We start from the raw sequence: 121557 nt of genomic DNA, 5'->3' as shown, positions 1-121557 counted from the left end.
GAATCCTTCTCATGCAATCCTCGCTAATCTTCTTAGGTGTTAATATTTAGCGTTACCTTGTATGGCCCAGGTGCTGGTAAATGCAGCTGCCCTCAACCTTATCGGCAAAACCTTTGCAATGCTTCCCTTACTTCTTCACCCTGCATGTTTGATTGGGGCTTCCTGTCTGGCCAGGGGTCCGTAGAAGTGACTGTGTTCCTTTAAAGGTCAACAATTTTATGAAGGGCCCAGAAGCTACTTCTCAGAGTTGCTGTTTGCCACAGGATTGATTATGCAACTCGACAGCACCTAACAGCAACAGCAATGGGTGTACCAGCGATGAAGGGGGTGAGTGCTTCTCAAGCTTTTTTCAAAGGCAGACTCTGGTTCAGTAGGTCTGGAATAGGGCTGAGTTTCTGCAGGTCTAAAAAGCTCCCCAATGATGCTGATGATGTGGGTCTGGGACCCCACTTAGTAGCAAGGAAGCTCTGCTTACGAGGAGTGTCTGGGTGGTGCACATGGTTAATGTGTTTAGCTGCTAACCGAAAGGTTGGAAGTTCGAGTCCACCCAGAGGCACCTTGGAAGAAAGGCTTGTCAATCTACTCCTGGAAAATCAACCACTGAAAACCTCATGGAGCACAGTTCTACTCTGACACACATGAGGTCACCATGAGTCGGAATTAACTCCGGGACAACTGGGTTTTGTTGTTTTGTTTTTGTTTTTACTATTTCCTAAGGAGTAAGGGAAGTGGGGGATAGGAGTGGGCTCCTTCCTGCAGCTCTGGAAGGCAGTAAGCAACTTTCAGTTTTTCCAGGCAACTCTTAGGAGCAAAGAGCCTGTGCTTTGGGGGGAAACAGCTGTATTCTCATCTGACTCTCCATTCACTGTGTGGTCTTGGGCAAGTCATTTAACCGCTCTGAGACTCAGTTTCTCGTTTGTAAAACAGCGAGTGTAATACCTACCTCGCAGAGTTGTCCAGGAGATTCCGTGACATCGTGTGGGATAGCCTAGCACGGTGTCTGACACAGAGTTGTTATTGGGTGGTGTCACGTCGATTCCGACTCATAGTGACCCTATGGGACAGAGTGGAACTGCCTCATGGGGTTTCCTGGACTGTAATCTTCACGGGAACAGGCTGGCAGATCTTTCCTCCTGCGGGGCAGCTGGATGCGTTTGAACCAGAGGGCTTTCTGTTAGCAGCCGAGTGCTGAACCACTGTGTCACCAGGGCTCTCTGGCACATAGAAGGCCTGTGACAGCGTCTCACTATTGTAAGGATGGAATTCAGAGGCTTAAGTAGGTGCCCACTGTCTTCAGCTTTTCCACAATCAAAGTGAGGACGCGGCTTAGTTTCCACACATTCGCAGTTAATCAACAGCCGTGTTGTGGGTGCGCGCCTGTGTTCAGATGGCATCTCTGCTTCGATGGGTGCAGGAGCCACCCCAAGGCAAAATGAAGTAATGCTCTTTCTCATCAGCTGTCACACCCTCAAATGTTTAGATGTTTAGACTCTGTTTTCTATCATTCAGTACCTGTGGCAACTTTACCACGGGTTCTTCTTAAACGGCACAAAGTGGAAAACATTTCACAGCTCCTACTGGTTTAAGGGCGTTTTCCTCTCCCACACACACAAAACCAATTCCTTGGGTCCACATGTCCCATTCCTAAGCCTCTGGCTTGGCCAGACTTCCTAACGAAGCAGCAAGCACCTACAAATCCTTTAAATGATGTATTCTGTTTGCTTGAACTTTCAGATTATTTCAGTACAGCTACAGGCGGCTCCACCGGCCGGGGGAAGCGGGGACAGCCCACCCTTCTTCCCTGTACATCTGCCTGCTTTGACTGGTGCAGTTTACACCCACGTGTCTTCTGACTTGTACTAATGAGTCAACAGAAGCTGCCACCAGCTAAACCAGTTGTTTTGTACCGAGAACACCCTTCTGCTGGCCTCGTTTCCTAAGTTGATGACAACAATCTGCTTGCTGGAGCTGAAACCGAGCTTTCTCTCTCGCTTGGGAAGAGTTGTAGCAACGGCATGTATCACTAACGCATTAGTTTACGTCCCTAAATTTGTTTCTCCTTGCTTGTAGGGTTGGTTCATTTTAGCAGTGTAAAAAAAGACTACCCTGGGTGAAGTCATCTCTTCATTTAGGCAAAATTCCTAAACTGTAATCACTACAATTTCTAACTTAAGAGACCAAAACTGAGCAGTGGGAGGTGTAGGGAATACAGTTGTTACGAAATTATAGGATAAGGCTAAACAGTGACAGGGGAAACCACAGATGGTCCCCAGATGGTTTATTTCACTAGCTGCACCTAGCCTGATACGCATTTCGGAGACCTCCTGAGTTCAAGTTCAGTTCTTTTCCTTAAAGCTGTAACATTAATTCATATACTAAATCTCATCGTGACCCCATGTGTCAGAGTAGAACTACCCCATCCTACACAGTTTCCTAGGCTGTAATCTTTACGGAAGCGGATCTCCAGGCCTTTCTCCCACGGAGCCGTTGGGTGGGTTTGAGCCTCTGACCTTTTGGTTAGCAGCTGAATGCTTAACCATTGCGCCACCAGGGCTGAGTATAAGTCAAGTCGGTGGCACCTACCAACAACAGTAGATTAAATGTTTCACACTTAGGAAACAGAAAGATAGGCCATGAGATAGGCTGGTTCATTGCGGGGGGATTTTTTTTTTTTTAATTGTACTTTACATGAAGGTTTACAGAACAAACTAGTTTCTCATTAAACAGTTAGTACACATATTGTTTCATGATATTGGTTAACCACCCCATGACATGTCAACACTCTCCCTTCTCAACCTTAGGTTCCCTATTCCCAGCTTTCCGGTCCCCTCCTGCCTTCTAATCCTTGCCCCTGGGTTCGTACGCCGCTTTAGTCTCATTTTGTTTTATGGGCCTGTCCAACCTTTGACTGAAGGGTGAACCTGAAGAGTGACATCAGTACTGAGCTGAAAGCATGTTCAGGGGCCATACTCTCAGGGTTCCTCCAGTCTCTGTCAGGCCAGCAAGTCCGGTCTTTCTTTTTCAGTTAGAATTTTGTTCTACATTTTTCTCCAGCTCTGTCCAGGGCCCTCTATTGTGATCCCTGTCAGAGCAGTCAGTGGTGGTAGCTGGGCACAATCTAGTTGTGCTGGACTCAGTCTGGTGGAGGCCGGGGTAGATGTAGTCCATCAGTCCTTTGGACTAATCTTTCCCTTGTCTCTTTAGTTTTCTTCATTCTTACTTGCTCCCAAAGGGGTGAGACCAGTGGAATATCTTAGATGGCCACTCACAGGCTTTTAAGACCCCAGATGCTACTCACCGAAATAGAATGTAGAAAATTTTCTTTGTAAACTTGGGGGGAAATTTGATGAAGAAAAAATATGAACAAAAGCAAAAGGATTTTAAATTTGTTCTTCCTCCAGAGAGCACCAACTCAAAGTTAGCACAGCAGGGAGAGGAAGGGAAGACTTCATTTGTGGTATTCTTGGAGCCCCTTACTCTCAATTGAGTCCTCCTAGGTGTTCCTCCAACTCCTGGTTTTTATAATCCTCATTGTTAACTTGTTTAAGTGTTTGACCATTTACTGTTAATACCCAAGTGCTATTTCTTTAAACTCTAAGTGTTTACACTGGCACAAGATAAGCAACCGACTTGGATGCAACGGAAGGAGTTTCTGAATTGGGGCGGAATTTGGACTAGAATAATGACCTCAAGTGTCCTGTCGACTTCAAGATTCAACCACAGCCTTGGTTCAAGAATGGTCTTGGATTTTTACCCAGTAAGCCTTGACATTCCAGTTCTGAGTGTGGCCATATTCCTGGGCATACTGGGAGTTCTGGGCCCTTTCATTTTGCTGCCTTTTACCAAAGCTACTGATCTTGGGCCAGAGGAGTGGTTTAACGTTAATTATTCCTTTTCGTGGAAGAAAGTGCCCAGATTGCTACCCTGTTGTGGAGGACAGTTTCTAAGGCCTTCCCTACCGTTCCCTGGAATTGTGATTTAATACAACTGGTAGCACCCGAACGCAGCAAAGAACTTGCTTCTACTTGCAAGATTGTTAAGTCAATTACGCACAGTTTTATTATTGTCTTCCTGACCCACCCTTTATTTACTGGGATCCTTGTGGATAACTTTTCAAAGGCTCAGTAGAGACATATGTTACAATAGATGCTATTAAATTAACTTTTTTAATTTTAGCTTTTATTATTTTCAGTATATGTTTATTATATGGTAATTAGAAAATACAGTAAGGAGAAAAATAACATCGGCACTATAAAGTGGGAGGTTATTTTTGTTGCTATACTAAGTAGAACCTTGAGCTTCATTTGTGGGGTCGAGCATTCCTCAACATTTTTCACTAACTGGGGTTCTTCCTTTTTGAAATATCTTACCCCAGAAGTATTCTATTCCATTAAGGATTTCCATGAAAAGTATACCTTTTCTAGGCTCTTCCTAGGCAATCCCAATAAAAAATTACTAGAAATTAATAGATTTTTGAGGTTTCATTTCTGAAGGTTTCAAAAATCTCTAATACTGGCCCTGAAACCAAATACATGCACATGGTAAAAGAAATAAGAGTTTAGAAAGGTATAAAATGAGACATAAGAGGCTTCCTCCCCACTTACCTCCAAAGAGAGTTGGGGAAAATTACGAGATCCTGTGAGACTCTACAGCTAGGGTACCTGACCAGGGATCTGAGGAGCCAGGAAGGTGTCCAAAGTGAAGCGGTATTTGAACTGAAAGCCTAGGAATAAACTAGGTCAAGAGGAGAAGATAGGAGAGAAGAGTTAGTCAAGAAGAGAAAACAGCATGTGCAAAGGCCCTGTGGTGGGAGAGAGGCTGTTAAATATGAGGGACTGAGAAACAGCGAGTGAGGGAGATCAAGGGGTGAGCATGAGGAGAGATGAGGCTAAAAGGGAGGTAGATGCCAGACCATGAAAAGCCTTATAAACAATACCAAGCAGTTTTGTGTTGATCCTAGGAGCAATCATGTGACCAGCAGACGCTCAGCATTCCTTTCACCCTCCAGAACTACAAAGGATGGAAAGCTAATAATCACATCTCCCAGACATCCACACAGCTGGGGTAGTGGATTGATTTAGGTTCAGCCAAGCAGTTGCACACACATTAGATTTGAAGAGAGGAGGTGAGGCAAGGCCACATTTCAACCATTTCTGCACTTTCTGTGAGAAAGCACAGCCAAGATGCGATCAAGAGCTGCTCCAACGAATGGATAAACAAAATGTGCTGAGTGCTGAGTGAAGAAGTCGGTTGGCAGAAGGACAAATGCTGTATGATCTCATTTACACAAAATAAGCAAATATATAGAAACCAAGGATTACTAATGGCTACCAGGGATGGGAGGGAGGAGGGATTTTTGTTTGGGGGGCGTTGACTGTATGTTAACGGTGGTGGGATATTTTGGAAAAGGATAGCAGAAATGGTGGCGCAGCATGAAAAATGCAGTCAACGTCACTGAATTGTAAACGTGGAAGTTGTATTGGCGAAAGCTTTGGTGTGTATATTTTCACCATAACACCATAATCTTAAAAAAAAAAAAAAAAAAGAGAGATTCTCTGGTATCTGTCCAGAGGTCCAACGTTCTAAGAGGGAATGGAGCTTCTTTTCTGTTGTTGTTGTTGTTCACTGCAGACGTAGGAGGCACAGCACAGCTCTGAAGCCAGCAGCTGCAGCAGTAGCAACATCCTGACCCTGGGTTGCTTCTAAGATAGTGTATTATGAAGCCTACAGATGTCACCTGGAAGACTAAGGTGTGCCTGACCCAATGGACTCATATGCACGCAAAAGCTAGGTAATGAATAAGGAAGACCAAAGAAGAATTGACGCCTTTGAAATATGATGTCAGAGAAGAGTACTGAATATACCATGGACTGCCAAGAGAATGAACAAATCTGTCTTGGAAGAAATACAGCCAGAATGCTCCTTAGAAGCAAAGATGGTGAGATTTTTGTCTCTTATACTTTGGATATGTTACCAGGAGGGATCAGTCCCTGGAGAAGGACAGCATGCTTGGTAAAGTAGAGGGTCAGTGAAAAAGAGGAAGACCCTCAACGAGACAGGTTGACACAGTGGCTGCAACGATGGGCCCAAGCATAACAACAATTCTGAGGATGGTGCAGGACCGGGCAGTGTTTCATTCTGTTGTACATAGGGTTGCTATGAGTCGGAACCCATTCAACGGCACCTAACAACAGCGAACAGCGCAGTTACAGTGGCAGCTCCCTGACTCCCCACCTTATGATGGAGACAACTCTTGGTGGGCCAGTTCTATCATGTTCTGGGAGTCATTCCTGGGGGTCCAACCTAGAACCCACTCCCCTGCTCTTCCCATAGTTTGTAATCACCTAACTCCCTGTATTCTTTTTTTGCTTGAAAGAGCCATAGGTCATTTTTCTGCAAATGAAGCCTCCAAGATAAACACACGAAGTAATTAAAAATGTTGAGGCAGGAAAGTGCCAAGATCAGAAGGCTGCAGTAGAGAAGATGAGTTGGAGGGCATCAGGATGGATGTGGGTAGGCCAACAAGAATGCTATTGATCAAGGATGGGATTGAGGTCCATCAGCAAGGATGCTGGCTTCCGTGGAGCTGTCTGAGGAGGGTTGAGGCCTAGCACTTCTCTGAGAAGATGTGCTCACCAATGATCCAAGGTCATCTTACAGGTAACAAGAGTCCAGCCAGGGAGTCTAATCCTAGTGAGAAGGTCCAGAATTAGGAGGTAGTAGAAGGAAAAGAGAGGAAGGCAAGCTTTTTTTTTTTTTAATTTTTATTGTGCTTTAAGTGAAAGTTTACAAATCAAGTCAGTCTCTCATACAAAAATTTATATACGCCTTGCTATATACACCTAGTTGCTGTCCCCCTAATAAGACAGCACACTCCTTTCCTCCACTCACTACTTTCGTGTCCATTCAGCCAGCTTCTGGCCCCCTCTGCCCTCTTGTCTTCCATCCAGACAGGAGCTGCCCACAGTCTCACATGTCTACTTGAGCCAAGAAGCTCACTCCTCACCAGTATCATTTTCTATCTTATAGTCCAGTCCAATTCCTGTCTGAAGAGTTGGGAATGGTTCCTGTCTTGGGCTAACAGAAGGTCTGGGGACCATGACCTCCGTAGTCCTTTTAGTCTCTGTCACACCATTAAGTCTGGACTTTTGAAGAAAATTTAAGGTCTGCATCTCACTGTTCTCCAGCTCCCTCAGTAGTTCTCTGTTGTGTTCCCTGTCAGGGCAGTCATTGGTTGTAGCCTGGCACCATCTAGTTCTTCTGGTCTCAGGCTGATGTAGTGCATGGTTTATGTGGCTCTTTCTGTCTCTTGGGCTCACAATTACCTTGTGTCCTTGGTGTTCTTCATTCTCCTTTGCTCCAGGTGGGTGGAGACCAATTGATGCATCTTAGATGGCCACTTGCTAGCGTTTAAGACCCCAGACGCCACTCTCCAAAGTGGGTTGCAGAATGTTTTCTTAATAGATTTTATTATGCCAATTGACCTAGATGTCCCCTGAAACCATGGTCCCCAAACCCCCACCCCTGCTACGCTGGCCTTCGAAGTGTTCGGTTTATTCAGGAAGCGTCTTTGCTTGTGGTTTAGTCCAGTTGTGCTGACCTCTTCTGTATTGTGTGTTGTCTGTCCCTTCACCTAAAATAGTTCTTATCTATTATCTATTAGTGAATACCCCTCTCCCTCCTTCCCTCCTCACTCTCGTAACCATCAAAGAATATTTTCTTCTCTTTTTAAACTATTTCTTGAGTTCTTATAATAGTGGTCTCATACAATATTTGTTCTTTTGCAACTGACTAAGAGAGGAAGGCAATCTTTAAAAAAAAAAAAGGAAACGACAAAGAAGAAAACTTTATTAAGGTATAATTTGTATACCATATATGTTACCAATTTAAAGTATATGAGTCAATGATTTTTAGTAAACTTAATAAGTTACGTAAATATCACTACAATCTAGTTTTATAACATTTCTATCATTCCAGTAAGACCCTCCTTGGAAGGCAATTTTTTTTTAACTTATTTTGGAATGATTTCGCTTAAAGAAAAATTGTAAGAGTTGTACAGAGAACTGCTATACACTTCTTATCTTTGTTCACCAATTGTTAACATTTTGCCTCATTTTCTCTCTCTCCATGTCTCTGTCTCTCTTTCTTTCTCTTTCTCTTTCTATATATGTATATGTACAGATACATGTATAGTCTCAAATACACATGTATTTGATGACAATATGTATAGGGTCGCTATGAATCGGAATAGACGCGATGGCAGTGGGGTGGGGTTATGTATTGATAATGATAATTAGTTTTGATAAACCATTTGAGAGTAAGTTGCAGTCATTATGTAGCTTTACCTCTAAGTACTTCAATATGTAGCTCCCAAGAACAAGAATATTCTCTTATATAACCACAATATAATTGCCAAATTCAGGAAATGTAATACTGACACAAGACAATTTTTTAATACACAGAACGTATTCAGATTTCTCAAATTTCCCAGTCATGTCCTTCACAGAAATCCCGCACCCCCACCCACTCAGGATCCAATGCACAATTGTGTGCTGCATTTGGTTTTCGCAATCTCCTTAGACTCCTTTAATTAGCGACAGTTCCTCAGCATTACTTTTAACCCTTCTCAACCTTAACGCTCAGAAAATACAGGTCAGTTGTCTTCTACAACGTTGAAAGGAAGGCATTCTTAACTCAATCTATTGCCTTAATTTCCCCCATTTTCAATCCTATATGTGTACCAGAATCATATACACACACACACACACATACATACATATATGTATATAGTTGCTGTTGTTTGGTGCCGTCGAGTCAGTTCCAACTCATATTGACCCTATGAACAACGGAATGAAACGCTTTTGGGTCCCGCACCATCCTCAAAATCCTTGCTATGTTTGAGCCTATTGTTGCAGCCGCTGTGTCAATCCATTCTGTTGAGGGTCTTCCTCTTTTTCACTGACCCTCTACGAAGCACGGTGTCCTTGTCCAGAGACTGGTCCCTCTTGTATATGTATACGTATATGCACATATGCATATGTGTGTGCGTGTGTGTGTGTGTGTGTGTGTGTGTGTCCTCCTTCTGTTTCCTACAGAGAGCTCTTTATTGAGGCAACAAATATTTATTGACTGCCTAATCCATGCCAGGAACCGTGCTCGATGTTGAGGGCTGGGAACAAGACATACAAGCAGTGCTCATTCCAAATGTTAATATAGGGTATTGGTTAAGGGTCTTCTAGTTACAAGGAACAGAAAGCTACCTTAGCAAACATGAGCATAAAGGGGAATCTATCAGAAAGTTACTGTAGGAGTTAAACACTCAAGCCGTGGATAGGGAAGGACCAGGCATTCATAGACCTTCCTTTTGGGGTGGTAATGCCATTATGGTGACTCAGCCTCACGAAGTCCCAAGGTCTCAGTCTCTCGTTCCAAGTTTCAAGTTCCTGGGGGAAAGAACTTGGTTGGCCCAGCAGGGGTGAAGTGTCTATCCCTCGGCCAATCAACCGGGGCCAGAACAGCAGGCTCACATGACTCCAAGGTGGCCAAGGGAGCCCTGCTCCTATATCTCTCAGAAAATGGGCAATTTTGTGAATGCAGTGGACACCCCAGTTAGTTTGTATGCCTTATAGCACTAACACTGAAATAGGTTCAGGGTTGACAATCAAAATATACAACAACTACAGCCCAGTACAACTAGATGGTGCTGGCTACCACCACCAACTGCTCTGACAAGGATCACAATAAAGGATCCCAGACAGAGCAGGAGGAAGATGTAGAACAAAATTCAAATTTACAAGAAAAAAAAACAGCAGACTTGCTGGTCTGATGGAGACTGAAGAAACCCCAAGAATATGGCCCCCGGACACCCTTTTAACTCAGTACTGAAGTCACTCCCAGAGTTCACCCTTCAGCCAAAGATTATAGTTCTATAGGGCAATCAGTAACAAATGTGAGGAACATGCTTAGTAGTTCAGTCACATATACGAAACTAAATGGGCACACCAGCCCAAAAGCAAAGACAAGAAGGCGGGAAGGGACAGGGAAACTGGACAAATGGAAACAGGGAACCTGGGGTAGAGAAGGGGAGAGTGTTGACACATCACGGAGTTGGCAACTAATGTCACAAAAGAATTTCTGTATTAATTGTTTAATGAGAAACTAATTTGCTCTGTAAACTTTCACCTAAAGCACAATAATATAAGTATCTATAAATATATGTATACATGTATATATTTATATAAGTATTTATAAGCATACACACATTAACGCAATATATATATACACCCATACATACATTAACGTGATTAACGCACTCAGCTGCTAACCGGAAGGTTGGTGGTTCTAGCTCACCCAGAGGCACCTCAGAAGAAAGGCCTGGCAAAAATCAGCCATTGAGAACTTTATGGAGCACAGTTTTACTCTGACACTCATGGGGTCTCCACGAGCTGGAGCTGACTGAACAGCAGCTGACTTTTTCCCAAACTATAAAATAAAGCGTTTGAGCTAGATGACTTCACCTCCAACCTTTTGTGATTAATGATTTATTCCTTAATAAAATCTTGGAAATTTTCTTCATCGTGTCTAGATTATGCCTAGGTTGTTAGACACATGTGGCATGGACACTTGTGTGTGTGCGTTTCTTTCCAGAATCCAACATCCCTTCATATTTGCTCCCCATTGTGTGTAGTCTCGGTGGAAGGTAGTGGCAGCTTCCCACGACAGTTCTACTCTGAGACACATGGGGTCACCATGAGTCAGAATCAGCTTGAAGGTAATTGTTTTCTCTAATCATTGATCAAGAGTTGTTGACCTATCTTTCCATTTCTAGAAGGTAAACTCCTGGTGGGCTGATGCTGTGTACTCTCTGTTGGGATAGTCTCAGTGTCTAGGAGAGACCCTTGCACGAATTAGGTTTTCACTAATGAGAAAATGAATAAAAAGTAACATATCATGGTACAACCAGAAAGAAAGAAAATTAGCAAGCAATTTTTTCTACAACTCTATTTTGACAAAAATCCTCACAACTGGACCAATAAGCAACAACAAAGATAAACAGAAAAAAGACTGAAGTTGTAAAGGATTTTATTTTCCTTGGATCCACAGTCAACACCCATGGAAACAACAGTCAAGAAATCAAATGATGCATTGCACTGGGCAAATCTGCTGCAAAAGACCCATTTAAAGTGTTAAAAAGCAAAGATATCACCTTGAAGACTAAAGTGCGCCTGACCCAAGCCATGGTATTTTCAATCTTCTCATATGCATGTCAAAGCTGGGCAATGAATAAGGAAGACCAAAGAAGAATTGATGCCTCTAAATTATGGTGTTGAAAAAGAATATCGACTATACCATGGACTGCCAAAAGAATGAACAAACCTGCCTTGAAAGAAGTACAACAAGAACGCTCCTTAGAAGCAAGGATGGTGAGACTTCATCTCACATACTTTGGACATGTTATCAGGAGGGACTAGTCCCTAGAGAAGGACATCATGCTTGGTAAAGTGGAAGTGAAAAAGAGAAAGACCCCAATGAGATGAACTGACACCGTGGCTGCAATGATGAGCTGCAGCATAGCAACTATTGTGAGGATGGCGCAGGACCGGGTGGTGACTTGTTCTGTTGTGGATAGTGTCGATATGAGTCAGAACCAATTCGACAGCTCCTAACAACAATGAAAACATTTTGAGATTGTGATTAAGATTGTGTGTCAATTTGGCTGGGCCGTGATTCTCAGTAGTTTGGCACTTATGTAATGATGTAGTTATCCTCCATTTTGTGATACGATGTAATCACTTCCATGATGTGATCAGCCAAACAGTTGTAAGGGGAGTTTCCTCGGGGATGTGGCCTGCATCCAGTATATATACGGACTTTCTGACAAAGCTCACTTGCTCTCCGGATCCTGTGTCTGACTCATCATCATCTGACCTCTGATTTTCGGAACTTGAGTCAGCGGCCTACCATACTGCCTGCCAATCTTGGAATTTGTGGGCCTCCACCACCTGTGAGCCTCCAGCCTGTCATTTTATCTGATGATCTTGGATTCATCAGCTTCTGCAGCCCAAGAGCCAGCAGCCTGCCATCTGATCTGCCAATCTTGGGTTCGTCAGCCCCCGCGGCTGCTTGAGTCAGGAGAAGCCTCCAACCTGAAGCCTGATCCCTGGACTTGGGGCTTGCCAGCCTCTATAACCACGTGAGCTATTTTCCTGAGATAAATCTCTATCTCTGTTTCTCTGTCTATATATATATTCTTCAGTGGTTTTGTTTCTCTAGAGAACCCAGCCTAAGAGATTTTATAAAGAAGTATCTACACAGATAATTGTATTATTACAAAGATTTTATTTTAAGTGTCGATTAAAATACTCCTCTACGTGCCTGTTTCTCTGCCTTGCTCTTTGTCTGATAACACTTCCTTTACTTCTGAGTAGTAACCTCGTTTCTAAGCTTAAGGCTGAGCTTGTCATGACTGCTATTTTGGGTGACGTTTGTGTGCAATTTTTTTCTTTTGCTCTTTCTGGGTAAAACATTTTAATAACTGTCAGATAAGAATCTGAAACAGCCAAAAATGAACAGCAGAGTGGTCTTCCAACCTTCCCCACTCTGAGCAGGACCCAACAAAGACATCTCAGATGGGTGAAAGCCTATTTTCTTTGAAGATACACACAAAGATACAAAGAAAGAAAAAAACAGTGAAGTGTGTTCCAAGCAAGAGAGAGGTTTCTGCTTATACTTTTTTTTTAGATCGTAAAAGATGAATTCATTATCATCACAGGACACCTTGAGTCAGAAATTCAGGCGCCTGCTTATTCTGTAGAATCAAAATGCAGCAGCGTCCTTGGAGAGAGTCGCCCGGTAACTCTAACCAGAGGAGTGTCCTTAGGTTCCTACGGAATCTTACACGTCTACTTTGCCTTTTTTATTGAGCTCATTTAGTTCCCTATAATTCAAGAGCTGAACAATTTTGGGGAGGAAAATTCCACTCATAAGAAAGACTGTTTTTCCTCCATATTTTTATTAGCAAGTGCAGCTGTCTTCAAGCAGTTGAATCGCTCTATTTTCAGGATGTTGAACACACAATAAAGAAAAAACGGGGGGAAATCCCGCCTTCAGTACGGAGAGGAAGTTTTAGATTGAGATATATGTTGGAAGCTGAAAGCCAGACACCGGCTTGCTACCAGAAGAAATGAAATCAATATCTCTGTCTTAGTCATCTAGCGCTGCCATAACAGAAATACCACAAGTGGATGGCTTTAACAAAGAGAAATTTATTTTCTCACAGTCTAGTAGGATACAAGTCCAAATTCAGGGTGTCAGTCAGCTCTAGGGGAAGGCTTTCTCTCTCTGTCAGCTCTGGAGGAAGGTCCTTGTCCTCAGTCTTCCCCTGGTCGGGGAGCTTCTCAGGCGCAGGGACCCAGTGTCCAAAGAACGCATTCGGCTCCTGGTACTCTTTCTTGGTGGTATGAGGTTTCCAACTCTCTACCCGTTTCCCTTTCCTTTTGTCTTTTGAGGGATAAAAGGTGGTGCAGGCCACACCCCAGGGAAATTCCCTTTACCCTGGCTCAGGGAGGTGACCTGAGTGAGGGTTGTGTTACAATCCCACCCTAATCCTCTTAACATAAAACTACTATCACAAAGTGGAGGACAACCACACAATATTGGGAATCATGGCCTGACCAAGTTGATACACACGTTTTTGGGGGGGACGTAATCTAATCCATGACTTTTCTTTGTTTTTTGGTTAAGCTTCTTTCACTTAGCATAAAGTTTCAAGGGTCGTTCATGTTGTAGTATGCTCAGTACTTCATTCCTTTGATAGTCAAATAATAGTCCATTGTATAGGTCTATCACATATTACTTATTCATCCATCAGATGATAGATATTTGCGTTATTTCTATTTTTAGGTTACAATGAATAATGCTACTATGAATATTTGAATAATGCTGCTATGAACATGCACACCTTTGAACATTTGTATATGACTTCTTGTGTGGACATATGTTCTAAATTCTTTTGGGCCTATACCCAGGAGCGGAATTGCTGGGTCAAATGGTAACTCTTGATGAACTGCCAGACTGTTTTACTAAGTGGCTGCACCATTTTACATCCCCATCAGTTTACAGGGGTTCCAATTTTTTCACATCCTTGTCAACACTTATTGTTATCTGTCTTTTTAATTATAGCCATCCAGTGGGGCTTTCCAGGCAGGCAAACCGGATTTGATTCTCGGTCAATGCACCTCAACGGCAGCCGACACTCATCTGTCAATAAGGCTTGTGTGTTGGTATGATACTAGGCAGGTTTCAGCAGAGCTTCCTGACTAAGACAGACTGGGAAGAAAAACCTGGCGATCTACTTCTGGAAAACCAGCCAGTGAAAACCCTATGGATTACAACAGTCCGATCTCATTGTGCGTGAGCTAACGAGTTAGTGTAAAGTGTTATCTTACTCTGCTTTTTATTCCCCTGATAGCTAATGATGTTGAGCATCTTTTTCATGTGCTTATTAGTCATTTGGATATCTTCTTTTCCTCAATTATTTTTTTATGTCTTCTTCATCATACCTACCTATTCTATCCCATTTGGCTATCTGTCATCAGGACTTTTCTTTCTTTTTTTCTTTAGCTTTCTTACAGGTTTTAATATTTGCTAAGACTACTCCTTAATACTGTCCCTCATCTCATTTCCTGTACTTTCTCTGGATTGTCTTGGATATTCTCACTAATTTTGGGGGGAAGGCTATTAGAAATTGGCACATTATCACAGTAACAAAATAGAGGCACCTTTGTTTACAATCATTCCTTATGATTCCTTACATTAGTATGATGCAGCTCATATGCACTCTAAACATCAGGTGGCAATTTACACTGGAAATGGCATGTGTGTCACCTGTGATTCTGATGAGATATTATTGCATTAGCTTTAGAAAAGCAGCTGACACACAGTAAACAGTTAAGTATCCTTGATAGGATAATGCTCGATTTTCGGGGAGAGTATTCATCTGTGTATTTCTCCTTGTTGTCCCTTAGCAGAGGTAATTGCCTACCAAAGCTAGTCTCTGCATAAATTTCAATTTTCTAACGTTTGATTAATATTGACAATTGGGATTCTTCATGGAAACAGTGGAGCAAGATGCTACACCCTTCAAAATACATAAAAATAATGCTCTCTTTTCATTTGTTGCCTGGCAACAATACTCATTGTTTTTATTCCCAGGGAATTTCAGAGATATTGGCTGATCAGTATAATTTTGGCAGGGGAAGGGAAAGGAGAAAATAGTTTTCTCAACATTCAAAAATTCATAGGGCAATTTCTTTCTTTCTTTTTAAGGTCCAGGTGGGTTCTTCATAACCCAAAAGAACATAAAGCATTGTTATGGATTGAATTGTGTCCCCCAAAAATATGTGTTGTAAATCCTAACCTCTCTGCCCCTAGTTACAATCCCACTTTGAAATTGGTTGTCTTTGTTGTGTTAATGAGGCAAGATTACTGTAAGGTATCTTGAGTCAAAGTCTTTTGAGATATAAAACAAAAGATTAAACACAAACTAGCAAGCAGAGATGGAGCCCTGGTGGCACAGTGGTTAAGAGCTATGGCAAGCTACGGCTGCTAACCAAAAGGCTGGCAGTTCAAATTCACCAGTTGCTCCTTGGAAACTCTATGGGGGAGTTATACTCTGTCCTATAGGGTTGCTATGAGTTGGAATTGACCTGACAGCAAAAGGTTTTTGTGTTTTTTTTTTTTTTTTTTTATAGGGGAAGAGAGATGCCAAGCCACATGAAGATCACCCAGGAACAGAAGATCAGAAGAGACAAAGACCTTCCCCCAGAGCTGAAAGACAGAGAAAGCCTTCCCCTAGAGCCAGCACCCTGAATTCGGACTTCTTGCCTTCTAAACTGTGAGAAAACAAATTTCTGTTTGTTAAAGCCACCCACTTGTGGTATTTCTGTTATAGCAGCACTAGAGAACTAAGACAAGTATATAAAGGCTGAGTGAGTGTGATCAGAGAGCAACCCTATTTTGGGGGACACATTGGATAAAACTTCTGCCATTCTCAAGAGGACAGGGTTTGATTTGCATTTATAAGGCTCAACAGCAGATCTCAGTGTAAATTTAATTTTATTCATAAAGAAAATATCCTACATTCTACTTTGGTGAGTAGTGTCTAGAGTCTTAAAAGCTCGCGAGCAACCATCTAAGAGACATCTGTTGGTCCCATCACGTTCGGAACAAAGGAGGATGAAGAAAACTGAAGACACAAGGAGAATATCGGTTCAAAGGACTAATGGACTACATGAAACACAGCCTCCACCAGCCTGAGCCCAGAAGAACTAGATGGTGCCCAGCTACCACTACTGTCCACTCTGACAGGGATCAAAATAGAGGGTTCCGGGAAGAGCAGAAAAATGTAGAACAAAATTAAAAACTTACAAGAAAAGACCAGACTTACTGGTCTGACAGAGACTAGAGGAACCCCGGAGACTACACTCCCCGGACACCCTGCTAACTCAGAACTGAAGCCACCCCCAAAGTCCACCATTCAGCCAAAGATTAGACAGGCCTATAAACAAACAATAACACACTTGAGGAAAGTGCTCCTTAGTTCAATCAAGTGTACAAGACCAAACAGGAAACACCTGCCCTAGAGCAAAGACAAGAAGGCTGGAAGGGACAAGAAACCTGGACGAATGGACACAGAGAACCCACGGTGGAAAGAGAAAGAGCAAGAATGTGGACCCATGGTGGGGATTGCAACTAATGTCGCAAAACAATTTGTGTATAAATTTTTGAATGAGAAACTAATTAGGTCTGTAAACTTTCACCTAAAACATAATTAAATAAATAATTTGATTTGAGTTGCCATGTGGTTGGTCCCTGTGGTAGACAGTATCTTTTTTCTTCCTTCCCCAGGCTTACCATGGAGTGCTGTGGATGGAGTACACTTCTCCATCTCATTCACTCTGGGCTTGGCCTACAGGATGCATGTGGGTATAATGCATACCATGTCTGACCAAAGGCCCTAAATGGCTTCAGGTTTGGCTTGCCCTCCTGGGTTTCTGCTAGTTGTCAGGAGGAGAGACTGCCCCATGTGGCCATTGACCCCTCAGCTCAGGTTCCGGAATGAGAACCACGTGCAGCAGACTCAAATCCAAGCCCAGGCAAGCCTGGCCAACCCACACACAGTGCACAGCTCAAGGAAAAGAGTCCTGGCCTGAGACTTAAGATTCCAGCCCTCAACTTCTCTCTCTGCAAAACCTCAGTCTCCACATTCGAAAAGGGAAGGATTGAACTCAATTTTGTTTTCAGTTGCTGTCAAGTTGACGCTGACTCATGACGACCCTGTGTGTTTCAGAGTGAACTGCATTCCATAGGGTTTCCATGGCTGTGACCCTTTCAGAAGCAGATCGCCAAGTCTTTCCTCTGAGGCACCTCTGGGTGAACTGAACCACCACCGTCTCCATAAGTGGCCAAGCGCTTAATCATTTGGGCCACCCAGAGATTCCTTGGACTAGACTGCTGTTGTTGTTAGGTGCCATCGAGTAGGTTCTGACTCACAGCGACCCTCTAGGAAACAGCAGAACTGCCCCATAGGGTTTCCAAGGAGGAGCTAGTGGATTTGAATTGCCGACCTTTTGGTTAGCAGCTGAGCTCTTAACCACTACACCACAGGGCTCTGCTGAACCAGACTAGGGGTTGCAAACTCAAATGCCTACAGGAGCCAGGGAGGAACAAATGAGAGAAGCAGGCGGGCTGGGGAAGGTGGGGGCTGTGTTGAGCTGGAGGACACCAACATAGCCCAGAGAGGGCAACCCTGACTGCTCCACAAAGGCTGACCTGCAGAACTGCAGGTCCAGGGTTGTTAGGTCTTCTGATTTATCTAGAGGCTGGAGATCAGGTTTTTATACAAAACCTCCTGGTTTTCAAATGTTAACAAATAAATGTTAAAATATTTTGTGAATTCCTCGCAGACTGAATAAATTTTTTTTTTTTTATGACTCCATCTGGCAGCTGGTTAGCTGTAACTGGATCAGACGGTCTTTAAAATTCCTTCTAGAGGCCACAGAGCCCTGGTGGTGCAGTGGTTAAGCATTCAGCTGCTAACCAAAAGGTCGGCAGTTGGAATCCACCAGCTGCTCCTTGGAAGCCCTATGGGGCAGTTCTACTTCGTCCTGCAGGGTCGCTATGAGTCAGAATCGACTTGAAGGCAATGGGATTTTTGGCGGGGTCTAGATGCCCCAATTTGGAACAAGTTTACGCTCCCAGAGCCCACCCAGGCACCACCTAGTGTCGGGGGCTGTCATAGTTCCCAAGCAAGCAATGTAAAAAAGGACTTACTTTTATTATTATTAAATAGATTAAGAGATCATGTCTTCATATGCCAAAAAAAGTATCTTGCTAACCAAAACCCGTTGCTGTCGAGTCTGACTCATAGCAACTGTATAGGACAGGGTTTCCAAGGAGCACCTGGTGGATTTGAACTGCCAACCTTTTGGTTAGCAACCATAGCTCTTAACCACTGTGCCACCAGGGCTCTGAACTTACTAAAACCAAAGGACTTACTAAATGGCCTCACAAACTGAAATATAATTGGGTACACTAAAACGTGATTTACTCACAGCTAATTTGGACACGGGATTATGTAAAGTGAAGCACATTTATCAGGTACTTACCACATTCCCTGGTGGTGTAGTGGTTAAGAGCTCGGCTGCTAACCAAAAAGGCCAGCAGTTCAAATCCGCCAGGTGCTCCTCGGAAACTCTATGGAGCAGTTCTACTGTGCCCTGTGGGGCCACTACAAGTTGGAATTCACTGAACAGCAATGAGTTTTTCGGTTTTTGACCACATTCCAGGCACAATTCTAAGTGTTTTAAAGTATTATTATATTCAATTCTCACTATAATCCTATGAATTAAGTTTTATTACTACCCTGATTTTATGAGATGAGGAAACTGAAGCCCAGAGAGATCAAGTAATATGTACCAAGTCACACAGCTATTTAGTGGTAGAGATGGGATTTGAACTCAGACAGTCTTAATCAGGAAGCTATGCTCTTAAAATGATCAGGCTAAGTTGAAATTTTTCTAAAGCCTCAGTGGAATGCAGAACTGATCTCAGCTTCTAAGCAAGAACTTAAGGTTTTATAGGAATTTGGCTTTTTATAAAAAAAAAAAAAAAAACAATCTGGCTATCTGAATAGGATGAAAACTTGAAATAAATAGAACTTTCCAGATTCTGACTTCTGTATAGAAGATCAAGGCTATCTAAAATTTGTGGCGTTTCCCTAAGCATTTCACCTTTGTGGTATTATAAGTTCAAAGAGGGTCTATCAGCATGGGGAAGGATAGGGCCCAAGAAGACCCTTGGGTGTGTTCTTATTACTCCCATCTTAAAAATTCTTCTCCTGAGAGGGGTATTTATTAACTAGATAGTAGATAAGAATTATCTTTCGTGAAGGGAGCGACAACACACAATACAGGAGAAGTCAGCACAACTGGACGAAACCAAAAGCTAAGAAGTTTCCTAAATACAACCAAATACTTCGAGGGACAGAGTATCGGGGTGGGGATCTAGGGACCATGGTTTCAGGGAACACCTAGGTCAATTGGCATAACAAAGCTTATTAAGAAAATGTTCTGCATCCCACTTTGGTGAGTGGCATCTGGGGTCTTAAAAGCTATTGAGTGGCCATCTAAGATGCATCAATTGGTCCCAAGCCACCAGGAGCAAAGAGGAATGAAGAATACCAAAGACACAAGGAAAATATGAACCCAAGAGACAGAAAGGGCCACATAAACCAGAGAATCCATCCACCTGAGACCAGAAGAACTAGATGGTGCCCAGCTACCATCAATGGCAATGACTGCCCTGACAGGGAACACAATAGAGAGTCCCTGTCGGAGCAGGAGAAAAGTGGGGTGCAGAACTCAAATTCTAGTAAAAGCACCAGACTTAATGGTCCGACTGATACTGGAGGGACCCCGGAAGACATGGCCCCCAGACTCTCTGTTGGCCCAGAACTGAAACTATTCCTGAAGCCAACTCTTCAGACAAAGATTAGACTGGACTATAAGACATAAAATGATTCTCATGAAGAGTGTGCTTCTTAGCTCAAGTAGATACGTGAGGCTAAATGGGCAGCTCCTGTCTGGAGTCACGATGAGAAGGCAGAAAGGGACAGGAACCAGCTGAATGGACATGGGAAATCCGGGTGGAAAGGAGGAGTGTGCTGTCACATTATAGGGAGAGCAGCTATAACAATGTGTGTATGAATTTTTGTATGAGAAACTTACTTGAACTGTCAACTTTCACTTAAAGCACAATTAAAAAAAAGAAAAGAAAATCTTTCTCCTGAGACCATTCTCCTGTTCAGCTTCTCTCCTATTCCATTGCTCTACTTTGCAACGAAACTCCTCAAAAGGGTGTGGTCTCTAGTTCCTGTCCTCTCGTTTTCTCTTTTACCCTCTTTGGACAGGTTTTTGTCCTCACCACTTTCCAGAACCTGCATTGTTAACAATGACCTCCAATTCCAGTGGTTACTTCTCAGTGTTCATCTTCCTTCATTTCTCAGTAGTATTGTACCCAGCTGATCACTTCCACCTCCTGGAAACTCTGGCATCTCTTGACTTCCATGGCTCCTCAGTTCCCTGGTTCTCTTCCTGCCTTTCACAGTTCTCTCCTTCTCATCTCCCCAACCTCTTAATATTAAAGGGCTTTAGGGCTCTGACCTTGGACTGCTCTTCTTTTGTATATTCGCTTTTGTTGGGGAACTCACCCAGTCCTTCAACTTTAAACACCAACTGTATGCTGTGTGCTGTATGCTTATGACATTCAAGCGTATTACCAGCACAGACCTCCCTCCTGAACTTCAGACCCTTGTACCCAACTATCTACTGAACATCTCCACTAGGATACTATGGGGTGTCACAGACTTAAGAAGTTCAAATTGAGCTCCTAATCTTCTAACCCAAACCTACTCATTCTACCAAGTCAGTGCCTGGCTTCCCCCTGCAACTTAGACAAAACTCATGAATGCTCCCTTGTTTAGCTATGACAAAAAAAAAAAAAAAGCTATGACAAGGCCCTCCAAATTCCTGTTCTTTGCCTCATAGATGATGAGCTGAATTGCTTGTCTCCCGCTGATCAGTCAGAACAAAATGCTTGTTAACCAAACATTGGTTAAGCTTCTCTCCTTCCCCCAGATTCCTGGACTTTGGTCTACCCTCAACCTAAACCGGCATACACCCCCTCCATGAGGGTCCCTTCCAGATAATAGGCTGCCCTCGGTGTAAAACTCTCTGATCCTTTGTCTGATCACCCCACCCTCACTCATCCCACTTCCCCAAATCTGGTTCTTTCTAGCCTTGTCTACTTCTTGTCCTATGTAAAAGAAAAACCCTTTTTGCCTAACTCTTGAGACACTTGCTGATCTTATAGTCAGCGTTTTCCCTATTGCAACAGACCCCCTCTCTTTATTGCAATAGACCTCCCCCTTGCAATAATCTTTTTGAATAAAATCTCTCCTTACTCTAAAAAAAAAAAAAAACTTGTCTGTTATTACAGAGGCCCTTCTTCCATAGTGCTGCTGGGTAGGTTTGAGCTGCCAACCTTTTGGTTGGTAGATGAGCGCAAATCATTTACACCACCCAGGACCTATCACTAAGGCCATTTGGAGTTTCTCATTCTCAGTCCATATTAACCCAGGTCTTATGCTTACCAATACCACTAATCCTTGGTAATAATCCCATTCTAATATTCTAATAACGGTTCTCCTCAGATGGGAGGAGAAGCTAGTGTACACCTAGCCATGGGGACCAGACAGAGAAACCCTCTTCACCTTTTCCAGCAGTAAAGCTGGACCATCCTGTGGGTCCCAGCACTTTGGTGGAGCCTCACATCATTTGAGGCTGTGTGTTTAAGGCTCCATCAAAGCAAAAAAGTTATGAAATGCTTAGGGATAGATATGACAAAAGATATGCAAGATTCACACACTAAAAACTAAAAAAAGGAAAAAAAGGAATTGCTGAGAGAAATTAAAGAAAACCTATATAAATGGAGAAACATAATTTGTTTGCAGTCTGAAAACCCAGTATCGTTAAGTTGTCAGTTGTCTCCCAGTTGATCTGTAGATTCAACATAATCCCAACCAAAAGCCCAACTGACTTTTTTCGTGAAAAATTGACAGACTGATTCTAAAATTCATATAAAAATAAAGGACCTGAACTAGCCAAAAAACTTTAAAAAAGAACAAAACTGGAGAAATAACGCTACCTGAATTTAAGACTACAGTAATAAAGACTATTGTATTGGCATAAAAATGGAACAGCATAGAGACTCCAAGAAAGACCCACATATACATAGACCATCGATTCTTGACAAAGTTGCAAAGGCAGCTCAGTGGAGAAAGGGTAGTCTTTTTAACAAATGGGGCTGAAACTATCGGTTATCCAAACGCAAAAAAGAAAAAAAAAAGAGGAAATGTGACTTCATACTTCCCGTCTTAAACAAAGTGGAATTGTAGAAAGAAATACCTAACTAATGATAGATCACAGACCTAAAGGTAAAACCTCAAAATCATAAAACTTCTGGGAGAAAACCTTTCTGATTTTCACTTAGGCAAAGATTTCTTAGATACGAGACCAAAACCATGATCCATAAAAGAAAAAAAAAAATCCTAAATCGAACTTCACCCAAATTAAAAATTTTGCTCTTTGAAAAATACTTATAGCATAAAAAGACAAGCTATAGACGGAGAGAAAAAAATCTTTGCAAACCATATTCCTGATAAAGGGTTAGTATCCAAAACTCACAATAGTAACAAAACAAGTAAATTTTTTTTTAATTGGGAAAAAGATTTTAACAGACATTGCACCAAAGAAGACATATGGATGGTAAATAAGAAAACGGTCAGCATCGTTAGTCTTTAGGGAAATGCAAGTTAAAACCTGAGAGAAAGAAGCCAAACAAAAAGAATACATACCGTAGGGTTCCATTTATATACAATTCTAGAAAATGGGAACTAATCTGTTTAGAAAAAAAGCAGAACAGTAGTTGCCTGGGGACGATGGAGGTGGGGTGGGAGGTACGGGAGAGAATTAGAAAGGGGTAGGAGGGGATTTGGGGGAATATTAGACATGTTTACTACTGATCATGGTGATGGTTTCATATGTGTATACATATGTCAAGACCTATTTGCAGTTTACTGTGTATCATTTATACCTCAATAAAACTGTTAAAAGACTTACAGATTTAAAAAAAAGAAAGCCAATAGCCAGATGTTGAGCTGGGCACTTTTTATGTCAGTCCTAGAAGTTGGCTGCCCCCTCAGCAGCTCAGTCCCTTCCCCAGCTTCCCTACGTTGAACCATAAGATGTAAGGGTCATATCACATATGTAGCATCTTGCTCCCCCAATCCCACCCCTTTCTTCTTCTGATAGATAAACGGGTTCACCTCAGTCCTTTCAAAAGGCCACACACTCTTCCTCAGCACCATCTTCACTGTGAATTTTTAAGCCCACCATCCCAACATTTCTGTGTCTGCCTAGCACGCACACATGCATGCAGATATAAACACCCACACACACACCCCCCACAGACTGACCTGGAATTCTGATGAATAAAATTCTCTCCCTCTCTCTCTATTTTTTTTTTTAAGGTTTTCCTTTGTTTGAAGATGGCCCTTCCCTTTCTACAGGTGCTCACAAGAGAAGCGTTTATCTCTCTTCCTAGCATCTCTGAGCCAAGATTTTGTGATCCGATAAGAAAATTTCCTAACACATGATGAACTAGAAATCTTCGGAGGTCAGACTCCAAGTTGGATTTCCCACTGTTGAAAGGTAAACTGTTGGCTAGGAGGAAACACCTCAGCTGCTTGCCTTCTACCATGCCTCCTGCCCCACTCAGTCTTAACACCCAAGCCCCTTTTATGTGCCACACCCCAGCACAGCAATTCGCACGGTGGCAGGCAGTATCATGGGAGCCCACAACAGAGGAGGCTAATGGTGACCTCCTTCTGGGTTCCCCCAGCTTCTTCTGCCATCTTGCTTTCCCTTCACACTGCAGCTTCTACTACCCAAGGGAAAAATTTGGAATGAGCACGATTTATCCTTATGACCTCCTACGCTCATGATCAGTCTACCTCTTTTGTGCTCTAGTCCCTTCCGATGCTATCTTGGGTCATTTTCTGCCTGCAAGTTGCTGCCTTCAGCTGGGAATCAATAAACCCCCAACATCACGCCTGAGGCAGTAGCAACCCTCTTACAACTGACCAGTACTTTTTTTTTTGGTGAAAGTTTACACAGCAAGTTAGGTTCCCGTCTGACAGTTTCTACACAAATTGTTCAGTGACATTAGTTACATTTATCATGATGTGTTAACATTTTTCTTAATTGTGTTCAATTTTTTCCTCTTCCGGTACTCAAAAATATGGAACGCTTCATGAATGTGCATGTCATCCTTGCACAGGGGCCGTGCTGATCTTCTGTGTATCGTTCTCTTTTTAGCATAGGTGCTGCCCAAGTGAGCACTGACATAGCGCTTTTACATCCATCATCTCATAACCATCTTATGCAGGGTTTTTATGCAGGGTTTATGAAAGTAGCATTATTCCTGTTCTATAGATGACATAGTGGTTAAGAGCGCAGCTGCTAACCAAAAGGTTAGTAGTTCAAATCCACCAACCTCTCCTTGGAAACCCCATGGGCCAGTTCTTCCGTGTCATGTAGGGTTGCTACATGACAACGGGTTTGGTTTTGGTTTTATAGATGGCAAAGTTAAGCCTCAAAGGGGTTGATGCATTTACTTGAGGAAGCTCTGATTGTATGAGGCTGAACTGTATGAAATTGTAGCTTTTATAGGTCAAAAGGGTTAAATATTGGCAATTTCATTTGGTTCGACTTGATAACATGATACAAACATATCTTTAGGCCTTAGCAAAACCAGAATGTGTTGTCTTTTTAAAATTTTCCACAGGGCCGTGTATGGTAAATATAATTGTTAGTATTATCTTTTTTACAAATGGGAAAAATAAAGCTCACGTTGCTGGTACCTGTGGGTAGTGGCATTTAAGCCCAAGCATTTTGGTGCTACCACAAGTCACTTAACCACCCTTCTAGAGCTGGTGGTCTGCCTGGGCCCTTCCCTTCCGGACCCCTGCTTTCTAAGGCAGCAGGACAATGCACACACCCTCAGGTCTTTTGCTTTTTAATTGGAACACCTGGAAATACAAAGGCCTTCAAGTCCCAAAACGGGTGAGCCTGTATTGGTGGAATTAATAGGCAGTAGTATTAAGATTTGAGCACCCAGCCTGACACCTTCTTGTTCTTCCTCATTGACCCTGCAATCACCCTGGCCCAGTTAAGACTGTTCAATAATGATGACAATAATAACAAACATTTACAGAGTACTTACTAGTGCCAGGAGCCCTGGTGGTGCAGTGGTTGGGAGCCGGGTAGTTTGAATCCACCAGCTGCTCCTTGGGAACGCTATGGGGGTAGTTCTACTCTGTCCTATAGGGTTGGTATGAGTCAGAATTGACTCGACGGCCATGAGTTTTGTTTTTTTTTTTAAACTACTGCCAATCTCTCACTGAGTGCTTTACAGGAGAGATCTCATTTAGTCTGCAAAACAATGAGTTGGGCTATCCCCTCCCCACCCTGTCCATTTTTACAGATGAGGAAATTGAGGTTTAGGAAGCCGAAATCAGAGTGCATAGAGCTGGGAAGCAGTGCAGCTGAGGTGTTAATCAAGGAGTCCGAGGACTTGCCCCCATTGCATTCTATTTCCAGATTGTCTCCTGAGCCGCTAGCCTGGCCACACATCTGCGCCCACCATCACCAGGACGTCAACAAAAACCAATCAAATTATGGGCTTAATACACACACACCCATGGCCGAGTCAATTGCAACTCATAGCAACCTTCTAAGAGTAGAACTACCCCATAGAGTTTCCAAGGAGCAGCTGGTGGATTCGAGCTGCTGACCTTTTGGCTAGCAGCTGTAGCTCTTAACCACTGTACCAGCAGGGCTCCGAAGGGCTTAATAATGGCACTGCAAACATTATTTTACTTTTCCAAAGCTGCACTTGTTCCAATCTGCGCCTGAGTGGGAAGGAGGAAGCACTGTTAATCTCTTCATTAGTCGATCCTCCCCCACCAGACTGATTCAGCCCCATCGACAATAGATATAATTATGCTGAACAATTGCGTGTTTATTTCCATGTCTAGACACAGAGCTCACATCTAAAAACAAAAGAGAAATAGAAAGGAGAAGGCACCCAACTGGTTTTTAATTCCCTCAAACTTTTTCTCAGCCTGGATGCTTCTTCTGTGATCAGGAGATGAATATTTAGAATATCAGGACTTTTTTTTTTTTAACCTTTTTGCAGAGGACTCAGTGTTAACTTAGGAGTAAGACAGTAAGTTAAACAGCCTCCTAAAAAAAAAAAAAAAAAGCCCATTGCCATCAAGTTGATTCCAACTCACAGTGACCCTACAGGACAGAGTAGAACTGCCCCATGGGGTTTCCAAGTAGCGTCTGGTGACTTCAAACTGCCAACCTCTTGGTTAGCAGCCTTAGCTCTTAACCGCTGCACCACCAGGTCTCCAAACAGCCTCTAGTGGGAGGAAAAGCAAGTTGATTTAAACCACAGAGGATTTAGGAAATCAGAGTGGGATGCTAAACCTCGTGTGTGGAAGTTTGATGAAGAGCAGTTGTTTACAGTCTCAAGGTATTGCCCCAAATCCGTTGCCATCAAGTCGATTCCAGCACATCACAAGTTAATTGGAAAGAGGAGGATAGTAACGTGACAGCACCAAGATCTGGAAGACACCAACTTTATTAATTAATCAAAGTTGGCATCACCAACATCAGGACACGCGGCATCAGGAAAATCAACATCATGCACTGTCATGGATTGGATCGTGTCCCAAAAATATCTGTCAGCTTGGCTAGGTCATGATTCCCAGTATTGTATAATTGTCTACCATTTTGTCATCTGATGTGATTTCCCTGTGAGTTGTAAATCCTATCACTATGATGTAATGAGGTGGATTAGCAGCGGTTATATTGATGAGATCTACAAGATGAGATAGTGTCTTAAGCCAATCTCTCTTGAGATATAAAAGAGAGAAGCGAGCAGAGAGACATGGGGACCTCATGGCACCAAGAAATCAGCACCAGAAGCAGAGCTCGTCCTTTGGGCCTGAGGTTCTTGTGCTGAGATGCTCCTAGACCAAGGGAAGATTGATGAAAAAGATCTTCCTCTAGAGCCAACAGAGAGAAAAAGCCTTCCTCTGGAGCTGGCACCCTGAATTCGGACTTCTAGCCTACTGGACTGTGAGAGAATAAACTTGTCTTTGTTAAAGCCATCTTCTTGTGGTATTTCTGTTACAGCAGCACTAGATGACTAAGACATGCACCCCCTCTAACAGTGCACTTGGAGAGACATACCATCATGTCTGCCGAAAATGCACGTCTTGCATCTAATCATGAAGAAAGACACTTCAGATAAACTCAAATTGAGGGACAGTCTGCAAAGTAACTGGCTGGTATTTTTCAAAACTACCACCTGTCTGCCAATTTGTCATACCGTGGTAGCTTACATGTTGCTCTGATGCTGGTGGCATTTCAAATAACAGCAGGGCCACTTCCGAAAATTAGCCAAGGAAAGCTTTATGGACCACAACGGAATATTATCCAATACAGTGCTGGAAGATGAGCCTCCTGGGTTGGAAGGACCATGAAGATGGCTCAAGACTGGGCAACTTTTCATTCTGTTATATGTAGGGTCGCTATGAGTCAGAACAAACTCAATGGCAGCTAATAACAACAATGTTCTTCCAAAGTGTCAATGTCATGAAAGGTAAAGAAAGACTGCAGAAACTTTCACTTAAAGCACAATAAAAATTATTTAAAAAAAAAAAAAGGCTGCAGAACTGTTCCAGGTTAAAGGACAGCAAAGTACAATCTGGTGGTTTTTAGTATATTCACAGAGTCATGCAACCATCACCTCTATCCAGAATATTTTCATCATCCCATAAAGAAACTCCACACACATCAGCAGTCACTCCCTAGCATCCCTTCCCCCAGCTCCTGGCAACCACTGTTCTACTTTCTGTTGCTATAGATTTGCCTATTCTGGACACGTCATATAAACAGGCTCATACGATATGTGACTTTTTGTGACTGGTGCCTTTCACTTAGCATAATATTTTCAAAGGTCATCCATGTTGTAGCCTGTATCAGCTCTATCTCTGTACTTTTTAATCATGTGAGCCCAAAACTTCTCTCTTTGCTTAAGTTAACGTAAGTTCCAACCACAAGAACCCTGAGTAATAAATATCTCAGAATATCGGGTAAATCTTGGGCATCGTTTCATATTCTCTTCCAGAGGTATGATGGCGCTGACTCCTACAGATCCTAAGAGCCTATTGTGTACAACTCTTCCCAACACTGTATTCAGTGGCAGCACATTGGAAGCTTGAAATTATCCATGACAGAAATTGGGGAGCCCCTGGGTGGTGCAAATGATTAAGCACTCGACTACCAGCCAAAAGGTTGGCAGTTCAGACCCATCGGAGGCTCCTTGGAAGACAGGTCTGGCGATCTGCTTCCGAAAGGTCACATCCTTGAAAACTCTAAGGAGCAGTTAGTTCTACCCTGCACACATGGGGTCGCCATGAGTCGGCATCAACTCGACCGCAATGAACAAGACCAATAAGAGAAACTGGCAAATGCTACAAATCAGGGCTTCCTCCCCCTCTTTGGAAGCTGGTCCTAAAGCATTTGCTAGCACACTACTGTCTTGAACTCACCTCTTGTCTAAGCCTTTGCTGTGATAATGACTCACACAGAAGCTTCCACAACTGCTTTACCACCCGTTCCATTTCCTGTCCAGGCCTCTCTAAACCAGTTCTGCACTGGCATGGGGGGGAACTTAATGTCTTATTAATGAGGAACAGAAGCTGGTGGATAAATGTTTCTCCCTTGCACCCCCAAGTTAGACAGATTTTATATGAATTTCTTAAGGCTTCTCGGAGGAATGAGCAACCAGCTGCCATTCATGATGGTCAACTTGATCATGTATTCTTGTATTGGCTTTCTTCCATCCCTGTTTTGCTTATGTTGCCTGGGATCACATCCCCAAATAAGTGACTTATACACAAGATTTAATTGTATACTCTGATTTTAGGAGAGCCAGGCTTAGCCACCGAACTTCTGTAAATGTTCTTTGTCTACCCCGTCAAGGAATTAGGTCATGGAAGACTACACACTCCAGGGAAGGAAAAAGGTTTATTCCAGACTTGTGAAGGTCCTCTCCAGAATTTCCTCTCCCATATGTAAATTTCCTTTTAAGACTGCCCTTGCCAAATCTCACCCCACTATCATGTTGCACAATGTAGTATTAGTTGAGATCACCCCAGTGTGGTAAACCACAGCCGGTTCAGAAAGCCCTCCCATGGACACAGGTGGTACGGGCACAGACAAAGGCACACTTCCTACGCATCGCTGAGGCAAAGCGTTCCTGTGGTGGAAACATCTCTTCACTCTTAGCCACCTCAGGCACAAGCCTGGCCAATGGATTTCTGTTCAGAAAGCGCCTTGAACCATTCCCTTCTTTTATGATTCAAAGCTTAAATCTGGGATATTTGGTAAATCCACTACTTTCTAACACAGTCTTTTTTTATTCATATATTCCTGGTGTATAATTATAACCATGGGCTAAGTTGACCCATTTTGGAAGCAATTCACCACTTTCATTATGGAATTCCACCATGAAAAGTATGGTTCTGTGGCCAAATAATTTTGTGACCATTGGAATTTAGAGTTAAGTGATCTTTGTGATTGTTGTTAAAGAATGATTTTTTAAGAGGGTATAATCATGACTCTCATATAAATGTAATTTAAGAGCAGGTCAAAGATTTTATTTAACTCATTAACAAATTAGAGGACTAGGAAGATGTTACAACTGGTTCAAAGGATAAATCAAGGAACCACACGTGTATAAGAAGTCAGTAACGCTGAAATCCTGGCAATGCTCCCCCTTTTTTTTTTTAATTTATAAGAATTATTCATTCAAGAAACTCAAAATCACAACTGACTTTAAAAATCTAAGTGTAAGGTTAACTGAGTTGACATTGGTCATAGACCTTGAAGGCATAACAATAGCATCAAGTTTGAGCAATTCTTGTCCTTGTAGAGTTTCAGCTCTTTCTTTTTTTTGTGTGTGTGTGTGTTTTAAAATAATTTTTATTGAGATTTAAGTGAACGTTTACAAATCAAGTCAGTCTGTCACATATAAGCTTATATACACCTTACTCCATACTCCCACTTACTCTCCCCCTAATGAGTCAGCCCGCTCCCTCCTTCCAGTCTCTCCTTTCGTGACAATTTTGCCAGTTTCTAACCCTCTCTACCCTCCTATCTCCCCTCCAAACAAGAGATGCCAATACGGTCTCAAGCGTCCACCTGATACAAGTAGCTCACTCTTCGTCAGCATCTCTCTCCTACCCATTGTCCAGTCCCTTCCATGTCTGATGAGTTGTCTTCGGGAATGGTTCCTGTCCTGGGCCAACAGAAGGTTTGGGGACCATGACCACCGGGATTCCTCTAGTCTCAGTCAGACCATGAAGTCTGGTCTTTTTATGAGAATTTTGGGGTCTGCATCCCACTGTTCTCCTGCTCCCTCAGGGTTCTCTGTTGTGCTCCCTGTCAGGGCAGTCATCGGTTGTAGCTGGGCACCATCTAATTCTTCTGGTCTCAGGCTGATGTAGTCTCTGGTTCATGTGGCCCTTTCTGTCTCTTGGGCTCATAGTTATCGTGTGACCTTGGTGTTCTTCACTCTCCTTTGATCCAGGTGGGATGAGACCAATTGATTCAGCTCTTTCTTGATTGTTTCTCTTTCTCCTCTAGCCTAAGCCGGTTTGAATTAACATTCATCAAATGATTGGGTTTTTTTTGTTTGTTTTATTGCTTTGTTTTTTTTTTTTTTAATTAAATTCGTGGAGTACATTTATTACAATTGATGAACCAATATTGATACATAGTTACTAATTAAAGTATATCATTTACATTAGGGTTCACTCTCGTTATCCCATTGCTTTTTCATCTTAGGAATTTGACTTACGTCTATATTCCTTTCACGTAAACGTTTGATGATGACAAATGAAGTCTATGGTCTGACATCTCCCCCTACCATACTATCAAAACTGAAATCATTAAAGGCCATCATTTGAGATACATCTTGGAGATCTCAGTTAAAGGTAGCCTGATAGCTGTCTAATGAGGCACCTTCTTTGCTCTTATGCTTAGCACAGCAGGTCTTTAATCCGATGGTTTCTATAATTTCCGTAAGTCAAAAACCCTCGGGCACTTTCCTTTTGGGGCCATATTGACTTAGGTGGGTTGACTGGCAATGTTCCTCAGGCACAGCCCCCTCCCCGCGCCCCCGTCTGTCAGCAGAGGTTTGTGGGTTGCTATGAGATGTCAGCAGAGCTTCCAGACTAGGACAGAGAAAAAGGCCTGGAGAGCCACTTTTGAAAATCAGCCAGTGAAAACCCTAGGGATCACAACAGTTCAGTCTTGCTGTGCATGGGGTCACCACTATCATGAGTTAGGGCTCGACTCCGTGACAGCTAACAACAATAATACTGAAATGAATTTACTAATCAATACAGAATTGGTTTATTCCACTGGGAGAGAGGAAATTCAATTGAATTCCACATATCAAAAATTTGTGCATCTATGGACAAGAAATATTTGAATTGCTCTCAGTTATCTACAATTTTTAGAGTTATAAAAGAGCCCAAAACAATGGAAGGCATGAAGACCCCATAGAACCACATAACCCAAAGGGGTGTGTTAGACCACATCTGTCTCTCTTGCCGTTGAAGACAACCAGTACCCATTTTACTCCATTTCAAAGCCTTTCACCTTTTTTTCCTAAATAGTCCAGTTTAGGGAACCCTGGTGGTGTAGTGGTTAAGAGCTATGGCTGCTAACCAGAAGGTTGGCAGTTCGAATACACCAGGTCCTCCTTGGAAACCGTATGGGGCAGTTCTACTTTGTGCTGTAGGGTCACTATGAGTCAGAATAGACTCGGCAGCAATGGGGATTTTTTGTCCAGTTTAACCTCCTTATTTGACAGATACTAAAATTGAGGCCTAGATGAAAATGCAGCCATTTTAATATACTTGCCACGAAGAAGAGCAATCATGTCAGAAAGTCAGGATATTTGCTTCTCCAGAGCAATACCAGGCCTATACTTGTGAGCTTTGCCTCTCATATCCTCCTCCATCCCATTTCCCTTTATTTCCACATGGACTGGGAGGCCTTCCATTGACCTATTGCTTTTCATTCCCTAGCATCATCCATTAGTCAACTTTGGGTCAGGGTGACAGTCTAGACTGGCTGGTGACTTCACCTATCTAACTTCAGCCTCTGCAGTTTTATTTGCTAAACACCTCCCTTATTATCTTCCTTACGTAGTTTCTACAATATGTGTACAAAATATTAACCACAGAAAAATCTGCGGTCGATCATCAGAGAACAAGTTGATTTTTCGTTCCACAAACTAAAAGTATATTTAATAAAAAAAAAAAAAAACGTTGCCATCAAGTCAATTCTGACTCATAGTGACCCTATAGGACAGAGCAGAACTGCCCCATGGAGCTCCCAAGGAGCACTTGATGGATTCGAACTGCGGACCTTTTGGCTAGCAGCTGAACTCTTAACCACTGCACCACCAGGGTTTCCAAAAGTAGGTTAGTATTGAATATCTTTTCACACCTTACTGGTTTTTCACTCTCTGTTTTACCTCAAAAAAAGAGCTAAACAGAAACCAGCAGAGGGCTCACTCATGGATTAGCCGGGCTCTGCTGGCCTGTCTGTCCCTCCCTCGCCATGCTCCCCATTAAAGTCCTCTGAATCATGTAATCCCCTGCCAGGGACAAAGTCCTTCACAGAGACAGGAACATAGACTGCAGGCTGGTAAATGCTTCAAATAGAGAATGGTGAGGACATGAAATAAAAGCAAAACAACATCACAGGGAATCAGATAGCAAGCCTGGTCAGTCCGCGAGTGCACTGGGAGGAGACCTAGGAAGAGCTGGGTCGGATTTCCCAGCATCTGCACAGAAGGCTTATAAAATCTGGCTACAATCACCAAAGGAATGTAAACCATCACAAGAAGACAGAACCATCAAACTATACCCACAGGGCAAGATGTCTTGATTTATTGGCATTATTTTCTATAAATAGTGCAGCCTGGGCTTCCTTGGCCCCCCGTACCGCTGGAAAGGTGAGGATTTGTGGCCCTATTCCTCCTCCTGCTCTCTCATTGACAGATGAAAGGACAAAGGTGGAAGGCAGATCTCAGTCGGCAAAGCTCCGAGACTGGGTCAGGTTGGTGCATATGGGAATAGCTGGTAGTCCTCTCTGGAGAGACAGGAATAAGTCCTAGAGAAGTCATTTCTACCAAAGCACGGACAGACAGACCACGAAGAGGACTTGAAGCGCTTACTAACGAAGATCAAAGACCACAGCCTTCAGTGTGGACTGCACCTCAACATAAAGAAAACAAAAATCCTCACAACTGGACCAATGATCAGCATCATGATAAACAGAGAAAAGATTGAAATTCTCAAGGATTTCATTTTACTTGGATCCACAATTAACACCCTCGGAAGCAGTCAAGAAATCAAAAGATGCATTGCATTGAGTAAATCGGCTGCGAGAGATCTCTTTAAAGTGTTAAAAAGCAAAGATACCACTTTGAGGACTAAAGTGAGCCTAACCCAAGACATGGTGTTTTCAGTCGCCTCATATGCATGCGAAAGCTGAACGATGAATAAGGAAGACCGAAGAAGAATTGATGCCTTTGAATTGTGTTGCTGGTGAAGAATATTGAATATACCATAGACTGCCAAAAGAACGAACAAAGCTGTCTTGGAAGAAATGCAACCAGGATGCTCCTTGGAAGCAAAGATGGCGAGACTTCGTCTCACATACTTTGGACACGTTGTCAGGACGGATCAGTCCCTGGAGAAGGACATCACGCTTGGTAAGGTACAGGGTCAGCAAAGAAGAAGACCCTCAACAACATGGATCCACACAATGGCTGCAACAATGTTCTCAAACATAGCAACGATTGTGAGTATGGCACAGGACTGGGCAGTGTTTCGCTCTGTTGTGCATAGGGTCGCTGTGAGTCGGAACCAACTCGACGGCACCTAACAACAAAGGAAGAACACAGGCAAATCCCTCATAGACGTTCAACAAATGCAGGCTGCCTGAGGGAAGACAGGGGAAGAGGCCACAAGCCAGTCTCACCATGTAGTGAGATTGTGTATATCTTCCAGCCAAGTTCATTAAAATCCTATTGGAACTAGACCTACAATATTTACACTTGACACCCTTGAGAGAAGTATTACCTTGATCAGACCGGACTCTTTCAAACAAAGGAGTCTTATATGTATAATTTGTGGTATGGTGCCACCTAGAGGTCAATGGTAAATTTACTTTTTCAGGTTAAGGGTATACCCAGAAAAAAAAAAAAAACCCAGTGCCTTCGAGTTGATTCCGACTCATAGTGACCCTATAGGACAGAGTAGAACTGCCCCATAGTGTTTCCAAGGAGCACCTGGCGGATTCGAACTGCCGACCCTTTGGTTATCAGGCAGCCACAAAGGCCTGAACCAGAGCTGTCCAATACATACGTAATGTGAGAACACATGTAATTTTAAATTTTCCAGCAGCCACATTTTAGAAAAGTAAAAGCATAGATGAAGATAATTTTGATAATATTTTCTATTCAATCCAATATAGTCAAAATATTATCATTTCAACATGTAATCAATATAAAAATTGTTAATGACATACGTTACATTCTTTTTAAAATACTATGCTTTTAAAATTTAGTATGTAAGCTGCATTTAAAGCGCATCTCATTTCGGGCCACGCACGTGTCAAGCGCTCAACAGCACACGTGGCGAACGGCTGCCATGTCGGACAGTGCAGATGTACACAGTGCTGCCCAGAATTTGCAAGTACTTTAGTGTCATTTAGAGTTTGGTCTTTGGAGCCGAACCACCTGGGACCAGACAGCCTTAGTTGAAATTCTGCCGTCTCTGCTTCTTAGCTGTGACTTTGGACAAGTTACTTAACTTCTGCTGTAGTTTCCTCATCTATAAACCAACCAAACCAAACCCATTGCTGTCGAGTCAATTCCGACATATAGTGACCTTACAGGACAGAGTAGAGCTGCCCCACAGTTTCCGAGGAGCACCTGGTGGATTCAAACTGCTGACCTTTTGGATAGCAGCCATAGCACTTAACCACTGAGCCACCAGGGTTTCCTCCTCATCTATGAGGAGGGGCTAATAATAGCACCTACCTCATTGGCTTGTTAATTGGATTTACCCTTGCACATGGTTGTTAGGTGCCTAGAGGGAGAGAAAGACTTTCGAGGCACATGCAGTCGGCAGTAGGGAGACAGTGTTTCGGGTCAAGAGGTTCGATCAGAGGTGCATAGAGAACCAGGGACCAGGAAAGTCATTTCTGATATGCTGAAACAGGTGGCAGCAATGGCTACGGAGAGGTGTGAAGGTTAGGAGAGGCATTTCCTGAGGATGGAAGGGAAACTGTAAAAGACGATTCTAGGTTTTAGCCCCTAGGTGCCTGCTGCTAAGCCCTTCTGCTGGTCTGAAGGTCTGTTGAATGACTCCTGGAGGCTCTGGCAACTGAGCCTTGTTCTAGGTCCACAGCTCTGAGTTCAGGAAGGTTTTGGACCAGGCTGTGTTTGCCTGGGTCACGGAAAGTGATGGATAAAACTGTATTCACGCTGAGAGTACTTGAATGGTGCCCCACAGTCCTGTTAGATATTGTTTAACCCATAAAAAGAACTGACGAGCGTTACCTAGCCTGGCACGTTTCCAGGCTTATTTCCTCGCACGTGGAAAGCTGGGCCTAGGGATGGTCAATTGAGCATCTTGTAGGCCTAATGTGACTCTCAATTACCCAGATATTACTATCTGCAACTCACCCTCCTACACACACACGCCTCTGGTGGGATTTTGAGGTTCTGAAGCACGCACTTTTCTCTACCCCAGAGAATGCTGCCAATTAATTATAACTAGTTTCTGGCTGTGTTCACTTCTTTCTGGATTCCTTAAGTAAGTAAAAACTGATCTCCTTGATAGGATAACTGGGCCTTGCTTTCTTCAGGTGGAGCTGACTAGGGTCTCTGAGCAGGAATCAACTCGATGGCAATGGGTTTGGTTTCATCAGATTGATGTATGGGAGCCCTGGTTAAGAGTCCAGCAGCTAACCGAAAGTTGACAGTTCGAATCCACCAGCTGCTCCCTGGAAACCCTATGGGGCAGTTCTACTCTGTCCTGTAGGGTCGCGATGAGTCGAAATCAACTCAACAGTGACAGGTTGGGTTTTTTTTGGTTATTGACATAGGACCCAGCAATTCCACTCCTAGGTATATACCCAAGAGAAATGAAAACACATGGCCACACAAAAATTTGTACTCAGATGTTCATATCAGCATTATTCACAGTAGCCAAAAACTAGAAATAACCCAAATGTCCCTCAGCTGATGAACAAACAAAATGTGGTGTGTCCATACAATGTAATATTATTCTACCCTAAAAAGGAATGAAGTACTGATTTATGCTACATAATGAATGAATCTTGAAACAATTATGCCATGGACTGCAATTGGTTAAAACATATTGAACATACAGACCTTGAAGACAAAATACTAGAACAACTGTGAAAATCCCATTTATACTTTCAGCATTTCTATCAATAGTATCTTGAAAGAAACCAGAGTAAAAGGTCACATATTGTATGATTCCATTCATGTGAAATGTCCAGAATAGGCCAATCTATAGAGACAGAAAGGGAATCAGTGGTTGCATAGGGCTGGAAAGGATGGGGTGATAAGGGGACTGACAGCTACAGGGCATGTAAAGGGTATATAAAGGGTATGTAAAGGGTTTTAAAGGGTATGGGATTTCCTTTCTAGGAAATGAGAATGTTCTAACATTGTGGTGATGGTTGCACACACATGTGAATAGACGAAAAACTATTGAATTGTATACTTTAAATGGTTAAATTTTATGGTATGTGAATTACACCTCAGTAAAGCTGCTTATTTTGCTTTCATTTTATTTTTCTTTTTTTATTCATTGTGCTTTAAGTGAAAGTTTACAAATCAAGTCTGTCATACAAAAACTTGTACACACTTTGCTATGTACTCCTCACTGCTCTCCCCCAATGAGTCAGCATACTCCTCCTCTCCACCCTGTATTCCCTGTGTCCGTTCAGCCAGCTCCTGTCCCCCTCTGCCTTCTCATCTCCCCTCCAGACAGGAGCTGCCCACATAGTCTCATGTATCTACTTGAGACAAGAAGCTCCCTCCTCACCAGTATCACTTTCTGTTTTATAGTCCAGGCCAATCCCTGTCTGAAGAGTTGGCTTTGGGAATGGTTCCAGTCTTGGGCTAACAGAAGGTCTGGGGACCATGGCCTCCAGGGTCCCTCTAGTCTCAGACCATTAAGTCTGTTTTTTTTGAAAGAATTTGAGGTCTGCATCCCACTGTTCTCCTTTGTTTTGTTTTTAAAGAAACTGGTAAACACGAGGCGTACCTAAATATGTACTAACTGTAACACACGCCAACGACGTTGTCACCACCTAGATTAAACTATGGGATTAAAAGCACAGTAGAATTATAATACTGGACAATCAATGGGGTGATTACTCAGTGACACGTGTGGAATAATTTCAATATCAAAAAGATTAAGGGCTGCAATTGATTAAAGCAGATTGAACATGTAAAATGCCATGAGTTCAGGGTAATTTTTTTTAGAAAGTGAATAGTCCCAGAAATTGCTGGGACACGAACTCATTCCTCTGGAAGTTAATAATTATAGGGAAAGAACCAAGCATTTTTTCTGCCTTTCATATATAAACTGTACTTCAGGGTAATCAAATAGCCCTGTGGATAAGAGAACTATTTCTCAGTACAGAAGAATTCTAGGCCGGGCTGGGGCCCAGTGAGGGAACTAGAGTACAAAATTTAAGGAGATAACTCATTTAGCCCTGACTCTAGTTAAACGCAGGAGTGTTAAAATGAAAAAATCATTTTGAGCCTTTACTGAAATAACTGATTCAGGTGATTGTAGTTAATGCTAAAACCACTTGGTGGAAGGCTAACGAGAAATGTATAAAAATCAAACTGTTTCTACCTTAACCCAAGGATCTTTTTTTGGTTTGTTTTTTAATTGTGCTTCAGGTGAAGGTTGGAAACCCCGGTGGCATAGTGGTTAAGTGCTACGGCTGCTAACCAAAAGGTCGGCAGTTCAAATCCACCAGGCGCTCCTTGGAAACTCTAAGGGGCAGTTCTACTCTGTCCTATAGGATCATTATGAGTCGGATTCAACCTGACAGCAACGGGTACTGGTAAGTGAAGGTTTGCAGAGCAAATTAGTTTCCCATGTAATAGGTTACACACAAATGGTACCTGACATTGGTCGCAATCCCCGCGATGTGTCAGCACTCTCCCCATTACCACCCCGAGTTCCTCATTTCCATTTACCCAGTTTTCCTGCCCCCTCCTGCCTTCTCATCTTTGCTTTCGGGCAGGTATTGTCCTTTTGGTCTCATGTAGATGATTGTTTTAAGAAGCACATTTCTCATGTGTGGTATTGTTTATTTTATAGGCCTGTTTACAAGTTTTTTTTTTTTAAACAAGTTGGCAGAAAGGGGACCTCAGGGAATGGCTTCCATTCCACGTTAGAAGGGTGTCTAAGGGCCATGGTCCCGGAGGTTCCTCCGGTCTCTCTCAGACCAGTAAATCTGGTCTTTTTTATGGATTTGGCTTTTGTTCTACCTTTTTTTTCCCCACTCTAAGCGGGACCTTCTAACGTGATCCTGATCAGAGCACTCGGTGGTGGTAGCCGTGCACCATCTAGTTCTTCTCATCTCAGGTTAGTGAAGGCTGTGGTTCCGGTGGTCCATTAGTCCTTTGGACTGATGGTTTCCTTCAGTCTTTGGTTTTCTTCACTCTCCTTTGCTCCAGACGGAAAGAAACCAATAGTTGTGTCTTAGCTGGCCGCTCACAAGCTTTTAAGACCCCAGACTCTACTCACCAAAGTAGGGTGTGGGACGTTGTCTTTACGAACTGTGTTATGGCAATTGACCTAGATGTCCCCCAAGACTATCATCCTTTGCCTTCAAGCCGAGTAACTCAGTCCTGCAGGGTGTTTGGTTATGTCTAAGCTGTTTCCACAACTGTGCCTCTGTGGTCTCTATCATATATATGAGTATACATGCAGCGCACACAAATACGGGTGCGGAAACCTCCGCAGCCAAAACTGTATATGCACATAGGTGTACTCCCATACGCCCTCCCACACCTACTCAGCATACACATCTACCTGTGTATCCACTCATAAATTATTATTTTACTGTTGTTGAGGGTTGTGTATGTTATAGGGTTTACTGTCATTGCCTTTTGTTCTTGTGTACATCTCAGTGTCTTCCCTTGCCCTGGTCGTGTTGTGCTGACTTCCCCCATATTGTGTACTGTCTTTCCCTTCACTAAAGTTAACACGTGTCTACTCTCTAGTTAGTGATTTTCCCTCCATCCCCCTCCCATCCCTAGTAACCATCAAAAAATGTTTCTTTCTGTGTGTAAACATTTTCTTGACTATTTGTAATAGTGGTTTCATACAATATTTGTCCTTTCGTGATTGACTTATTTCACGCAGCGTAACGTCCTGCAGATTCATCCATGTCATGAGGTGTTATTCTTTATCGTTGTGTAGTATCCCATTGTGTGTATCTTCCACAGCTTGTTTACGCATTCATCTGTTGATGGGCACATAAGTTCTTTCCATCTTTTTGCCACTGTGAATAACGCTGCAATGAACATGGGTGTGCATATGTCTGCATTTGTCATGGCTCTTATTCCTCTATGACGTATACCTAGGAGTGGGATTGCTGAATCATATGGTATTTCTATTTCTAGCTTTTTAAGGGAGCTCCATACCATTTTCCATAGTGATTGAACCATTTTACATTCTCACCAGCCGTGTGTAAGAGTTACTATCTCCCCACAACCTCACCAGCATTTGTTGTTTTCTGTTTTTTTGGTCAGTGCCATTATTGCCGGGGTGAGATGGTATCTCGTTGTAAATTTGATTTGCATCTCTCTAATGGCTAACAATCGTGAGCATCTTTTTGTGAGTTTTTTAGCTCCCTAAATGTCTCCTTTGGTGAAGCGTCTATTCATGTCCTTTGCCCGTTTTTTAATTGGGTCCAAGGATCAATCTTAACATCACAAAAAGTGACCTCCTGATGTGTATGCAGGAAATACACAGTACCACCTAGGAAGTATGGGAAAAAATATTTTGAGTCATAATTGACCCCTAGTCCACAGGAAATGTTGAGCATAAAGTAACTAGGCCACAAGGAAGCTATAAGCCAGGTCCCAAATAAGGGATCTTACATTCGACTTTAATTTTGTCAGCAAGTCAACGGAATAAAAAAGAAAAGGAGAGGGAACTATTCTAAATTAAGGGAAATATAAGACTTAAAAATTAAGAGAAACACAAGCAACAAAACAATAAAGAGTGGATCTTGTTTGATCCTGATTCTAAACAGAAATCACAAATAGAAATTTTCTGTACAATAGAGAAAGTTTGTGTATGGACTAGGTATTGGATGACATTAAAAATTACCTTGAATTTTGTTAGATGTGATAATGACATTGTGGCTAATACCTTTTTTTTTTTTTTCCTTTAGCTGCATACTGAAGAGTTTACAGATAAAATGATATGTCTGGGATTTGCTTTAAAATAACTCCAGCAACAAAACATTAACAAGAGGGAAGGGGTAGATAAAACAATCCATTGCCTTCGAGTCGATTCCAGCTCGTATCAACCCTACAGGACAGAGTAGAACTGCCCCATAGGGTTTCCAAGGACTGGCTGGTGGATTTGAACTGCTGAACTTTGGTTAGCACCCTAGGTCTTAACCACTGCACCACCAGGGCACCAGATAAAACAAATATGGCAGTATGAAGCTGAAGAATGGATATGGGGGAGTTTGTTGTACTTTCAGCATTTTGTGTGTGTTTGGAAAGTTTCACAATAAAAATTCCAAAAAATATGGGTACACTTATTCAGCTAGATCCCACCTCACAGTATACAATCTAGAGGAATTCTTGCACCTGTGCACATGGTCAAGAGTGATTTCTACAGCAGTTCTTGTAAAACAAAAACTGGAAATGACCTCAGTATCTATCAATAAACAGAGGTAGGGTGAAGTTGCCATTCCAGTGGGCCTGGAAGGCGGAGCTGAAGCCCAGGGCTGAGGGGTTACCACTCAGAGTTTGGAGAGTGTGGCCAATACCTAGAGTCTGGTGGGCAAGGCCATTGCCTAAATGGTCTCAGAGAACAGAGGGTTATTTTCAAGCCTTGAGAGCTAACGTAATCTGCTCTGCTGACTTGGTTGGTGCCTGTTATCCCTTCTTTCCTTTCAATTTCTCCCATTTGTAATGGAAATGTCTAGCTTGTGCCTGTTCCACCATTGCACTCTGGAAGCAGATAACTTGTATTCTCATTTCACAGATGAAGAGGAACATTTGGATTTTGGACCTGGAGTTGACTGAAGACTTTTGCTATATGATGGGGTGAATATTTTTTAAATGTGATAAGGACACGAATTTTGGGGGAGCCAAAGGGCAGAATGTTATGGATTGAATTATGTCCCCCAAAAATATGTCAACTTGGTTAGGCCATGATTCCCAGTAATGTAGGGTTGTCCTCTATTTCATGACTGATGTAATTTTCCTGCGTGTTATAAACCCTAATCTCTGCTTGTAGTTAATGAGGCAAGATTAGGTTATGTTAAAGAGGATTAGGGTAGGATGTCAGACCCTTACTTAGGTCACATCCCTGATCCAATGTAAAGGCAGTTTCCCTGGGGTGTGGCCTGCATCACCTTTTATCTTACAAGAGCTAAAAGGAAAATGAAGCAAGCCAGCAGAGTTGGGGACCTCATACCACCAAGAAAGCAGCACCAGGAGCACAGCGTGTCCTTTAGACCCCAGGGTGCCTATGCCTGAGAGGCTCCTCCACCAGGGGAAGACTGATGACAAGTACCTTCCTCCAGAGCCCACAGAGACAGAAAGCCTTCCCATGGAACTGATGCCCTGAATTTGGACTTGTAACCTACTAGACTATGAGAAAATAAATTTCTCTTTGTTAAAGCCATCCACTTGCGGTATTTCTGTTATAACAGCACTAGATGACTAAGACAGGTGATAAGATGTTAGGAGCCCTGGTGGATTCCTAATACCCACCCACCCACCCACCCACCCACACACACACACACACACACACACACATCTCTCAAAAATATAATGTTGACTATAAAAGGCAGGTTGATAACTGTTAGTGTGATATTTACATAAAGTTGAATGAGAGATAATAAATATTGTTTATGGCTACATACATACTATAAACACGGACTGGAAGGGTGTATACCATCTGCAGAACAGTAACTACCTCTGGGAAGGGAGAAAGGGAAACGTGATCAGGGAAGGAATATAGACTGGACCTCATCCATACCAGTAATGATTTATATTTTTTTCAAAAAAAATTCAAAGCACATATGCACACCCACACTCATTGCAGCATTATTCACAATAGCAAAAAGATGGAAACAACCTAAGTGTCCATCAGCAGATGAATGGACTATTGCACAATGAGAAAGAACAATGATGAACCTGCAAAACATCTAACAATACAGACGAATCTGGAGGGCATTATGCTGTGTGAAATAAGTCACTCACAAAAGGACAAACATTGTATGAGTCCACTACTACAAAAACTCATGAAAAGCTTTACACACAAAAAGGAACAATCTTTGATGGTTACGAGGGAGGGAGCATTCAGGCTGTACAGCAAGAAGGAAAGATGGTGAGACTTTATCTCACGTACTTTGGTCAGGAAGGACCAGTCGCTGGAGAAGGACATCATGCTTGGTAAAGTAGCTGGTCCGTGAAAAAGAGGAAGACCCTCAACGAGATGGATTGACGCATTGGCTTCAATAATGGGCTCAAACATAACAATGACCAGGAGGACGGCTCAGGACCACACAGTGTTTTGTTCTGTTGTACATAGGGTCGCCATGAGTTGGAACCAACTCAACAGCACCTAGCAACAATAACAAACTTAACAGTTAGAATACATTTTTTTCTTAACATGTAAATTAGATATGTCCACAGGAGATGGCGCCAGCAGGTAACTGAGAAATACTACCTCAGCAATTGGACCCAGTAATCGCTCCTAAAAACACTAGCAACAATGTAAAAATCCCATTTATACTGTTAACATTTCTGTCAACAACATCTTGTACTTACAGAGTAGCAGTTTAGAAATAATGACAGAGCCACAGATCTAAATGCCACACAGGTCGAAAGATGTCTCTGGAAGAAGTAACGAACCACTTTTGGAAAGGCTGGAGATGAAGATGAGACTATCTGGGATAATATGTTTTTTCTAAATCTTTTGTCCAAGGATTTCCAACCAGGAAAACAGAAAACCTTCTGAGCATTTAGAAGAAGAAAGAGGAAGAAACTTTAGAGGGAATCTAATCCAGGGAGTTGTATGGAAGAGCTGAGAAACCGGGGAGGTAGTGAGGCAAACCAGACTTTAGCAGAAACAGGATGCCACCACCCTTAGCTGCAGGGGGAAGGGGAGGAAGGAGGAGATGTTTCAGCACAAGGGCTGAGGTTTCCCAGCAAAGTGGGAACCACCATGAGTCTACAGAGATGAAACTTTTGCCAGAAAAACTACCCAAGAGAAAGAAAGAAGCGGAGAGGTACCCTGCTTTCTCTCTTCTTCCTGCCCTGTAATAAACCATTGGTGCCTCCCATTGGTCAAACTTAGCCAGAAGTCAGTGGACATAAGAGCTTAGGAAACACGGCCTCTAGTAGTCAGCCCTGTGAATGCACCACGAACTGCCAGAAGAAAGAACAAGTCTCTCCGAAGAAGTACAGCCAGAGTGCTCTTTGGAAGCAAGAATGGCGAGACTTCATCTCATGTACTTTGGACATGTTATCAGGAAGGACCGGTCCCTGGAGAAGGACATCATGCTTAGTAAGGTAGAAGGTCAGCGATAAAGAGGAAGACCCTCAACGAGATGGACTGACACAGTGGCTGCAACAATGGGCTCAAACATAGCAGCGATTGTGAGGATGGCACAGGATCAGGCAATGATTCGTTCAGTTGTACATAGGGTTGCTATGAGTCAGAATCGACCCCACAGCACCTAACAACAACATAGATACTGTAGTACTTACTAAGCATCACATATGCTGTGTAAGAAATTGGAAATACAATAATTACAATACTCAGACAGTGTTTGGAGGTTACAACTGTGGTGTGGAGAGGGATTCATGCTTACAGATGGTTCCCACAGTAGGTCAGGAAAGGCTTCTTGCAAAAGTGATGTTTACGTTCCTTTGGAAGGAGATGGCATTGGCCACAAAAGAAGGTGGATGTGGGGAGGAGGTTGAAAAGGGATTATAAGCAAGTCCACAGCATATGGCTAAAGTGAGAAGTGTGGAAAGATGATACTGATGGTCAGAGCCAGATAGATTATCAAGAATCTTAAAAGGTATTTAGGGAGTTTGGACTTGCTGTGGAGAGTAATGGGTGGTTTTGGGTGGGTGTAGACATGCTAGATTAAAAAAAATTTAGCATTCAAAAAATATCTCTGGCTAAATGAAGACTTTCTGGAAGGAGAGAGACCAAACAATAAGGTTGCTGTGGCACTGTTCTCTGTGAGGAATGATAGGGGCGTGTGAATGGAGTGGCAATGGGAATGGAAGGGTCCATGATATTAAGGAGGCAGATATTAAAGAAGAAGGATCCACGATATTAAATAGGTACACCTTGGTGGCTTGGTTGGGCCAGATGGGAATGAAGAGTTGGGAGGTTGCCAAGCATCTCATAACTCAGTGGTTTAAAACAACCACATGGATATCCAAGAGTTCACACTAATATAAACATATAATTAAATAACTGAAGGGAGAAGAGACAAATCTCCCTTACGGAAGATAATTTATGTATATACTCCGCGCTCCCGCATATAGAGCTTAAACACACACAAACACACCCCGAGTGTGGGCTGCACTTAGTGACTTGCTTAGACAAGTGCATTGAAGGGGAGGGAGGAAACTGGGCAAACACCACTTTAGAACAAGGTTAACGCCATCAGTGATAAGTCATTTTGATAGCATGCACTCTTAGGAGCCATAGGATTTTCAGCAGTAGATCCCTAGGCCTTTCTTTCTAGTTCGTCTTAGTCTGGAAGCTCTGCTGGAACCTGTCCACCACGGGTAACCCTCCTGGTATTTGAAATACCAGTAACATAGCTTACAGGATCATAGCATCGTGCAAGCCACCACAGTACGACAAACCAAAAAGATGATCGGTAAAATACAGGGTCAGTGAAAATGAGGGAAACCCTCAATGAGATGGACTGACGCAACAGCTGCAACAATGGGCCCGAACACAGCAACAATCTATGAAGATGGCACAGGACCCATCAACGTTTCACTCTGTTGTATGTGGGGTCACCATGGGGCAGAGCTGACTCAGTAGCAACTAACAAGAACCCTCGATAGGGTGTGATGAGAGTAGCACATCACCTGTCTAGTCTAACTCCTAAAAACCCATAACCTCAGTCTAACCATGAGAAAAACAAGGGAGCCACCCAAAAAGGGATATTGTTCAAAACGCCTCCTCCGTGCTCTTCAAAACTGTCAAGGACATAAAGGACAAGACAAGGAAAATCAGCCAAGAAAAGCCAAAGAGAGACGTGAAGAATAAATGCGATGTAGTTTCCTGGATGGGATCCTGCAACGGAAAAAGGACACGTGAGGGAAAACTGGTGAAACGTGAATTACGTGTAGAACTTAGTTAATAGTAACCTACCAGTCAATGTTGGTTTCTCAGATGTGACAAACGTACCAAAGTCATTTAATAGCAGGAGTCCTGGTAGCCTAGTGGTTAAAGCGCTGGCTGGCTAAAAGGTCACCACCCACCAGCACTCCACAGGGCAGTGACGACCTGGCAATCTGATTGTGTAAATGTTTACAGCCTTGGAAACCCTGCGGGGCAGTTCTACTCCGTCCTGTAGGGCCTTGCTGTCAGTCAGAATCCACTTCTCGGCAGTGGGTTTCTTTGTTTTTGTTGTTGTTATTTCACAGTAATTTAAGATGACAGGAACTCAATGTATTCTCTTTACAGCTTTTCTGTAAATCTCCTAAAGATTAACCCTATGGGGTAGTTTTACTTCGTCACATAGGGTCGCTATGAGTGGAAAATCAAAGTGGTATTTTGTTTCTAAACGGGGAATCACAACAGTGGCTCCTTTACAGGGTGGTTGTGAGAAGTAAGTGAGATAAGGGGGAAAAAAAAACCCCGCTGTGGTCAAGTCGATTCTGACTCATAGTGACTCTATACCAAAAAACCAAACCCAACCCAGTGTCATCGAGTAGATTCTGACTCATAGCGAGCCTACAGACCCGGAGTAAAACTGCCCCCTAGAGTTCCCAAGGAGCGCCTGGTGCATTGGAGCCACCGACCCTCACGTTAGCAGCCGCAGCTCTTAACCACTGGGCCACCAGGGTTCCCAAATGAGATACAGTGCAGGTCGGGTGCAAGACTCAGTGCTTAGCCCATAGACGCCTAACGTGTAGTTACTGTGCTTTTAGGTAAACTGAGGGCCGAGCGCCGTGACACTGAGGTATTTCAATCAGGATAAGCCAAGTGGAGCCCCAGCAGGACGGCCCCCACCTACTCAGCACTCGCCCACTCGGCCGGGCCCCCCAGGCGCCACTGACCACGTGTCAGGCCGGGCGCGCATGCGTGCGCTGCCGGGGGCGGGGCGCGGAGGGACGCCGGCGTGGGGCGGGGCCAAGGCCGCCGTCGGTTCCCACGCCTCCACGCGGCTGGCCCGCCCCCGGAAGTGGTGTGTCCCAGGCCGCCGCAGGGCGGAAGTTGAGTGCGGCCGGAGTCGCTGGTGATGTTGCTAGACGACGCGAACGCGAAGCAGCCTCGTCACTTCCTCAGCCCGCCGTCTGCTCACTCCGCAGGCCGGAACCCGGGGCCCGCAGCCGGCTGGGCGCGAAGTGGTCCTCGGAGGTCCAGGACAGCGGCCAGCCCCGCGGCGGGAGTCGGGCTACGTCACCTGCGGGAGGAACCCGAGCCGGAACGGGAAGATGGCTGCGGACAAGGTTGCGGGTGAGGTTCCCCGTCCCGCGGGGCTAGGCGGCGGGCGCGTGGGTCCCGGGCTGGGGCCTCGGGGTCGGGAACGGGGGGCCATGCGCTTCCCTCCCTTGGCCGCCGCCAGCGCGAGGCTTTGGGGTACCGGGCTGCTGGCTTTGACTGAAGTGCTGCATGAAGCCGCCCCGACCGTCTCTTTCCCTCTCTCCGGGTGTCCCTGGGCCTCCAAAGCTCCCGTTTGTTTTTACAGCGTCACAGACTTCTCCACCTCCCTAGGGAGAAGGCAGACCAGGGGAGATTCGCAGCGGAGCACACAGCTGCCTTCGTGCCCCGTCACTTCAGGCTGGGGCTTAGCTGGGCTGTTTGAGCCGCATCAGGCTGCCCCCGGTCAGCGAAGTGCTATGAAATTAACTTTCTGCAATCTGTTTATTTCAATAGGTTTGAAATGACAAACTCACAGTGCGATCTCTGCTCGCTGATACCTTGCGTTTAGGACCGAGAGATTCCTCAAAGTCCTAAGGATTTAACTAGTTAACCTCGATGATTTTCTTTACGGATTACAGTCCCCATTCCTGGAATCTTCCCCGTTAAGGAAAAGAAAATTCTTTCCTGCCTACCTCTGGGAGGATGTGGCTGATAACGGTTCCTGCAAGAATTTAATGTCCTCTGTGTGGCATCCAGGTTTTATGGGAAGGAACTTAAGTGGTAGGATTTAGAAGTGGTCAACACTTAGACTTTTCTTTCTCCTGCCTAAATTTTGTTTATTTTGTTGTTGTTTTGGAAACATACACCAATTCAGTGGCTTCTACGTGTACAGTTTAGTGACACTGGTACATTCTTACAGGTGTGCAACCGTTCTCACCCTCCTTTTCTGAGTTGTTCCTCCCGCATTAACATAAACTCACCGCCCCCTCCCCCGAGGTTCCTATCTAATCTTTCAAGTTGCTCTTGTCACTTTGATCCCATGTAGATAGTTCTAGAAGAACAATGCTTAAAGCAGGCCTTTTTTTTTTTTTTTTAACTAGTTAAGCTAAACTATTCTTTGGTTTTAAGATGACTTCAGGGGATATTTTTGGTTTAAAGTTTATCTCAGGGCAGTAGTTTCAGGGGTATATCATCCACCTTCCATGGCTCCAGAAAGTCTAGAGTCCATGAGAATTTGAAAATCTGTTACGCATTTTCCCCCATTTGATCAGGATTCTTCTATGGAATCTTTGATCAAAATGTTCAGTAATGGTAGCTGGACACCATCCAGTTCTTCTGATCTCATGGCAAAGGAGGCAATTTTTCATAGAGGTAATTAGCCGCACATTCTATATTCTCCTCCTGTTCCTGACTCCTTCTTCCTCTCTTGCACCAGTGGATAGAGACCGATTGTTATGCATTGGATGACTGCTTGTACTACGCAAGGAACTAGGAGGTAGAACAGAAGCGCTAAACACGTTATTTGGCCAACTAACTGGAATGTCCCATGAGACCATGATCCTAAACCTCCAAACCAAGGAACCAAATCCCATAAAGTGTTTGGTCGTACATAAGCAGCCTCAGCAGCTACTGTCTTTTTTTTTTTCCTTTGGTCATTGTTTTAAATATACCTATCACACAGCTTCGGCCATTTCAACTTTTTACAAGTGTACAACTTTTCGACAGCAATTACAGTTATCGGCTCTGCAACCCTATCCTTAATCAGTGTGATTTTCCATCACCGTTAACCCCCTTCCTCCCCTCCCTCATACCCCTGGTAGCCACTGATAAACTTTGGTCTCTGTGCATTTGCCTTTTCTTGTCTTTTTATGTAAGAGAGGTCGTACAATATTTGTCTTTTTGTGATTGGCTTATTTTGCTCAGCGTAATGTCTCCAAGCTCCATCCATACTGTAGCACGTATCAAGGCCTTGTTTCTCCTGGCTGAGTATTTCCCGTTGTGTGTATGAACCACGTTTCGTTTATCCATTCATCTGCTGATGGGCATTTAGGTTCTTTACACATTTTAGCTGTTGTGAATGGTGCTGCCATGAACATTGGTGTACAAGACACTTAGACTTTCTACGGTGACATTAAGAAGATGAAAAGTAAAATCTCAGTATGGTGTAGAGTTTCGTAAGTCCTGATCTTAATAACTGACAAATGGACTTTGATTCAAAACTAAAGGATACCGACCCTAATGCAGTTACAGACGGATGAGATCCTTAGGGCATCTCTACTGCTAAGAGGAAAAACAACCGAGCAGGACTTAGAAAGTGAGGGTAAGAGAGTGTTACATAGAATTTTAGATAGGCTGGTCAGGGAACGCTCTGGTGAGATGACATTTTCACAGAGACCTGAATGAAGTGAAGGAGTGAGCCGTATGGAACGGGCAAGGCATGGATGGGGAGAGTGTCCAAGGTAGGAATCAAGCACGGCCTGTCCAAAGCTGGCCAAGGAGGCCAACATCTTCCTTCTTCATTCGGGGCAGTGGCTCTGTTCCCCAAGTTTACCATTTCTGTTTGCCCATACCATTGCACCTGCCTGGAATGACCTTCTTAAGCCTAAGTCCCATCCAGTTTTCAAGTTCTTCCTCAGTAAGCTTTCTCCTTTCCTCTACTTCTTGTTCGTTCATTATTCACAAATAATGAGTGTTGGGCACTGCCGTGTTGTTACCAGGTGCTGTCTATTTGGTTTCAACTCAACAGAACGCTGCCCGGTCCTGCACCATCCTCGCAATCGTTGCTGTTTGAGCCTGTTGTTGCAGTCACTCTGTCAGACCATTTTGTTGAGGGTCTTCGGTTTTTTGCTGACCCTCTAATATACCAACCATGGGGTCCTTCTCCAGGGGGTGGTTCCTCCTGATAACATGTCCAAAGTATGGGAGACAAAGTCTTGTCATTCTCGCTCTAAAGGAGCATTCAGGCCGTACTTCTTCCAGGACATATTTGTTTGTTCTTCTAGTATATTCAGTATTCTTTGCCAACACCATAATTCAAAGGTATCAATTCTTTTTCGGTCTTCCTTATCCGTTGTCCAGCTTTCACATGCATATGAGGCAATTGAAAATACCATGCATGGTTTGGGTCAGGCGCATCTTAGTCCTTTAAGTGAAATATTAGCTTTTTAACACTTTAAAGAGGCCCCTTGCAGCAGATTTGCCCAGTGCAGTGCATCCTTTGATTTCTTGACTGCTGCTTCCGTGGGCATTGATTGTGGATCCAAATAAAATGAAATTGTTGACAACTTCAATATTTTTTCCATTTATCATGTTGCTTGTTAGTCCAGTTTAAGGATTTTTGTTTTCTTTATGTTACAGTGTAATCTATGCTGAAAGCTGTAGTCTTTGGTCTTCATCAGTAAGTGTTTCAAATCCTCTGTACTTGAAGCAAGCAAGGTTGTGTCATCAGCATATTGCAGGTTGCTAATGAGTCTTGTCCAATCCTGATGCCACGTTTTTCTTCATACAGTCCAGCTTCTCAGATTACTCGCTCAGCATACAGCGTAGAACACGCTGACAGACAAGTGAGGGGCGCTGCTGTGGATATTAGGAGAATTGATACAGTACATTGCCTGCCTTAGTGGCCCTGCTGTTCAGTCCGTTAGAGCAGACAGGCCTAACAAGTTGCAGACTAACACAGTCGCACTTGGTAAGAGGAATGCAGCACGGATAGCATACGTAGAGTGGAAGCGTAAGGCCCGCAGAGGTGCGCCTGCTGTTTCTATGGTTGGCTCACGGTTATAGGCCGTGTTACGGAAATGCTTTTCCTACTGAGATAGTAAGGTTGGGTTTGTATGAAGTGATGAGTGTTGATGTGGCTCCTTTGGGGTCCCCCCGCCCCAGCTGCTGTGGCTCTGGCCTTAGCTCTGAATAGGTTCATTTCACCTTAGGTGGTCTTCTCACTTCCCTGTCTTCATTGTTTGTCCCTTCCGGTGCAGCCCATCCTCCTCACTGCAGCCCTCTCATTTTATTTCTAAAACACATTGGATCATGCCATTCCCTTGCTTAGAAGGTTTCTAAGGCTGTATGGTCAACTGGGCATCAAGCCTTCATTCCTTAATGTGGTCTGTGAGGCTCTTCTCAACGTGTTTCCAGCTAATGTTTCCGTATCGAGACCAGAAATGACCCTTCAGTGCCCTGTGCTGCTGTAATGGCCTTCTTGCTCTTCTCCGCGTGGTGAGCGCTTCTCATTCAAAGTCTTTTTTACATGCTCCTCCCTCCCTGAGCTCCTGAGGTCCAGAGCCTGGTCCTACAGGGTCTTGTGTGCTTTTCCTCATTAGGTAAGAAAAGGGGACCATTGAGAAGATGTAAGTAGATAAGTTACCTGATCACCCTGGCGGTGGTAGAAGGTGGGTTTAGGTGAAACAAGACTGGAAGCCCAGAGACCAGCCAAGAGCTTGTTGCAGTATTAATTTATGCAGTAAATATATGTCCGTGGTCTGCTCTGCCAGACAGTGCTTTAGACACTGGACAGGGGACAAGATGACAAAGTCTCTGTCCTCATGGAGTCTGTAATGTAGCATGAAAGACAGGTAAAGATGCAAACAGAATAAAAAATATGATTTCAGTTGTGATGAGTACTAAGAATGACGAGTAAGAGGATAACCAAGAGAAGGGCCCTGTTTTAGATAAGTTGGTCAGAGAAGACCTCTCTTAGAGGTGACATTTGTACCCACCCACTGCTGTGGAGTCAGTTCCGGCTCATAGCAACCCTACTGGGCAGAATAGTACTGCCCCACAGGGCTTCCAAGGCGGTAAATCTCTATGGAAGTAACTGCCACGTCTCTCTCCCACGGATCTTTCTCCCGCGGAGCCGCTGGGGGTTTTGAACTGCAGCCCCTTCAGTTAGCAGTCAATCGCTTTATCTACTGTGGTGAAGAATTAGGAGCATGGGCTTTGAAGTCAGACAGCTTGGGTTCATCCTAACTCTAACCTGTTGCCGTTGAGTTGATTTTGATTTGTAACAACTCTGCAGGACAGAGTAGAACTGTCCCAGAGGGCTTCCAAGGCTGTAAATCTTTAGGGAAGGAGACTGCCACATCTTTCTCCAGTAGAGCAGCTGGTGGGTTCCAACCACTGACCTTTGGTTAGCAGCCGAGTGCTTAACCACTGCACCACCAGGGCTCATCTTAGCTCCAGTGGTGCAGTGGTTAAGAGTTTATCTTTTCAGATTTCTTCAAAATAGTTTTTTTATTTGTTACGAAAATGTACACACCAAACCATTCGCCAATACAGCAACTTCTGATAGCTTTTTAATTTATTTACCTCACAAAGTTGTAGCTCCTGAGGAGCAGCTGAGGTAGGGTGTATGTCTCAGCCCAGGTACTTTATGGCTTTACCTTGAGCTGCGAAGAGACACAGCAGATTACACATGTGTGGGGCTTTTCTGAAAGGGTGGCAAGGAGAAACTACTTCAGGATAGTCCATAGCAGAGAGAAAGGAGGGGTGATTTGTCTGCCCAGCTTCTTTGCATTTCCTGTTTCCAGTTGGTCAAGGCTCACCCCATGGGGAGCTGCTTTACTGTGCTGCTGAGGTGCAAGGCTTCTCAGTGACTGATAAGCCAGCCGATCCAACACCCTGAGTTGTAGTATTTCACCCAAATCCTAAAGGGAAAAGTGTCCCAGTCTGGGGCGGGGCACCAACCAAAGACAAAGGTTGCAAGGGGCAGTGAAAAGTTTACAAAGTTTGTGACCTTATATGAAACCAGTGCCATTTTTTGACTAAGAAAGTACCAACAGTGTTTTAGGGTGATTTATTTGACTTTACTTTTAGAGTTATGTGAAAGGAAGAAGAGGCTGGAGTTAAGACAGTAAAAATCTAGGCTTGAAATTATCTGAGGATTTAGACCGTGGAGATGACGGTGGTAGGTTTAATAGGAAAAGATTGATGGCATTATAAAAGAAGGAAAGGCGGGGGCATGTGACTAATGTGAAATCGAGTGAGGAGTACTTAAAGTTGGCTTTGAAATTTTGGCCAGAATGTCCAGAAAAATGGTAGGAAGAACAAACAAACGGGAAGATTTTGAGCCAAGGCTATTTTTATTTTATTTAAAGTACCCATTACTATTAAACATATAAGGTGAAAAGTACAAGTCCTTGATTGCCCCTTCCCAGTCCCCCTCTCCAGGTAGCCAGTACTGAGCTCGTGTGCCCTTCGCGCTTTGTCTCTGGCTACCCAAACGCACATCGACTTAACAATATATATACACAGGTGAGGAAACATGCTAAGCAATACTGTCTTGCCATTTGCTTTTTTCGGTTAATATGTAGTATTGTGGACATATTCCCAGGTCAGTAATCTAGATATTGATTTGTTTTTTGTTTGTCCTAATCACTTATTCTTTAGAGCAGTTTCAGGTTTACGGAAGAATTGAGCAGAGAGTATGGAGAACTCCCATATGCCCTCTTTCCCTGTGCACACAGCTTCTCTTATTATTAACAGCTTTCGTTAGTGTGATACATTAGTTAGACTTGGTGAACCAATATTGATACGTTATTATTAATTAAGGTCAATAGTTCGCGTCAGGGTTCACGCTTTGTGTTGTATAATTCTATGGTTGACAAAACATCTGCCATTTCACCATTTTTTGCATGCGCAGTTCGTTGATGTTAATTCTGTTCTATCAGCGCTGTCCGTTTCCAGTATTTTCCATCACCCTTAACAGAAACTCAGCGCCCCTAAACGTGACTCCTCTTCCCCCCTCCCTCTGACCCCTGGAAACCACCAAGTGTTTGATTAGGAGGCATTGAGTTTATGTTAAATGATGGTAAAATACTTTGAAAAAGGGTAATGATAATGGTTGCACAACATGAAGGGTATAATCAGTATTACTGAAATTGACGTGCACACATACAGATTGTCGAACTGGTGAATGTTTTGTGGCATGTATTTTTACTACCATGAGCAAAGGGATGAATTTATGTATTTCCAGGTAGACTACTACATAAGGGGTGTTGTGGCAATCAGGGCGTCACATGTAGAGGCATATATGTCCATCTGCCATTGACTATCGTGATAATTTAATCACCTGGTCAAGCTGTTGACAGATTTTTTTTCCCCACCTTAACAAAATATTCCTGACTTATGTCTTGTCTGCTATACCCCAGCACTAGAATTAGCCATTTCTCCAAGGAGCCCTAGTAGTTGAGTATAATTTTAATAGCTGAAAGAATTGAATGGTCCTACTAGATATTTAATTCTGTGGTTTTTCTCCTATATTTTCTCTCAAATTCAAATTTTTCAGATCTGGAGAAGTACATTTATGCCAAACAAATGCAAAATTCAGGCAAGTGAAGGCTTTGTAGGCAGGGTTTGTAGGTAAGGACTTGAACACCCACCTAGGATTCTGGGCTGTGAGAGCCTACACCAATTGAAGGACATTGATTCGGTAACTATAAAGTTGTTCGTATTTGGTATTTTTTAAAAACTTTTTTATTAGAAAAGGTTTTAAACAGCCAATAAATTAAAAGTAAGATGAACATCCATATACCCACCAACTAGTTCAACAGTTGTCACATTTTGCCATACGTGTTTCCTCTATCTTTGGCCACAACTTTTAATGTTGAATCACTAGGAAATAAGTTATTGGCAACTTGGCACTTCATTTCTAAATGCATCAACACGCATTTCCTAGAAGTAAGGACATTCACCCACATAACCACAGTGGTTAAGAGCTTGGCTATTACCAAAAGGTCAGCAGTTGAAATCCACCAGCCACTCCTTGGAAACCCTGTGGGGCAGTTCTACTCTGTCCTGTAGGGTCACGATGAGTCGGAATCAACTCAGTGGCAGTGAGTTTGGTTTGGTTTTAATGACTAATGATGTTGAACATCTTTTTGTGTGCTTGTGGTCCATTCGTATATCTTCTTTGGTGACATATCCAAGTCCTTTGCCCATTTTTTAATTGGGATGTCTTTTTGTTCACTCTCTTTTCTTTTTGCTCCTCAGACTTGATAGTAATTGTCCTATATTTGTGTTCACTGGTTCTTTTTTCTGCCAGATCAAATCTGCTGTTGAACCCCTACAGTGGATTTTTCATTCCAGTTATTCTTTTCAGCTCTGGTATTTTTCATTCTTTTTTAAAATAATGTCTGTCTTTTTCTTGATAGTCTCTATTCTCGTTTTATTCATACATCATTTTCCTGATTTCCTTTTTTTTTTTTTAACCTTTTGAGTATGTTTAATACTGTTGTTTTAAAGTCCGTCATCTGGGCTTTCCCACGGACAGTTTTTTTTTTTTTTTAATAATTTTTATTGAGCTTTAAGTGAACGTTTACAAATCAAGTCAGCCTGTCATACATAAGCTTATATACACCTTATTCCGTACTCGCACTTACTCTCCCCCTAATGAGTCAGCCCTTCCAGTCTCTCCTTTCGTGACAATTTTGCCAGTTTCTAACCCTCTCTATCCTATCTCCCCTCTAAACAGGAGATGCCAACACAGTCTCAAGCGTCCACCTGATACAAGTAGCTCACTCTTCATCAGCATCTCTCTCCTACCCATTGTCCAGTCCCTTCCATGTCTGATGAGTTGTCTTCGGGAATGGTTCCTGTCCTGGGCCGACAGAAGGTTTGGGGTCCATGACTGCCGGAATTCCTCTAGTCTCAGTCAGACCATTAAGTCTGGTCTTTTTATGAGAATTTGGGGTCTGCATCCCACTGATCTCCTGCTCCCTCAGGGGTTCTCTGTTGTGCTCCCTGTCAGGGCAGTCATCGGTTGTGGCTGGGTACCATCTAGTTCTTCTGGTCTCAGAATGATGTAAGTCTTTGGTTCCTGTGGCCCTTTCTGTCTCTTGGGCTGATAGTTATTGTGTGACCTTGGTGTTCTTCATTTTCCTTTGATCCAGGTGGGTTGAGACCAATTGATGCATCTTAGATGGTCGCTTGTTAGCATTTAAGACCCCAGACGCCACATTTCAAAGTGGGATGCAGAATGTTTTCATAATAGAATTATTTTGCCAATTGACTTAGAAGTCCCCTTAAGCCATAGTCCCCAAACATCCACCCTTGCTCTGCTGACCTTTGAAGCATTCAGTTTATCCTGGAAACTTCTTTGCTTTTGGTCCAGTCCAGTTGAGCTGACCTTCTGTGTATTGAGTATTGTCCTTCCCTTTCACCTAAAGTAGTTCTTATCTACTAACTAATCAGTAAATAACCCTCTTCCACCCTCCCTCCCTCCCCACCTCGTAACCACAAAAGTATGTGTTCTTCTCAATTTATACTATTTCTAAAGATCTTATAATAGTGGTCTTATACAATATTTGTCCTCTTGCCTCTGACTAATTTCGCTCAGCATAATGCCTTCTAGGTTCCTCCATGTTATGAAATGTTTCACAGATTCGTCACTGTTCTTTATCGATGCGTAGTATTCCATTGTGTGAATATACCACAATTTATTTACCCATTCATCCGTTGATGGACACCTTGGTTGCTTCCAGCTTTTTGCTATTGTAAACAGAGCTGCAGTAAACATGGGTGTGCATATATCTGCTTGTGTGAAGGCTCTTGTTTCTCTAGGGTATATTCCGAGGAGTGGGATTTCTGGGTTGTATGGTAGTTCTATTTCTAACTGTTTAAGATAATGCCAGATAGATTTCCAAAGTGGTTGTACCCTTTTACATTCCCACCAGCAGTGTATAAGAGTTCCAATCTCTCCGCAGCCTCTCCAACATTTATTAGTTTGTGTTTTTTGGATTAATGCCAGCCTTGTTGGAGTGAGATGGAATCTCATCGTAGTTTTAATTTGCATTTCTCTAATGGCTAATGATCGAGAGCATTTTCTCATGTATCTGTTAGCTGCCTGAATATCTTCTTCAGTGAAGTAGGTGTTCATATCCTTTGCCCACTTCTTGATTGGGTTGTTTGTCTTTTTGTGGTTGAGTTTTAACAGAATCATATAGATTTTAGAGATCAGGCGCTGGTCGGAGATGTCGTAGCTGAAAATTCTTTCCCAGTCTGTAGGTGGTCTTTCTACTCTTTTGGTGAAGTCTTTAGATGAGCATAGGTGTTTGATTTTTAGGAGCTCCCAGTTATCTGGTTTCTCTTTGTCATTTTTGGTAATGTTTTGTTTTCTGTTTATGCCTTGTATTAGGGCTCCTAACATTGTCCCTATTTTTTCTTCCATGATCTTTATCGTTTTAGTCTTTATGTTTAGGTCTTTGATCCACTTGGAGTTAGTTTTTGTCCATGGTGTGAGATATGGGTCCTGTTTCATTTTTTTTGCAAATGGATATCCAGTTATGCCAGCACCATTTGTTAAAAAGACTATCTTTTCCCCAATTAACTGACACTGGGCCTTTGTCAAATACCAGCTGCTCATACATGGATGGATTTTTACCTGGGTTCTCCATTCTGTTCCGTTGGTCTGCATGTCTGTTGTTATACCAGTACCAGGCTGTTTTGACTACTGTGGCTGTATAATAGGTTCTGAAATCAGGTAGAGTGAGGGCTCCCACTTTTCTTCTTCTTTTTCAGTAATGCTTTGCTTATCCGAGGCTTCTTTGCATGGACAGTTTTTGTTACTTTATTCTTCTGAACAAGTCATCCTTTCCTGTTTTGTTGAATGCCTTGTGATTTTCTGTTGAAACCAGGTCATCTGACTGTTATGGTAATTCTGGAAATCAGATTCTTCCCCTTCCCTGGGGCTGTTGGGGGTTTTATTGTTTGTTTTAAATCATTAGAACTGTAGTAATCCATTTATTTAGAGACTTCCCCTAACTGTTTTTGCAAAGACTACGTTTCTCTACATATGTAGACCCTGAAGTCTCTGTTCCTTAACTGTGTTCAGCTAGTTTTTTGACAGATTTCCTTGAGTGCCCGGGGTGGGGGTAGTGCAGTAATGTCTGTTTGTCTTTGCAAATTGGTTCTGTGCTAGGGCCCTCCTTCAGCACTTAGCCAGGTTTGTGTTGAGCCTATAGGACAGCCCAGCGTGAAAGTGTATGGTTTTCAAAGGTAATTTCTGAGCGTGTGCCTTGCTAATTCCTCCATATACAAGGTGCTTTTGAAAGTCTTCTTTTACAAAAGTAATCTTTCTTGGCTTTTCCTTCCAGTCTTTAGGTGCCTGTTGTGTGCCTTAATTGCATTCTTTAGCTACAGGCAGCTACAGCTTTTCAGAGTTCCCTACTGCCCCTCAGCCCAGACGTGTCAAACCAAGATGAGCACCTTGCTTTAGTCCTTGAGGCAGTCCTCGGACAGGTTAGATCAGATACAACAAAGTCTGCTCTGCCGTATCTAAAGCCAGAGACCAGGCTCTCTCTCTGGGAATGTGGACCATTGTGGCTTTAAGGTGGCCGTGCCAAACTAGGGAGGGGATTGAGTGCAGGTGACTAGAAAATGAAAGTTTACCTAATGCCATTAAGATGTTACATTTTGCTGATGCCACTATCTTGCTTATGTTTGATATTTTAAGTATGTTTAATGTTTAAGAATTTGGAGCAGTGTATTAATCTTGTTATTGTGATTAAAAATGTATAAATGAGTGAGTAATTGATTATAGTTGTGAATTTAAGTCAAGTCCTTACTATATTTGTATTATTGCATGGAACATCAAAGAGTACCTAAGAGTTACTGTATTTATCCATCTCATTTCTTAGATTTATAAATTAATGTATTTAAGTTCTCAGAAAATGTTTTAAGTCAAGCAATTGTACCTAAAATTGAACATATTAAAGATTTTAAAGTAGGGAAAATTTTGTTTGAAAGAGCTTAACTCTGTAAATGAGATCAAATATTCATTACAGCCGCTTAAAATCGACGCAGGTTTCCTAGACCTTTAAATAGGGTAATAAGATGTCTAAGTTGAATGTAAAAGCTTGAGGAAAATCTAGGCTTTATTAATTTATAACTTCAACAAATCTAATATTAATGTTTAAACCTAGAGTAAATCTCAGTCTTTTTTATGCATAAAAACTGCTCTCAGATATGAAAATAAAAATACTCACTGGCAGTGGGAGTGGGTATGCTTTGCTGGTTATCCCCAGAGCATGCTGATGTTCTTGATTTGGACTTCACTTCCTTTCTTTCTGAAGCACTAGGCAAGGTGTCCACCTCTGTAGCATTGCTGGTTATGAATGGCGTATCCTTTGGGCCCTGCAATGTCTGCTCTCCATTTTTGCAGCTCCTCACGTCCAGCCTACAGTGAAAAGGAAACGTGGCTTATGCAGTACTTCTTGCTTTCTGGAAGGTAGCTCCACTGGTCCCCTGTTACTTCTCTGAGTTATGTAGAGGTCAGGTATCTGTGTGTGGAGTTTTCATACCTCAGGTATACTTGTTGTTTAGGTGCTAGAAGGAACACGTGAGGTATGTGAGCCTCAGCTATATGGTGACTTTGGTGAGCCTGGATTACTTTTCTTTGAAATGGCATCCTTGTTAAAACTTTTCTCCACAAAGGCATGTCAGTATTTTGCAAACATTGCAGATTTCTGTCAATCTTAATGCATTCCTTTTTTCTTTGAAAAATTATCTTTTCTTGAACATCACTGGAGCTACGTATTGACAAGTGTAGGTTGCGCGGAAGCTCATGCTCCAATCAGATTTGAATTGTTAGTGTTCTGTATTGGAATGCGTCTCTGCTTTCAGTTAACTGGCTTTCAGTTTTGAAAAAGCAGCGTGTTCCTTTTCCACTTAGTTCATACCTAAAGGCATTCGTTTGGTTAGAAATGAAGCCTGTCGGCTTGAAGACTGTCAAGATTTGTGAGGCAAAGAGCTCGGGTTGCCTAGGTCAGCCATGTTCGTTAGGTCAGAGTAAAAGGAAAGTCAAGCCTTTGAAAGACCCATCATCATATTCTCTTTCAATTGGCAATGGGGACTACTTTTGGACAAATAAAGAAATGTTGTGGAATTACGTGCAGGCTCTAACTGGTAAGAAATTAGCAGTTACAAATAATGATTTTAAAAAATTTTAAAAACCAATTATAGGAGAAATACGTATTTATCATAGAACGTTTGAAAAGTGCAAAAAGATAAAAAGAAAATGAGCGTTCTCACTATAGTGTATTTTTAAAAAAAACAGTAAATTTTCATGCTAAAGTGAAAGAATTTAGGTAAAATAACAGTTGGTTAACATGTAAAAGGTTATTTATTGAGCTCAGTTCTTTGAAACAGGTGTAGATACAAGAATCACAGATTTTCTTGTCAGGCTTAAAGTCCAGCTTATTTATTTAAAACCTGGCTTCTTTCCTTTCCTGGAGAATTTGGGGAGACTTGCAGTCCCTAGGGGATGACGACAGCAGTGGCCACATGCACCACTCTGCTTTTCACGGAGAATAGAAGCTTAAACTCCTTGACTCCTTGGTGAATTGTTGAGTGCATCCTTGTGCCCTATAGTTAATGGTCAGTCTCTAACAGTTAGGCCCAGAAGACCCGTTAAAGAATGTCATCTGGTCTAGAAGGGGCATATTTTGGAACAAGCTATAAAGATAACTTGATGGCAAGCTAAGAATTTTTGGCATTTGGTTTAAATATGCACCATAAAAACCAAACCCATTGCCATCAAGTCGATTCCGACTCGTAGGATAGAGTAGACCTACCCCATAGGGTTTCCAAGGAGCGGCTGGTGGATTCGAACTGCCGACCTTTTGGTTAGCAGCCGAGCCCTTAACTACTATGCCACGAAGGCTCCATACTTACAAACCAAAAAAACCAAACCTGTTGCCATCAAGTCGATTCCAACTCATAGCGACTCTATAGGGCAGAGTAGAACTGTCCCATAGGGTTTCCAAGGAGCACCTGGTAGATTGGAACTGCTGACCTTTCGGTTAGCAGCCGAATTCTTAACCACTATGCCAGCAGGGTTTCCATACTTACTTATAGGGGAAAGGTAATTTTTTAAGAACTTGCGTTTCCTAAACTCTTAAATGGAAAGAGAAACATGTAAAAAGTATTTGTATTCATTGTTAAAATTTTATCATCAATATAATGTGATAAGTTGAGGGTTGAGCTTCAACCTAACCCCCTCCTGTGCTTTCTGGGGTCCTGTAATCCTGCGTCCCATTTCAACACATTATTAAAGTAATTGATCATTACTGTTACTAAGTACCTGATGGTTTGCAAATGTGAAAGAGGGGTCAGAGCAAAAATCCTGGAAAGTGGGATAGAAGTGCGGTCAGACTGTTGACAGTTATTCGGGGTAGAGATTGTAGAGCCGCTTTGTACTTTATATGTATTTATTAGTTTTGTAATAAAAAGTGAACATGTAAATAAGAAATCCAAATATCATGAGACTTTGAAGTTGTTCTTTAAGTCACAAATGATGACATTACTCTTATATATTGTGTCTTTGGTGAAAGTTTACATAGGAAATTAAGTTCTCATTTAACAAATTTTGTACATATTGTCTAGTGACATTGGTTACATTCTTCACAATATTTCTGCGTTCTTATTATTTCTATTTTAGTTGTTCTGTTTCCGTTAATCCAGTTTTCCTGTCCCCCCTAGCCTTCTCATCTTTTGTCTAGGGTAAATGTTAAGCCTTTGATTTCACCTGGATAATTATTTTGGGGAGCACAGTCCTCACAGGTGATATTATTTATTTTATGGGACAGTCTGTCATTTGGCTGAGAGGTGACCTCTGGGAGTGGTTTGAGTTCCAAGTTTAAAGAGCATCCCAGGGCGATAGTCTCTGATGACTTTACTCTTACATGTCGGAGTCACATTTTTGCAGTGGTCACTGTCACTGGTCTTTTAGTTAATGCATGAAATATCTACTGGTGAGTAGAATTGAGAAACAGAATATTCTGTGGGAGATGTTGAAATATAAAAAACACCTTTTTAAAAACAAAACACAGGTTTTTAACAGAAAAAAGAAAAATATTAACATTAAAAATTACAAATATTCCCACGTTCACATTACCTATGTAGTATTCTTTCCAAAAATGCCGAACTGAGTGTGGTCATGAGGAAACAATGAGAAAAACCCAGAATGTGGGGTATTCTGCAAGATAACCAGCTTAGACTCTTTAAAAAACAGTTAGGGACTTGATAAAGAAGAATGGTTAACTGTTCTGGAGTAAAAGAAACTAAAGCAGGACACCAACCAAGGGAAATGCGTGCATCTCGATTGCTTCCTGGATTGGGAAAGGGAAATAAAGCTGCCCCCTAAGACGTTTCTTAGAACAGTGAGGACAGTTTGAATATGGGTTATTTGTTAGTTACTTTTGTTGTTGATTTTTTATTGTGATCGTTTTGATTATGTAGTAAAGCGTCCCTAATCTTAGGAGAGGCATGTAGCCATAACCACTATCTATTCCCAGAAGGTTTTCATGGCCCCCAAAAGTAGAAGCTCAGTACCCCTTAAGTGGTAACTCCCCATTCCCCCCTAACCCCTGATAACCACTAATAAACATTTGTTTCTGTACATTTGAAGCACGTTTTTTAAACGTGTTAATCTTTGGCTTTTGGATCTCAAAGCCTATGCAGGCATTTGTTCTTTCCCTGGGAATTACCAATGAGCCCGTATCAGTGTTGTTTTTTAATTGTTAGATGTTACTATAGTCCTAAGGAGCACTGGTGCGACAGTGGTTAAGTGCTTGGCTGCTGACCCACAGGTCGGCGATTCTAACCCACCAGCTGCTCCGAGGGAGGAAGATGGGGCAGTCAGCTTCCGTAACTGTGAATCGACTTGATGGCAATGGATTATTCTATTCCAGCTAGATTATAAATTTCTTGAAGACGTAGTAGGTGATTTATAATCTCGTGTCTGTGGGGCCTGGCCTGGTTCCTTGAATATGGCTGGGTGGCAGATACAATATTTTTAGGAGACGAGAGTATTCTCAGCCCAAATGTCCTGATCACCAAAGCTGTAGTCCTTAATGTAAACGAGGGTGGGTTTTCTTTGCGCTTGACCACGGCCAGGGGAAGCATTTCTTCTTGGCATCTTCTGAAGACCAGCTTCATACTCACTCACGAGCCATGGTGGCTGAGAGAGAGAACACAGGCAGCTTCATTAGGAAGTATGCAGTTAAGAGAACTAGGGACAGATTCGCCTGACAACTTGTACTTCTACAAAACTGTAAAACTTGTGTGTTTACAGAGCAGGGAGCAGAGAAACATGAAGGGACAGGTCAGCCCTCTGGGATCACGGATCAAGAGAAGGAGTTGTCAGGCAGTGCTTTTCAGGCTTTCACGGTAAGTCAAGGGCTTCTTGTCACCTGCTTGGGTTTTAGGAGTCTGTCAGGGATGAGTCTGTTCACAATGAATTGTTAAATGTATAATTTTTGTTCTGTAATAATTTAGGAGTTGAATTTCGGGAGAAGTAGGTTTAGTTTGAAAATAAAAACCATCTTAGACTTTTAACTATGGTGAACAGAGTGGGAGTAATTTGAGCCATTTGCATTTTTTTTGTGTTTTCATAAACATGTTTTAACTTTTTTTTTTTTTAAGTCTCTTAAATTTTGGTTTCTAAATACAGGGTTTAGCCTTCACTACTCCGTTCGGTTTTTTCTTCTTGAATGTACTTTAAAATGGGACCCCAAAAGTTTGTGAAAACTTGTTTTCTGACATGACGGGATATAGAAGAAGACCTTATTTGCTGATCAGATTACACACACGTAAACGGAAGAATTGGTAGTTGGGTATTCAGAGTAGATTGACTAGAAATTCCCATCAGGAATAGCATTATAGCCTTGTCTGGCGTCGGCTGTTCTACCTCACTAGGTTTGCACAGCGGTGTCAGAGCCCGCTTCTTAGGAACTAAATACCCTTAATTTCTTTGTGGCTCTGAATATTGCTTCATATAGTGGCTTCAGTTAATACAGGGCAACTATATCTTTTTTTTAAGAGTTTTTAAAATAAAGGTAAATGAAATATGTTTGGAAATAAGTGGGTTTGTTTTTAAAGCTGGTATGTAACTTAGTCTGTGTGGTTTTTTTTTTTTAGGCTGGGAATTATGATGCCTGTCTGCGACACCTGGCCTGCCTGCAGGATATAAACAAAGATGATTATAAAATAAGTTTGAATACAGCAGTAGCTGAGTTTTTTAAAAGTAACCAAACAACAACAGATAATTTGAGACAAACACTTAACCAGCTGAAGAATCAGGTGATAGAAATGAATTCTGTTATAAAAATGATGTGTTACTCTTTATTTGTGAAATGAAAATGGTTAAGGAAAATAAACGTCACTTCATATCTGACATTCTGATAGTACAATTTGTAATATATCTGAAACATTTGTGGGTATTAATTTTATTTGTATAAAATTATTATTCCAGGGAATGAAAGTTGTATGTCGTATGATTTTATTTTCTGTCAGGTTTTATTAATTTGAACATAACAGACTAACATGCCAAATTTGGGTGAGCTTCAGAGTATTGAGGAAGAATTAAAGTAGAAACGAATAAAGACGTTTAGCTGCTGAGAAATAACCTTACCTGTAGCTGGGGAGATCTCATTATTAGTAACAGCGTCAAGTTGTTTTAGTACTTTGGGTCAAGGGATAATTAAATAGAAGGTAGTCTGATTTCTGTACGGTTTGGGGCGTACATTTGTCGGCGTTCTGTTGATAGCCACAACGTTTCTCCTGCCCGGTGCTAGACTTTTGATGTTCCAGAAGGCTGATAACAGTGATGTTGACGATAGGATCAGCTAGCAGTCATGTAGTGCTTACTGTGTGACAGGAGTCGGTGCCAAGCACATTGTATGCAGTATCTCACTTACTCTTCCCAGCAACCCTACGGAGTGGCTGCTGTAATTCTCATGTTACAGGTGGGAAAGCTGAGGCACAGGGAGCTCGTATACATTGTCCGGAAACACATAGCTTTTATGTAGTAAGAGCTGCGTGGACGCATATCTGTTGACTCTGGGTCCTGTGCTTTTAATTACTGCTTCTTGATATAAAGGATCTTGAGACCTTTTGGAACCCCTGTCCTTCATTCACGAGTACCACTGTAGCATCACTCAAAAACCTTATATAGTTGAGAAATAAGTGACCTCTTCAGGCTCTTTGTAATTCTGTGTACGAATAAAGTGGTTTAAAAACCATGAAATTCTTCAGTGAAAATGAGAATGATAGCTAACATTTATTGAGCGACCCAAGCCGTGGTATTTTCAGTCACCACATATGCATGAAAAAGGTGGACAGTGAATAAGGAAGATCGAAGAAGAATTGACACCTTTGAATTATGCTGTTGGTGAAGAATATTGAATATACCATGGACTGCGAGAAGAATGAACAAATCTGTCTTGGAAGAAGTACAGCCAAAATGCTCCTTAGAAGCAAGGATGGCGAGACTTTGTCTCATGTATACTTGGGACGTTATCAGGAGGAACCAGTCTCTGGAGAAGGACATCATGCTTGGTAAAGTCAGAGGGTCAGTGAAAAAGAAGATGACCCTCAAGGAGATGGATTGACACAGTGGCTGCAACGATGGGCTTACACATAGCAAGGATTGTGAGGATGGCACAGGACTGAGAGTGCTTCGTTCTTTTGTACGTAGGGTCGCTATGAGTCAGAAGCGACTCAACAGCACTTAACAGCAAGCAGCATCATTGAAGTGCTTACTTGATGCCATGTATCACTTAAGTGTTTTTGTGCCTTATCTCATGTAATCCTCACAGTAGGGTTACTGTTGTCTCCGTTTTAAAACTGGGGCTTAGAAGTCTAATAATTTTATATAGCTAATAAGGAGAGGAGCAGAATTGGAATTAGGCCTTCTGTCTCTTGAGCCTGTGCTTGTAACCACTTAACACGTCATGACAGTTCATCATTGCTTGAACGTTATTAGCCATGACTACCTGGAGCTCCAGAATCAAAAGAAAACGTTTGCTGATGTCTAGTATCTGTGCCCTATGACCCAATAGACATTTTCTGCCAGGACAGATTGGTTTGGTCTTTAAGCACAAGTTTAGCCTTAGAACATTTTTCAGAATAAGAAGTTCCTGAAAACTTCCTGTTAAGCCAAGAAAATGTTTTTTTATTTTTATTTTTTTTTTCATCCTTTCACTAGCCTTTCCTCTTCCTAAGGGCTGGTTCAGTAGCTCCCCTTTCCCCGAGTGCCTTCAACTCTTGAGTTTCCTACAAGTGTTTACACTTGTGTCTCCTGGCTTTCTCTAAGTCATACTTCTGTTCAGGGTTACATGTCCAGGGCACAGTGACACACCTTTTCGGCCATTTCCACTTTAATTGACATTTTATTTTATTTAATAAGTAGTTTTCGTTCTGACTGGAGCAGTTACTAAATTATTTTGGTGAATCAGAAGTGTCAACTTATTCAAGTCATAAGTTCAACCATTGCTCAACCTAAAGCTCCTTAATTTATTCAAAACCCTCTATTTTCTGGCTAAGAATTAACCCTCTCTTAGGTCATTCTCACTCCATTATGTAACTATGAAGAAGAGTTGCCTTTCTTTAGGAATGGGGTCTTCTTTCTTCATTTAGGAAACTATTTTTAATTACTTGAAGATTTTTGTTGTACGTTGGATGAGGGTTTACAGAGCAAATTAGTTTCTCAGTGAACAATACATATTTTGTGACATTGGTTGCCAGCCCCACACTTGAAGATTTGACAAGTAAATATTATAAAAAGCCTCCAAACTAATTGAGATCCACATGCTGTCTGTCAGCTAGGGCCACTTGCCAACATTTGAACCCTCCTGTCCAGCCCGCCGTATGGGTGATTGAAGTCGGCAGAAACCAGATTACAAATCATGACATACCATGAACTTTTGGGTTCCTTGCCAGTAGCCAAACCAAGGTTGTTAAATCTATGTATGTCATGGTTCTACTACTTAATTTTGGGAAATATTCATCTTAGGATTAATAAACATTGCACAGTAATTTACTGCACTGTTCGTATGGCAAGGAAAAGTCAGTTTTAATACAGATGAAATTCCACTTTCATGTGCTATATGGAGCTACAAAAAGGTTGTGTATCTTGGTTAAAATTTAAAAGCCTCGTGCTGCAGTTTACAGAAGGGGCATACAGATAGTCATTAATTTTCAAATGTGAAGTATTCCAATTTTTTTCTTTTGGTATCAGTTGTGCATGTTAGGTTGCTATTGAAGCTCATAAAAGCCCACTCTAATCACCATATGTGATGTATGTATTTTTGTTATTACTTAAAAAAAGATACTGTTTTTATTATGGGAACAAACTATGAACATAAGAAACTATAGGGTCGCTATGAGTTAGAATCAACTAAACAGCACTGGGTTTGATTTGGGTTTTAGTCATATCGTCTTGGGCAAGATACTTAGGCTCTCTGTGCTGGTTTCCTTATTTATGTAATGGAAATGATAATACTATCTATGTCCTTGAGGTGTTGTTGTTAGGTGCCATCGAGTCAGTTCCAACTCATAGTGACCCTGTGTACAACAGAATGAAGCACTGCCCAGTCCTATGCCATCCCCGTGATCATTGTTGTGCGTGAGCCCATTGTTGCAACCGCTGTGTCAGTCCATTCTCCTTGAAATTCCTCCTTTTTTTCTTGACCCTCTACTTTACCAAGCACGATGTCCTTCGCAAGGGACCGATCCCTCCTGGTAACACGTCCGAAGTACCTGAGACAAAGTCTCGCCATCCTTGCTTCTAATGAGCATTCTGGCTGTACCTCTTTAAAGATAGATTTGTTTGTTCTACCGGCAGTCCATGGTATACTCAGTACTTTCCCAACACCTTGAGGTATGTTGAGGGTTAAATGAGATGGTCTCTATAAAAGGTGTAACATAGCAGGCCTGGCACATAGTAAGTAGTTAGCTATTGTTTAAATTTTACTTAAGGTTTTACAAAAATGGAAGTAAGCTATACATTCCATATGAAATTTTTTTTATAGGAAAATTCACTGTAAGTTTTGTCCATTCCCGTGTAGTCTCTTACAACTCATGAGGCTGAAAAGAAGGAAACCTTATTGGCAGTTAAAACAAGGAATATATCTTCACGGTGGCAAGGAGGAGAATCACCTTGCCTTATGCTAGGTACTTAATAAAGTTCCCCTGAAGTGTTTTCTTTAACAGAATTTTATCATGAATGAAATGATCTTTAGTATGTGAAAGTAGTTAAAATACAGAGATGCTGTTGAAAGTAGGGGAAAATGCAGCCGAAGAAATGTTGCCCTGCGTTCCTGTTTATTCACGTAGGTTTTCACACTTGCTTTTTGTTTTCTTTTGTTAAAACATAATTCCTGTTTATTGTGTCATAGGTCCACTCAGCTGTTGAAGAAATGGATGGACTTGATGATGTGGAAAATAGCATGTTGTATTACAACCAGGCAGTCATTCTTTACCATCTTCGCCAGTATACGGAGGCCATATCAGTTGGCGAGAAACTTTACCAGTTCATAGAACCCTTTGGTATGTTATTGTCAAGTCAGAGATTTCCCTGTTTTCTTATATTTGTGTACTTCTGCCTGGATAATCTAAGTCAGAAAATTGTCCATCAGTATTTAAGGAAAGAAAAAAAAACTTACATTTTCTTAATGGTTAGAAAAGTAAAAAACAGTTTTTTTAATTTGTAATTTTTAGATGAATCCAGATTTTTTTAAAGCTCCTCCCTAAAATTTCAAGATCACATGCTAGAGATGCCATTTCGTATTGAAGACACTGATTTTTTTTCCTTTCATGTTTAAACACCACCTTTGTGCACCTGATCCTTTCCTACTTGAGTAGTGAATGAAGGACGGAACATTCTGGCATGTCAGGGACAGCGTAGTATTTTATTTGGCCTGTTGGCAAACTGAAATTTTTGTGGGCAATCATGGAGGTAGCACAGAGCTACGTTAGCCTTTTTAAAACCTTAACTAGCTTACTATTTCTAGCCTCAACTGGGGGTAATAAGAGAGAGAAGAGCAAAGAAAAAAAGAAGGCGCCAATGAATAAAGCAGCAGAGGGAAGGCGGTCAGGGAAATGATTGTTAGAGGGGCCCTTGGTTTCCAGCCCACAAGCAGTCAGATTTCATCTGTGACTCGTGTTTTTGTCTAGTTTATTGTAAGTTCCAAAGACATTTGCACACCCATGATCTTAAACAAGTAATATGCTTGGAGAACAGTTGCTTCTTTATTCATTAAAGACACAAATGGGAATTGCTGGTGTACGAGTGCCTGATGGCTGTTTGGCCACCACAGGACGGCTGGTGGAGCGTTGGCTCCTCTTTGGTGCTTCGGGTGGTGGACAGCGGTTGTTGAGCCACAGGCTCCCCTTCTGGTGACCACCAGTTGAGCAGCGGATTGCTTTGGCTCCAGGGAGACATATTCGTGGTGCTTCTTATCTTCCCCTCAATCCTGAGGGCTCTGCGTCTGGGCAGGAGAGGTGTCAGTGGTAAGGGGTCGTGTAACTAGTGACCAGTTTTTTTCTTCTGTATAGCTGGAAACCAGAACTATACCTCTGGGGTAACACAGATGTATTTTATATAAAACTTACCACTATTGATGGTTTTTAGAGCCCCAGAACAGTTCATGAAGTTCTGTTAATCTGTACTATGGCTAAACAATACATAGCAAACTATGTAGTCAGTATCTAAATCTGTTTCTTCTTTGGAAATTAGTGTTGTTTTTGAACTTTATTACTTAGATTCTTGATACAACACGTATTTATTGAGCCCCTCCTATGGTTCAGGCACTGTTAGGGGATCTGGGGATAACACAGTGAACAAGATAAAGTCTTTACCTTCATTAAGCTTGTACCTTAAGGGGAGAGGGAGGCACACACCCAGTAAATACATCATATAACATCAGGTAGTTAAATGCTGTAAAGCTAAAATTGGGTAAGAGGATAGAGATTGACTGGGAATGTTATCTTTAGATAAGGTTATCAAAACTAAAACCAAACCCGTTGCCTGTTGAGTGGATTCCAACTCATAGCGACCCTATAGGGCAGAGAACTGCCCCATAGGATTCCCAAGGCTGTAATCTTTACTGAAGCAGACAGGCACCTGTTTGTCCCATGGAGCAGTTGGTGGGTTCAAACTGCCTGCCTTTCTGTTAGCAGCCAAGCACTTAACCACTGCGCCACCAGGGTTCCTGAAGGTTGTCAAGAAAGGCCTCTAATGAGGCAGCTTTTGAAAACAGGCCTGGATAAAGGGGTGAAGGGAGCCATACTACTCCTTAGGGGGGAAAGCATTCCAGCCAGTGGAGTAGACTCACAGGGATCCTGAGGTGAGAGTGGGCAACACCAGGGGGACACCGTGATGGAGCTAGGTGGGACAGACCAGGTAAAGCCTTGAAGTCTGGGCAGGGACTTTCTATGTGTGGAAGGAAGCCTTTGGAGATGTGTGACCTTTGAACCTCAACTGATTTCGGTTTTAAACAGATCAGTCTGGCTGCTGAGTAGGAGCGAGAATGGAAACCAGAAGACTTATTTGGAGGCTCTTAGAACTTTGGAAACTTTCCTGTTCTTGATCATGGCAGCCTCCTTTCAGGCCTTATTTTTATGTCACACCAGGTCACCTATCCTGTTTTCATTAAGTCTTCTTCCCTTGATGGCCCCTTCTGTACATTTCCCCCTTGACTGTCTCAGTTTCCTGATCTGCTCTAATGCACACCTTCCTTCCTTTGTACAGGTGTGTAATCTCTGTAATCAGATGGTTTCTTTCTTCCATCCCTGGGACCTAGAAAGGAAATCTATTTCAGAGAGTTGTAGATCTTCTTAGAAGGGGTCTCAGTAGAACACCTGTTTCAGCCCCTGCCTTCAGGCAGGCAAAGTACCCTTCCTGTTTTATAGGCCAGACAGCTGAGGTCTGGAAAGTTAAATGATGCGCAGGGCCTCACATCTGGTAAGTGGTGTAGGAAGGGCTGGAATTCAAGTCTCCTTCGTGTACAGTAGTACTCCTGGTGACCTGTGCTGGCGTTTGGTAGATGCTGGACTTCCTGAAATGAGAGGCCTGAGGCGCCTGAGAGAACAGCATCGTTGGCATCGTTCGTGGCGCTAGGTGATGTGCTTCTGAGGAAAAACATTTATTCACCTTTGGGGGGCTGATCTGAGAAGTTTGCTTCACTTTGGATTGTGACTTTCTTTTTCTCTGTGTGTGTGTGTATTTTTTTCTTCCAGAAGAAAAATTTGCCCAGGCCGTGTGTTTTCTGCTTGTAGACCTCTATATATTAACCTATCAGGCTGAGAAAGCTTTGCATCTTCTTGCCGTCCTAGAAAAAATGATTTCACAGGGAAACAATAACAAAAATGGGAAGAACGAGGTAAGTGTTCCAAGGTGATCAGACTAAATTTCAGAATGTGATTAATATTTGTGCTTATGAAATATTGTGTTTAATAGCTTTATTGAGATTTAATTCATGTTCAGTAAAATTTACCATTTTGAAGTGTGCAATCAGTGGCTTCTAGTGTATCCAGAGAGTTGTCTAACCATCACAGAGCATATCCAGAGAATTGTGTAACCATCACAAAAAGAAACCCTGTACCGCCAGCAGTCACTTCCTGTTCCTCCTACCCCTGTCCCTGGTGTCCACTGCCCCGTCATTGTGCCCAAGTGTGAGCTTCCCCTAAGGAGAGTTTCCTGTCACCGCTCCAGACTCCTGAGCCTGATTCTGTGGAAGTGGGACCTGGGCTTCTGAATTGTGAGAATTTGCACTAGGCCGTCGTGATGGGCTCCTTTAGAAATTACTGATGTACACTATAATTTAAAATATTTAAATTTGGTCAATTTTGCTTCACCCTGCAGACTGGTAATAACACCAACAAAGATGGATCGAATCATAAAGCTGAAAGCGGAGCTCTGATAGAAGCTGCAAAATCAAAGATACATCAGGTGGGGAAATGTTCAAGGGAGATGATGTGTGGGGGTCTTCTCCTGTGTCACGGATGAGGGGGCAGTGTCAGTGACGGGAAGCAGTAAATAGTGCAGGTGTGCGTGTTCACCGGCTCCTAAATGGAGTGCTTTAGCCGCACATTTATCCTTCTACGTATATTTGGCTTAAGGTGATAATGTACTATAATTTATTTTAATTATAGAAAGTTGAGAGGAGAGACCTGAGAATGTATTGAGCAATAAAATCAATTTGTGGAATTTAAAAATTCACTGTTATTTAGCCATTGATAGATAAGAATTGTTAGAATTTTTGCTTGGGATATAAACATAAATTTTATTCTAGCATGTTTTTAGTTTTTTAAAGTGCATTCTAAGAGGACAGTTAAAATGGGATATTTAAGATAATTTTAAACTGGTTTTTGCAAGTAGCTGGTGTAACTATATATATTGTGAACAGACTGGGTTTAATTTTCCTAACTAGAAAGTAAACCACTTCATCAAATGTAAGTTCACGGTAGTTCTCACATGCTAGCATTTTCCTTTGGCAGTATAAAGTAAGAGCTTATATCCAAATGAAGTCCCTGAAAGCTTGCAAAAGGGAGATCAAGTCAGTGATGAACACAGCTGGAAATGTAAGTTTCTTTTGGACTTGTATCTTATTTTTCAATTTGCGGTTTTTATGCCCTAAAACTTTATGGTTTGGACCATGGGTACTTGTGAGTTTTAAATCATTTATATTAGTCTATTACAGTACAGGAGCCCTGGTGGCACAGTAGTTAAAGCGACCGACTGCTAACCGAAAGGTCAGTGGTTTTAAACCACCAGCGGCTCCACAGGAGAAAAATGCAGCCGTCTGCTTCCACAGAGATTTACACAGCCTTGGAAACCCTATGGGGTCACTGAGTCGGAATTGACTCAACAGCAGTGGGTGGGTATTGTAGTACACCACCAGATATAAATTTTTATATTACATAGAGTCGTGAAGTAGTGGACATGATACATCTACAGTTTAATACATTTCTCACTTAAAATTTTGACAAACATTACCTCTTGGCATATACCTGTTGAGGAACTCTGGTGGTGTAGTAGTTAAAGCAGTCGACTGCTAACCAAGAGATCAGCAGTTCAAAACCACCAGCAACCCCCCAGGAGGAAGATGTGGCAGTCTGCTTCCGTAGGAGTTTACAGCCAGGGAAACCCTATGGGGTTGCTATGAGTTGGAATCGACTCAACGGCAGTGGGTTTGGTTTGATTTTATATAGCCTATAAAGCTTTATAAAGCCAGCGGAAACCCTGGTGGCGTAGTAGTTAAGTGCTACAGCTGCTAACCCAAGGGTGGGCAGTTCAGATCTGCCAGGTACTCCTTGGAAACTCTACAGGGCCAGTTCTACTCTGTCCTATAGGGTTGCTATAAGTCGGAATCGACTCGACAGCACTGGGTTTGGTTTTTTTTGGATAAAGTCAGCATTTTTAATAGGGACCTGTAGTATGTAAGTGGTTTATCACAAGTCACTTAAACGTTTGCTGTTATTAGATATTTAAATTATTTTAATTTTACACTCAAAACGTTTATTAAAGTTTAACTACCAGGTTGTAGCCAAAACCTGCCCCTTCCAAATAATTTTTGGCTTGACAGTACCTTCAGTTTGACTAGTGTTAGAGTATTTGAGATATAATCACCCCTTCCTTTCACTCCCTCCACCCCAACTCCTACTGATAAATAATCTTTAAGATAGTATAGGACAAAAAAAGAGCCCTGCTGGCACAGTGGTTAGGTGCTCGGCTGCTAACCGAAAGGTTGGTGGTTCGAACCCGCCAGCCTCTCCACGGGAGGTAAAAGTGGCTGTCTGCTTCCATAAAGATGGCAGCCTTAGAAACTCTATGGGGCGGTTCTTCTCTGTCCTGTAGGGTCGCTATGAGTCAGAATCAACTCGATGGCAATGGAATGGGTTTTTGGATTTGGATAGGGAAAAAACAGAATTGTGAATAATCTTGATGCTTTTTAGGAAGACTGCGATTACAAGTGTGAAATCATGAGAAAATATGGTTTTTAGTAGGCATAATTCAGGTAAATCGAGCCAGAGTAGCCACTGGGTCAGTACTCAAGTGATTTTTTTATGGAGAACAATCATAGCCTAGACCTGAGGAGGCTACGGGAGAAAGACAGTTGGCCATTATCAGACCTTTATGAGATGAGTGGTCAGACTGAGACTGGAGGGACCCCAGAGGTCATGGCCCCAAGACTCTCTCTTAGCCCAAAACTAAAACCATTCCCAAAGCCAACTCTTCAGAAAAAGATTAGACTGGACTGCAAGACATAAAATGATGGTGGTGAGGAGTGTGCCTCTTAGCGCAAGGAGACACATGAGGGTAAGTGGGCAGCTCCTGTCCGGAGGCAAGATGAGAAGGCAGAGGGGGACAGGAGCTGGTTGAATGGACACTGGAAATACAGGGTGGAGAGGGGACGTGTGCTGTCACATATAGGGAGAGCAAGTAGAGTCACGTAATAACGCATGTATGATTTTTTTTGTATGAGAAACTGACTTAAATTGTTAACTTCCACTTAAAGCACAATTAAAAAAAAAAAGTAGCTGTCACAAATAAGGCATCATGTTAAAAATACTTAGATGGGCACTTTCTTTCCTACTTGGAAAATAATTTGATTACTTGTATCTCTTTGGGTCCTAATGAAGGTAACGTTTGTATCCTAAATATAGGGAAGAACCTTTAAAATGAAGAGCCTAGTTTGTACTGTTAAATGGACTTCCAGTTAGTAGTGCAATAGATGAACACAGACAGTTGGTATATAAATGGTGTATTATTTTTTTTTTGGGTAGACTCTTATCTCTCTTTATAAGATGCTCTCTGAAGAATAGAACCGTTAGATTGAGTGTTGTGCATTTGAGCCTTTTGTGACCATGACTTAACTGATCGATTTATGCATTGAGCACTTGTCATTCCAATGGTACAATTGTGATCTCGCCTTAGGCATAGGAAAACAAAGTATAAGTAACTTATATTTTCTTTACAGTCTGCACCCTCTCTGTTTCTTAAAAGCAATTTTGAGTACTTAAGAGGCAATTACCGAAAAGCTGTGAAGCTACTAAATAGCTCAAACATTGCTGAACATCCAGGTTTCATGAAAACAGGTAAAAGAACATTGTGAAATTTTCCCATTTCTTTCCTGGATCTTTTACCCCTTGTTGCTTGGTTTTCTTCCTACTCTGTTCTTCAGGATGATTGATTTTAGCAATTTATGCTAATTTTTGATGGAAATATTTAAATCTTTCTGCTACAGATAATTCCTGGAATTTTAATTTATGACTTGTTTTCATTTTAGGAAAAAAACTCACTCTTTCTTTTTTTTAATACCAGCTTAGAAATTATGTCTGGGGCATAAGGTCCTTGGGCTTTTGCCTCGTGAAGTGAGATCTTTTTAGGGAACCTGATGATGGTATTTTTACTCTTTTCTTCCGTATAAAGCAGTGAATAATAAGAAAAAAAAATTTTTTTTTTTAATATGATGACTTTATTAGACCATTAACTATATCAAAACTCCCTCTGTAATAAAGTTGGGAAGATGACCACTCTTATCTGTTTTTTCCTCTCTTTAAGAGTCTTGATGAATCCCTTGCAGTTAACAGTAAAATTTGTGACTGTCACTTGGGTTTATATCACTGGTATTTTATAAGGATATTTTCTTCATTCAAAAAAATGAGGTTAAGCTATTGAAAATGTTTGTTTTGCACCAGGTTTAAAATGGAAATGATTAATAAGTTTTTCGGTTTTTGTTTTAGATTCTATTTAGGTAAATAGAGAGCACACACACTCAAACCTACTTACACCTTCCCCCGTGTACCCCTTTCATGCGGTAACATCATGGAGGCTGGAGAAGGGCAGTGTGTTGTTCCGTTAGAACTCTCTTGTGGGTATCCTTGTGTTCCAAGTACCCATATCTAATTCTGTTGAATTTTCATTTTTGATGTTTTTACTGTCACAGTTTTTCCTCAGAGACCCACTAATACCAAGCACTGAAATGACTCTCAGTATACGCTTCGAGGAACTTTTGCTGAAGACTTGTCTTCACTTAGATCTAAGAACTGATATTGTCAGTCTCTGAAGTGGAGTCGGGAGCAAGGAGTGTAGTTAACCAGTCAGCAGTTAGTGATGCCGTCATAGGGAAGTTTATAGTATGGTAGTATATTTCATATACTGATCTTCCTCATAGTTATGAATATGTCAACCTTTAATTTCCTTCCCATATGTAAACTTCAGCTTTTGCTGATGACAAAATACGGTTATTGTAGACAATTTGGAAAATTGTCCACAGTGCCACTACCTGGAAGCGACCTCTGTTAAACGTTTAGTGCATTTCCTGCCATCTGTATTTCTAAGGCTAATTTTCCTCCTTTTTAAATATGATCGTTGCTTAATTTAAAAATATGTCAGAAGCCAACCCTTACTTTTCAGCATTAAGCAATAAATATCCTGATTATTCCAACTCATAACGACCCTATAGGACAGAGTAGAACTGCTCCATAGAGTTTCCAAGGTCTCTCTGAGTCAGAGTCAACTCGATGGCACTGGGTTTGGTTTTTTTATCCTGATTATTTTGTCAATTTAATTCCACTGGTCTCATCCCCTCTGGAGCAAGGGAGAATGAAGAAAACCAAAGACACAAGGGGAAAGATTAGTCCAAAGGACTAATAGACCACAACTACCATGACCTCCACCAGACTGAGTCCAGCACAACACCCTTTTAGCTCAACACTGAAGTCACTCCCAATGTTCACCCTTTAGACAAAGATTACACAGGCCCATAAAATGAAACGAGACTAAAGGGGCACACCAGCCTAGGGGCAAGGACAAGAAGGCAGGAGGGAACAGGAAAGCTGGTAATAGGGAATCCAAGGATGAGAAGGGAGAGTGTTGACATGTCAGGGGGTTGTTAACCAATGTCACAAAACAATATGTGTACTAACTGTTTAATGAGAAGCTTGTTTATTCTGTAAACCTTCATCTAAAGTACAATTAAAAAAAAATTCTAAAATTAAAAAAAAAAATTATCTAGTCAGACTATTTTTTATCATTGAGGAAAATACAGATTTTCAGTCACTTGTTTTGGGATGTTTGAGAAGCCATTTAGAAAAAGAAAAATAAGCTTGGGTTGCTTTCATTACACCCATATAAAATCCAGAGAGATGAAGGATTCAAATGTAGAAATAAAATCACAAAAGCAGCAAAAGAAAACTTGGATGAGTATTTTAATTTTGTGAAGGGGAAGGCCTGATTAAACATAACCTAAAATCCAAGATCCATGGAGATTAGAAAAGAGTACTAAATTTGACCACATAAAAATATAAAACTTTTTATGATTAAACATATACACATGCATTGAACCAAGTCACAAGACAGATGACAAACATAGGGGTAGGGGTGGAGGAGTATATTTGTAACCAAATAGAAAAATAGGTTAAGGACTAGAAGAGACAGTTTACAGGATAAGAAATACAGCTGCCCAACAAACATGGGAAGACACTCAGCCGCAAGTGATATTTAAAGAAGTATGAATTAAAAGAATAGTGGAAGTCTAGGGTTTAACAAAAGCAGGATTTTATATCATCTGTTTTGTTCTATATATTCTTGCTATCCTTCATTCAGTATGTTTTGGCTGTTTCCATGAATATTTGTATCATTCCAGTTTCTACATAATACTTCATTGTGTGAATGCCATGCATATATGTTATGTTATTAAGTATTTTTTGTCTCTTACATTTTTATATCACTTGCCTATAATGATTAAAAATTAAATCAGAAAGAATTGAAGAGGCCAACAAAGTCAGTATGCAGATCTTTTTTATTTACTTTTTTAATAATTTTATCTCCTTTTCTAAAACGTTTTTTTAAATAATATTTTACTGTGTTTTAGGTGAAAGTTTACACAGCTAATTAGGTTCCCATTTAACAATTTTTATACAGATGGTTCCATGACATTGATTCCAGTTTGCACAATATGTCAGCATTCTTATTATTTCCATTCTGTTTGTTCTGATTCCATTGATTTAGCTTCCCTGCCCCTCCTTGCCTTCTCATCTTTGCATTTTGGTAAATGTTGACTGTTTGGTCTCATGTAGTTGATTTTTTAAGGAAGTACATTACTCACAGGTGATATTGTTCATTTTATAAGCCAATCTAAGATACAGCTGTTGGTTTCTACTGGCCTCAGTGCCAGCTTCACAGGGTATCTTAGGGCGATAGCCTCAGGGGTGGTTCTAGTCTCTATCAGTCCAGTAGGTCTGGTCTTTTTCAGGAGTTTGAATTTTGTTCTATATTTTTCTCTCATTCTGTCCAGGATCACCTCTTGTGTCCCTGCTCAGAACGATTGGTAGCATTAGCCGGGCACCATTTAGTTTTTCTGGTCTCAGGTTAGAAGAGGCTTTGGTGTAGGCTATTAATCCTATGGACTAGTTTCTTCTTTGACCCTTAGATTTCCTTGATTCTCTTTGCTCCATACAAGTAGAGACCGATAGTTGTATTTTAGATGGCTGTTGGAAAACTTTAAGACCCAAACATTAGTCACCAGACTGGGACGTAGAACATTATCTTTAAGAACTATGTTATGCCAGTTGACTAAATTGTCCCTCGAGATATTTGGGTATGTCTGGGAAGCCTCCGTGACTGTGACCCCTCTGTGCTTTGACGTATATATGGGTATGTGATAAAACTGACTTAAAAAGTAAGGGACTTTACGGAACTTTGGGTTATTTCCTGAATTTCCATGTGTGTTGAACTGTTCTGTAGGGACTAAGCAGCACAGTAAGTAGATTTAACCCATGCCAGCTAAGTGCGGCTCGTGTACGAGGTACCTGAATGGTAACATTTTTCTCTGGACGGATGTGTTTGTTTTCCTCAGGTGAGTGTTTGAGGTGCATGTTCTGGAACAATCTTGGCTGCATCCACTTTGCCATGAGCAAGCACAATTTGGGGATTTTCTACTTTAAAAAAGCCCTGCAGGAGAATGACAACGTCTGTGCGCAGCTGAGCGCGAGCAGCACGGATCCAGGCAAGTGCAGCGCTGGGGACGGCCTGTGTTCACTGCCTGTGGAAAGCGTGATTTTAAAGAGCGAGCACCTGGTCAGAATGCATGCCAGGTGTGCAAAGTTCACAGCGCTCCTGGCCAGCGAGTGGGCTCTAGGGATTTTTAGATGCTGCTGCTTTCAGTAGCAAGGTGTCAGGCAAGATTAAGATTTCTCTAGTGTGCCCAACTAGTTTTTATTGTAGCTCCCTTTCCGGGTTTCATGTGTGGTAATTGTTGGGAGCACCTGGCAACCTTTAAGCAAATTCCTGAAGTTTATTCCTTTAATGTTTATTTTATATGGATTCCTGGTCTGGAATATTTAAACAATTATTTAGCTATTTAAAAAAAAACTAATTGATGGACAACATAGCCAGAGTCACCAGCAGCCTTGTTTTATTAAGACTGTGAGACGTTTGCATGAGTGAGTGGGCCATAGTCATCATAGCTGTGGTACATTAGTTTTTATTTCTGCAGTAAAGTCCCCTAACATGAAAGTTAAAAAAAAAAAACGGAACATTCCGAAACCCGTTGAAACCCGTTGCTGTCAAGTCAGTTCCAACTCACAGCGATCCTGTAGCCAGAGGAGAATATTCCTACAGCCTCTAAAAACCTGGAAACAGTGGTGGTAGGAGTGAGAGCGGGTCCCACCCCTGGCTTTGCCTTTCTGGAGCGTTGTTGCCTGAGGAGCTGGCAGGTACAAAGAGACATCTCTCTCCCTGCCAGCACAGACAACGACTGTGCTCAGGAGATGTTTTGTGGGGTCAGGGATGGAGACCAAGGGGGAGAGCTATTACACTTTTAAATCAGGGTTATTGGTAGAGGACACGGTGAACTCTTAGTTCTTAGTGGGATAAACGTTTCCATTTTAACTTATTGTAAATCTAAGAACATATTCTCACTTATCTAATTTTTGTCACTAGGCAAAAAATTTTCGGGAAGACCCATGTGTGCACTACTGACAAACAAGAGGTACGAGCTGCTGTATAACTGTGGGATTCAGCTTCTTCACATCGGAAGGCCCCTCGCGGCCTTCGAGTGTCTGATCGAAGCGGTTCAGGTTTACCATGCAAATCCCCGCCTCTGGCTGCGCCTGGCTGAATGCTGTATTGCCGCCAATAAGGGGGTGAGTGCCATGTGAATATCTTTTTGAACCCCCACCCCACACCACTTGTTACATGGAAGGCAAACAATACCTGGGAATATAGAGGACCTCAGCCCCTTTTTGGCCCTTTGTGAATTTATAAAGTTAGCCTTCTGTTCTTTAACGTTGGGCTAAAAAATTCAGCTTCCCAAAGTCATTTGTTAGCATCCAGGTTCTTGGTAAGTATGGAGCATGTATCAGCAGTTACGTTACAGAGTTGAAGCCAACGAGAAGGTCAGGTCTTTTGGAACAGTGGTCTTCCAGCTCCTGGGGCAGGGACCACGCCATGTGCTAGTGTGCGAATGGCGTGTGCACCAGGCCGTTAGAGAAGGACTGCTGATAACCTGGTGAGTATGGAGCCAACAACATTAACCTGCGTTGCCTCCCATGCCTGGGGCTTTTACTTTGCTTCCAGTGAATGATTTAGAGTTTATGGATTACCGGGCTGTGTGTCTGGCATGCGTCTGTCCACAGTGACTATGAGAAACAGGCCAGCTTACAGTGGTGCCCGTGTCTATTAGCTCCAAGTGGCAGTTGGTAGGTGCCTTTTGAATCCCACGTGGAGAAGTCGGTGGGAGGGACGGGAAAGACAGGTTGCATCAGAATTACCAGATGTCCCTATCACCCCGTTTGCTACCCACCCAGCCTTTGTTGGACCCTGGTGTGTGGGAACTGGGGAGGCATGGTGTCCTGAGGTTTCTCCTAGCATACCTGCTGTAGGTGATTAAAATGCCGAGACTCTTCCTGCTGCTGCTAAACACCACTTCCTGAGAAGCAACTGCAGCAAAACCTGTAGCGACCACGGCAAACGCTGGAACCCCTGTAAGGCAGAACCTGTCAGAGAAGGAAAACAGAAATACAGCAAACTTGCGAGAGCCGGAACTCGCCAGGACTGCCTTGTTTTTCCACGTCTTGCAAGTTTTCCACCTTTGACAGGGTGCAGTCTTACCACTTTTCTATTGCTCTCTTTTAGTGAAAAATACTCAAGTTTTCTTTGTCTGGTGGGTTTCTGCCCTACACAGGTTTCGGCTGTCACAGGTTGTACTCTGTTTTCTGCTAATAGCGATAGAAGTGTGGTAAGACTTTCCCTGTTAAAGGCGGCAGACTTTTGAGACCCAGAAAAACAAGGCAGCTCTGCTGAGTTCAGGCTCTCTCAGTGCACAAACACTAAGGGGACTGAAGAAGTGCGGCTGCCTAGCAGTTTTCCCACATTGCACTGAGGTAGTTTATAATCTGAGCACCCCACTAGGGGCAAGAGATGAGCTATGTCTTTAAAAGTCTTGACAATTTATTTAATTGTACTTTGCTTTCTGAAAGACGAATTTCTTACTGAATAATTTTTTAATTAACTGATGATCAGCAGTTCTAGGCAGAATTGTACTTTAAAAAAAAATTTCTAGAAATAGTTTATTCACTTTAACCTATTCATGAGCTTAAGTCTTCAGGACCTTTATTTTAGACAGTTATTGGAAACCATAGAGTTACTTCTTACCGGGAGTAGAGAAATAAATAGTAAGATTTGATGTATTCTTTTAAAATTATTTATTTTTAGAAATATTACTTCTAGAATTGTGTTCTGAGGATTTTATTAGACTTACAAGGGTTTTTTTCCCATTGTTCTTCTAGAAAGCTCTTAATTTGTAAATTTGCAAAAAGGATAGAGATGACTTTTGATTACCAGAACACATACCATCTGTGCTGTTGCTAGAAAACTTGCCATACGTAATTATCTATGTTTGTGCTTTTTCTCATTAAAAGGTTTTAAGCCAAAAAAACCAAACCCGTTGTTGTCGAGTCGATTCCGACTCATAGCAACCCTATAGGACAGAGTAAAACTGCCCCATAGAGTTTCCAGGGAGTGCCTGGTGGATTCGAACTGCTGACCCCTTGGTTAGCAGCCATAGCTCTTAACCACTACACCACCAGGGTTTCCATTCTGGGGGAAGGTCCTTGTTTCTTCTCAGATTCTGCCTCTTGGTTCCTTGGAGGTCTTCATGTGACATGGTCTCTGTCTTCCCGCATCTCTACTTTTTTCTCTGTGCTTTATCTGCTCACTTTATACCTCAGAGGTGATTGGCTTAAAACACACCCTACACTGAGATGGCCTCATTAACATAACAAAGAAACTCCTGTTCCCAAATGGGATTACATCCACAAGTATTTAAAAAAAACAAAACCAAACCCATTGCCAGTAAGTGGCTTCTGACTCCTAGCGACCTTATAGGACTGAGTAAAACTGCCTCATACGGTTTCCAAGGAGCAGCTGGTGGATTGAAATTGCCGACCTTTTGGTTAGCAGCCGAGCCCTTAACCACTGCACCACCAAGGCATCTCCACAAGTATAGGGCTTAGGATTTACAACACAAATTTTGGGGGAGCACAGTTCAGTCCGTAACAGGAGGTCATTTTGTCCTGCTTTCCTGTTTGTGTTTCAGACGTGGCAGAGGCAGGACATCCACTTACCTGGGCGGTGTATAACGTATGAGAAACGGTCTCCCGGACAAAGACGTTGACCCGGTTTTAGGGATGGTGTGCAACCAATTTAAGAAAAGGCTTTTTAAAGCACATAAAATGTACCGTTTGCTTTTCTGAAAAAACTTCAGATTTGTTATGCTCAAGCACAGCAACAGTGGTGAGGATGGCGCAGGACCAGGCAGTGTTGCTCGTTCTGTTGTACATACGGTTTCATGAATCAAAACCGACTCGAGGGCCCCTAACAACAACACTCCCCCAAGGCTTGTGAAATATTGATTATTTTAATTATGTATGACCCTTTTACATCAAAACTGATGTGGCTATTAGTGTATCATTGAAGGTGTGGTGTGTTACTGTGGGTTTTTTAGTTTCATTTCCTCAGGTCTGGTTTCTTTTTCTCTGTCCTATCTCTGGATATAGCCATCTGGATTGGTTTGCATGGCCTTAGGGATAAGTCATTATAAATTCATCACAGCCACTAGGAAAAGAGCTCGGAATGGAGGTGCTCAGTAACGGGTCAGAGTGTCCACTTCGTATCGTTCATTAATACTGCTTGGCTGCCTCTATGATACAAAGTTAGTTCTCATCAGAGCAGTTTTGTTGTATTTTTAAGGATTGTGTCATGTGTATGTATGTGTGTTTGTATACATATGTACACATATATACGCATACATACACACGTACACGTGGCACAATGTTTACGTATGTGTATGTATTATATATTTTAATGCATACACAAGTGACTCTTTGTTTTATTAAAACATATATGGAAGTGCAACTGTAATAAGATACATTAATAAAAAAAAAAAAAAAAACATTGCTGTCGAGTTGATTCTGACTCATAGCGCCCCGATAGGACAAAGTAGAACTGCCTCCTAGGTTTTTCAAGGAGTGGCTGGTGTATTCAAACTGCTGACATTTTTGGTGAGCTCTTAACTACTGCACCACCAGGGCTCCAAAAAGATACATTGGGGGCACTAAGTAACAGTACAGGGACATTTGTGTTTAGGAAAAGACTTACTCCAGGCCCGAGTTTAGCTCTGCAGGGCTAGTTGATCATCTCTGGCTTGTTCCTGTACATGAAGGTCTTTATCTGGGATTCCTTCCACCAGCAGGTAAATCAGAGACTGAGAGTGAAAGGGGAAGACCAGGAATATGGTCATCATTAGCCTCCTGCAGTGAGATAACGTATCTTAGTGAAATATCATATATATACACACACACACGTAAGTAGTTTCTGCTATTTGCGTGTGTGTGTATGTATGTATATAGCTTCCACTGTTTTCAGTTTAACGATGACAGGGTTTTAATTTCCTAGATGGCAAGAACTGCGTCCATGTAATTCTTAACATACGTAGCTTGTTAGAGTTTGTATGTTAGCAATTTAATTAACACTCCCGATGACACAGGAAACGACCTGTGTCCAGGAAGTGGAGCTGCTTCCTTTTACACTTTGTGTTTGTGGCTCTCTTATTTTCCTTACTCTGGTGTCAAAGTGCCTGGAACACGGTGCATGGGGCCCGGGATGTAGAACATTGTAAATAAATGTTTGAGTCATTCTCGAATTGCTTTTTTCCTTAGAATTCTGTCAGATCTCATTGTAATAAAGTGTAACATACCACATACCCTCAGCCTCACGCACTGTTTCCGCTGACACCAAACATACTTCTTTGTCACTGGAGATTCCATGTCGCTGGATACTAAGATCTTTATTACGTTTAGAATAAGTGTAAAAAGCCTTGCATCATTTTTCATAGCCCGTCTTGAAATTCCCTCAAATTTATTGGAAATTATTTGTAATTTATAGACTTCAGAACAAGAAACGAAAGGTCTTCCAAGCAAAAAAGGCATCGTGCAGTCTATTGTTGGTCAAGGCTATCATCGTAAAATAGTCCTGGCGTCACAGTCGATACAGAACACTGTGTATAAGTGAGTATCTGGCAAAGAGAAATTGTGTGTACGTGTCGTGCTGTTTCAGTAACGTTTCTTAAAGTAAGCTTGGGATGTGTCACTTCGTAGGAGGAACTACTTTATAACTAGGTTTTATTGCTGCTTCAACTGACAGACCCCCATACGTAGGTCTGTCCGCCCACAGTCAATGTTATCTGGCTTGTGACTGGTTTATTATTTGAGAAACCACTTTAGCCTATTCTATGCTGTTATTCACAATGTCCAGAAGAGGGCATCTTGGTGTTTCTTTTTTATATACTTTTGGTTGTCCTTACTGCTTTTCATTTAGATATTTTCCCTTAGTCCCTAGGAACGGCAATGTGTTAAAGCTAATTCCTAGTATTAGAGGGGAAAAAAGTACTAACATATAAAGCAACCAGTATAATATAGAAGTTGTCACATATAGACCCTTCAGCTAAACAACTTAAATGTGAGCGTCTTTACCTTGTATAAAGACTCCAATTTGAGTTGCTATTATTTCTCAAGTAGGAGATTTTGCAAAGAATTTGCCCCCCCCACCTTTTTTTCTTCTTTAAGGGAGAAAAGTGTCCACTGTCATTGAAAAGTTTTTCCAAGGTTTCAGTAGTATCTGACACACAGCATTATGGTCTTTGTTTTTTCTTTTTATTTATTTATTATATTGTACTTTAGATGAAGGTTTTACAGAGCAAGTTATTTTCTACTTAAACAGTTAATGCACATATAGTTTTGTGACATTGGTTGCCAACCCCACGACATGTCAGCACCCTCCCTCCTCAACCTTGGGTTCCCCATTACCAACTTTCCTGTTCCCTCCTGCCTTTCAGTCCTGGCTGCTGGGCTGGTGTGCCCCTTTAGTCTCATTTGTTTTATGGGGCTGCCTAGTCTTTGACTGAAGGGTGAACCTCAGGAGTGACTTCAGTAGTAAGTTAAAAGGGTGTCCAGAGATATATTAGTCTTAATAATTTCTTTTTTTAAAGACTCTTATAATCAGGCGTCATTTTCCTACCATTTCAAAGTTGTTATTACTTATCAAAAAAAAAAAAAAATTTTTTTTTTTCCCTAACAAAGTTGACTCCGTTTGGTGTATCAAACCAATAGAAAATAATATAAAATGTCAACAAAATAATGAGATAACAGTGCTGTTTCAAACCTTACAAAGGCATTTTTGGAAGCAAGAGTCAACCAAAGTAAGCCTCAGATGTGAGTGCCTGTTTTCTCCCCTTCCTTCCCATTCTTAGCACACCTGTCCTGGCCCTCATCCCAGTTTCCCCGCTGCAGTTCCTTTTTCATTAACGTTGACATTGCATGTGTCCTTCGGTTTGTCTCCCATCCTGGGCCCCGTTCCTAGAAACACAGTGCACAGTGCATGTTGTGTATATTTGCAGTCCACGGTTAATGCTTTCCATATCCTGTAGGTTGTACTCAGGATTTGGATCCTTTAGTAATCTCTTGTAACTGTCGGATTAAAATTTCTACCTGCCAAAGGACAGTTGCCATTTACCGTTATACTGCTTTTATTCCTGATAATAGGAAAGTCTTATCTTCATGTTATATACTTAACTAGCTTGGTTTTATTCTTTTAAGTGATGGGCAGTCTTCAGCCATTCCTGTAGCGAGTATGGAGTTTGCAGCCATTTGTCTCAGAAACGCCTTGTTGCTGTTACCTGAAGGACAGCAAGATCCGAAGCAGGAAAACGGGTCTAAAAATAGTAATCCATTAGGTGGGAACCCGGAGAGCAGTGAAGGCAGTGAACCGTGCAGGTATTCTAACCCCTGAGACCTCCTTGGCAAAACCCCTTCAGGAGTTGACTAGCAGACCTCTTTAGGGATTTCTAAAAGCCTCAGCCAGAGTTTCCAGAATTGTCTGCTTTGATGACAAGAAAGTAAAGTGTGAATGTTTATCAGGAAGAGATAAATAAGGCGAAGGCTGAATGAGGAAAAAACCTGGAAAGAAAAAAACAGAAAGTAACAGCTTTTCATTGTCAAGAGTGGTATTTATTTGTTACTGGAGCCCCTGGCTGATTGGAGGTTCGAGTTCACCCAGAGGCACCTTGGAAGGAAGGCCGGGTGGTCTACTTCTGATAAATCAGCCATTGAAACCCTGTGGAGCACAGTTCTACTCTTACACACATGGGTCGCCATGAGCTAGCTGGAGTCTATCCAACGGCATTTGGTTTTTACTTTTGCTGTCTGAGAAGGCAATTTTTTTTTAATTGAAATAAATAAGTCTTGCAACTTCTCATTTCTTATTATCCCTTGCCTTTTCTCTTAGCACACTGTACACCACTAACCTCCAGAATATGTATGTTTCTAGTTTTCTAGTATAATTTTAAAATGATGCCATTCTATAGAATTTGGAAGAGTTTATCTAATAATAACAAAACAAACACCATTATATATAGGAAGTTCTGCTTGTTACACATGGTGCCTTTGAAGTTAAGTCTTCAATAGCAGCATTTTTTTTTCTTGATTACATCAGAAATACATATTTATTATAGAAAACTTAGGACAAAATTGTAATCTTTTTCCTCCATTAAGAAGTTAATGTTTTACTGTAGATAAAATAAGAATGAGAAACATGAAAATATGGGGTAGTTTCATTCAGGTGATAGAGATGCTGTTTTCAGTTAAAGATTTTTAAAAGCAGTTTTGCACACTGGATACGAGAAACTAATATATAGTATAGCTTTAGCATGTTAATGATATCAAGTTACTAGGCATTTTCATTATTTGGACTCTTCTACACTTTTGTCATAAAAAAAATTGCATGGGAGTGGGAATAGAGAAACAAAATTTTGCATTTAATTGCTTCATTGTTCCTCTTCATAATTAAGAGTCTGTTTATTTCAGCAGTAAAAGCCATGATGGAGATAAATTTATTCCAGCTCCACCTTCCTCTCCATTGAGAAAACAGGAATTAGAAAACTTAAAGTAAGTATTACCTAAGCAAGAGTAACATTGCGTCTACTGAAATGAGCATGTTGGTTTTTTCCTCCTTTATTCTGATAATATCATGAATTATATCGATGGAATGTCAAATGCTAAACCAGCCTTGCAATTTTGTGATAAACCCTACTTGGTCAGAATATATTATCTTTTTTATAAATTGCTGGATTGAATTTTTTAATGTTTATTAGGAATATTTGCATCTGTGTCCACAGGGAAAGTTGATCCATACTTTTCTTTATGTGTACGTTTTTGTCAGGTTTTAGTTTCAGAAATTATGCTGACCATATCAAGGAGTTGAGAAGTGTTTCCTCCTCCTCTGTTTCCTGAAAGAGCTTGTGTAATACATGTATATTTCTTCCTCAGATGTTTGATAGAATGCATTGGTGAAACCATTCTTGCTTAGGGTTTTCTTTGTAGGAAATTTTTGATGGTGCGTTCATACTCTTCAGTAGTTGTAGCGCTCTGTATATTTTTTATTTCATTTTGTGTCAGTTTGTGTAAGTTATATTTATGAAGGAATTTTCCTTTTCATATAAATTGTCAAATTTATTTGCATAAGTGCATAATATTCCTTTATTAATGTCTGTAAGATCTGTAGTTACACCTCTAATCTCATTTCTGATATTGGTAATTCTCTTTTATTTTCCTGAGCAGCCTAGTTAGGGGTTTATTAACTGGGTTGATCTTTTCAAAGAACAAACCCTTACTATATTGACTTTCTTTGTTGTCTGTTTCCTATTTCGTTGATTTCTGCTCTTTCTTTTTGTTCTCTCTCCTACCAACTTTGGGTTTGTTTGCTCTTTTTTTAGCTTCTTAAAATGGAACCTAGGTCACTGATATTAGACCTTTCTTTTTTTCTAATATAGACATTTAAAGCTCTACATTTCTCTTTAAACCCTGCTGTAACTTCATCCCACAGATTTTTGTTTTGTTGATTTGCTTCGCATGGTGTTTGTTTTAGGCCTCGTTCTCTAGAGGAGCAAAACCAGTGAAGTGTACATAAAAATATTTAGAGATTTGTTTCAAGGAAATGGCTCACGGCATTGTGGAAGCTGGCAAGTCTTAAATCCAGGGGTCAGACGTCAGGCTGAAGGCTTCTCCTGACTCATGTGATTGTAGGACCTGATGAACCCAAAATCTGCAGGTCAGGCTGCAGACTTAAGGCTTCTGAAGTCCCAGGAATTGAAGGTCAGATGAAGACGGTAAGATGAATTCAGGAACCAGAGAGAGAGAAAGAGAGCTTTGCCGGAACATCCATAAATATCAGATACCACACCCCCGAGGAAACTCCACTTCCAGCTGATTGGCTGTTCACATCAGACCACAAAATGGGGGATGATTACGTAGTGTCTGCCAAACCACTGAGTAGTCATAGCCTAGCTAGGTTGGCATATAAACATCAATCATCACAGTGTCGTTGGGGCTTTTTAATTTAATTTTTTATTCTGAGATAATTGTAGACTCATATACAGTTCTAAGAAATAATTCACATGCATTTTTAAGTTGTAAGAAAAAGAGAGATCCCGTGTACCCTTTACCCACCTTCCACCAATGGTAGCATCTTACAAAACTATAGTGCAATATCACATACAGAATATTGACATTGATACAGACAAGATACAGAACGTAACTATCACCAACCACAAGGATCTGTCACATAGCCAAACACACTTCCTTCTCTTTAACTCTTGACAACTCTTTATCTGTTCTCCGTAAGTGTAATTTTGTTATTTCAAGAATGTTCAGTCAGTGGAATCATACAATATGTAACCTGTTGGGATCTTTTTTCACACAGCATAATTCTCTAGAAACTCACTGGGTTTGTTGCATATATCAGTAGATTGTTCCTTTTTAGCAGTAGTCGTGGTAGTAGTCCGTAATACAGATAAACCGTAGTTGAACCATTCGCCCGTTGAAGGACATTACCCTGCTCCCAGCTTTGGCCTGTCACCAATGAAGCTGCTCTAAATACTCATGTACAAGCTTGGCGTGAACATAAATCTTCATTTCTCCGCGATAAATGCCCAAGAGTGCGTTGGTAGGATGTGTGGTAGTCGCATATTTCATATGTTAAGAAACCAAAAACTTTTCTGGAATAGCTGAACTGTTTCACGTTCCCGCCAGCAATAGACAAGTGACCCAGTTTCTCCAAACCCTTGCCAACATTTGCTCTTGTCACTAGTTTTTATTTTAACCTTTCCGCTAGCAAAGTAAGGTGTCTAAGTGATACCTCATATGGTTTTGGTTCGCATTTCCCTGCTGGTTAATGATACTGAGCATCTTTTCATGGGGTGTATCTTCCTGGTGAAGTGTCTGTTGTCCGTGTTCTTTTGCCTTGTTTGCTTTTTGACTATTGAGTTTTGTGAGTTCTTTATATATTTTAGATACGAGTCCTTTGCCAGATACATGGTTTGCAGGTACTTTCTCCCAGTCTCTGGCTTATCTTTTCAACCTCTGAACAGACCCTTTCACAGAGTAAAAGCTTTTCATTTCGATTCCTACAGTTTTGGTATGTTGCATTTCCATTATTACTCAATTTTAAAAACAGGCAGTCCCTGGTTACCAATAACATCTGTTCCTTACTGTGTCTTTAAGTCTTTAAGTTGTAAAAGAATGGATAACAACATTTGCCAGTTCATCGTCTTTCACGTTATTGTATGCATTTTTAAGGGGCATCTTTAACAAAGAAAGCATTTGAAACAATTTTCAAACTTTATTTAATTTTTACAAAGCTCCTAGAATGAGTCCTAGTCTGAGGATGGCTTTATTTATGCATGCAGTTCAAGAAGCATACTGTTCCATGAGGGTTTAACAGCTGCAGAACTGTCTGGTTTAACTGTACCTTCCGAGGATGGCATTAACCTGAAGGTGCCTGCAGGGTGGGGTACTTCTCAGGTAGTTTAGTTCCTCTCATGGCACGACAGGTCTCTACTTTCTGTACATCCTAGTGGGAGGATTGATGATTTTCAGAGAAAATAAAATTACTTCCCTATTTTTATGGAAAGGGCCAGAGAATCTCCATTGGGAATTCCATCATCATAAAGTGAGGCAGAGATGGGTTCACTGCCATAAACGTTTTTTTCTCACGGAGCAGATGGGGCAAAGGAAGTGGAATAAAATGTAAGGAGCCCTAGGGTAGGATTATAAAAAATCGCTGCTGCTGAAAACAGGTGTAATGGTAATGTGGAGACAAATTGGGGCAGGGAAGAAGTCTTGAAAGATTCAAAGTTCTGAAAGCTCACAGTGTAGCTGGTGTTAAAGGGCAGTTCTGTGGCAGGAGCCAGCCGTCTTCTATGGACAGAGCCTGAGCGCACTGCCTGGCTATTAACGTTGTGGAATTCTTAGAAGTATCATCTGTCCGTGACCCAAATTCTTTCATGTGATTGCAAATGCGTGTGACTAGTATATAGTTTCTGTGGACTATTGTATTTGAATTTTAATACCCTAGATACCAACGCAAGGTCCCCATTTCCTATTTCTAGCATAATTAATACACCGTGATTATCATGACTGTTATTATAGCCCCTTCTTAAGTTATGGATTCACAGCCTCTCGAGTATTTTCATTTTCTTTCATATGTACATAAATGAAGATAGGTGTTGTCATGGATTGAATCGTATCCCCAAAAAATATGTCAACTTGGCTAGGCCTTGATTCCCAATATTTTGTGATATTGGGAATACTACATTTTTGTGATCTAATGTTTTTTTAATGTAATTGTCCCCCATTTTGTGACATTGTGTAATTATCCTCCATTTTTTGTGTTGTAAATCTAAACAGGATTAGTGTGGGGTGTATCTGAGTCACACCGTTACTAAAGCGTGGCTGAGGTCACTGCCTTACTCAAGATACACCCTTACTTAGGCCACACCCTTACTCAAGTCACACCCTTTCTTGAGTCACAACTTCTATCTTGCAAAAGTAAAAGGAGAGAGAAGCGAGCAGAGAGGAGAGGGACCTCAGTATCACCAAGAAAGAAGAGCCAGGAGTAGAGGAAATCCTTTGGAACTGGTGTCCCTGCACTGAAAACCTCCTAGACCCAGGGGAAGATTGATGTCAAGGCACGTGGACATCTCCAAGGAACACTGGGCCCACAGATGTTGAAAGAAGTCAAGGACCTTTCCCTAGAGCCAACAGAGAGAGAGAGCCTTCGCCTAGAATGGGTACCCTGAATTCAGACTTCTAGCCTCCTAAACTGTGAGAGTAAATTCCTGTTTTTTAAAGTCATCCACTTTTGGTATTTCTGTTATGGCAGCAATAGATAGCTAAGACATGAGGGTCCGAATTTTTCCACATCCTCTCCAACACTTGTCTGACTTTTTGATCCTGGCCATCCTAGTAGGTGGGAAGTGGCATCTCATTGTGCTTTTGATTTGCATTTCCCTAATGACTAATGATGTTGAACATCTTTTCATATGCTTATTGGCCATTCCTATATCTTCCTTGGAGAAATGTCTGTTCATATCCTTTGCCCATTTTTTAATTGAGTAATTTTGTTTTTATTATTGAGTTATGTAATGAGTTCTTTATATATGCTGGGTATAAGTGCCTTATCAGGTATATGATTTGCAGATATTCTCTTTCCCATTCTGTGAGTTGTCGTTTCAACTTTCTTGATGGTATCTTTGAAACCCAAAAGTTTTTAAATTTTGATGAGGTTCAATTAATCTTTTTTTTTCCCTTTCTCATACTTACGGTGTCTTGTCTAAGAACCCCTTCCCAAATCCAGGGTCATGAAGATTTACCTTTATGTTTTCTTCTAAGAGTTTTATGGTTCTAGCTCTTACATTTAGGTCTTTGATCCGTTATTAATTAGTCTTTGTATATGGCGCACAGTAAGGGTTCATCTTCATTCTTTCTCATGCTTGTGTCGTATTAATGGTAGAGACAGACATTCATAGGATCAGTCATATTAGCACAGAGTGTTGTCTTGTGCTTTAGTAACTCACGGGGGTGTTGTCAGTCTCTGAGCTGTTAGAGGGCCTCATTGTTATTCATTCTGAAATTGGAATATTAGTTGACCCTTTGTTTTCTAACACTGATGTTGAGACTGCCCTAGAGTCTAGAAAGGAGTGAAACGGAACTGGAAAAGAATAGGGAATGATGTTGGGGCCGACACAAGGAATGTCTGAAGAAGTTAAAACCAAACCATACTAAAGAAAAAAATGAAATTTTAATTTGTCTTTTTTTTTTTTTTTAAATGAGAGGCCCCAGAGTAGATAAAGGAAAATTTCACACCAAGTTTAAACCCAATTAAGTTATTCCACAAGTATAAATTACAGAAGCATAATTAGTTTTCAGTCTCTTAATATAACTCAGTGAATTATTTCTCACTCCATTAAAAGTGGCCTCCTTTGGTTCGGTGTTTATAAGAAAAGATGAATCAGAACAAATTGTTGATAATGTAAATATTACAGTTTCAGTTCATTGAAGGAATTGTATTGATTTTAGCCCAGTGGTGACCTCTAGCTCATGAGATACACCTAAAACAGGACCGTGGCTAATCTTTTCACTCTCATGTTGCTGCTGCTAGTGGAGATGCGGCCCCATTTCAGCCTTGCAGCTGCGTGGTCCCAATGCAGCGTGTACTTCTGTAGACTCTGCCAGAGAAGGAGCCTCTCTGAGTGACATTTCATGCGCATTGTTAGCAGTTCGCGTTCACCTTGGCGTGACTCGCGTCTAGCTCCAAGGACCCCGTTGAGATGAACCTGCTGATCAGATTGAGTACAAGTCCAGGTTAGAGGAATTCTTCAGTGGTTTTGCCACCCCATGGGAACCCCGTGGACCCACTGCTGGCCTTCGGCAGGTTGACCTCTTTGGGCCTTCTTCACCTCCGCTGTCAAATAAGAGGATTGGATTGGGTGATCTCAAAGGTCCTGTCCAGTATAAAATGCTGAGTCTCTGACCATGCACTTTATTTGCTCTCAGGTATGACTGAGTTCTTTGGGGTACTAGATTTGGCAGAGGAAGACTTTTTCAGCTTCTTGGTGTTGGGTTTTTATCTTTGTTGGATTTGCAATGTGTTTTTCAGTACGATTCTGTTTGCATGAAACTTTTAAGAGAAAGCAAAATGTGGAAGACATAAAGTGAAAAACTGTGTGATTTAACTTTAAAAATTTTCTTAAACAGTTGAACACCGACAAGTTTAATGTTTCTTAGATCTTAGATTGTAGTGAATAAATGGAAACACTTCGATTTTTTTTTTTTTTTTTTAACTTCTAAAATAGAATATACCATGTTCAGTTTGTTGGAAGACATTATATTATTGGATTTTTTTTTTTTTACCTGATCTTTCAAATAATGTTTGCTATGAGATTGTTTTATAAATTTATTTTTCTTTGACAAATGGTAACTGACTTGATTTACCCCCATTTTAACCGCTGACAGTAAGGGGTGAACTCTCGGATATTTTGTTGAGATAAGTTCACAGGATATGGAGTTGGACAGATTTTAATGTTCAGTCTTGCATAGCTTGTTGATGGAATTCAGTGCTTTCAGGAGAGTTATTTTTCTCCTCCTTTCATTTTCTTCCATCCTTTCTTTCTGTCTTCCACCCTCCCCCTTTCTGGATTCTGGGGGCCTGGAGCTCCTCCAGCGTGTGAAGGGGACAGCGGGGTTTGTCAGACCCTCCACAGGGGGTACAAGCTAGCGAGCCTCTGCCCTTGAGGTATAGCTCTTCCAGTCTGGTGAACTGTCAGATCCACTGAGCGGCGGGTAAAGCAGATTGGACAGTGACTCGCGGAAGCGGCGGCGGACGAGCGGGGCAGTACTTCATGGAGGAGCTATGGAAAGTAAAGTGATTTCTCTGGGTGGATGGAGCTGCTGAGCGTGTTTCTAGCGTTACCAGCCTGCAGGGACTACGCAGCGCAGTGCGGTGTGTGGTTTTCTGAGAGGAAAAGGAGGGTGAGAGAGAGAGTGGTGAGAGGTGAGTTGGGGTAGGTGTTAGACCCAAGAGAGGGAGCAGCGTAAACCTTGGCTTATGTTTCAGGCAGTGGAACTTGCTCGTGAACCGCTGTGGCTCTGGACCAGAATGCCAGCCACTGTGATCCTCTAACGTCTTCTTGAATAGAAAGAAAGATGACTTCGTTGGAATCTTTTATCCCATCGTGGTTAGATGTGGTATCTTCTGGTAAAAGAGGTAAAAGTGGAGGAAACCAAATTTTTACCTTCTCATACAGAATTATGGAGCCCTGATGGCTCAGTGGTTAAGAGCGCGGCTGATAACCAAAAGGTTGGCAATTCGAATCCACCACCAGCTCATTGGAAACCCTAGGGGCAGTTCTGCTCTGCCTATAGGGTCTCTGTGAGTCAGAATCTACTCATCAGCAATGGTTTTTTTTTTTTTTAAATATGTAATTATCTTTAGGCTTCCTGGGAAACAATCCTGCTGCAAATCACATGACTGATTTCTAGACCCAAAGTGGGCTTGACAGTGGGCTGGAGCAGTAGCAGCCCACCTACTGTCGGGAGAGGCCAGGGCGGGCTTTTCCCAGCGAGCCAGCCTGAGGTGGGCTCGTCCCAGACTCCAGGACCTGGAGCATGCAGGAAGACGTCGCTGTCTGTGGGAGCCCAGGAGGAGGCTGCTGCTTCCACAGGGTGGCCTTCCAGCAGGCAGAGTGGGGAGCTGGGTGCCTGGAGAAGTAAATTTAAAATGTCGGATGCTGTATCTTCAGTGAGTACCTGTTACACATCTACTGCACATGGTGAGCAGCCCTGGTGGTGCAGTGGTTAAGGCACTCGGCTGCGAACCGAAGGGTCAGCAGTTCAAACCCACCAGTGGCTCCGAGGAGGAAGATGTGGCAGTCTGCTTCCATAAAGATTACAGCCTTAGAAACCCTATGGGGCACTTCTGCTCTGTCCTGTAGGGTTGCTATGCGTCAGAATCCACTCAGTGGCAGCGAGTTTGGTTTTTGGGTTTGTGCATGGTGAGAAATTCTCCTGGTCTTTGTGTACATAGCAAGAGATGTGGGCTCCGGCTTTTAAGGGGCTTCTGTTTTGCCCTGACCTTTGGGAAGGTCAAAGATAAAAATGGATATTAAAGATTGTGACTGGCATCCATGCAGGCTCCGGACTTCTGGTCTTCTTGGGCCTCTGGAAACCCAGGCCTTTAACTGTCTTATTTTTTTCTTTGTAAGGAATACATACCTAGCACGTGGTATTGATATATTTCTTGAATTAATGAATATCCATTGCTGTTATTAAGATTAAAAACTGCAGGTAAACAGAAAGAAGAAACTAAGTCAACTGACTCTCACCACACAGAGCTAACCACTGAAGGATCTTCTGAAAACAGGCGATAACTAGCCAGCTCCTCCTGCTCGTCCCCTGATTCTTCCATCAGGGGCTGTGACCACAGAGCCACCTTGTTTGTGAAGTCAGCTCCAGGAGACCTAGGAGTGTTGACAGCAGGCTTGTCAGGAAAATCCCTCTGGAAGCAGGACGACTTGCCTGCTCCCAAATGACTCTCTTCTGTGAACACAGTTCAAATTTAAAATAATGTACTGTACTCTGTAATAGAATTTCCATTCGTAGTGTTTGGGTTAAATTTTGTTTTCTTCTGTTTCAAAAAGGTTAGAGTGCCCATGTTCTGTATGCACAGAACTTAGAAAATCCCTAATGTGACCTTGTCTATGTACTTGATTTTGGGGAAGGTCTTGCGAATGGTAGAGAAGCGGTGTGATAGATGGGGATGGGCGGTGGACAGAGGCCTGCCTACAGTGTTGAATGCAAGTTCTGACTTGAATCAGAGACACTAAGCTGGAGGTTGTGTGTTATCACTTCAGATCTCAGTTTCTACATTGAAACAACAAGGAATTGCATTGCTCAGCCTTTCCGCCTCACTGTTGTAGCCTTGAAGCCCTGCCAGCGCAGTGGTTAAAAGCTCGGCTGCTAACCAAAAGGTCAGCAGTTCAAATTCACCGGTTGCTCCTTGTAACCCCTATGGGACAGCTTTTGTTTGTTTGTTTTTCAGTTTTTTGTATTTTAGATGAAGGTTTACAGAACAAACTAGTTTCTCACTGAACAGTACACATAATGTTTTATAACATTGGTTAACACCCCACAACATGTCAGCACTCTCCCTTCTCAACCTTGGGTTCACTTTTACCAGCCTTCCTGTTCCTTCTCTTTTAGTCCTTGCCCCTGGCCTGGTGTGCCCCTTTTGTCTCATTTTGTTTTATGGGCCTGTCTAATCTTTGGCTGAAGAGTGAACCTCAGGAGTAACTTCGTTACTGAGCCAAAAGGGTGTCCGGGGGCCATACTCTCAAGGGGCCAAACTCTCAGGGTTTCTCCAGCTCTGTCTGAGACCCTCTATTGTGATCCCTGTCAGAGCAGTCAGTGGTGGTAGCTGGGCACTATCTAGTTGTATTAGACTCAGTTTGGTGGAGGCTGTGGTAGATGTGGTGTGTTAGTCCTTTGGACTAATCTTGCCTTTGTATCTTTAGTTTTCTTCATTCTCCCTCGCTCCTGAAGTGGTGAGACCAGTGTTGTATTTTAGATGGCCACTCACAGGCTTTTAAGGCCCCATATACTACTCACCAAAGTAGAATGTAGAACATTTCCTTTATAAACTATGTTATGCCAGTTGAGCTAGATGTTCCCCGAGACCATGGTCCCCACAGCCCAGCAGTTCGGCTCCTCAGGGAGTTTGCATATGTCTATGGAGCTTCCATGGCCTTGCCTTCTACAGGTTGTGCTGGATTCCCTACGGGGCAATTTTGCTTTGTCCTGTAGAGTCTCTCTTTGTCAGAATCAACTTGACAGCAACCGGTATTGTAGCCTAAGGCCACGAGCCTCAATTCCTTGTGCCTCCTCCAGGACCACGTTCCTTTTCTGCATTGCTCCTTTCCCTTTTGTGGATGATTTCCCAGGTTCCAGCAGCCAGGAGTGGGCCAGTGACGAGGAAATAGCGGACTGCTTTAGAATTCGCCCAGTGGTGCTTTTACTAAAGGAGCCATTTCTAGTCAGGATTTCAGAGCGTTAGAAACCTCTATGGTGATGTGGGGGTTACATTCCTCCTTAGAGCAGAATTACAGCCTAGATGGACTTAGTGACCTATGTGTGTATTGTCATCTCTAGACACAACTCAGAGCCCGGTATCAGAGTTGGGTTGTTTGTGGTCAGCCATTCAGACTCCATTTCTGTCTGACAAGGGTTTATTTTTAAGACTGCTTTGTGGAGCCCACGTTTAATGTTCAGGTGATCTGTTAGTGTCAAGTCTTCAATTTACTAGGCCTGTTTTAAGTGAGCTACCCTTTTAAGTAGAAAACCAAACAGAAATTGAGGTTTCCAGCCCAACTTAGCAAAACCTGTGTAAATTAAATTTTATCTTCACATGTGTTTATTCAACTTGGTTCCCCCTTCCCTTGAATATTCATTCAGGGTAATAGTAGCTATGTGAATGCAGGTTTTTTACTTACTCTTGATACTGTTGCCTAGAAAACGATAGACCCCTTAATAAGATCAGAGGAGGAACACGTAACAGTAAGCTGAGCTGAGCTTTTCAGTAAGTTCGTTGTACTTCTTAACAAAACTATAAATATGTGTAGAAAGAATCAGCTCTGCTTCTAGACCTTTATTTCCAGGATATTAAACGAAATATGCTGTGGCAGTAAGTGTTCACTATGCCATTAACTACATTATTTTTTTACAGGCTAAATATGTTTTGTAATTCCAAGAGAACATTTTGTTGGACACTAGCAGGGCAGGGGCGTGAATTGCTGGAAGCTCAAGAGGACTTGGAGCCCTGCTGGTGCAGTGGTTAATTAAGCGTTTGGCTGCTAACCAAAAGGTCTGCAGTTCGAATCCACTAGCCGCTCCTTGGAAACCCTATGGGGCAGCTCTACTCTGTCCTGTAGGGTCGCTATTTAGGTAAATAGCTAAGCTGTGGTTCAGATGGTATTTTTATACACCATTCTGACTCCCACTGACAGTATTGTAGCTTCCTCTCTCCTTCCCTGGTGTCCAGATGGTCACAGCCATATTAGGGGGTTTTCCTATTTAACAAATATAACCAGTGTCAATTTGTAACCCAGGTTTTCAGCCCCCTTCCTTCTTGTGTTCTAGGTGCTCCATCCTGGCCTGCAGTGCATACGTGGCTCTGGCTTTGGGTGATAACCTCATGGCTCTGAATCACGCAGATAAACTCCTTCAGCAGCCCAAGCTGTCGGGGTCTCTGAAGTAAGTGTGACTTGCCCTACGTGCCCCTGATTTGCTGTTTTGTTTGGACGTTTTCAGTTAGCTTGCGGTATGCGTTGCTTCTTTTATACACCCCCAGCGGAATATATATTTACTAGGGAAAGCAACTGATTAAAGAAAATTTTAACTCATGTCCCAGTAGTGACATTTTCATCACTTGTTGCACCTCAAGGGTTAGTGGAAATGGCATTTGCATACAGAGTTAAGAGGCAGAAACCTTGGACTCGCTAGTGTCCACTGCTAGAACTGACTGGAGCATCTTACCACTCATCCCCAAAAAGAAGACGAGTCTTTAAGAAAAAACCCCACACATGCAAAAAAAAAAAGTTTGGTCAACATGATAAATATACTTTGAGGGATGCAGTTTAAATAGACAAATAAGGAATTTAAAAATATTTTTCCAAACTGCTACTGTACCACTTCATGAGACAGTTTTATTCAGGCTTTTCATGTGCCTCCTCCATGTTACTATCCTTGTCATTTGAAAATACCCCCGAGTGCTCCATCTTTTCTCCCATACAGTTGGCGCTTTGAGTCCGCGTGTGAAGCCGATGCTGGGAATTCTATCCAGAGTCACAGGGGTTCCACGTAACATGAGGACAGAAAACCAAACCCCAAGCCCACTGCCATCAAGTCACTCTGACTCACAGCAACCCTGTAGGACAGAATAGAACTGCCCCGTAGGGTTTCCAAGGAGCAGCTGGTGGATTCCAACTACCAGCCTTTTGGTCAGCAGCCGAGCTGTTAACCACTGCACCACCAGGGCCTCTGGATATGGGGAAGTAGGGCCAAATTGTGGAGAGTGTGAAAACTCTGAAAATGTTGTTTTGTTTTTTTCCTATGCAGGAAAAGTGATTAAGATTTTGACAGGGGAGTAATATGTGTAAGACAGTTTTTATTTTGAAGAATTAGATGATCTTGTGGAAAAGGGCTCCAAGTAGGAGACTGGAAGAAGCAGACTGTTGTAAGCCAGGAGAATGTAGGTCAGGCTTAGGGTCGGGGAAAAAAAAAAAAAAAAACCTTGCCATCGAGTCCATTCCAACTCATAGCAACCCTATAAGACAGAGTAGAACTGCCCCATAGGGTTTCCAAGGAGCAGCTGGTGAATTTGAACTGCCAACCTTTGGTTAGTACCCGAGCTCTTAACCACTGCATCACCCAAGGTCAGTGGCATAAAACAGATGGTGTGAACAGCAGCAGATCTTTGGAATAGACTGAAGGTTGATCCAGTCTAAAACTGGTCTCACTCCGGCACCTTCAGACTCTTCAGTGGCAGAGACTGGAGGAATGGAATTCTGATGTACACGCAGGGGACAGCCCTCTGCCGACCTGTCTCTCACTCTCGAACCCTGCTGCTACCTTTATTGTATTAATATTACCCTCTGCCTGAATAAAAGAGCGCAAACTCCCGATTTGGGACTGCTTTCTTAATTGATATGTGTAATTTGCTTTCTTTAACATAAAAGCTATTATTACATATTTTAAGGTTTTCTCAAGAGGTAAAACTTATGACGACCCTTAATTGATCCATTTCACCTAAATAAATTTAGATTTCAATTCAAAGACTTGAGGTGTCAGTATGAAGTATGTTTTTATACACTAGGTATTTCTGTGATGACATGCTTTCCTGGCTGAAATCTGCGCTGTCTATTCTAGGTTTCTGGGCCATTTATATGCTGCAGAAGCCCTCATCTCTCTGGACAGGATATCTGACGCCATCACACACTTGAACCCAGAGAATGTCATTGATGTCTCCTTAGGAATCTCTTCAAATGAGCAGGACCAAGGTTAGCAAGGACACATTAGATCGGAACTGGTCAGCGTTTGTACTGCCTTTGGGCTGTAATTCAGCATGTGTGGAGCTGTAAGGGCCCTGCTGTAAAGGGAAGGGGGGTTGAGGCCGGCTTTCTGCCTTTGGACTGCTCTGATAAAGTGTAGTGATTGCTCAGTAGACCTGGGAATTAATTCTCACGTGGTCTAAATTCTCACTTTTGAGGAGCTGATAGCATTAAGGCGGTTTGTTTTGGTTCTGATGATATGTTTTTCTTTTTGGAGTGATTTTACACTCCGGGGGGAAGTAAAAATAGTGCATTCAGAAGTCAGTTTTAAGTCATAGTTAATTTTTTTGAGGGAGCACAACCATGTGGCATTGACTCTGTTAAAGGTTGTTTCTCAGACTTAGGGCAGCACTTTGGATGGCTTTTAATAGAACCTCCGCGACATGAAAAGTAAATATGACAAGTTGCTTTGATATTAGATTTTCATTTCATAAAGAAAATTAGGTTTTCAGAAGATAGGCTCTGTTTTCCTGTCCCCCTCAGACCTATTTTTCGTGTCTTTGTAGGATCAGACAAAGGTGAAAATGAAGCAATGGAGTCCTGTAAGTAAGCAGTTTCTGAGTTCAGAGTAACTATTGAAGTAGCCTGGCCGGCATCCCAAAGCTTTAGGCTTCTGTGTGCTTCGTTTGTCAGCCTGAGGAGTAGTGCTATGCTTTGTTCTGAGTGGGCCCTGGAGGGTGAGGGGCTGGCTCGCACCCCTCCCTGGCCCCTGCCCTGTCCACAGTGCGTCTCCTCCTTTTCCCCAGCTGGGAAGCGGGCCCCCCAGTGCTACCCAAGTTCCGTCAACTCCGCCAGGACGGTGATGCTGTTCAACCTTGGCAGCGCCTACTGCCTGCGGAGCGAGTATGACAAAGCCCGCAAGTGTCTCCACCAGGTGAGGCCGGGAGGGTGGGCGAACCTTCTTCTAAAGCAGCCAGCAAAGGCTGTTTGTCCCACAGTGACTGACACATTTCTGAAAGATTTCTCCAATTCAGCTGTACCAGAAGCAGGAATTAAAGCTCTTAGTAGAAACGACCAGCTCCACCCTGAGTGTTAGACCAATGGGCTTTCTTCTGACTCTGGTTTTACCATGTGTGACAGATTAACATTACCTTTCCAGTATTTGGAAACCCTGGTGGTGTAGTGGTTAAGTGCTACAGCTGCAAACCAGAAGGTCTGAGGTTCGAATCCACCAGACACTCCTTGGAAACTCTGTGGGGCAGTTCTACTCTGTCCTGTAGGGTCACTATGAGTCAGAATTGATTCGTCGGCGGTGGGTTTTGGTTTTTTGGTTTTCCAGTATTTACTAGCATCAGTGCTGTGAGTATCTAAAGGTAATCCTAAAGGTCCCAGAGGGCGTTGTCCATGCATTCGCCAGAATGTAAACAAGAGATTGCCAGCCTAAGCTGTTTAGCATTAGAGTATTACTCTTCCAAGTTTAGGGGCCTACCTGCAGGGTAAACAGAACTGACCAGTGTTGCAAATGAGCCTAGACATTTAATGGAGAGTTTTCCTGATGATTTTAATAAATTAAGCAATTTAAACAAAAGACCGGAAACTAAATACCAAAAACCAAACCCATTGCCATTGATTCCAGCTCATAGCAAACGTATAGGACAGAGTAGAACTGCTCCATAGGGCTTCCCAGGAGCAGCTGGTGGATTCAAACTGCCAACCTTTTGGTTAACAGCCGTAGCTCTTAACCACTGCGCCATCAGAGTTTCCAAGGCACCACTTAAATAAATCATAGTACATCCATACAGTTGAACACAACGCAGCTGTAAACTCTGTGTACTAATGGAAAGATATCCAGGACATTTCAAGTGAAAAGAGCAAGGCGGAGAACAATTTCTGTGTAATCCTGTATGTGCATGAAAGATTCCTGAAAGGAGATACCAGGACCTGGTTGCAGGTGGCAGGATGAGTAGTGTGTGGCTGGAGATCCAGAGTGGGAGACTTCCCACTGGGTACTCTTAGGCGTTTTCACTCTGAATCATGTAAATCTGTATCTGTTCATAGGAGCCCTGCTAGCGTACTGGTTAGGAGCTCGGCTGCCAACCAAAAGGTCACCAGTTCAAATCTACCAGCTGCTCCTTGAAAACCCTATGGGGCAGTTCTGCTCTGTCCTGTGGGGTCGCTGTGAGTCAGAACCGACTCGGCGGCACCTGTGAACAATAGCAACATATCTGTTAAGAAAGTTAAATTAAAACTCTATCTTTCAGAAAGACAGGGTTCAGAAAGCCGGTCCCGGGAAAAGTCCACGCACGTTGACGAGAGCTGCTGGTGATACAGAACTAAAATAGACCTCTGTATCCTACCACTGAAATAAATGGTATACCTTCTAGTAATGCCATTAGCAGAGAAGTAGAACGCTGACCTCTGGCTGCCCAGGCTTGGGAAGCAGCAGGTTCAGACACTACCCTCAGGGGCTGCTCAGTGCTGGAGACCACCAGGCGCTCAGCCCTAACCACGGCCATGAGGTCTGATCATTCCCAGGTAACACCTCAGTGTGGTTACCGGTGTACACACTTGGAAAGTTGGACACATTTCAGTGCAGTGTGTACCCACCGACTTTCATTGATTGGAGGGCTTTCCCTTAACTTGTAATGCATGCTCTGTGCCAACAACTTAGATCATGTATACACACCACCCACACAGAAAGCCCTGAGCTAACACAAACCTTGTCGCCAAAAGATAATCACCGTTTACACTTTGCTATGTGTTCTTCCAGTTTTTCTCCAAATACATGTGGATTAACGTTGATAACTTATCCCAGGAAAAAATTATTATTTTTTTTTTTTTTGCAACTTGTCTTTTTGACTTAGCAGTTAGCTCACATTTTCCCGTGTTGTGCGTGACGGCTGCCATGGTTCCCTCACGTCTGAGCATGAAGTGTAGCTTAGCAAAAGTTGGGTGTTCTTTTTTTTTTTTAAATGTTTGCCTTTTTTAATGCTGCAGTGGCCACTCCTGTAGATGTCTTTGTGTGCCCTGCTGATTGTCTCTGTATGAGTCAGGTGGAGCTTTTATGGCAAATGGCAGAAAATTTGCTCGGAATAGCTTAAACACAAAAGGGTATTTACTAGTTAATGTAGCTGTAAAGTCTCAGGGTCGACCCAAGCGAGAGCTTCGTTGGCAGAACATTTGGCCGCTGGCAGCCTCAAGTTGAGATTCTTTCAGGCCAGAATTCCAGAGGGAGAACCAGCCGCCTCCCTTCATCAAGTCTTAAGGAAGGTCCTCATTGGGTCTCTGTGGCCACTGCCCATCTCTGCACGAGTCACGGGCACAGGCCCTGCCTTCGTCTCCTAGCGCAAGCACAGATTTACTTTCTCACGGCTTAGGAGGCTAGAAGTCCAAGTTGTGGGCACTAGCTCTAGGGGAAGGTGCTGTCTGTCCAGTCTAGGAGAAAAGCCTTGTCTCAGCTGCTCCACGGTTCTCGGCATTGCCTGGAGGTTTCTGCATGGGTCCGTCTTTTCCTGTTCTTGCTGGCTGGCTCCTGTGCCTGATCTCCTCTTTTTGTATCTCAAAAGTCATTGGTTTAAGACACACCGGACACTGATGGGGCTTCCTTAACGTAACGAGGAAAACCCCATTCCCAGATAGGATTACTTCCACAGGTTGAGGGGTTAGGATTCCATCCTTTGGTGGGGACACAGTTCAGTCCACAGCAGGCCCGTTCCTATAGTAGGGGACCAGGTGTCACGATTGACGGCCCCAGTGGGATTTCACAGAACTGGAAAAGGGTAATTCCTCAAAAGGGTATTCATTCAGCAGCTATCTGTTGAGTACCTCCTTCTGTGCTAAGGTGTGGAGATAAGAAATGCCTGAGCGGACCTGGTACAGTCCTGCCCCCGTGGGCCTTACCAGAGGAAGCATTTCTAAAAGAGAAATTGCAAGACCAAAGGATATGCCGAATTTTGACATTAAGGCCCTGACAGAAATTTTGTGCCAGATGGTATATTCACCAGCAGCATATCCGAGAGCCCACACCCACATACCGTGTAACAGTGTAAGTGGAATGGAAAGTAAGCCTACTCTCAGGCGACATGGTGGCTTCCAGAAATTTCTCAGCTATAAAGGTGACCTCATTGCTCCTAGAAATTATGAGGTTCACCCTGTAGAAAGTAACAGTGGGTGATATTTTGTCAGCTTCACAGCATCTGGCCAGCATTTCTGATCCTAAATCAGACAGAGAAGTGAAGTGATGGGCCGACTCCAGGGCAGCATGTTTGAATGAGGGCAGGAGGACTTGAGAGCCCAGGTAAAGTGGTGAGAGTTAAAATCGCTGTTCCCAGCAGCAGGCCCCCCTCTCAGAGTGCCTGCAGACCGCGGTCACCGCAGCAACCCGGGCTTTCCATCTAAATCCACGACATGTAGGGTCCCGCTCAGGTTCTCGTACAGCAGGTGGCAGTGGCAGCTGCCATGCGGGAGAGGCAGACGGGGTCAGGCCTGGCTCGGGGTCGGAAGGGGGTTTTGTTTCGGTCCCTTGGTTTTTAGGTTAATCCAATGGCTGGGCCTCTGTTAATTGGGAGGCCCACTCGGCCTGAAGGGCTGAACAGTGATGTGAAGAGTTGCGAAGGGTCCCTGGTGGATGTTTCCAAGGTCGCCTGACCCCACTAACCATTCTGAACAGTCAGGAAGCAGAATGCCATCGAGTCTCATAAAGTTGTTGCCATGGATTCTTCTATTTCAGAAGCCAAAAATCCGTCGCCGTCAATTCCAACTCATACCGACCCTACAGGACAGAGTAGAACTGTCCCATAGGGTTTCCAAGGAGCGGCTGGTGAATTTGAACTGCTGACCTTTTGGTTAGCAGCTGAGCTCTCAACCACTGTGCCACCAGGGCTCCGTATTGTCAAAGAACAGTGTAAATAGCCTATGTTTATTAGCCATGTGGAGTAAAATGGAGATTTTCATATCCACAAGGTGGTGTAAAGATCATCTTTCTTGTATAAACCGTGTTGCCATCAAGTCGATTCCAACTCATATCAACCCTACAGGACAGAGTAGTAGTAGTAGAACTGCCTCACAGAGTTTCCAGGGAGTGGCTGGTGGATGCAAACTGCCGACCTTTTGGTTAGCAGCCATAGCTCACTGTATCTCTTAACCACTGCACCACCAGGGCTCCTTCCTGTATAAAGCTAGGTCTAAAAACCTACTGCTGTCCCATCAATTCTGACTCATAGCGACCATATAGGACACAGTAGAATTGCCCCATAGGATTTCCAAGGCTATAATCTTTACAGAAGTAGACAGCGACACCTTTCTCTCACGGAACAGCGGATAGGTTTGAACTGCCGGCCTTTTGGTTAGCAGCCGAGTGCTTTAACACTGCGCCACCAGGGCTCCTTTAAGCTACCCTAGAAGTATGCAGTCTTACTTCTGAACTGAGCTGTTACACCTCAGTGATGTGGTTTGAAGAATGAACCCCCCCTTCACAGGGACTTCTTGGGAGCATGTGTCCTAGACCCGAAGTCCCCACTAAAAAACCAAACCCACTGCCGTCGAGTTGATTCCGACTCATAGCAACCCTATAGGACAGAGTAGAACTGCCCTATCGAGTTTCCAAGGAGCGCCTGGCGGATTTGAACTGCCGACCTTTTTGGTTAACAGCCATAGCACTTAACTACTACGCCACCAGGCTTTCCGAAGTCCCCACTAGTGAGGGCTTTTTCTCACGCTGCCAAGCACCTGACTTTGTGCATGTTTTTGGCCCCTGGACATTCCCACATCCCCTGCAGCGGCACTTCTCCCCATTTTCTGCATGTCTGGCCCCTGGACATTCCTACATTCCCTGCAAGGGCACCTCTCCCTGTTTTCTGCTTGTCACCTATCTGCCCTGCAAGGACAAAGGCTGACCTCCTTGCCCCAAAGCTCTCCATCTCAAAGAAAGGTCTCTTCCTGCCTCTGGGTATTCACAGCATATTCACTTGTCTCTTCCCTGGTATTTAGGTGAGTTTGTTTGGGTTATTGTTCACTGTTGGCATACTGTTTACCGTCAGGTAAGTCCCTGTCCTACCCCACATCCACCTTGGTCAATAAACGTCTGTAGACGTACACTGAGGCGCTGCCTCCTGACTAGGTTAAGGGAAGCAACAGAGCAGCCTGGAAGCACTCGGCACCTCAGACTCAACGGGCGGTGAGGGGTTGATAGTACGCTGGGCGAAAGGCTGCAGCCAAGGAGATCCAGATTGAGGAGACAAACCAGGGCTTCCAAATGGTTTCCTTCCTGTTAGAAATGTGCATTTCTAACAAGTTCCCAGAAAGTGATACGTAAGAGTCACCTGGGGATTTCATTAAAATTTAGATTCTGATTCAGTATGTATAAGGTGGAAGTGCAGTTTTTCATCAGGGGTTCTAACTGGAGCGAACCGGTTCAAAGTCCTGAAACAAACCGTTGATCTCAGCACCCTAGGCCAGACCATCCAGGGTTCCTTTCTCGGGACTGGATCAGAGAGAAGCTGCCAGCTGAAGCTGTGGCTCTTACTCAGACCCAGGAACGGAAGGGCAGCGTGTCGCCTAAGCAAATACGTTATTTTATTTGACTGAAGTGTATTATGTCCTTAGGAATAAGGGCACTGAATGTGCCGAGTGGTACGTTTCATCTTTGTCACCGACTTTTTCAGTTTGAATTCCCATTCTCATTGGCAAGTCGCAGCTTGCAGTACGGAGGTGTCACTTCGGAAAACAGATGCCAATTTGGATGTCAGCATAACTGTCCGGGGTAAAGGGCCACCAGCAGACCTGGACGGAGGACTGGAGTGTAGCATTAGGGCCCTCCCATACCCCATTTCAAGACCAAATAGAGAAATGGAGTAAGAACCTGAAGCAGGTGCAAACCAAAAGGGAAGGGACACATTTCCTTGCTAAGGACTCGTTGTGGACTAGGCAGAGGAAGACAAAGGCTGAATCATTTAACCGTGGATTACACATCTAATTTCATTGGTGGGAATCAAGACAAAGGCAGCTGAGCACCGTCAGAGCACAACTACCATTTCTTACACGAATAACTCAAGCGTTGTATTTTTTTGCCATCCGTGCAAGCCCCTCCCCTGTAAGCACGCTGTGCCAATTTTTTTTTTTGTTTAACCTGTTACTGACCTCAGTTTCTGATCACATGGAAGCTTCACTTAAGGTGGGTATTACCAGCTGAAATCAATAGAAACAAACGCGGTTTGTTTATTTTCCAATTACCAAGGGACTACCAAACTCAATCCGTGACTTCTTGTCCTCAAAAGTAACATTTTCCAACTCTTTTTATGCACATAAGCAGGAGATTATAGAAAATGAACAGGATGATACAATTTACCTGTGATATACGTGAGGTCGGGGGAGTGAGGCCAAAATTCGTTTCTGAAAATGTCACAAGGCGTGGGCGGTATGTGCGTGGGCGCACTATGCCAGAACTGTTTTGCTTAATTTCATCATTTCTGCCTGCATTATTTGTGTGGACACGTTATTTGCAAAAAAATAACGATAGATGTGTTGCTGTTGTGTGCCACCAAGTCACTTCTGACTCAGCAACCCTGTACCGAAAAAGAAAAAAAAACAAACCGATTGCCATCAAATCGATTCCGACTCACAGCGACCTTATAGGACCAAGTAGAGCTGGCTTTCTGAGGAGCGCCTGGTGGATTTGAAGTGTCATCCTTTTGGTTAGCGGCTGAAAGCTTAACCAGTGCGCCACCAGGGCTCCCAGCAAGCCCATAGGGCAGACTAAACTGGCCCAGAGGATTTCTAAGGCTGTAATCTCTACAGAAGGAACTGCCACATCGTTCTCCCATGAAGTGGCTGGTGGATTTGAACCGCCGACTTTCTGTTAGCAGCCAAGCACTTAACCGCTGCGCCACCAGGGCTCGTAGAGCTGTATGTAATCTGAGGAATGAATTTGAATAAATTTGTTATTTTGGCGTTGGTTAGTTAACGTTCTTTTTTTTTTGGCATTACTTGGAGCTTGTAGCTTTAGCTGTTGACTTCACGGGTGTCTTTCTGTTCTGAACAAAGGCGGCCTCAATGATCCATCCCAAAGAGGTGCCCCCGGAGGCCATCTTGCTGGCCGTGTACCTGGAGCTGCAGAATGGTGAGTGAGTCTCCTCTCTGCCCAGGTCAATGTTGTATCCCTGAGAAAAGACCTAGCTTTCTAATGATGTCTGCTCTTCTCTTCAAAATGGACTCTTGCTTCCTTAAAGATGCCTTGCCTACCAAGACTCTTCTAAACAAAATGTAATTAGGGAGTTCTTATTATCTTACAAACTCCTACTTCTTGCAGGTTAAGCATATTTCCTTTAATCTGTGAAAACATGGAGCCGTACAACTTCTGACAATTACAATTAATCCCTACTAATTAACCTTTCTCTTAGGCGGCCAAATGTCTCCTAATTGAGAACATGAGTCAGAATGCCAGTTGCTTTGAGTTGCGCATGGGAGCGTTTTTTTAAATGACGTTAATGAGTTTTATAGTAAGCTAGTTCTTGCTGAGAATTATTTCTCCAAACCTAAATCCAGGTCGTGGCCGTGGGGCATGTTAGACATCCAGGACATGGCTTAATGGAAAGGCTGTGGGCCGTAAAGAAATGACGGTGTGATGCAGGGCAGAGATGTGGATGGGAGAGGTTAGAAGGGACAGCGGTATTTAAGAGCTCTAAGTCATACCTCCTTGGTGATCGTGGGAGTTCAGCTTAAGAAGGACGTTAAGGCCTGGCACCCAGCACATCTTGGCCTCCTGCAAGGTATGCCCAGGGTTAGCACCTGGCCTCTTCCCATGGTGTTCTGCTGATTCCTTTTGTCCAGCTTACCTGTACACAGGTTCGCAGCACTTGCTGTGTATTAGAATCACTAGGGAGCTTTACAGACGCCATTTGCCCAGGCCATAGCCCACATCACAGAATTTCTGGGGTGGGGCGTTGGCATGATGTGAGTTCTGTGTACCGCCAGGGTTGCAGACCGCGGCTCTTCTAGATCGTCTTTTACCTTTCCTGCTAAGATTTGTGTGGGGTGGTATTGCGTGTGCTTTTTTTTTCTTTTTACGGGAGGTATTTTTACAGGTAATACCCAGCTGGCCTTACAAATCATCAAAAGGAATCAGCTGCTCCCTACGGTGAAGACGCTGTCTGAGATGAGAAAGAAGCCAGTGTTCCAGCCTGTCCACCCAATCCAGCCCATCCAAGTGCCGGCGTTCAGCTCCGTGCAGAGGAAATGATAATGGGCTCGGGAAAACTGTTACCTGAGACCCGGGGAAGGGGGGGTAGTTACTGGCCTTTATAATCGCATCACAGTAAAAGGAATAAAAGACAGATGGTGAAGGGTGCTAGCTCTGAAGACATAATTTTGAGACACATCTACCCCTGACTTCTTCGCCGGAAACTTACTTAAAATTAAGGATTCATAAACTCACTTGCAGCCATTTTTCCTTAACCTTTTCCAGACTATTAATTTTAAGCTATTATGTGATCCATATGTGTCATAGGCAATTAAAACATGGTCGTGTCAGAGGAGTCTTGTGTAATGCATTATGTCTTTCTGGCAACTATTAGGGTCTTTTTGCCTTTGAGATTTAGAGTTAAAAGTTTTCAGAATTATTTGTGAGAGAGAACATCACCCACAGTAGACAGCCAGTCCAGAAGCTGATGGGGGTGGTTGGGGAGCGCAGGGGTATTGGTGTGTTTTATGCCTAGTTACAATTAAAAGGACCAGAAAACGCATAGTGACCCATAGGGCTAATAAAATCAAGTTAAGAAGGAATGACAGATCTGATAGGAATTGTTTGCTTAAAAATTATAAATAAAGGCAAACAAGGTTCAGTGCACTGGGCTTGTTCACCCTCCCCGTTCCCTTAGGCAGAAGCACTGGCTCTGGGCTCTGTTAGGGAGTTCAAGGTTCATTGCTAACCCTCTGCAAATGCAAACAAGTATCGCAAAGCTTCTTCCCAAGAGACAGGTATGTGTGTGGGATTGACATTGCCCAAATTCTGCCACTAGAGTGGAAATGCTAACTTCAGGGGGAAATCCCCAGTGTATACTTGATTTAGAAAAGTTGGGCGACCCCCTGGTTAAGACCATTTGGTAGATTCATCAAAGCTTGCCACACAGGAGAAATGGCGGCGGCAGAATCAGGAGACCAGCACAAGAAGTACAAAGGGCTTCCCAGCCCAGGAAGTGAGCAGGAGTTGATAGCCTTCAGGCCGAGGCTTACAGGTGGAGTTGGGTGCTTCTGGGGGCACTTACTGATGGAGCTAAAGAGCTTTGTTGGACTTGCCCAAGCAGGGCAGGGCCAAGGGCCAGAGAGGCAACACTGAGAAGAAGCTGTCCTGACTGAAGAACTGTATCCTGAGTCGTTCCTGATCTTGAGTTGCAGCCTGTTACTTCCCTAATAAGTCCCACAATCATGAGTATGGTCTGTAAGTTCTGTGTGGCCATTGCAGCCAATTCTCGAACGCAGCAGAGAAGTTGAAAGCTCCATGGGAGGGCTGGCTGGTGTCAAACTTGGTGAAAAGGTTGGAGGTATGTTTGACCTGCACCTCATAGGAATCCACCTTGGGCTCTTGATCTTGGGGTCTGTGTCCATGCCGCCATTTTTACACGGTCGTACTCTGTCTTCCTCAGTTTAAGCTGATGGGTTTTCTGCTGTGGTAGTTGGTTAGATCCATCAGTCACAGGCATAATCTCTTTAACAAAAGATTGTAGCCACGTCCATTGTGAAAATTCTAAAACAGGCCTCCTTAGCTTGTACAACTGTCCAAATCTTTTAAGTTTTGTTTTCATTTTGCACAGATTATTTTTAAGTCCATCTCTTCCCTCTGACATTTTACTGTAAGCAGCAAGGAGAGACCTTGAAGATCTTTCAGGAATCTCCTCAGCCGACTATCCAAGTTCATCACTTAAAAGTTCTGCCTTCCACCAAACATTTGAACATAATTGAGACAAGTTCTTCGCCACTGGATAAAACACATCACCCTTCCTCCACTGTCCAATCCCATGTTCATTGTTTTCTTTTGAAGCCTCCCCAGAACCACACTGAATGTCCAGATTTCTAGCAGCATTCTGTTGCTGGCACCGTATGTATTCTCTAAGACAGTAGAGACTTCCTCTGCAGCTTTCCTCACTTCCTTCTGAGCCCTCACCTGAATCGTCTTTGACGTTCATAATTCTTCTACCAGCAGTCTCTTCAGGGCAATCTAGGCTTTTACTATTGTTGTTTGGTGCCATCGAGTCAGTTTGGACTCATAGTAACCCTAGGTACAACAGAACGAAACACTGCCTGGTCCTGCACCATCCTCACAATCGTATATTTGAGCCCATTGTTGCAGCCACTGTGTCAGTCCGTCTAGGCTTTTCCTATTAAAAAAAAAAAAAAAATTTTTTTTTTTTTTTTTTTAAGGCACCTTAAAATTCTCCCAGCCTCTACCCATAACCCAATTTCAAAACCACTTCCACATTTTAGGTATCCATTAGAGCAGCACCCCACTCCTGGTACCAAATTTTGTCTTAGTTATCTAGCACTACTACAACAGAGATGCCACAAGTGGTGATGGCTTTAACAAACAAATTTATTCTTTCACAGTTTAGGGGGCCTGAAGTCCAAACTCAGGGCGCCAGCTCCAGAGGAAGGCTTCCTCTGTCAGCTCTGGAGAAGGGTCCTTGTCTCTTCTGCTCCTGAGTGCTCTTCCTGTGGCTTGGCATCTCTCTTCCCCCATTTGTGCTTACTCTCTTGTTTAATCTCTTATATCTCAAGAGAGATTGAATCAAGACACAGCCTACACTAATCTTGTCCATTAACATGACAAAGAAAACCCATACCCAAATGGTATTAAAACCATAGGCATTAAAAAAAGAAAGTTGCCGTGGAGTCAGTTCAGACACAGTGACCCAATGGGACAGAGTAGAACTGCCCTATAGGGTTTCCAAGGAGCAGCTGGTGGATTTGAACTGCTGACCTTTTGGTTAACATCTGAACTACTAACTACTGTGCCACCAGGGCTCCACTATAGGCACAAAGGTGAGGATTTACAACACGCATTTTTTGGGGGGACACGATTCAATGCATAACATCATCTTTGGAAGAATCTCAAGAAATTAGAACTTTCCCTGCTTGCTAGTTTATCGGAAAGCAGAAATAGCTGTGAAGGGCAGGTGCCCTCTGCAGATCCCAAAGTTAGATGTAAACTCTTCCCCCACTATGGTTTAACTCAGCAGGCATCCCACCTATTTTCCTACAACAATTTATTAAAGCCACTTCTGCTGAGGTAATCTAACTTAATGTAAAAAGTTTTAAATGCCACTTTCCTTAAACTTCCTGGCTGCCCCCGATGTCTTGACACTTTATGTCTCCTGGTACATACCCATTCCTCTGCGGTCTATGGTTTTATGGAGTTTAGCAGGTGTAGGTGTATGCATCAAGATCCTCAAAGGTGGTGTTTTATTTGCTGGGGTTTTGGATTCTGGGAAGAGACCCACTAGCTTCTGTTCAAGCTCTACGACCCATTCAGCTGCACCATCTGCAAAAGGGGGCAAGAGTCACTTCATGGACCTTGCAAAGTCCCAATGAGAATGTTATTGCACGTGTCCCCAAAGCTGTAAGGCATGAACCCTCAGGACAGCTGGAGTAGTCATCCTTTATGCCTCCTGGCCCTGACCCCGTAGGATGGCCCCAAGCCGAGCTCTACTCAGCCTGTGCCCTTAACTGACATCTCGGTCTAGCAACCTCCCGTGGCCGTTCCTGATCCATTTCCGGCTGCCTACACGTGAACACCGCTTACCCTCTACCATCTCAAAGTAACCACCGTTTCATAACGAAACGTGCCCTGGCATTTCCACCATCCGTGGTCTGTTTTCTGCATAGTTGTCTGGAGCTCTGCCCCCGACTCAGCCCAAAGGGGTTTGAGCAGATGACAGCTGGTTTGTAAAATGAGGATTACTTGCCCCAGGGAAGGATTAAAGTGGGATGATGAATGCAAAGTACACCTGGTGGACAGGTGAGTTCACTTGTTCCTCCTGTTGCATTAAGGGCCCAGTCACCCTCCACATGTTCCTTTATCTCAGTGTTACCTGTGAGTCTCTTCTATCCCCATCTTGGAAGTCACGGGGAGAAATACGTCTGATGACCTCCTGGATCCTGGAAGCAGACTCCAGCTTCAAGTCTTGGTTCTCTGGGTTCGTGGGACAAGTTACTTTGCTGCCTTGTGCCTCAGTTTCTTCATCTGTAAGGTGGGGATATTGATAGTAACTATCTTATAGGGTTGGAATGAGGTTTAAGGGCCTGGCCATTGTTACTATTGCTGAACTCCAAATGTCCAAGAGGGAACTCTAGGATTGTTACTTTGTAAAAGGCATATCAAAAGAGTTTCTGAACCACTGACATCATGGAGGTAGCACGGGTTGGGCAATGGGGAGGGGGAGAGGGGGCTCCTTGAGGCAAATTATTGCCTCCTTCATTTTTTAAAAATACTGTGTTTTTGGTGAAAGTTTACACAGGAAATTAGGCTCTCATTTAACAATTTCCACATATATCATTCAGTGACATTGGTTACATTCTTCACGATGTCCCAGCATTCTCATTATTTCCATTTTGGTTTCTGTTAATCTAGTTTCCCTGTCCCCCCTTGCCTTCTTATCTTTGGTGCAGGTAAATGTTAACTATTTGGTTTCCTCTAGATGATCATTTTGGGGAGCACAGTCCTCACAGGTGGTATTAATTTTATGAGGTAGTCTGTCATTTGGCTGAAGAGTGACCTCTGGGAGTCGTTTGAGCTCTCAGTTTAAAGAGCATCTCAGGGCGATAGTCTTGGAGGCTCATCCAGTCTCTAATGGTCTCTAATGGTCCAGTAAGTCTGGCCTTTTTTCAGCTTCTTCATTTTTGGTATCTCCAGTACCTGGTGCATAATAAAAAATAGTTGCTCAGTAAATGCTGGCATCCTATGTTTTCTCACCTGCCTTGCCCAGGGCCTCATCCTGTGATAACAAGAGGGTTCCAGGTCTCCCTGCCTCAGGTCCCTTCTCACACCTTTATTCCTAAGGCAGCTCTGACTCCTGCCCAGCCCAGGGGTCCCCCAGCTCAGGGGGCCTTCAAGGTCAGGCATGGTAACTGCTCCCTGCTCCCTATTTAGCTTCTCTTAATCCCTCCCTCACATCCCATTATGTTCCTCAAACTGGATTCTTTGCCATCTCCCAAAAGGAGTCACCATTTCCCACCCCCAGGTTTTGCTTCCGTCTCCTCCCCCACCTGAAATGTTCTCCAAGTTTCCAACCTGTCAATATCCTAGCCATCTCACGCTGGCTTTCCGTGGCCCTAACCTCCAAGGAGATTCTTCTTCTGCCCCAACTCTTGATTCACCTCATGCATGCTTACTGAGGCCAGGCTTCCAGGCTATTGAGCCCCACACCAATTTGGCGGATTTACAAGCACGCCCACTTTGTCTGGCATGACGGTTTCTCCGCCATTTTCTTCCCCTTCCTGGATTGTGAGCATCTCTGGAGACAGGGCTGCACGTTGTCCAGTACGTGGATTGTTAGGGGTGCACTGTAAACGTCTCGGGAACAGAATTTTTGATGAAGTTCCCTTTCTAGGCCTGGCAATGTCACAGGGCCTACTTCTTTCAAGATAGAGATGGACTATTAACATAACCCCAGGGTTCACAGGGCCCCGGCATCCTTGACCCTCTGAGCCTTATCAGTGAGTTAAATAGTGGCTCAGGATGGGTGGGATAGTTACTGGTCAAACTTGGTCTCCAAGTCAGTTGACCCAGCCCAAAGTAACCAGACCCACGCACAGAGCAATCAATTTACTCGTCGTTCCCCGGGAAGGGGCAGAAATGCAGGCACGGGGGCAGGGGTGGGAGCCGAGGTGCCAGGAGAGGAGGCAGCGGAGTTCATTAGCCCCCTCATTTGGGGCAAAGGGAATCCGTGTGGTGACAAACAATTGTCCTGGAGGATTTAGGGGATTTGGCCAAGTGTCCCTGTGGGCCCCAAGCCTCCTCCTAATCCCGTCCACATTTCAGACTACTTAGGATCGCATTAAATGTCAAAGCCGACGTTTAGGGAAATATCTACATTTCGCATGCATCGCCCGGGTCAAAAGAAAAGCTGAAACGAACCTTGGAGCATTTGGCGCGAGAGGCGCGCTGTGTGGTCTGGAGTGTGAATGGGGAGAGGGGGGCGGCGCCCTCCTGGCCTCCCCGCCCAGGAATGCGCGCTTTTCACATGCAGAAAATGCTAAGGCTTTGTTCCTGCCCCGGCCTCCCGGAGGCGCGGAGGCGCCCGGCCGGATTGTCACCGCGGCATTTGCATGTGAGCGGCCCCTTGTCCTCATCCCCACCCCCAGCTCCCCCTCCCCCAGCACGGCTTTTTGCTGGGGGCCTCTGGGGCTCGTGGAAACGCAGCCTGCAGATGTCCTCGGCCTGCGTGCAGTCCCGGCTAAAGCCACAGGTAGCCATTCTGGGTCTTCCAGAACGAATATCCTTTCCCTGAGGCACCAGGCAGGTGGTTTCTGTATTCCAGTATCAAGATGTTATCTGACACTTTCAACTGTTTTCTATGAAACCACTTGTTACAGTATTCCTTCCATGGAGATCAAGGCAGACCCCTTTCACACGTGTATTCTGGTGGCAGGCACCCTGCGTTTGACGTGACGCTTTCCATAGGGTCCAAACTAACCAGGGTGGGCACCGGCGAGACCGCAGGTGGTGGGGAGCAGGGTAGGGGTGTTTTATGCACATTTTTACCAAGGGGGGACGCTTCGGCCTAAAGGGCCAAGAAGGCTCCAGGGGACACGGAGCAAACGTGCAAATGCGCGTGCAAACCCGAGGGGGTGCTGGCAGCCCCAGTGCGCAGAGGCTGCGCGCGTCGACCCCGGGACCCAGAGCGCCACCTGCCGGCGCACCGGACTTGGACACCCATCTCGCCCTGGGGCGCAGCGCGGAGGGGGGCCTGTCACTTCTTGGAGCTGAGCTTTAGCTGTTCGTGGCCCGCACCCGGGGTCCCAAAGACGAGGGGACCGGCTTGTGGGGTGCACAGAAGCCCGCAGGAACGTGGACCCTGGTGCCCAACGAATACACACGCCGTTTCCCCCAGTGACTGAGGCGTGGATTTCATTAATTGCATTTACTGTCTTCTATTTGTTTCCTTTTATTTATTTTAGTTATTTCACCTTATTTTAGTTTCAGTTATCTCACTTCATTATTTTTTATTGTCTCCCTTCCTGTGGTACTTGCTGTCCTTTTACTAATTTTATTTCATTTATTTTCATCTTAATCATTTACTTTTTAAATTTTGTTGGATTCATTTTGTCTTATTTGTTTCATTATTTTATTTGTGGGTAAAGGAAAAGGGCGGATACCGTTTTCATCCTATTCTCGGGCTTGTCTATATTTTCTTTCTTGCCTCTGAGTTTTAAAACTAGATACTAACAGTAGACACCATCTCAGCTAATTACTCAGGGTGTTTGTGTCATCCCCGTAGGTAAATTAGGGGCGCCTTAAAATCAGGGACAAGGTTTTGTCATTTGGCCCAGGGAACTGTTAGTTGACTCAAAATCATTAATAAATATTTCTCCAGTCGCCACAGTGTAAGAAACTCATTGTAACTCAGGTCGGTCAAATTTTTAAACTCCATCAAGGCACCTGCTCTGGGAAAGGCACAGGTTTATAGGACAGAAGTCAAGGTGAGACTACATAGTCCTAGCCTCCACATCAAAGAACAAAGACAAGGACCCAAGGATTGGATAAGGCTTCAAGGAGGAGGCGTCATTTCCAGGGGGCAGAGAGAAGGGCAGGAGGCTGCTGCTGTGAGGGGGCTACATGGACCTGCCCAAGGGAAATAAAACGAGGAAGAAAGGTCTGGTCACACTGCAGAGATCCTGAGTCCTGAAGAGTGCCGGCTTTTATCTGAGGTAACAAAGACTCAATTCTCAGACCGATGGTTCTTTGGGTTCCATGGGTGGGCCTTGGGGAGCCCCTGAATAACCATGTATAATTTGATCTATGTCATGACTTATTTTTGGAGAGAAAGGTGTGATTCACTATTAATTTGCCATCGATTCTCTAGAAAGCACTACGAATTGCATTTCTGAATGTTGACCTTTTTTCCCAAAAATATTTAATTAAAAAAAAAAGTTTTTATGGAGACAAAAGTCATATAACATAGATTAACAATTAACTGTCTTTAAAGTGCACAACTCAGTGGCATTTAATACATTCACGATGGTGTCCAACCACCGTCTCTGTCTAGCCCCAGGACATTTTCCTCACCCCAGAAGGAAGCTGCAAACCCATTCAGCAATGATGTCCTATTTTCCTCTCCCCTCTTCTGCTTTCTGCCTCTATGGACTTACCTGTTCTGGAAATTTTGTATAAATGGAATCAAATGATCTTGCACACCTAGCTTCTCTCACTCAGCATTACATATTTGATGTTTCTCCATGTTGTAGCATCTATCGCGTTTCATTCCTCCTTATGGCTGAATAATATTCTCACTGTATGGATACACCAAGGAGCCCTGGTGGTGCAGTGGTTAAAGCGCTTGGCTGCTAACCATAAGGTTGGCAGTTCAAATCCACCCACTGCTCCAAGGGAGAAAGATGTGGCAGTCTGCTTCCATAAAGATTTACAGCCTTGGCAACACTGTGGCAACTCAAAAGCACCCTTTTTTTTTTTTTTTTTCCTTTTTGGTATGGATACACCACATTTTGTTATTCATTTATCAGTTAATGAACATTTGAGTTGTTTCCACTTTTAAACTTTTAGATACTATAAATAATGCTGCTATGAACATTCCTGTGAAACAGGTATTTTTCAGTTATTTTGGGTACATACTTACCTAGGAGTGGAATTGCTGGGTCCAATGGTAACTCTATATTTAACTTTTTGCAGAACTGCCAGGTTGTTTTCCAAAGCGGTTGCGCTGTTTTACATTCCCCTCAGCAATACATGAGGGTTCTGGTTTCTCTGCATTCTCTCCCTATTGGTTTGTTTGCTTTTGTTTGTGTGTGTGTTTTGTTATAACCATTCTAAGGGTTGCAAAGTGGTATCTCATTGTGGTTTTGATTTGCATTTCCCTAATGACTAATGAGGAGCCCTGATGGCACAGTGGTTAAGAGCTTGGCTGCTAACCAAAAGGTTGGCAGTTTGAATCTACCAGCTACTCCTTAGAAATGGGGTAGTTCTACTCTGTCCTATAGGGTTGCTATGAGTTGGAGTTGATTTGACGGCAATGGGTTTGGGTTTTTAATGACTAATGATATTGAGCATTTTTTCAGGTGTCCACTGGCCTTTTGTCTATCTTCTTTGGAGAAATGTCTATTTAAGCCCTTGCTCATTTTTTAATTGGCTTTTGCCTGTTTATTGTTGAGTTGCAAGTACAAGTTTTTATTCTGAAAAATAATAAAGATATAAAAAAGCTGAAAACTGGTTTATGCCCTAGATTCACCAATTAATGCTTGCCAAGATTTACTTTAGTGGATATAATTTTTTTTTAATAAACTTTTGAAAGTAAATTGCAGACACCATGATAACTCACCCTTAAGTGCTTCAGCCTGTATTTCTAAGAACAAGGCCATTCTCCACACAGTCATAAAATAATTATCAGTCCCAAGAAAGTTAAGATTGATAATAAAATATTACCTAATACACAGTCGGAAACCATGGTGGCATAATGGTTAAGAGCTACAGCTACTAACCAAAAGGTCGGCGGTGCTCCTTGGAAACCCTATGGGGCAGTTCTACTCTGTCCTTTAGGGTCACTATGAGTCGGAATTGACTCGATGGCAACCGGTTTTTTTTTTTTTAAATACACAGTCTATGTTCAAACATCCTCAATTGGCCCCCGAATGCCCATCATTGAGGTTCCCCTGTCCCTGGGTCCAGAATCCAGTTCAAGATCTCACTTTGCATTTGTTTGCCAGAAATCTTTGTTGTTGTTGTTTGGTGCCATCAAGTCAGTTCCAACTCATAGCAACCCTATGTACCACAGAATGAAACACTGCCTGGTCCTGCGCCATCCTCACAATCGTTATTATGCTTGAGCCCATTGTTGCAGCCACTGTGTCAGTTCATCTCCTTGAGGGTCTTCTTTTTCCCTATCCCTACCCCACCCTCCAAAACAGCCCAATAAGTAAAACACCAAAGCGCCCAAATTTCCCTTTCTAAAAATGGCATGTGTTCCAGGTTGAGAAATTCAACTCTCCACTCCCACTTAGTTACTGTGGCCCTCATTATTACTGCACAGTGGAAAGGAGCAACCTGGGGGATCTGGGAGGTGGGTAAAGACCCGGGCAATAACCAAATGCTAGCTGGAGGAAGCCTGTGTGGGATCAGCAGTGACACAGTGGGAGAAGGAGTTAGCTGCAGTGTCCAGGAGGGAGAACACAGGAGATAATGCAGTCATGCTGGGGCCACACCTGCTGAAATGCAAGGTGGACAGCAGTCCTGAGTTGGGGATTAACCCACGTCCGTTTTACCTGGATCCACAATCAACCACCAGGGAAGCAGCAGTCAAGAAATCAAAAGCATTGGGCCAATCTGCTGCAAGGGACCTCTTTAAAGTGTTGAAAAGCAAAGATGTCACCTTGAAGACTAAGGTGCGCCTGACCCAAGCCATGGTGTTTTCAGTCGCCTCATATGCATGTGAAAGCTGGACAATGAATAAGGAAGACCGGAGAATTGATGCCTTTGAATTGCGGTGTTGGCGAAGAATATTGCTTACACCATCGACTGCTAAAAGAAGGAACAGATCTGTCTTGGAAGAAGTACAACCAGAATGCTCCTTAAAAGGAAGGATGGTAAAACTATGTCTTACATATTTTGGACATGTTGTCAGGAGGGATCAGTCCCTGAAGAAGGACATCATGCTTGGTAGAGGGTCATCAGAAAAGAGGAAGACCCTCAATGAGATGAACTAATACAGTGGCTGCAACAATGGGCTCCAGCATAACGATTGTGAGGATGGCACAGGATCTGGCAGTGTTTTGTTGTGTGGTACATAAAGTCACTATGAGTCGGAACCGACTTGATGGCACCTAACAACAACAACAACAACAGGTGGGGGCAGATCTTTGAGGAGCTCTAGCTCAGATAGGGCTTTGAGAGTCTGGAGAGGGCCTTGAGTGAGGGGGCTATAAAGAAAGAAGGCTTCCTCTCCCTCCGCTCCTTGGACCCCGGGACTTACGTTCCCATAGTCAGGCCACGGAGCCTGCCTGGGCAAGACTCTTCCCACCAAAGGGCTCCCCAGAAGGGCAGGGCTGGCGGCAGGCCAGCGATGACGCTGTTCGGGAAGACGCCCGTTGCTGGCTCCACCACTGCAGTCGGGCAGGGGTGCGTTTCCTTTCCACAGATTTTGGGAGGTGCCCTGCTTGCCTTCTTTCTAGTTTGTTTGCAATCTGTCCACTTGTATGCCCCCTGCTTCTCTTGCCTCTGACTTCAGGGAAGGTGCAAAACACAGACTCTGGAACCAGATTCTTGTTGTTAGCTGCCGCAGAGTCTCCCTCCAACTCATGGCCACCCCACAGCGGAAGGAAACATTGTCCAATCCTGAGCCATCCCTGTGATCTGTTGTGAATTGGACCGTTGCGCTCCACAGGGTTTTAATTGGCTGATTTTTGGAAGTAGATTGCCGGGCCTTTCTTCCTAGTCCACCTTAGTCTAGAAGCTCTACTGAAACCTGTACAAGCATCATGTTGTCGTATGTGCCATCCAGCCAACTCCGACTCATAGTGACCCTGTAGGACAGAGTAGAACTGCCCCATAGGGCTTCCCAGGCTGTAATCCTTATGGGAACAGATTGCCACGGAGCCAATGGGTTCTAGCCACTGACCTTTGGGTTAGCAGCCTTGAACGTAACCATTGCACCACCAGGGCCCCTACAAGCATCATGGCAACATGTAAACTTCCACTGATAGACAAGTGGTAGCTATGAGGCACACTGGGCAGGAATCTATTTCCTTCATAACCAGCAAAAACCAAACCTGTTGCCATCAAGTCAATTCCGACTTATAGCGACCCTATAGAGTAGAACTGCTGTACAGGATTTCCGA

General features: G+C 42.9%; 1 protein-coding gene and 1 non-coding gene across 5 annotated transcripts; one reads left to right on the top strand and one right to left on the bottom strand.

The window, feature by feature from the left end:
- Positions 1 to 24414: 24414 nt before the first annotated feature.
- On the bottom strand, positions 24415 to 24521 carry LOC126068531 (U6 spliceosomal RNA). Its single transcript, XR_007515727.1, has one exon. It is a non-coding gene; the product is annotated as a U6 spliceosomal RNA (small nuclear RNA).
- Positions 24522 to 47055: 22534 nt separating this feature from the next.
- Positions 47056 to 110028, top strand: CNOT10 (CCR4-NOT transcription complex subunit 10). Of its 4 annotated transcripts, none has more exons than XM_049871179.1 (19): positions 47056 to 47323; positions 63297 to 63391; positions 64142 to 64303; positions 68401 to 68551; positions 71243 to 71385; positions 71868 to 71954; positions 72503 to 72586; positions 74986 to 75103; positions 78868 to 79017; positions 79953 to 80155; positions 84456 to 84577; positions 86165 to 86341; positions 87434 to 87511; positions 98594 to 98707; positions 100382 to 100512; positions 101070 to 101105; positions 101310 to 101437; positions 108544 to 108619; positions 109584 to 110028. In XM_049871179.1, the coding sequence occupies exons 1-19, from the start codon at positions 47302 to 47304 to the stop codon at positions 109736 to 109738; spliced, it is 2232 nt and encodes a 743-aa protein (XP_049727136.1). In that variant the 5' UTR covers positions 47056 to 47301; the 3' UTR covers positions 109739 to 110028. The 4 variants fall into 4 exon arrangements, with proteins under 4 accessions (XP_049727136.1, XP_049727135.1, XP_049727138.1 ...); XM_049871178.1 differs by having other exon boundaries at positions 87431 to 87511; XM_049871182.1 differs by lacking the exon at positions 47056 to 47323 and adding an exon at positions 58969 to 60127 and having other exon boundaries at positions 87431 to 87511.
- Positions 110029 to 121557: the final 11529 nt, after the last annotated feature.

This window comes from Elephas maximus, chromosome 27 (genome assembly GCF_024166365.1).
Source record: "Elephas maximus indicus isolate mEleMax1 chromosome 27, mEleMax1 primary haplotype, whole genome shotgun sequence".
Taxonomy (NCBI): Eukaryota; Metazoa; Chordata; class Mammalia; order Proboscidea; family Elephantidae; genus Elephas; species Elephas maximus.
The sequence above is the reverse complement of the archived record's forward strand: the minus strand, read 5'-3'. Positions and strand labels throughout refer to the sequence as shown.

Excerpts from the sequence above, each read along its gene's own strand:
- CNOT10 (XM_049871182.1), top strand. The coding sequence starts at position 59,926 with ATGAAGCCTGTCGGCTTGAAGACTGTCAAGATTTGTGAGGCAAAGAGC. Across the intron at positions 75,104-78,867 it reads TCCAGGTTTCATGAAAACAG|GTGAGTGTTTGAGGTGCATG; the intron begins GTAAAAGAACAT and ends TGTTTTCCTCAG. Across the intron at positions 108,620-109,583 it reads GTACCTGGAGCTGCAGAATG|GTAATACCCAGCTGGCCTTA; the intron begins GTGAGTGAGTCT and ends GTATTTTTACAG.